Source organism: Protomyctophum bolini (genome assembly GCF_963924005.1).
Source record: "Protomyctophum bolini genome assembly, chromosome: 8".
Classification (NCBI taxonomy): Eukaryota; Metazoa; Chordata; class Actinopteri; order Myctophiformes; family Myctophidae; genus Protomyctophum; species Protomyctophum bolini.
The window spans coordinates 17994374-18116269 of NC_137869.1; the positions used below are offsets into that span (position 1 = coordinate 17994374).

At 41.5% G+C, this 121896-nt stretch overlaps 8 protein-coding genes and 1 long non-coding RNA gene across 14 annotated transcripts in view; 8 read left to right on the forward strand and 1 right to left on the reverse strand.

The window, feature by feature from the left end:
• The window catches only part of amotl2a (angiomotin like 2a), an 8503-nt gene extending 7813 nt beyond the window's left edge, over nt 1-690 (forward strand). The window contains exon 10 of the mRNA XM_080769878.1: nt 1-690. This exon is cut by the window's left edge and continues 1616 nt beyond it. The gene's annotated coding sequence lies outside the window, so the exon portion shown is untranslated.
• Nucleotides 691-15221: 14531 nt separating this feature from the next.
• Nucleotides 15222-34192, forward strand: sap130a (Sin3A-associated protein a). The gene is made up of 21 exons (XM_080770026.1): nt 15222-15312; nt 15932-16066; nt 16187-16455; nt 16581-16748; nt 17102-17228; nt 17456-17571; nt 17659-17783; nt 18278-18428; nt 18664-18754; nt 19603-19707; nt 19907-20048; nt 21243-21349; nt 22132-22425; nt 22518-22695; nt 27184-27282; nt 28018-28385; nt 29003-29251; nt 29617-29742; nt 30649-30752; nt 31129-31242; nt 32123-34192. The coding sequence occupies exons 2-21, from the start codon at nt 15955-15957 to the stop codon at nt 32279-32281; spliced, it is 3204 nt and encodes a 1067-aa protein (XP_080626152.1). The 5' UTR covers nt 15222-15312; nt 15932-15954; the 3' UTR covers nt 32282-34192.
• Nucleotides 34193-38612: 4420 nt separating this feature from the next.
• LOC308319737 lies at nt 38613-40167 on the forward strand. Its single transcript, XR_013964482.1, has 3 exons — nt 38613-38747; nt 39031-39160; nt 40052-40167. It is a non-coding gene; the product is annotated as an uncharacterized lncRNA (long non-coding RNA).
• A 1814-nt stretch (nt 40168-41981) lies between these two features.
• Nucleotides 41982-47490, forward strand: LOC308319736 (uncharacterized protein). 4 transcript variants are annotated; one of them, XM_080769912.1, is made up of 9 exons: nt 41982-42133; nt 42293-42384; nt 42797-42860; nt 43587-43637; nt 43815-44069; nt 44487-44632; nt 44815-44911; nt 45349-45435; nt 46582-47490. In XM_080769912.1, exons 6-9 carry the CDS (start codon nt 44551-44553, stop codon nt 46646-46648), a joined length of 333 nt encoding a protein of 110 aa, XP_080626038.1. In that variant the 5' UTR covers nt 41982-42133; nt 42293-42384; nt 42797-42860; nt 43587-43637; nt 43815-44069; nt 44487-44550; the 3' UTR covers nt 46649-47490. The 4 variants fall into 4 exon arrangements, with proteins under 4 accessions (XP_080626038.1, XP_080626039.1, XP_080626041.1 ...); XM_080769913.1 differs by having other exon boundaries at nt 42797-42845; XM_080769915.1 differs by lacking the exon at nt 43587-43637.
• A 2634-nt stretch (nt 47491-50124) lies between these two features.
• Nucleotides 50125-77103, forward strand: myo7ba (myosin VIIBa). Its single transcript, XM_080771054.1, has 44 exons — nt 50125-50250; nt 51290-51474; nt 51878-51999; nt 52251-52393; nt 52509-52622; nt 52732-52885; nt 53383-53459; nt 53549-53668; nt 54283-54425; nt 55363-55573; nt 57105-57240; nt 57375-57544; nt 57708-57848; nt 57976-58134; nt 58536-58628; nt 58742-58836; nt 59488-59572; nt 59667-59885; nt 60355-60564; nt 60680-60892; nt 61712-61789; nt 62448-62566; nt 62889-63015; nt 63108-63227; nt 64127-64300; nt 64730-64957; nt 65413-65580; nt 66860-66977; nt 68116-68254; nt 68411-68574; nt 68779-68960; nt 69317-69432; nt 70167-70332; nt 70950-71092; nt 72140-72295; nt 72797-72902; nt 73393-73503; nt 73620-73707; nt 73859-73968; nt 75242-75427; nt 76032-76148; nt 76395-76478; nt 76696-76815; nt 76929-77103. Exons 1-44 carry the CDS (start codon nt 50140-50142, stop codon nt 77013-77015), a joined length of 6108 nt encoding a protein of 2035 aa, XP_080627180.1. The 5' UTR covers nt 50125-50139; the 3' UTR covers nt 77016-77103.
• Nucleotides 77104-78629: 1526 nt separating this feature from the next.
• On the forward strand, nt 78630-86709 carry gpr17 (G protein-coupled receptor 17). Of its 2 annotated transcripts, none has more exons than XM_080769456.1 (2): nt 78630-78838; nt 84171-86709. In XM_080769456.1, exon 2 carries the CDS (start codon nt 84183-84185, stop codon nt 85200-85202), a length of 1020 nt encoding a protein of 339 aa, XP_080625582.1. In that variant the 5' UTR covers nt 78630-78838; nt 84171-84182; the 3' UTR covers nt 85203-86709. The 2 variants fall into 2 exon arrangements, with proteins under 2 accessions (XP_080625582.1, XP_080625581.1); XM_080769455.1 differs by having other exon boundaries at nt 78630-78834.
• Nucleotides 86710-87674: 965 nt separating this feature from the next.
• inpp5d (inositol polyphosphate-5-phosphatase D) lies at nt 87675-103527 on the forward strand. The gene is made up of 27 exons (XM_080769311.1): nt 87675-87964; nt 88726-88789; nt 90484-90619; nt 91281-91404; nt 91922-92062; nt 92490-92580; nt 92995-93072; nt 93174-93251; nt 93349-93472; nt 93567-93673; nt 94064-94166; nt 94401-94597; nt 95512-95629; nt 96190-96286; nt 96660-96798; nt 97720-97828; nt 98082-98170; nt 99073-99154; nt 99624-99713; nt 99820-99930; nt 100022-100101; nt 100189-100276; nt 101023-101169; nt 101525-101588; nt 101686-101916; nt 102050-102513; nt 102671-103527. Exons 1-27 carry the CDS (start codon nt 87825-87827, stop codon nt 102715-102717), a joined length of 3339 nt encoding a protein of 1112 aa, XP_080625437.1. The 5' UTR covers nt 87675-87824; the 3' UTR covers nt 102718-103527.
• Nucleotides 103528-104509: 982 nt separating this feature from the next.
• smx5 lies at nt 104510-108968 on the forward strand. The gene is made up of 5 exons (XM_080769986.1): nt 104510-104550; nt 104821-104888; nt 105259-105289; nt 105389-105448; nt 108166-108968. The coding sequence occupies exons 1-5, from the start codon at nt 104548-104550 to the stop codon at nt 108289-108291; spliced, it is 288 nt and encodes a 95-aa protein (XP_080626112.1). The 5' UTR covers nt 104510-104547; the 3' UTR covers nt 108292-108968.
• Nucleotides 108969-110526: 1558 nt separating this feature from the next.
• On the reverse strand, nt 110527-118099 carry bcl6aa (BCL6A transcription repressor a). Of its 2 annotated transcripts, none has more exons than XM_080769387.1 (9): nt 118047-118099; nt 115714-115885; nt 115378-115599; nt 114281-115252; nt 113440-113615; nt 113129-113296; nt 112861-112991; nt 111925-112062; nt 110527-111827 (listed from the first exon to the last, which is right to left on the reverse strand). In XM_080769387.1, the coding sequence occupies exons 1-9, from the start codon at nt 118075-118077 to the stop codon at nt 111684-111686; spliced, it is 2154 nt and encodes a 717-aa protein (XP_080625513.1). In that variant the 5' UTR covers nt 118078-118099; the 3' UTR covers nt 110527-111683. The 2 variants fall into 2 exon arrangements, with proteins under 2 accessions (XP_080625513.1, XP_080625514.1); XM_080769388.1 differs by lacking the exon at nt 118047-118099 and adding an exon at nt 117664-117706.
• Between the last annotated feature and the right edge of the window lie 3797 nt (nt 118100-121896).

Sequence of the window (121896 nt, forward strand, 5' to 3'; positions counted from 1 at the left end):
TCAAGTAGGTCTGTATTTAACTGGAATGTACCAGGATCCAGAATAGTACTTTTTCCGATCTTTAAAGGGGAATATCACTAAAGTTCAGTATACAATATTACACAGTCAGGTATTTTATAATGACAGTGGCCACCTGGTTCGACTTTTGGGGTGTTAATTGGTATACTATGTATTTTCAAAACTATGTCTATAGAGTTGGCCTCCTCCAGGATGTAATGAATGAAAAGGCTACACGATCATATTGACAGCACAGACTAGGGTATTGATCTACAACCTAACAATATTGTACGTTTTCACTGGTATTCCCCTTTAAGATTTAGAATTTCAGTTTCTCACAATGCATTTGCTGGTCAGTGCATTGTGTTGGATTCAGTTTCTTTGTAATGTGTTGTGATGTGCCCGTGTGAGTATTTGGACTGAGTTTACATAGTGCTATTTGAAGTGAGAAGTGAGATTAATATATTATACCTTTTTTTCCCCCCCCCCATTTGTACATTTTGTATTTGTTTTTCTCTTGAGATGCCAAAGATTTGCATTCATTATTTGCATTAAGTTATATGAACACAAAAGGTTTTGTTTAGATGCCTTGCTCTAGCTGGTTGACCCATTATGATGTTGCTGTGAACTTTTTGTAATGGAACATTTTGTATTATGCCTTAACATTTCACATTAATAGATTAAAATTCTTAATATATGTCTAAATGTGTCTGGATTTTATTTTCCACAGAATTTTTTGCGACAAGTAGTTCTTGCCATGACCACTCTATTATGCAAACCAAAGTGCGAGTGTGATTGTGTGTGTGTGCATGTCTTTGTGTGGTGGGACCATTCTGACTTGAATACAATTACAACTTTGTACAGCCTGCCGCTTTGAGTCTACTGAAAAGCATTAATGGTGTCTTACTGATCAGTGAAGAGCTTCGCTTAACTCTGCAGAGAAAAAACAACTCCACCTGCTTTACTGTTGGGTGTTGGCAAGCAACCTGCATTTGGGGGGGGGGGGGGGGGGCGAGGGGGGCAGTATTAATCCCCCCCCCCCCAAATAAACCCTAGACCTGGGGCGAATGCTAAGTATGTTCCTTAGTTTAAATGATGAAACAAAGAAGCTCTCTTAACGTGTGTGTGTGTGTGTGTGTGTGTGTGTGTGGGGAGTGTACCTATGTTCCCCAGGTTCTATGTTCCCCACTTACCCCTGCAAAAAAGGTTCTATGTTCCCCATTTAGCTATAACGGTTCTATGTTCCCCGCTCATCCAAAAATGTAGGAAATATTAATTTTGAATTATTAATATCGTCTCTACACACATAATGGAACATAATGGGGAGAAATTATATAATATAATATATTATATAATAATGGGGAGAAACCTGCCCTTTGGGCAGTGCCGGTTCTAGGCCTTTTGAGGCCCCAGGCAACATATTTTTTTGAGGCCCCCCCCTCCTGCTTTGCCACGTTTTTGCCAATGAAAAAAACGATGGGTTATAGCCCATGTTTTTTTAAATTTTGAAAAAAAAAGTTAGCCTCGTTTCTCATCATTTCCGCAATTTCCATTTCCGCAATTTCCGCAATTTCCATTTCCGCAATTTCTGCAATTTCCATTTCTGCAATTTCCATTTCCGCAATTTCCATTTCCGCAATTTCCATTTATTTTTTTAATTTTGTACAGTATACAAATAAACAGGCCAATGGCATAAACAATATTAGTTTGCCTCTTCTACATAAATAAAAGTTACTGTCGCGCGTGCGAAGCTGTCATTCTCTTGTATTATATATCGTACTATTTATTTACTGTATTTTCACAGTCAAAAACCAACGAAGAAGAATGGGGGAAGTCCCGCCTCGTTGTCTGGGCCAGCCAATGGCCAGCTGGGCCCAAACGGATCTACAAAGATGGCGACTTACAGTTCAAGGACTGACTGACAGGCTTCATTTTACGTCCATATAAGACCTGGAGAACGCTTTGTCCATATTTATCTATGGTAGAATCTTAGCGTAGAATAGGCGTACGCCTCCTGCCTACCAGTGACATCATTGTCAGGCTCCCCCCTTTTCCATTTTTTCATAATAACATGTTAACACGTGTGTGTGTGTGTGTGTGTGTGTGTGTGTGTGTGTGTAAAGATCTTGAGATATCAATAGTTTTGACTAAAATGTGGTGCTATAGTTTGGGACCTAATTGATGAATAAAGCATTATTTGAACCGAACTGTATGGTAGAATGTTAATCCAATATATGCAATAGCAATACAGTAAAATGTTAATCCAATATATGCAATACAGTATATCTCCCTGCTCTTCCAATGAGATGTAAGTTGCACATCTCTCTACAAAGTTATTTGAAGCAGACACTGCACAGGATTGGACAATAAGCAATAGTACATTGTATTTCCTATTTATTGTAGTTCAGATGTCGTTGCAATTTCCTCTCTCCATCAGGAGAGGAAGACAATGGACATAAATCTTAAGGATTGTTTCTTTAAGTTCATGCTTCAATTTCATAGACGAAGAAACGACCAGCAAGTAAAAAGTTACCCCACGCATACCAGGCGAATGACTCCAGGCACCACAGGGCTTTTCAAGCTTGATTTAAGCCTATCATTTATACTTTGTGAATTGTGATGCGTTGAGAAAATGTTGACACTTCATGATCATGATCACTTTGTTGACAAAGCATAAAGCATCACCTAGATCTGCATACACATATATGGAGCCGGCCAGCAACTCTACTCTACATCTGACCTCCTTGATCCTTTCCGACCCATCCTTCCTCTTCGATGTCTCCCTTTTGACTGATACATACATACATGTCCATTCAAACTGTAGACGGGCCGCCCCAAAGTTATTAGTGCAGCCAGCAAAAACTATCTGACCTCACGGACACCAGATTAATAGTTAATCTCCTTCTTCTTAACTGTGCCGTATTAAGAAGCTCTGTTGTTTCAGCGGTCGCTTCTCGGCCTCAGGGCGTCTTACTGGTGAATTGGTGATACAGATAAATAGTAACCTAAAAAAAATGCTGTTTTTATTTCAACACTGTCACGGGGCAACCCGTGCCCTATAGACACTAGAAGACTCCACAATATAAAACTGATCATGACAAACCCACACTGCACACCTGCTTCCATTAATTGACGGTCATCAAGCTCCTTGGAGGTGTGGCTATGTGTAGCATCATATACCCTTATCTGTGTTGCCTAATTCTATGGTAATTGTTTTGTGATTTATTTGATGCCTTGAAATACATTCGGAGTCTGTTAAGGAAATGTGTAATTGTATAGGTATAGTCTATCTCATGGGTTGTGTTTTACCTTGTTTGAGTAGATGGTCCAATTACTAATCATTGTGGGTGGGTCTCACCTGGTAGGCTGGAAATGTTGAGGAGTTTTTGCTCAGTTGGCTTGAGACAGCAAAGAGACTATACCAAGGGAGAGCTGCCAGGGTCTTCAGGGAAGGCATAGCCTGTTTTCAGTGTCTTTAGTTCTTGGTTTGTTGTTTTTGTCTATCAAGTGTTTATTTCTTGCTTTTGGTTTTTGAAAGTGTATTGTGGCCAGTATTATTTTTGCAGTATTTGGTTTTGCCTCAGACCCGGGCTGTGACAATCCGTCATATGGGCTGTTCATCAGTTTTGGAGGTAAATAACAAAAGATGTACATTCTTGGACTGCGTCGACTGCGTCGGCAACTCTTACAAACACAATGATCCAAATCGGAACACAATCGATCAATGATCATTAAAATCACACCCGTGTGAACTGAGTGGTGCAATTCCGTGTGGGGGTCCCCGGGGGGTCCCCGGAACTTCCAGACCCACAGGAACACGCCCATGGGGGCCAGCCGGTACAAGTGTGGTTCTCTCTCTCTCTCTCTCATTCTCAGTACCAAAATATCATACTTCACTTCACTTTCATGTCAACGAATCATTGTTTTATGTTTAATGTGTCTTTAGTCTAGTATTATGTCCATTGTCAACGATGCCTGGCCTTGGCGATGCACATAGGCCTAGTGTCCAGCCAGTGTGTGCATGTCCTACCTGTCAAATTTGAAAGTAGGGAGTCCACCTCCAATCACTGCAGATTGTAACCAATTAACATACGTTATTAAAATAATGTTATTTTAGACATTACAATAGGTCCTGGGTTTTAGCTTTAAACTAATGCCATCCATGTTTATATTCACACAATTCATCATTCTTGTTCACAGATTCTTTACATGACATTTTTGAAATAGTGCCATGCAAGTTCTTAGCTTATAAGGTCAATGTTTGACTGTTTTACAGGGATTCATGAAAACCATGGTACTTTTTATTACATTTATCCTCACTTCAAATTTCTATGGCCCTAGCATTTTTTGCCAGCCCCATTAGTTGTAATAAAACGAAACTCTCACAACATAAGAATGTGAACAGTGTTGAATGTAGGTCTACTATGATTCAGTTATGAATCAGACACACTGAGCAGCACATGGAATTTGGCCTACTAAGGATAACACCCCCACCAACATCTCACAACTTGCAGAGCAACTAATTGAATGTGTTGTATAAAGCTTTTTTTTACGGGGGCCAGTTTCGAATTGCAGCCGTCCGTAGGTGCCCTTTGAGAGCGGTTTTGAAGGAGTCAAGGGATTTGCATGTCTTAATGACTGTTGGTAGGGCGTTCCACATTTTGGTGGCATAGGAGCAAAAATAATTTAGTCCCTTGTTTGTGCCAAATCTGGGTTGTACATGGTTTGTTGAACTCCCTCTGGTGTTAACATTAAGGAAGTATGTAGACAGGTACATCCCATATCTTGGTGGTGTATCGAATCTTGTGGACCAGACCCATTGCAAGATGCTGTACTCTGTCTTCGAACCTAAGCCAATTAATGTTTGTTTTTGGCTTTCGCCTTTATTTTTTATATTTTATAGCAGGATAGACAGTAGGCTGATAGGAAATGGGGAAAGAGATGTGACATGCAGTAAAGTTCTTCGGGATCGGGAGTCGAACCCACGCCACACTAATCTAATGTTAACTCCACATACAAAACTCACGGCACTAACTAATGTTTGTCCTCTGTTATGTTACTATGTCAGTAGTTGTGAATTGTAATAAGACTGCACCTGTGTCAGAGCAAATTCCTTGTATTTATACCACTTTTGCAGCAATGGCTATTCAGCTTTGACTTTCAATATGTTTTTGCCTTCTTCACTCTTTTCAGCAAGCTTGCGATGACATTCCCTAAATGCCACACGTCATCTCCCTGCTGCCTTTATTCAAAACAGATGAGGGCCATTTTTCATAGCTCTGAAAACACAATTATATACACCATCAAATGGGACACGTGTAACCTTGTTAAGTTCAGCTATTTGCCGTTTTTGGGGCCCATTTGGCTCAGACTCAGACTGCTTGTATTTTCAATTCCGTCATGCAACCACTAATGCCAAAACAGTTTGGGGGGCCAATGCCCCCCTGCATAACTGAGGGTGATGCTGGGGATTCTATAGGTGAAAGGTTATGATTACGTGACTGAGTGCACTGCCAAGTCTGAACAACTTCACGGAGGGAGGTTCATTCCTGTCAGCAAACCCAAGTTTCCTTAACTCATGTTCCAGCTATGGCAGCCAAGACTCTATGCATTCCATAGACGTCTGGGGGTTTCCAAGAATTACAATGATTGTTGTCATAAGGTACATAACTCAGAGCTATTGAATCTATGACAGGAATCTTATCAGCGTGACTCTCAAGATGTGTGAATGATTTTCAGTTTCTGAAAATTAGTCTTGCAGAATCAGGACGACTATGCATTTCTGGACATACTGTAGCATATGGGTTTGGCATGGTCAATAAAGAATATAGTAGAACAAATAATAATCTGATGTTCCTTACTTCCATTCTTGGCATTTTTTCATTTGTGCGGTTTCAGTCTGTTTACTTACATTCCTGTGCTATTATTGCATCATCCATCTTTTAAGATTGGTATTGTCAAGCAAGTAAATCAACTATTAAAAGGACACTTAAGCCTAATTTGTACTTTGTCGCATGACAGAGTCCCTCACCATGCAACATTACAGATTTCAAGCTGACAACGCAATGTCATGATGAAGTAGATTAGACTTTAAGGAGCAAACTGGTGGCCCCTTTTTGGTGGCTCTTGAGACCTTTTTTACACTAAATCCAGTGAGAAAACTCTTGGAAAAATAACTGTGGAGTGCCATGTTTTGCCTTAATTTCCATGGAGATTCCAAAACTTCCTGCCTAGAGCAGTCATGGAATGTGCCCCCTCCCCACGTCCTTACTTTTCCACATAAATCAGGGCACTGGCCGCTAATTTTAGGCCTGCTATTCAGATGAAGCAAACTTCTCCGACTTCACTATAGCAGCAATTTAATGGGCTGCTTTTGGCAATAGGAGTGTGCTTCTCCTAGTAGAGGAGACAAAAAACAACAAACACACAGTCAAGTGCTACTCTCTACCTCCTGGACCACTCTGCCCCCTCCCTCCCTCCCTCCCTCCCCTCTTCATATCAGTTTCTCTGTTGCAATGTTATCTTGCTCTACTGCATCCATGCAATGTTTTTTATCCAGCTAATAGTAGGCTATTATATTCTAGTCATGTAATTAGCTATTTTAACTTTTATTTGCATTAAACCCCCAAGCCACTCAGTAAGCATACTCTAATCTAATTGACCCCCTTCTTTTCTAAAGTAGAATTCTAAAGTAATGATTATTTATTTAGTACACGCGCACATACTCACAGAGATGTACACACCTCCATTTTATTAACCATATTTCTTTGTCTATTATAAAAAAAACATCTAGGCATCTATCTCAGGCAGCTATCTCAAGATAGATGCCTGAGGAAGGTCCATTACCGGAAACCTTACCTTCCTTAAAGGAGAATTCCATGCTAGAAGGTAGTGATGCACCGAATATTCGGCCGCAGAAAATATTCGGCAGAAAATGGCTAAAAATGCATTTTCGGCCTATTCGGTTTCGGCCCAAATAGGCAGAAAATATATCACCGAATAGTGTATGCAATTAATAATAATGCAATTAATAATAATATAAGCCCTCAATAGAGCGTCGCAGTCCCACCCCCTCGAGAAACCCGGAAAATAAATCGCCGTTCATTTTCCTCATAGACTTTTCAGAAAGTATTTATTTAAAGACGTTTATGCCGCGGACAAAGCCAACTCTTGTCGTGACAAATCATGTCAATAAACACAATGTTTTGGGCCAAACAAATAATTAGAAAGTAGAAAAAACGGCAGGTTACAACACTTTTTTTGTTGTTTTTCTTCTTATAAAACATTGTGTTCATTTTCATGATTTGTCACGATCCGAGTTGGCTTTGTCCGCGGCGTAACCGTCTTTAAATAATTACTTTAGGAAAAGCCTATGGAGAAAATGAATGGAGAATCATTTCCTGGGCCACTCGTTGTTCTGAAAGGGGGAGGGACTGCGACACTCTATGGGGGTTGCGTTTTTGTGCTAATTCGCTTATTTCCATCGAAATAAGTAGTAAAGTGTGCTGCTTGGGATACTATTTACATTATGAAGAGTATATATACAATTACCAGTGGCTGCCTTATAGCTCCAGATTTGTGCTATGAAATGTCAATTATTTATTTTGATCTAATCCAGTGTGCTCGTGACGAAGTGCACATGACATTTTAATTGCCTTGTATTTGTCACAATGCCTTAGCCTACTACAAATGGAACCATATATATAACAATAAACTCTGATGGAAATTCAAATGGACTATTTGTATTTGGTTGTATCTGTGCACTCTCAGGTAGCATATTCTCCAAGCCATTATATGTCGCTCCTCACACACACAGCTGTCGGTTGTAATATTGGAATCAGAAGTACGCGTCAGTATGACGATATGTCAATCTCCATGTCAAAGTTTTCATGGGTACTATTCATATACCAGTGCTTTTCAAGCCACTGGTAAAAATTTATTTTTGAGTGATGGAAATAAGCAAATTAGCACAACACCCCAATGCCCCATTCAATTCAATACAATTCAATTCATTGAGGGCTTATATTAGGGGAAATAGCACAAAATAACACCTGGACCTCTTTGGTGGGGACATAACAATTAACTACAAATAAAAGTAAGAAAGCCTTCTAGCATGGAATTCTCCTTTAATACAAGTTTTCTCTATTGAGCAATTGAAGACAGTGTGCAGGTTCTTCTATTGTATCTAAACGTCTGCTATACCAATGCACCACCTGTCCCTGAGATGAACTAGGTGTGCAAAAGACTGGTTTATAATAATACTGTATAAAAGGAGACTGCCACCACCCTTTTTCACATAGGGACTAGTGAGGATATCAACAATGTTACCCACAATTTACTCCCCACCCCTGTAGATTAAATAGCCTGAAGAACAAAATAGGTGGTTAATGTATGTTTTGTATTAATAATCTAAAGCCACAAAGGATAGCCTAATATCCAGACTAATATCAGATGTAAACAAGTGTAATGCTTAATTGAGTCGTCCACTCACAGTTAACAATCTTTGTATTGTTTGTGCTTGAAATGTACTGTAATTCTGCAAACTGTTAATCAATCAATGTGTCTGGTTTCCAGGCTAATATGTGACTAGTAACTAAAGTTTTCAAATAATAGTAGAGGAGTATGTAGTGGAGTATACTGTAAGTATAAAGTATTGAAAATACTCAAGTAAAGTAACTGTAATCAGGTACAGTAGCTACTTGAGTAAATGCACAGAACACTTTAGTTTCCACCACTGCCACCTTTGCAGCAGAGACATTAGTCTAGGAGGGAAATAATATCCTTGGTGAAACATTTTAATCGCTTCTTGGGGTGAGCCGCAGGAGTTCACTAGTCTGTCTGGATGTCTAGGATTGTCTGTGGTTTAGTTTACAATGAGTCAAATGAGCTGCCTACCTTGTCGAGATTGATTCATCATCTAAACTTCCTAAAAGAATACAGGTGTGAGTCATGTTTTGTGAGAAGATGTCCATTTAGAGGTGTTCTTTTAAATACATTGATTTTGTGCTATTAAAAAACGTTTAGTAAAAATTGTTACTATTATCATCATTAACTTTTAGCAGTGTGCTGAGAATGTTAGCTCATACACTTACATGTATGCACACAGTTCTTGATTGAGGGAGGGTAGGGGTCGAGTGTTACTCATTCACTTCCATGCCAGTCAGGGGGAAAGCACGCTTCTGTAATCTATACAAGGCCACTGCTGCCAATACAAGTGATTTATGGTAAGCTGTTCAAATGAATACAATAACAGGAGTGAGTAGAGAACACTATACTCTGCTTTCTGATGATGGCTACCAGGCACAACAACAACCAATCAGTAGAACAGTGTGTGTAATGACAACTCTTGGCAGTACAAAGAATATGCAAAAAAAATGCTGAATGTTTTCTCTGAAAAATATACGTCAACTGAAAAACAAAAAATGCATTTCACAGCCTGTTCCATTTCAGTAACTGCAAACACAGTTACACACTAGGCAACCTCTTATTGACATTTCCCAATGCCTTCCCCTCTTTCTGTGAATCAAAATTTCTCCAGAACTGAACGATGACCTTGATTGTTTCTCAACCTTCATTAGTTTCCCAATCCTGTATGTCTGCAGCCATATTCAAAGAATGCTTGCTATGAGTGTTTCACAAGTTCCCAGTTAAAACAACATACCATACCAACAGGTGTATGTGGGCGGGTAAGTACAGCTGGAGAACACACCGTTACCACTGTAGAATGCAAGAATCCAAAGAGACCTTTTAACCCATTATGTCCCAGGTGTATGTATCTACTTTGCTATGGTGGACCCATGCCTCCTGTGGAATATTAGGACTGACAAACAAGCTCTAAAAATGGGTGACATTATGACGTAATCATATTGTGCCTCACTGGTGACTTCTATTCATCATGTGTTGTGGTATCAGGGAGGGCAACAGTGTCAAATCTTAGGTTTAAATTCTCATCATGGTAAGGCCCTCCTTGAAAGCCATTTCCTTTTTCTGAAGACAATATGCCAGTTGTGACAACTTGTGAGTTATCCCAATTGGCACTGATTCATCCCCTCAACAGTGTGTGCCTTCCACACTGTTGAGGGATTCCAGAATCAGAACACCTGTTTATGTTGTGTATTTCGCAGCCGGTGATGGAATTGATTAACCATATGAACTCTCTATTCTGGGCATGTCATAACTCTGCGAGAAATATCCTATCTACAAGCTTGATGTGCTGTGAGCTTGTAGATCGGCTAAGATATTTGGTGTTGAAGCGAAAACATGTGGGCCTAGTATAAACTTCTGGGAAACTCCGGTAAATTAAGTAAATACTGTAAATATAGGCTTAAAGGGCCACTTCACCCCTTTTGCAACCAGATCTTATTTTAATTATGTTTGGGAGACAGGAAACACTTTCTTGGGGGTTTTATGTGGGTAATTTGTGTTTTTAGATATTTCAGTATTTCAAAGTGCATGTCCATGGACTCCATGATGTCTCCACTCCTCCTTGTGGATAGGGGGTCTTACTGAGACAACATGTAGTCCAGGAAGTAAGTGAGCCCAGTGTCCATGACATCATAATATGGACACTTCGAAATACTAAAATATCTAAAAACACAAATTACACCCATAAAACCCCCAGGAAAGTGTTTCTTGTCTCCGAAACATAATTAAAATAAGATCTGGTTGCAAAAGGGGTGAAGTGGTTAAGGCAAAAATCCATACTGTAAAACTATGAAGTAGGCTAGACAAGGATATCAAGCAACCTCATCATATGCTGTTGTGATCCAAAGATTTTCCGTAAGGGCAAGTGACAGAAATAACACATACCACCTTGAAAAAAACAGCTTTGGCCTGCAGATCACAAATACCTAAAGCCAGGCCATGCATTCAAGATATACAGTATGAGTGATGTAATGGTCCTCTGAATGTGGGAGTAACATGATACTGATGCCTGGGCCTATTGACTGTAATCTGCAGGCTTTTATAAATGTATGTCCAAATGTCCCCAGATCTCCTTGGTCATTAATTGGCATCAGACACTTTTTATCTTTAACTTGGACTAATCTGCACCAATACTAAACTGTAAACCAGCTTAATTTTGTATTGATAAACACTGCCCTATAGTTCAAAAAGTTCAGTTCAGGGTTCCTTGTATGGATAATAATAAAAGAAAAGTAAGAAAAGAAAAGATTCATACTCAAGAGAATCACATTGCCTTGTTGTGAAGATGCTAACATTTTGATGATAGTCAAGGGTCAATATTTAGAAATCAGCTTTGGCACAAGTTGCAACTAAAGAAAACAGTATCTAATGTAGGTTTTGGCTGGGTCTTCGGCTTATCAGCACTCAACAGTGGCGAAGCCATGTAAACTTCTGTGTAAATGTAGTTCTCAAACACAGGAGGAGACTAAGATAATTGGTTAAGATCTTATCAAACAAACCCTTGACACGCAAGTGACAAGCCTTGGATGTGGCAATGTCTCAGGAGTGACCATCTGGAAACCAAAAGGTTATCAGTTCCATCCCTGGCTTCTCCTGGTGTGTTGAGTTGTTGTTGAGGTATTGCCAAGTCATTTTCACATTTATGGCATTTGTTCTCTGCATGTAAACCATTCGAACTATTAGGAGCAGTGGGCAACTATTGAACAGCACCTGGGGAGCACTTGGGGTTCAGTGTCTTGTCTTGGGACCTTGGGACACATTAGATCAGTGTTTCCCAAACACTGGGTTGGGACCCATTTGTGGGTTGTGGGATACATTGTTATGGGTCACGACTCAGTAAATATTCGGTTACTGCAAGCAGACACAGGCAGCGCTGTTGGCGATCGCACCAGACGATATATTTAATGTATCCTTTATTATAGATATTTAAACATATTAGCGTGCTTTTAGATCACATTTTAACGCACTGATGTTATTATATGCCTTTATCTTCTGGATGATTGAACCTCAATGGAAACTGTGTGTGTGTGTGTGTGTGTGTGTGTGTGTGTCGCAACGCAACTTGGCCTGTTGTAGCGCCACCATGAGGCTGATTTGAAAACTGTCAAGTGGCATTTCTTCCTCAGCCTATAGTGGGAATAGGCATGCACGGGAAGCCGTGGATACGCTGCCATGTCTTCCTTCTCAGAATGTATTTCTTTCATGTGGATTTCAAGTGATTCGATTTCCCAAGTCTAATCAGCCTCATGGTGGCGCTACAACAGGCCAAGTTGCGTCTCTCTCTCTCACACACACACACACACACACACACACACACACACACACACACACACACAAACACAAGTGGCACCGTTTCCATTGAGGTTCAATCATCCAGAAGATAAAGGCATATAATAACATCAGTGCGTTAAAATGTGATCTCGATGTGAAATCGATTTGTTGGGAGCTTGTAGATCGCCTTGTTCTTACGGTGGTCCATGGCTCAAATTATTTTCAAATTAGGTTCCGTGGTCTATTAAATACATCTCAATTTCAAAAATGTTTGAGAACGAAGCTGGCACAGGCCTAGATAGGGTAATGAGTGACAAGAATAATGAATAATAAGAATAATGAGAAAACATGAATAAATTGAAACAATATAAAAATCAACAAGCAGTATATACAGATTACAATATTGTAATTTAAAGATCCAAATAAAAATGGTCAATATAGGCCTATTTGTATAATTAGTGTGGTTTCCTTGTGGGATTTACTGCTTCCACCAATTCTTTCATACTGTTCTTTTATGATTTCTATCTGTATTATTTAGGAACATGTTTTTGTGAATTTGTAGAAGGCTGCCTTCTGTTAAAATATTCAGTTGGCTAGCTATGTGTGTCAGTCTGTCAGACTCAAAACTCTGGAATCCCATTGTTTCATTTGTTTTGAGCAAGTACTTTATTTTTTCCCCCCATTCCCCCACTGATTTAAAACCATAAAAAATGTGTGACTTGCTATTGCCATCTAGTGGATTATGTACAATATTGCTATTTGCCAGAGCTGCTATTTGCTACAGCATTGGTTCCCAACCTTTTTATAGGCTATAAAGTACCCCCATAATAACTACTGATGTTAAAATACAGGAACGTGTGGATCTGCACTTTATGTTCCATTCCTAAGCCAATAATGCTGCTGCTCTGACAAAACTCTGTATAATCAGTAATCCGCACAACTGATGATATTTCTAATGTGATTAATCCGTTCGCAAATCTTCTATTAAGGTGTGCTCAGCTGTCATGCTCATTTCAGCGCGGCTGGAAAGCTTGGTCAGAAGAACTAGCCTACATGTAGTAATATAAATATTTAATTCCACCTTTGTCTTTTTGGCCTTTGGCTCTAGAACCAGTGGTTGGGAAATTTGGGAACCTCTGGCATACAGGATTATAGTTAGTTTGCGGCAGCATTTGAAGCTCACCACCACCGCTTTCTATTTTGGATTCAGTAGTGGACTGGTCAGGCACGGGGAAAGATTTTTGTCCCGAGTCCCGACCCAACACAAACATTAAATGCCATTGACAATGAATGGAGAATTTACTTCATGTGTCTGAGCAAATGATGATGTACGATGATAAGAGCGCCCCTCACTTTTCACACGGGTGTGATTTTTATTTGATAATTGCAGTCGAGCCGAACGACCACAACCCAGCTCCAACCACCACATTCGTCCTGTAGGCAATCTAAGGTTTAACCTCAAACAAATTGCAAGTTGCAACACAAACTCTTTCAACTTTTTTTTCCTCATAAATATGTCACTAGTAATAATATATCAAAAGTCCTAAGAAATCCAACTCCAAGTAGGGAACATATTGAAAAATGCCAAAATAGGTTTCCCCCATTGACGCCCATGTTAAACAGTGGTTTAAACTTGTCAAACTTGTGTTCTTGTCTAATTTCCACACAAAAGGTTCAGAACTTAACCATTCAAGTGCCATTTCTGTAGGGCGTGTAGACTATTATGTTTACAGTATGCACTCTGTTTGTATGTTCATTTCATATGCATTATTATGTGAAGTACAAAATGTTATTTTGTTGATGGAATACACTGCATTGTCTGTATGAAGGAATAATTATGTTTATCATCATCATTATCATTGTAGTCATCATTATCATAATCATCATCAGAACATTTCGTTTTTGTATTACTAAACCCCAAAATAGGAACTTAACTTTAACTGTGTGGTATGTAGGCTACTGTGGACCACATCCAATATGTCCAATAGTGGTATAGGCTACCATCACTCAAGCTAGGCCTACTCAAGAGGATCTGATGTATTGTCAGATGTCCAGCTTAACATCATATAGCCATACCATACCCTCATCAGTCATATTTCTGGGCTTTCCTTGCCAGGGTGACTGGGTGAGGGTAGCAGCCTTGACCTGATGAAGATCAACACAGATCGAAACGTTGTCATTCAGCATTTAAATAAAGAACGTCTTACCTTTACCTGTGGTGTGCGAGCTCCATCCTATCTGAGGGTAGCATTTTCCCATCGATGGCTGGTGTCATACTGTCATCCCATGAGGAGTGGACCAGCAGGTTGAACACATGGGTGGGCTTCAGCCTGAAGCCCACCCATGTGTTCAAGATGACGTCCTTGGCTTCAGGCAACCAGCTATGATGTGAAGGGAGCTGTTGATGGCAACGTTACGTCAACCTTTTTGACATTCGGCACTTGGATGGGGCGCTGCATTTGGCTGCAGAGAAGACCCAGGGCTTTTCTTGGTGGCGACTCACCGCGCAGGCGCGCAGGTCATGCAGCGAGACCTTAGAGTGAGACACTCTGACAGTTTGTGGGGGGGTCAAAACATTTTGAAAACAATAATATTAATATTAATATTAATATTAATTTCTTAGGACTTTTGATATGTTATTAGTTACCAACATATTTATGAAACAAAAAAGTTGAAAGCAATTTGTTTGAGGTTGACCCCCTTTTTTCTTTACATCGTTTGCCGTTCTTCCTGCCCTCCGCGCGCTCTTTGAGTCTCAGATCAGATCTATACAAGCTATCAACGCGTCGCATTTGACACTTGCTTTGGCAATGTAAACGTATGTTCTCATGCCAATAAAGCTCCTTTGAATTGAAATTGAATTGATAGCTTGTAGATCTGCTATTTTTTAGCCAGCGACACCCTCCCGCACTATTCCCCGGCCTCCCGATTGGTCGAAAATCCCGCGAGCCTCTCTTCCGATTGGACGAACGCGGCATGGGCGTTTCGCTGTTTCGCTGCCTCTCGAGCGTTCTTCCGGCTTTACATGTTTGGTGTCGAAAAAAGAGAAAAGAAGAAGACGAATGGAAAAACTGTAGGAAAAAATCAAAACAACGCGAGCCATTCCTGAACTAAATTACGGTAACGCACGAGCGTGTGTTGATATTTATGTATGTTTGTTTTTATGTCGCATCGAAAGTGTCGCCGCTGGAAGTTGTGTGTGGGGGATATTTTTTGTTGTTGCATTGCATGAAACGCAGTCACACAGTGTTAACGACTGTAAACGTTAGCTAGGCTAACATGCTAACGCGCTACTAACCCCACCACAGAGTGGTTCTGCTAGTGTGGTTTATGTGAAAGATTGGACCGGCTTTTTAAACACCCATGTCACCGTTGATCTAAACGACTCGTCCCGTGGTTCTTGACGGCTCACGCTTACCCGTATCTACATAGCGTTGCAGACAGTTACACGACCAGTTGTGTGTCCTAGTATTTACGTTAGCTAAGACATCTGCGCCTAAACGGCGAGTTCTCTTGTCTCCTAAGAGCATTTTACCAATATGAAATCCTCTCAACATCAGCTACTCTGTCTCTGTCTACTGTCTAGTAACCAATCTGAGTGACGTGCTGCTGCTTACGCCTAGATGAGGTTCGAAAATGTCCATGACATGTCTCCCCCACCCCCCTCAACACTGCCGGCTCCATATAGCGCTGGCGATAGCCAGCGTCAATGTTAATGTTAACGCTGTTTGTGTTCTAGGGCCAGGCCATTTATTGCCAGAAATGAGCTCCCAGCAATTCCCAAGACATGGGATGCCTGCCAACAGTGGAGGAACACCCCAGATCACTGGTAGTGGAAACATGGTTACTGTGAATCAACCATCCAACCAAACGGGTATATGAAGAAAAGTAGAACAAACACTGCATTGTTTGTTTTAAATTGGAGAGGAATATAACTTTCTCAGCCATGGAAATGGCTATGAAACATATCTAAAACGTCCTTGTCTTCCGTTAGCTGGGGGTGATATGGAGAGCGGCCGTGAAGCTGATCATGGACCACATGATCATCATCAGAGTGGGGCAGGAGGAACCATGATGTTCAGAGATGACAAGCAGGAGACTGTGGTGGTCAGACCTTACCCGCAGGTCCAGGCACATGGCCAGCAACAACAAGGTCTTCCCCAGGCTGTGCCCATCCAGCCTGGTGCCCCTGTGGCAGTGCCAGCCCCTCCTATCCACCTGCCACAGGGCCAGCCTACAAGCCTCACCGAGGGACAAATGAAGGTTAGACATGTTTGTCTTGTATGCTTGGCAGCTAGAAGGTGTAAATCCAGGCGATTGGTTGATATATTAGACAGAGGAGGGGAATTGTATAGATAATTTTCTTGTCTTACAATGCTTTTTTGAAGGCTGTCTTGAAGTCGCCTATGCCAAGTCGTCTTATTGCCCCAGCACCAGCTTCCAACCAGGGCCATCTTCCTATACCTCCAAAGGTGCCTGGTCACATCACTGTCACCCTGGAGAGCAGCATTGCTCCAACCCCTTCCATTCCTGTGGCAACTATCAGTGGTCAGCAGGTAAGCTCACTGTGTGATATATGTTGTTAGCAATTTTGCCCAAGCACTTCTGTATGTCCTCACAAAATTAGACCAATGCAATCACAGCTCATGCCACTACATGTATGACATAAAAGAGCAAGTTAACAGTGCCCCAGTGTAACTCGCCGTGGTGCAGAACAGACAAGACACACCACCAAATGGCACAGAAGTGAATGATTCAGCAGTCAACTGAAGACTGCATTGTGATTTGTGTGGCGTTGTTCACGAGCCAAACACCTAGTAACTTGTTATCAACAGCTAAACACTGTAATTGCACTCTATTCCTTGTTTTCGTCCAAGTACTGACGTTACTGGTTTTGGGTGTGCTTCAGGGTCACTCCAGTAACCTCCATCACCTGATGCCAGCAAACATCCAGATCATTAGAAGCAGTGCCCCAGCTCTGCAGATCGGGGCCCCCTCTGTTCCTCCTCAGACGTTCACCTCCCACTTACCCAGAGGTATGTGTAGTGTAAAGCCTGTGTTGTGCGGTTGTCGTGCACCAAAAATAGCCGACCAACAAGCTCACAATGCAATGCGTTTTGAGATTGTCGTTCAGCTATTTTTGGTGTGCGACACTGACGGGCAACCAAGTATAAATCATGCCCCAACAGTAACAAGTATGAAAAAAACTTTTTTTTCTAGTAATGACTGCCTGATCACAGTTGTTGTTGTGTTTGTCCTGTAGGGGCTGCTGCTGCAGCTGTGATGTCAGGCAACAAAACTGTCCTGCGGCCAGCATCTGGTGCAGGCGCTGGCCCCGGGCAGCCCACTGTACAACATATCATCCACCATTCTATTCAGGTGCGTTCCTCTTTTCAGAACAAAGTAATGCATTTGTGTTCTTAGAGAAACAGAATAATAATAATATCATCCGTCATCTTTGCACAGTCCCGTCCTGCTGTGACCACCTCGACAGCTGTGCTGCCGACGGTGGTGGCCCCTATATCAGCAACCAGAACACAGTCTCCCGTTATCAATCCAACAGTCTCACACTCTGCAGAGATGGTGCATGGGTAAGTACTGTTAAAAGACATACTAGGGGCCCGGACGATTAGCTCAACTGTCCGGGCAGCTAGGCTGCCAAGCCAGCCAGACGGCGTGCCGCGGGTTCGACTCCCGAGCCCGATGGCCTTTTCCACTTGTCACTCCCCATCTCTCTCCCCCTTTCCGGTCTGTCTACTGTTCCCTATCAATAAAGTCATAAAAAGCCAAAACAAATCTTAAAAAAAAAGAAAATCATACTTGGATCAGGTTGAATTGTATGACCTTCATGTCTGGGGGATATAATGTATCATTTTGAGAGTCAGGATATAAGTAGCCTGTGATGCTTTTTAAATCAGGATTAAGATTAAGATTTTTTGCTAACTTTAATGAACCTCTGTTTCGAGTTGGTGTTTTCTTTTACGCCCACAAAGACCAACCATTCACTTCTGCATTCAATGAGCCATTATATGACTGTTTTACCCACGATGAAGACAGATGTTGAAGTGTTTATAAACTCTTGCAGGCGCCCAGGTCTAACCATCCACACCCCTCCTGCCACCATCAGTATCCAGAGGCCTCAGTCATCTCGTGACGTCCCGGCCACACGTATCACTCTGCCTTCACACCCGGCCATCGGGGCTCCAAAGCCTCAGCCTCCACACACCATGACACAGGTCAGACCTCCCACGATGAAGAGGTTTAATGTCTGCTTTTATGTGTGGTCGTGCGCTGTGTAATGCAACAAAAATAGCCAATCTAGAAGCTCACAATGCATTGTAGGCAGCTCGTTGTGAGCTTGTAGCTTGATTATTTAGCGGCTGTTTTTGGTGTGAGACGCAAGCACACAACCAAGGATAAATCAAGTTTAAGCCTGTCATTAAAATAATCTTTTTCTTTTTTGTCCCATAGAAATCAATCTTCAGTTCTGTGACACCTGTAGCTGCAGCAACGGTGGCGCCCATAGTTGCTACTAACACTGTGCCATCAACTACCACAATAGGTATGGACTAGGTATTCCAATATCCAGGATGAACGTGACAACTGTCTTGTGACATTTGTGTTAAAGGACCATACCGTTGTCAATACATGTTCACAGCAAAAGAGGAACTAACCAGGTGCTCAACGGTGATAGCAAGACGTGATAATGATTTAAAAAAGGTCAAAACGGGATCAAGACATAGATCCCGTTTTGATCATAGATAGGCACTCAAAGTAAAAAAATGAGGAACGCCTTTATTAAATTAAAAAGGCAAACTGCCAGCATGTTTCGACCTACAAGGTTTTCATCAGGGCAAGAATGGTCAGAGCTTCAGTCATAATTTATATCGTACATTTACATAGTAGACCATCTTCTTGTTAATGGCTTTATTATATATATATATATATAGTATTTATGTATACTGTACTATAAATACATTATACACAGGTACACATATGCACTAATATTGGACGAGAGATGCCATGTTTAATACGTCGATGCCTGGATGTTTGAATTTCCCTTACCATGTCTATGGGATCTTTAATGGTTGTTTGTGTATGTTGTTGTTTGTATAGAGCACTTGTGATGTAAAACGTTTGTCAGTCAAGTCTATAGACTTTGAGGATATTTGTTGGATGTTTGTTTAGAGCACCTATGATGTAAATCTTTGAGTCTATGGACTTTAATATTTGTTTAGGCCGTAACGTAGGACGTCATGTGTCCAATATAAATACATAGTTATTTTACTTAGACACCACTCTGTGTAACCTGTATCCTCTCTGAATAGTAATGGATCTAACATGGAACCTAACCCTAAAACTAAGCCGTAACCCGTATAACCCGATTCTGTGTTTTTCCTCTGTCTGCAGGCGGCGTGCCTCACTCCCAAATGACCAGCAACACCATTGTCACCATGACTATGGCCTCACATTCCTCACACGCTACCGCAGTGACCACCTCCACCATCCCAGTCGGTAAGGTCCACCTTCAGGCAGGCTCATCGTTAAAAAGCATTATGAAACATTCTAGATCCCACAAGGGTGAAATTGGGGAGAACTATTGTGTTTATGTTACAGTTGACAAGTACAGCATTGTGATCTGATCTGAATTCAGAAGTGAAACATTTCCCATTCATAACCTGCTAACCTACCGTCTCTTTTCTGTGGCGTGCAGCCAAAGTGGTCCCACAGCCCATCCACCCCACCTCCCCCCGTGTCCAGCCCGACTACCCGGGAGAGAGAGCCAACCTCATCCCCATCTCAGGCCATCGCTCCTCTCCTAACCCGGTCACCATGGAAGCCAGAAGCGACAACCGGTGAGCTTCGGATGTCTCACGCTCACGTCCAAGTGACTTTTAGATGATTAGTTACAGACCTGACGGCTGACGACAGACCAGGCAATCCATTTCCATTGGTTGGCATTGCATTAATTATGGCCGTGCGAGTATTGACTACTCTGTATTCGCATGCTGAATACAATGCTTGCGAAAAGAGCACTCTTATCATTGTACATCATCATGACGTAAAATTGTCTGTTTGCTCAGACACTATGATGTAAAATTGTCCATTCATTGTCAATGGGAATCTAATGTTTGTGTAGGACAAAGTTTGTACACACACACACACACACACACACACACACACACACACACACACACACACACACACACACACCAAAAGCTGGATATAGGAGAGGCTAGCACCCCCCAAAAAGAAGGAAGTCTGCACACCGTTTTGAATGGTCCCCAAAAAGCTGTTATTACCAGAGCGTAAAAAACACAACGTTTCGGTCTCTGTGGCCTTCATCAGGTATACTGAATAGCAGTTCATAAGACGGGTACAGGTCCATCTCTCAATGAATTAGAATTAGGAAAAGTTCGTTTTCTTCCGTAATATAATTCAAAAAGTGAAACTTTCATATACCGGTATTCTCAATTCATTGTACATGAAGTGAAGTATTTAAAACCTTTTTTGTTTTAATCTTGATGATTATGGCATACAGCTCATGAAAATCCTATCTCAATGAATTAGAATATTTTACGAGACAGAAAAAAAGAAGAGAAATGTTGACCATCTGAAAAGTATATTTATGTATGTCAGTCAATACTTGGTCTGGGCTACTTTTGAACAAATCATTTCATCAATGGGGCGTGGTATGGAGGTGATCAGTCAGTGGCACTGTTGAGGTGTTATGGAAGCCCAGGTTTGCCGTAAATTAATTTGTATTGTTCAGTCTTACAGTATGTCTCACACCTTCCTCTTGACAATACAACCTGAACCTAGATTCTCTGTGTGGTTCAGGTCAGGCCAGTTGGCTGGTCAGTTAAGCACAGTAATACCATGGTCGGTACACCAGTTACTAGTATTTTTGGCTCTGTGGGCAGGTGCCAAATCAAGCTGGAAAGGTAAATTAGCATCTCTATGTAACATACTGAATTGAATGCACAGACATGGTTTAGTTGCTGTTTGCTGATGTCTTGTGGTTTTATTCTGTCCGTTTTCTCCTCAAGGCCGTCTGTCCCTGTGCAGTTCCAGTACTTCTTACCCACCTACTCCTCGTCTCCATACACCTACACCCCCATCACTAGCTCTGTATCCACCATCCGCCAGTACCCTGGTAAGCTGCATGTTTGGCCTGGTTTCTATCCCTTCGGAGTTTGAATCAAACTGTTCTAGTTTAAAGGGAGCCGAAGCCAAAAAGCTCACTCAATAACTCTATTGTAGTGTATGTAATTGCATTAGCCATGCAATTTGCGTATCGGGAACTCTGTATGTATTTGGACAGTAGCACATTGTTTGGTGTTCTGGCTCCGTGCTCATTACTTGAGAAAAGACACAAGCATGGAAGTTAAAAATGGAGGATATCTGCTTTGACTTGGGGGTAATTTGAGCCACATCAAATCAGCAGTCAAGCAGTAGTAGTCATTTTCCATGCATTGAATCTTAATTTTCCCACATGAATTGATACAAGTCTCCCATTGTAGACAGCACTAGAATTGCATTGTATATAGTCATAGCACGCCATAGTACATATGTATAGCATAGTAGTATATATGTAAAGTTTATACGTATACATTTCATTATATAGATATTCCACTGTTACTTTCTTAGCTTACGCATGTTTCATGATGAATGTTTTTATGTGATGTATTCCCATGCTTTTGTTCTTGCTTAATGTAAGTCGCTCTGGATTAAGAGCGTCTGCTAAATGTAAATTGTAAATTGTAGAATAGAAACATGGAATGTCTTAATATTCAAGAGATAAACAAATCAATAGCCGATGGGCTGTACATCTTTTGAACAGTTACACAACTGAGGTTAACAGCAGAACACAGATAGATTTTATTGTTCTCTATTATATACTTGCCTGTGTTTTAATCCATGTGTCTTCTCACTCAGTTACTCCACAAGCACCGAGCTCAGCAATGCCCACCCCAGCCGGAGTGGGCGTGGCCACCACCGTCCACCTCAACCCCATGCAGCTGATGGCTGTGGACCGGATTGGTCTACAGTCTGCTCAAATCAGCACCCAAGGGATCCAGCCTGCACCAATTGCCTCGCAGGGCATTCAGCCTGCTCCGATCGGGGTGCAGGGTCTGCACACGTCCGCATCAATCACCACACAGGGAATACAGCAGGCACCCATAGTCACCCAGCAGCAGCAGCAACCACAGACTGAAGCCAAACCTCCTGGTAATTACTGGAAGTAGTAGCGGTCTCGATGTTGACGTGAACCACAGTTCAACGTGAACAGTTATTTACAATGTGCTTTCTGCTCCTTCCAGGGGTTGTTTTGCCTGACGGCTTCGTGGCCAGCCCCATCAGCACTGCGTTCAACTCCACCCAGCCGGTGGCCACCATGGTGCAGGCACATGCCCAGGTAGGAGCAGGAGTAGGAGGAGCTCCCACACTGGTCTCCTCCCCCCGGCCCAGCATCCTCCGCAAGAAGCCCACTAATGAAGGGTGAGTCACTTTACTGTCTATTAATGCTGAGCCATTGATAAAGATGGACTATATATCAAATTAATGCTTATTATAAAATCTAAATATTTTCCAGACTTATAGAGAACGGAGCAGTAGGGCTGTCAACTAATATTCCAAAATTAAATGATTACATAAAACGTTTTTGTTTCGTCCAGCTTTGAGAGTTTGTGTAAACAATGCCATTGACAATGAATACTGAATAGCCAGTTTTGAGTGTTTGTCCTAACACGAACATTGAACACATAACGCATACATCTTCACACGGGTGCCAAAGTTGATCTCTGACTGTCATCTGTTGTCTTTGACATATCTATGATGTATGACTTCAAATATGGGCAAGATTTAAGCCCAGGCTATGGCCTTCCATTGAATCCATTATAAAGTTAAATATTTCAAAAAGTATTAAACACAAAAGTATTTCTGTGGCCTACTGCCATTGTGCACTAGAAACCTAGCTCTGGACACACAGACAGACCGACCTCTTATAGATAGACTTCTGCAGAGCCACGCCGTTAAAAAAGCACTACTACTACAGCAGCTGTCTGTCTCGCGAGTTCTTGTGTGGGCCCGACCCACTGGCCACTACACAGGATGCACTGCATGACAGCAAGGACAGGAGCCACACAATGTCACGTTGCGTGCATTGAACATGAAATGTAGGTCAAGCTGAAACGATGAATAATTCAACAACCACCTTGTGGTAATGATGGCAGAGTTCACAACCCAGCTCGACCACAGAGAGCGTGACTTGCATTCAGATGAATCTAACAAGTCCCCTTTGGAAACACCTTACATTTTGGTCAGTACATTGTTTAATTATATTTTCCTTGACATTATAAATATAACATAACTGTTTAGACAAAAGGTATCCTTCTTTGCAGACTTGAAAATAAAATAATCCAATTTAATAGTTTATTTGATGATGAGCAAGGCAAATAAATAACAGGAGCCTTGCTCATCATCAAATAAACTATTTTTCACCAAAGACGGAGGGCCTTGGATTATTTTCTTTTCAAGTCTGCAATTTACACTTTGACAAGCAGTACAACTTGGAGGAAGGACACCTTTTGTCTATATGGTTTTATACCTGTATCACCAAAGAGCACCCATCTAAGAGCCACTAACGGATACCTGCAGCGCTTCCATTCCTCTATTTCTATAACATAACTGTTGTTCCATGTTTACCTTGTGGAGCTTTAATTTCTCACAACATAACTTAAGAATCCTTTTATTTGATCTTGCTCCAAGGAGACAGCGCCTTAAGGTGCGTTCAGACTTGGATGGTTAGAGCAGCGCGATTACATACAAAGTCAATCCAAAGACGAGAATTGTGCGAACGGGCACGGCGCAACCTGCAGCGGTACAAACGGGACGAACTGAGGCGATATATATATTCAGGTCTGAACGCAGCTTAACATCAACCGTCATTTATGCGTCATTTACTTGTCAGTCACAGCCATTTACTGGAATTAGTTTTTCGGTATAGGACAGAATTTGATTCGTTTGTTATGAAATGTGTAGATACTAGAATTTCGTGCGCGCTACGCGCGCACTCATCCCAGAGCGACTTTGCCACGCACTATGGGAAGAAATAAATGGCGGGAGTTGACTCCACATGTAGTAACGAATGGGTTATTGGAAATGTACCATTGTTTTGTCCTGAATATTTCCACAGCCTAAGTACTAAAGGATTGTGACTGTGGGACAGACATACAGTCTGACATACAATAGGCTACACGTGTGCACAGTGAATAAACAATGACCTATATGCCCAGAGTTCTTAAATTAACATAGTTGGATTTTAACAGAAAGACAATGCCATAAATCAGTCAAAGTAAGTGACAGACTCAACAGTAGCACACAGCATGCAAGGCAGCGATGCATGCATGCAAACATGTTTGTCCAGCTGAGATTTAGTGTCTCCATCTCTCTGTGGAAGAGGTTGCACATGACCTGTACGGCCACACTGAGGCGCTCCAACACAAACACAGACACAAAACAACACCACGCTGTTTGTCCAGTTGACCCAAATCAACACCAATACCTAGCCTGTTTGTCCAAAACACAGTATCTGCTGGCCACGTGTCTACTTCGCCACAACCTAATGTTAGTAACAAATGTAGGGGAGAGCCGCCAAGGTTGTAGCGCTTCACGGTTGTAACATGGACGTTATATCTTGATTGGTCAACGCCACCATGACGCCATCGCGTCAGTATGTGTACAGCAACGTACTCTACGTGGCCAGGAGTTTGAAGTTTGAAGTGTTTACCTTCAAAATGCGTCTAATTTTACACCTGGAGTATATGTGTGGTACAATTTTTGTCTTTGGTGTTGGTGAATAAAAATCCACATGGATGTGTTCATGCTTATGTTCTTCATTAGTTTGCATCGTGTTTAGACGGAATTCACGTTCATTCTGGTCTGTAAGCAACTGCAAAGAAAACTTGCAAAAGCGGGTCATTTGTAACATGTGTTACAAATGGTCCGCTTCCATTCAATGCCATTATATGTAATATTTACATATTTGACATATTGGCCAATATTATATGTTCTGAAATGGTATTGTATCGTGTAGTGTATTCTGAAATTAGTTTAGGGTTGTATAACGTTGTACAACTCAATCAATCAAACGTTTGTTTAATCAATGTATTGCCCCATTGAAAAAAAAGAAATGGCCAAACTGGTACTGGTACACCCGATACTATTTAATATTTCCCTTATGTTTGATACATTTTCTTATCACATCCATGGTATAAAAACAATGCTAAGGAGTTGCTTCAATGAAATGTAATTGCTTTAAGCTGAGAACGATATGTTTAATGGTGTTTTTTAGCGTTGTTACATTTATCATGCATGCCGTTACAATTGATCCGATATGCGCAGCAAATGTAACACTGAAACAGCGTCCACGTTCGGTTGAATAACTCCCGACCTGTTTTATCAAAAAAATAACTTGAAGTGGTTTATGGTAGCTGACATGTGTAGGTCCGTTGCCTGAAAATATTACATGTGTAGCTAAACGGATCTCTGAGTAAAAGAATGAAACGTGCAAAATGTTACATCCTTGGCGGCTCTCCCCTATTAGTTTACTCACAGCACAGCACCGTCACTCCTGTCAGTTATTTCGTCCTAATAACTTGAAGTGGTTTATGGTAGCTGACATGTGTAGGTCCGTTGCCTGGAAATATTACATGTGTAGCTAAAGGGATCTCTGAGTAAAAAAATGGAACGTGCAAAATATGTTCTAAAATTGTATTGTATTGTGTAGTGTATTCTAAAATTAGTTTAGGGTTGTATAACGTTGTACAACTCAATCAATCAAACGTTTGTTTAATCAATGTATTGCCCCATTGAAAAAAAAGAAATGGCCAAACTGGTACACCCGATCCTATTTAATATTTCCCTTATGTTTGATACATTATCTTATCACATCCATGGTATGAAAACAATGCTAAGGAGTTGCTTCAATGAAATGTAATAGCTTTAAGGTGAAAACGATATGTTTAATGGTGTTTTTTAGCGTTGTTACATTTATCATGCATGCCGTTACAATTATTCCGATATGCGCAGCAAATGTAACACTGAAACAGCGTCCACGTTCGGTTTAATAACTCCCGAGCTGTTGTGTGTATTGCGTGGTGAAAAGGCCGTGTGTTTGTGTTGTAAACAACTCATGTTATGTCTGCGCACACTGTATGTTGCTATGGCTGCTGACGTTAGCATGTGTGCTATCAGGCAAAAGCTGAGATAGATATGCAACTACTACTGGGGAAAATGCCATACAAAACACAACACCTAATTTCGGAATGTTATTGTGACCTATTGAGCACAATCAGACCATCATGATTTGCTTGCTGGACCTATAATTAATTTATTAGCATTAAATGTCCACTCGCCCATCCAAAAGAAAAGCAAGATGGCTGCGACAGATTGTGAGCGCGACGGACTACGGAGGCCAGGAGGAGCAGAGCTGGTGACGTAAGAGGCAGGCAGTGTTGCCAGGTTTGCGAATTGTAAGCGAGTTGCAGTGTATGCAAGTAGCGTGGTTAAATTCCTTGTTTCTCGGCGTGTTGTGGCACCCGTTTATCTGCTGGCTCGATCGTGATTTTCATAAAAGTAATATTTGCAGAGTAAATAAGAAACTTGAACGGCTAAAAAATAGGCTATGTCAGTTCGGGGAGGGTGGCGAATTTATTTTGCATATAGAGATGTGTGGTAAAAGTGTGGTTCGGTCGGAGATAGAGCATGAAGAATGAGTATGGGTACACCTTTTCACTTGTATATAAGATGCACATGATCTTTTAAAAGACTTGTTATTGTTAAAAACGTTATTTCTAAGATATACTGTATGTGAATGGTTTGAACCGATTTCTGGTCATTTTGGGTCAACTTTGACAGGATTGCAGAGTAGACCTGCTGAGTGATGACTGAACAAATATCTGTCTTTCTGCTGTTGCATTTTTTCAGTTGTGTTCGCAAGAACCTCATCCCAGCCCAGCCCAATGACGCCAACAGCGGCCGCATGGAGAGCGCTGTGCGAGGGGCAGGATCTCCACGGCCAGCAGGGTGAGTCCACCTGTCACCTTGTCCAGTGTGGCGTCTGGGGACACCCTGGATCCTTAAGGGTGTTCCAGGTGGTCCCCAGCAAACGTAGTTAATATAGCGTCAAAATCAGTTTAACCACTTTAACTCTACATGCAAAGTAACTCACAATGCATCAAGATGCATTATGAGTTTATAGATCTGCTATTTTTTAAATATAATATAATAACATTTTTAACCCATTACTACCGGGAAGAAATGTTCAAATCTATGATTTGTTTTTTTTACACACACATAATTACACAATAGTTTCTTATGTGGGTTGGCGGCCAAATAAATTGACCTGAAAACGTTTGAGAACTACTGGCCATGTCTGTTTCAGTTGTCTGTAATGCCCTCTATCTCTCCCCCCCCTCTCTCTCTGTTTCTACCTCCCTCTATCTCCCCACCTCTCTTTCTCTCTCTCTCGCTCTCTCTCTCTTTCTATGTTTCTATCTCTCCCCCCTCTCTCTCTCTTTCTATGTTTCTACCTCCCTCTATCTCTCTCGCTCTCTCTCTATGTTTCTACCTCCCTCTCTCCCCCTCCCTCTCTCTCTCCCTCTCTCTCTCTCTCTCTCTCTCTCTCTCTCTCTCTCTCTCTCTCTCTCTCTCTCTCTTTCTATGTTTCTACCTCTCTCTCTCTCTCTCTCTCTCTCTCTCTCTCTCTCTCTCTCTCTCTCTCTCTCTCTCTCTCTCTCTCTCTCTCTCTCTCCCTCTCAGGGTGAAACCCAAAGCGGAGATACACATGGCCATGGCGCCCCCTGTCATGGTGGCCGTGGAGGCGTTGCCCTCCCAGGGAGGGGAGCAGCAGCAGGCTGTTTCGTCCCCCGCCCAGCAGCACCTCTCCCAGGCCATCCCCACCATGCTGGCTCCCCCTGGGCCCGTGCCTCCCTCCCAGCCCTCCACAGTGCTCTCCGCCTTGCCGGCAGCCATGGCTGTCACTCCCCCCGTCCCTGCCTCCATGGCCAACACGGTGGCGTCTCCCACACAGCCTGCCGCTAGCAGCACTGCAGCGTGCGCCGCCAGCTCCACCTGTACAGACATGAAGATCAAGCAGGAGGCTGAGCCTATGGACACCTCCCAGCCAGGTACAGATGGTTTTCACCTCCCAGCCAGGTACAGATGGTTTTCACCTCCCAGCCAGGTACAGATGGTTTTCACCTCCCAGCCAGGTACAGATGGTTTTCGGGGTGGATTTTTATGGGTTGCAAGTTGCAACAGTAAATCGCATGGAAATGATTTAATCGATTATAAATACAAAAATATTTTAATGAAATAATCAATTAATAATCCATCCATCTTTTGGGATTTTCTGTATAGGTGAAACGTTTTAAAACAAACAATGGCATGTAGATCTACTATTTCACTATTTTTGTACGACACAATAAAATAACGCTAATGTGGATAATCAGTATTTCAGAAGAAATTTTGATTTATTCTCCCCTTATATTGTTGTAAAAACACAATAAGAAAACTTTCTGAGTTCTTTTTTTAACCCATTCTAGACGGGAACCCCTTTTGGTGTTTTGACTAAGCATTATGTTGTACTTTAGCTATTGAAAAATTGCAGATCTACAAGCTCATTGAAAAATGGTAAAAATGCGGCACAAATCTTTCAATATATATTCTTTCAGAGCGAACGTTTATTTTTATTTTGACGTCGGGCCTAAATGGGTGACATTCGTGACATTTCTCTCACGCACAGGTTCCAACGCAAACCTGCCATTGGCCCCGCTGCTCAGCGCGGCCCAGGCCTCCTCCCTGAGTGGCCCAGCGTCAGGGGACATGATCCCGGGGGCCTCGCCCAGGAAGAAGCCACGCAAGCAGCAGCACATCATCTCCACGGAGGAGAGTGAGATGGTGGAGACCAACAGCACCGACGAGGAGAGAGCCACCAACAGGCCCCTCACCGGCAGGGCCGAGAGGCGAGAGTCACCGCCTAGGGAGTATGTGGGTATGTAGACCAGCTGCGCCACTTGAAGCAATCTCTTATGCACACTCGTTAATTGTGAATGAAGAATCCAAAAACAAAGAGAATAGTGAAGAAATTGGGGGTGATTCTTTTCCCCCATTGTATTCAAGCCATCAATGGGTGAGTCATTAACCCTTCGTGGGCGGGAACCCCTTTTGGTGTTTTAAACATTATGTTATAATTTAGCTATTGAAAACGACAGATAGAAACAGCTTTTTCAGAAAACTGTCAGGATTTAGAAGACATTATTTTTTAATTTCGACGTCGGGTCTAAATGGGTTAATATAACTTACCGTAGTAGAAGCTGTTCGGTTGGTTGACCTTGTTTGTTTTTTTGCGTGTTCCAGATGAGGAAGGCGTGCGTTATGTTCCAGTCAGGCCGCGGCCACCTGTCACCCTGTTGCGTCACTATCGTAACCCCTGGAAGGCAGCCTACCACCACTTCCAGAGATATAACGACATACGGGTCAAAGGTAGGTCAATTGGCCATGTGCTGAGCCTTAACTGGAGCTCGGCCGATGTAGTCTACCTAAAACCGGCCGAAATCCTCGCGTGCGTGCACTCGCTCGCACGCGGTCTTTATGTGCATCGCTGTGTAAAATGCAATGTTTGGGGCTTGATTAGAGCTTAATTTGACTTAGTTATTCAAATAAACGATGATCGCTTAGCATCCCAGACATCCGACTGTGTAGCACAGTGGAGAAAACTAGCAGATGTTGTGATCACGTGGACAGGAAATGACATCGCCAGATTCGCTGGCGATGTCAGGACTCACACCATCAGGACTGGGTATAATACTATAGGATTACCGTGTTAGAATGAGATTTTTTCTATTGCCATTAAAATGACAAATTAAACATATGAATAGTGCAGGTAGAAGGCACAATCCACTGTTAATTAGGGTGGCCATAAGAGAGTTAATATAATATAACTTAACTTTAATCTATTAAAGAAAAGTGGTAATTTAATAAAATAACCTTAATAACCGAACCGAACCGAATGCTTCAAAAGATAAAATCACACCCGTGTGAACTGAGTGTTGCAACTCCCCTCTCTCTCCCCCCCCCCCCCCCCTCTCTCTCTCTCTCTCATTAGCAGGCAACAGTACAGCACTATCTCTCTCTCTGTTTTACAACAGCACCCCTACTGTTACTAATAGTCATACTCGTGCTCATTAACGTCACATACATAGGTGAACGTCACATACATAGGTGAACGAGCACGGACATTTCTGTTCCTTGGAGTGGTTGCACCACTCAAAAATGCTGTGCCAGATCGCAACACACTGTGAGCTTGCAGGAAGAAAATGAACGATCCTACAAGCAGCCCTACTAATAATGTTTGAATGAATGGTGGTGATTTTTGTTGTTTTTCCACAGAGGAGAAGAAAGGCTCATTACAAGACATGGCCAATCAGAGAGGAGTGGCATGCCGAGCACAAGGCTGGAAAATCCACCTGTGTGCTGCACAGCTCCGGCAGCTGGTGAGTATTAGCTGTGTGTGTGTGTGTGTGCGCACACTAGGCCAAGAATATCTGGACAAACAAACAACATAGTTGGCGGGCTGAACGCTCTGATGAGGACAGGAGTATTATGGGATAGCTTGTGTTTATTTGGGTTCTGGTGTAGAGGGAAGCGCTCGCGCTATTCAGAGGAATAGATATCTTATTTTGATTGTTTGCTACGGACAGTTGATACAGAATTAGAACCCTGGCTGATCACATTTGTTCTTTTGAATTTTTTTTGTTTATTAAATCATCAGTTCTGCAACACGGACTCCTTTTTCTTTATAGCATAGAAAGAGAGCATTACTCCGGAGAGGAGAGACGCGGTGGTTATATATGTTTGTCTTGTCCACAGTCCAGTTTAGAGCATGATGTGTACAGCAGACTGTCCACCCTCCAAGAGGGCCTGATTCCAAAGAAGAGAGCAGGCTCAGACGATGACCTCCATCGAATCAATGAGCTCATACAGGTCAGTGGAAATTACCTTATCATGGTCACTTTGCTATGTGCTTTATGCCATTATTATTATTACTACTATCTGACATATTCTGCTGAGCAGCTGTTTAAAACTTCACCGATTGAGGAAACAAAAAAACGGGGAGCTTAGTTGGCCCCTTACTATGTGAAAGCCCCCTGTGTACTACGTAGCAGGCCTCCTCCCAACTGTTGCCATCTGGCATCACCTTTGAGTTTTATCTATATTGCTCATGTATTTACTTACTTAAGATATGTATCAATGCCGGCTTATAACTGGCTTTTGATGGTGACGTAATAAAGATAAGTTTCAGATTACATACATGTATACATAGACATTACCTTTAATTCACTCGACACTGAAACATATCCTAATTACGTCACCATCGAAGGCCAGTTCTAACTCGACATTGAAACATATCTTAATTACATCACCATCAACTTCAGTATATATACCTATACCAAGCATACGCACATAAAGAAGCCAGCCGACCACAGTATAGTACTTTCAACTTACAACATACAGTACATGTATACATACATTACCTGTTACCCAACCAATATTGATAACCCAACTTTAGTATTTCATTTCAATGTTTTACAGAGAGACTGAGATTTGAAAGTTCGTAGCAGTCGACAATACCTGCACACTTGGCCTACTTGTGTGCAACGCGCAAGTAGGCACTCGACAGAGTGCAATTCTAGTTATTTGTATACATTTGGCAGCAATGTAGTTTTATTTATGAGAAGCAGAAGTCTTTAGAGTGTTATGAATGCAGAATGTTATTTAATTACAAAAAGAAAGTTCTTCTAAACACTTCTGAATGAATGACTTCAGAGCAGTCAACTCAAGCCGTGTCATTTCATTTCAACAGGGTAACATGCAGCGCTGTAAGTTGGTGATGGACCAGGTGACCGAGGCCAGGGACACCATGATGAAAGTCCTGGACCATAAAGACAAGGTCCTGAAGCTGCTCAACAAGAATGGCACCACCAAGAAGTCCTCCAAACTGAAACGGAAAGAACGTGCATGAAACGGGGAAACATGCTCCCTCCGTAGTGAAGGAGGAGCTTTTCACAATTTGGTGCTATGATTTGCTGCGCACAATCGCAGGCTCCCTCCCTAAATCTGCCTGGAGAGAAGGCAGAGAACAAGAGACGAGGAGGGTTTCAAGACCTCACAAAGCAGGAAAATCCCATCAGGAGTAGGTTCTCACTAAAAGACACCACGCTCTTTTCCTGAGCGCTGAGTCACGTAGGTTGTACTGGACAGGCCAACTAGCCCTCCCTCTAAACATTATTTCTTATTCTGTTCTCTTTTTTTCCCCAATTTTGAAGACCCTTCCCCCAGAGACAATTTGTAGTAAAAAAATGTATTTGTTTTGTCTCTGCCTCTACTTCGAAGAGAATGTGTTAGAATATTAATGTAGAGTTCTGTGAAATTTCACACTCCTCTATAGGCTATTGTGCTATGGAGTGGTCAATCTCGGATAAAGTTCGCCCTGTTAGCGGTAAATTTATTTCAGTTAAGGGAGTAATGCAATGTCTATCCTCTAGAGAATCTCAGGATGCTTGTGTTCACTTATGGAGCTAGAAGCAGCCAAATCGGCCAAAAATGAACCCTAGCGTCCCTATTATGGGCATGACATAATAGGCGAGTGTTTGACCAAAATGGCCGATGTACAAGCTTACAAGTTACAAGGTGTCATGACACATGGTGAGCTTGTAGATAGGCTATTTTTGGCAAAGGGATTTGGTTTTCCATTTTAGAGGGAAGTACAGACCCCGGTAATGAAGTACGGTATATAGAAACTATTTGGTGAAGTTGGACACAGTGTTACATGGAGTGAGGAATCTTGTCACAGAATTATTCTTTATCAAAACAAGCTACCTCAGGCGTATGGTACACTTGCGTCGAGGAAATTATTTATATCATTCATAATTATAATTTACTGCATAAATGTTCAAGTTATTTTATGTTATTAAAGTAGAAATGTTTTTAGCTGAACAAGTGAAGGCAAGCACCCTCTAGTGGATAGAAGTGTAATTATTGGATGTCTTATGGAACTAAAACAATAATCTTAAAGGAATCCTTTAGTAAAACTGTTATACAGACTAATCTCAATCTTGACAATGTGCTCTTCTCATCAACCTGTGCCTTCATTTTTCTCGGTGTACTTGAGCTGGACAGAGAGTGTGAATGCTGTCCACATGCTTATACCCATCTAGAAAGATTTTATTGTGCAAAAAAAAGGTCAGATTATTTCATTTTTCTGAGAAGCGCCATTTTGATGTGCGGCTCTGATCAGGCAGGGTAAAGTCACTATTACTACTTGACATTCAAAAAGTTCAAATTTAAAATATGATCTGTGTGGATTATTGAAAATAAATCTGGGGCGAACATTAGCTGAAAATAGCAGATCTACAAGCTTGCAGCGAGTCTCCGCTCAACTAAGTATAGGGTTTACGTTTAATAAGGAAAATACAACCCATAAGTGGAGACATCAAATTTGAATATACAAGAAAAGCTCTTAAATGGTAAATGTATGTGGTATTTGATAAAGACAACATATTATATTATGCATTAATGCAGGGTTACTGATGACATTTCTTTTTTTCCTTATCAAACGGATATCATGCGTTGGCCACATTGTACATTTGCGTGCTTTCAGGTGCAAGTGCTTGAAAGCAAGAATGTTCTCTTGTAATTAGGATGGTGGAATGCATTGGTGTCCATGTAAAACACTGTACATGTGCTTTGTTTTTGTTTTGTTTTCCGTTGACTTTGCTCTTTTCAAGTTTTGTATACTTGATGAACCGTTATGTGCTGTGCGATGTGGCACTTCAACAGTGTACCAATAATGAGATGAAGTTAGGCTGGCGCATCCAGCTGTTGTACATTGTTTTCTGTCTGTGTAAGTATAGTAAAGCTACTTCCAACAATTCACGTCTAGTCTTTTGAAGGATTAATATCGAACAGTGGTTATCAAACCTTTTAATTTCAAGGACAGCCATAACTGATCCACTTGGTTCCCTTTATACACTTTCAGAAGAAACCTAAGAAAGAAAAGTGTCCTTGAGCAAGGGTAAACAGACCACACCTCCTGATAGAGGATATAACCTACTGTATGTGAAGAATGATGTCTGTTCCATAACTGTTGGCCTCTGGATGGAGCATCTGCATCAAGATCAGCAGTTACTTACTTACTCAGGTAACATTGAGAGAAGCTTACGTTTTTTGTTGATTCTAAGAACAATAATTGCTTTCCCTTTTTCTCCTGTCCATACAATTTGTTTGGCAATGTGTTACACCAATTTGTATTGCAATGCAAAAGTATGCAGAGCTGCACAAAAATTGTAATTATGTGAATTTCCTTATTACAGTAGGCTACCTGAGAGAATCCACTGTCTGTCACATCTCGGGAGTGAATTTATGACTAGACATGGCATTTCAGTCCTCTTCACTATCTGACCTTTACAACATAATTGTGTTGTAAAGAATTTACGTCATTTTAATCTGCCTATGACGTTAAGAACAAGCTAGCTGGGCGTGTGATGGCGACATTTTAACTTTTATAGACCTGCTTTACTCTTTGGCATACATTTGAGCTAACAAGGCAGACAAATGGCTTTGAAATCACCCAATTTTCCTGTTAAATAAAATAGTATAAAATAAGTATAAAATAGTAAATACACAAGATTCTGATATGGGCATTATGCATAAAGAATATTTTACTACTTGGATTAAAGTGGGCAGTTATAGCGCCACCATGAGGCCGACCAATAACATTTTAAGTTAATTAATTTGAGTAATTATTATGAACCTACCTTCCAAGTTTTGTAACTATAGTGCTTTAGGAAAATGTAATCAATTACAGACAGCCACAGACGCGTGCGTGAACACACAGCTGTGATGATCAACAGTGGATGATCCAATCACTTATCACTGACCAACGGACCAATGACGGACAGACTAGTTGAACAGGTGACCGGATCCAGTGGGCGGGACTTTGTATTTAAATAGGAGCGGCCATGTTTTTCCCAGCATGCTGTTTGGTTTGGGATCCAGGCTGCTGTCTGCAGGGAGCCAAGCTGTTTGTTCCAAGGTAGCGTTTGTTTGAGAAACACGGTTTTATCCTTTAACACTGTTATTGTTTAGACATTAGAGGATTTATAAGACTGTTTATTGTGACACTAAATGGACGACAAGGTCAGGAATGTTTGTCCTTTCTTGCCGTCACAGACAAGACGGGTGTTTTTTAAGTGTGATCGAGGCCTTAGAGAAGTTAACAAACAAACCATGGTTCCCAACAGTGGTGGGAATTAAATCATTACCTGTATAGTGTAGGAAATGTACTCTATTATTTGGAAACTTAACTACTAGTTACTTTGTAGATTTGTATTATTATTAAACATAGGCCTACTAGCCTACATTGTTCATTTAATTACCACTACAGCCATATTTTGGCCATTTGAAAATGGCTGATCTACAAGCTCACAATGCATTGTGGTGATCTGCTATTTTCTAAAGGTATTTTACAAACCCATTGTAACTTCAAAATCAATTTTAACCATGATAGATTAATCAAACGCTCAACGTTTTTCCTGGTGACTGATGGTGTCCTTCAAATACGTAAGTGGGCTGTGCCTTTTCATTTAGCCTACCGTTATTTATTTTTAAATTATTTTGGAAAATGCCCTCCAGAAGGAGGAGGCTGGAACAGACTAAAGCATTAAAAATAAATAACAACCGTAGGCTAAATGAAAAGCCACGGCCCCCTCACGTATTTGAAAGACCATCATCACCAAAAAGGTTGGGTGTTTTCGATCAATCTATCATGGTTAAAATAGAGTACAATGGGTTTGTATAGGAAGGGGTCGGCGCAGCTAAAATTAATATCAAATATCTAAATACTGAATCAAGCAACTTAAAGGTAGAGTAAGTGATTTCACTTAATTCAAATATCACTTATTTTTTTGTTTTGTTGTGATAATCCTCTCTACTATAGAGTGTGCTGACCATATAAGGAGTTCCTCCCTGTCCCCAGTTAACCCCTGGGGGTCAAAAAACCTTAGGTTTCGTTTTTGACTCTCTATCCTGATTGGACGAAGGCTTAGGTCCCACAGCCAAAAACGAAACCTAAGGTTTTTTGAGTGAAATCACTTACTCTACCTTTAAAAGCTGTCTGCTGTGTTCACATAAGCCTGAGTAGAGGATAAAGTGAAATATCCCTTTAATATTATGACTTTTACAATGTATGAAATCTGGATAAAGGGTAATGTTCTATGTATGTGTCTTACAGGTAAATCATGTGACCTTGGTGTCATGTGTGACCTTGGATGGGGTCATCAGGAGATGGCTGGTATTCGTAATAGAGTGTCTACTCGGCTGGGCTGAAACGTATAACGGTGTCAACGAACGCTCCCTGAGATTACGAGGCGTACGGTGCTCGGGACGTATTGTGCCATACAACCTACGCGGCTCTATTAATACCGGCTATCTTCAACCGAGCGACGGAAGGCCCCACATGGTACGTACCTGGATTACATGTGGCTTTCATTGTCATGCATATGATTGCGATACAAAGTTTAAATTTCTTTATGGCTTTTAGGCTTCATAAAAAAAGTTACACCAGGCAGATGTGACTAATTATATGCATTAATTTTATACTTTGCCAAAATACACTTCACCCCTTTTGCAACCAAATCTTGTTTTAATTATGTTTGGGAGAAACACTTTACTGAGTTTATGTGAGTAATGTGTTTTTAGTACATCAAAGTGTCCATGATGTCATGGACACTTCCTACCCAGACTACAATTCCCATAATACTTTGGTGCACTGCTCCTCCTTGTGGACAGGGGGAGGGCTGTCTTACTGAGACAACATGTAGTCCAGGAAGGAAGTGAGCTCAGTGTTCATGACATCATGGAGCCCATGGACAGCTCTGGTTGCAAAAGGGGTGAAGTTGCCCTTTAATGGCTTGAATCGTTAAAGCTGCTGTAAGCAATATGTCAAATGTAATTACTTTATTTTTTGCTATTCAGACAGCCAGCAATGGGTAAAACTAAAAAATATATTTTGTTTCTGACACATCTATGGGGCCACAATCTGCATTCAAAGATTTTCCTAGCTTTGTCATTGGTCCATTTGCCTGTCTACTTCCTGATTGGTTAGTCATTTCGACCGGGTTCTTTTTTCCGACCAATGACAAAGCTTCTAGGAACATCTTTGACTGCAGATTGTGGCCCCTAGATGTGTCACAGACTAAAACATGTTGGGAGTGTTACTCATTGCTGGCTGTCTGAATAAAATACATTAAATTGATTATTGCTTATAGCAGCTTTAATCACAAATAATGTGACTATTAAAGTAAAATATTGGTGATTTAGCCCTGTCAGTGACTGTTATGACTTCCAAAATGTCATCCTGTAGGCCGAAACTAAATGTTTCCTTTTCCCCTTGTCATTTCAGAATGTGAAGCTGACAAGGCGACGTCTGTATTGAAGGTACAAACTCTATGCTGTTGTTGCCACTGCTGGGTGCTGTTAGCAGTGAAGGTTAGTAATGAACCTTTGGGTAGACAGAATTGCGTTGGGGGGGGGGGGGGGACTGTCCGCGGCCGAGCACACACAGATTTCAACAGCTCGCACGCAACGCACAAACAAGAAAGGAAAGAAAAGTACTTTATTATTTGTTTATTGAACCTGCGCTCGTCTGTTTTTTGAGACCTTTATTTAGTTTATGTTTGTTTGTTTGTTTGTCATGTTTATTTCGAATATGCCAATATACAGAAACAATTCCTTGCATTTCACCAGGAAAACTAAAAAAAAATTAGTAACAAAAAACAAAAAATAGCAAGAAAAATTAATAAAAGGAAAATAAATAAATAAATCTAAGCATGTCTGGAGCATGTTCTTGTTTTGTTTGCCCCGTTTATTTTGAAACCATTACACTCACACAACACAAACTCCTACCATAATATCAATGTAACTGCCAGTGACAGTTGGTTCTGCAATAATTTATTTAGTTTGAAGTCTGTTTATTCTTTATTTATTGTTTGTCTTATTTTGTTGTTTGTTTGGATAATTCCTGTAATTTGGCATACTTTTACTTTGACACCTCCTGTTACCTATCCATATATAGCTGAAGCCTGTTAGCTTCACTCACCTCAGACCAATAGACTAATTTCACACAGCCAGAGTGAGCAGAGGGAGAGGGCATGTGTGTGTGTGTGTGTGTTTGCACCAGACCACACGGTATGAAATGTTTGACTGTTTATGTGACTCTTATTATGTTTGTAGCCTACTCTTATTGATTAAGCAGTGTTAAAGTCTGTGACATTTGCAGTTGTAGTGAACTTTTAGTGACTGAAGTTGTCTATTGTCTACAGTGCCTGTCCGTCACACTATGTGTAAATGTGACCATCGGTGACTGTTGATGTGCCCTGAGGTTCAAGTTGGTTATGCAGCCCTTTAGCACCCTCGATACGCGGAGTGAGGTATACATGATTATTTATTTGTCTAGTTTCCATTTGGAGTATATCATTCATGATTGTATTTGTTTGGTTTTCGTTTGGTTGTGGTACTTTTGGTTATTGTGCATTTTCCTTGTCTTATAATTGAAATGACTTGAGTTTTGTATAACTGTATTTATAATTGACCATAAATTAACTCTTTTTATTGTTGATTGTACTGCTGAAGTGACAAGTTTATTGCACAGATTTTAGTAGTGAAACTATGAGATTATTCGATTGTAACTGTATTTATTCTATATCCTTATAGTTTTCACGGTGTTGGAACAATAAACACACCCGTCGAGACCACCCAAACTTGTCATTCTTTCATCAATCGAGGGGCAGCTACAATCAACCTGTTGCAGTCATCATCAATCACCATCGACAAACAACTACAAGTGAGTAAACAACAAGACGCCCAAGTCCCAAAGTGTGAGCACGTTGTTGAACCGTATATCTCTGGTGATAAAAGAAAGGCATATTGGCCCTACATTCAAGTTGAAATCTTCACTCTGAAGCCCGACACACACCGGCTGCGTCCCCCGCGCGGTGCCGTGCGGCGCACACGGCCGCCTCCATTATTTTCAATGAACCTAACGCACACCGGCTCCGTCCGCCGCGCGGAGCCGCGTCGCGCCGCCCGGCGTGCCGATAGAACACAGTTCTATTTTCCAGGCGGCGCCGCGCGGCAACGCGCCGGTGTGTGGTGGGCTTGATACGGATTCAAGTATTGAAATTGGATCGATTGGAAGGATCTAACCAAGTAACCATAATGGATGTGTCACGCTATTGAAGCTAATGAAATGAGCGATACCATACGGATGAATGAACGCGCAGAGCGCAACATTTAATGTGGATTGGAATGAGTTTGGATCTGGAAAATAAGCGCTGCTGTTGTATTCTAAATACGGACGTCATGTCACGTTTTACTGATAATGAAGCGGATGAATTACTCCAGTATGAAAGAGACCTGTTCGTGTGTTTGCTAATACAAAAACAGCTTAATTGATATAAGCATTAAAGCAATATTTTAAGTACTTTTTATTAGCAAGTGCATTCCATAGCGCTGGACCACACATGGACATCATAAACCTGCGACGGGAACAGTTCCTATGTAGTAAAAGATTATATGAAGGAAAATATTTAACTGGTTTATATTTTACAATTTTAGTTATAGATGGCAAGTATAATGTTAAGGAATATTTGTCTTATTAGCCAGAGATCCTTTTAAAATGTTTCTATTACTGTGAGTGATATGGTCAGCTTCTGATGTCTTTCTTTCTTTCTAGATGGAGATGGAGATGACTGTAGATGCTGCTAGAACACTGAACCTGGTCTCCTGTGTGAACCACCCCATCCTGACTGCTAAGATGTCCATGTGGACATTATGAGTGTTTGTATAGAGAGAAGCATGGCTGAAGAGCTTTGCATATCAGTCGTTTCTTGCTGCTGCCAAAGTCAAATTGTGATAACTGTAGTGTTTAGTTCATGGCCGCTTATGAGATGTAGATATAAGTACACCTGACTGGTGGAATAGCCTTGTGATACATACTGGGTGTGCTCTTTGGTCGTTCACAAAACAAACAAACAAAAAAATGCCACAAACTCACTAACAGCTGCACAAAAATCACACAAATCAAGGGATGTCCGACAGTCAGTGTTGGATATTGTCCAACTCCTAATTGCCGATATCAACAGATACCGATATATATATATTATATATTATATGCAGGCTTTTTCCAGTGGTGGAAACATAACTCAAACTTTTTACTTAAATAAAAGTAGGCAATACTGCAATATAGAAATACTCCGTTACAATTCAACATGTACTCGAGTAAAGGTACAAAGGTTTTGGTATAAAATGTACTTAAAATACCAAAAGTAATTATTAATATTATGCAAAATGTCTCATCTAAAATGATCTAATCTCTCACAAGCTCACATGTGTCTTATTGTATTGTGAGCTTGTAGATGTTTTTAATGTAAAATAATAAAGTAAAATTAAGGGTTAGGGTTATTAATTTTTAATGCCTTTATCGGCCGATAATATCGGACATCCCTAACAAAAACATATATCAAACGTGTCAATACATTTCAAAGAATGCCACAAGTGGCACTAAAACTTCACCAATAAATAAAGAAACATCCACATGTTCCATAAATTAAATGCCACAAAGGTTTGCTGAAAAAATGAAGAAATTACAAAAAATAAGTTTCTTAAACATCTTCTGCCGTATGTCCATAGAACTTCAGCTCTGTTGCAGCAAGCCAGTACAATGTGTCATTGTCTAGGTCACCTAAGCCACGATCACCATTCGGTGGCCGGTATTTGGGGCAAATGGTCATTACGTGTTCCACAGTCTGTAGTGGATCCTCGCATTCACAGTGGGCACTGTCCGAGATGTCCCACTTCTGCTTTGAGGGTTGTCCACTCCTTGCAGGGGAGGTGCTGGCAAAGAACATATTTGGGGTCCTCGATGTATTCCACTGGTCCCTCTGTCTTGCCTTCACCCAGGATGCCTTGGAGGTGTCAGCTGGTGTTGTGTGGAGCAGTTCCTGGGCCTGTGTGGCAAAGGGGCACAGTGACTTGAGGCACGTGTGCTGTGGCAAAGGTCGCCGTGACTTGGTGTGTGTCTGTGTGTGTGTGTGTGTGTGTGTGTGTGTGTGTTGTGGCAAAGGGCACCGTGACTTGAGGCACGTGTGCTGTGGTGTCTCTGACGACCTTGTGGAGGAGATGGCTGGGATTCACTCAGTTGTGCCTTCCCGGTGAGGGCCAGCGTGGCTGCTTCTCGTCTGACCTCTGTTGGAGTGATTCCAGCGAGAACAGGCAGGCAGTTTGTTTGGGGTGGCCCAACCGGTGTTGAGGGCAGCATCCAGCTTCTTGACATGAGAGCTACGGCTCCAGACTGGGACACAGTACTCGGGTCGTCTGCATAGCCATACTTCATTGATGTTGTTGCAGGGAGGTCATGGATGTAGCTGTTAGTGTTGAACAGCAGTTACTGGTGTGGAACCGAAAAGCTTCACAAACATGCCAAAAAATTCTAGTTTTGAACCTTTTAATCTAGTTTATTTTCAAATACATTTGTTTTTACTGTTTTGTGAAGCAACTTTGGGTACCTTGAAAAGTGCTATATAAATTGTATGTATTATAAAAAAACAGACACACAGCAATTGTCGCCACACAGACATCACAAATTCCTATTGGCGGCAGCAACAAGTGAGTGATGTGCAAAGCCATTCATAGACTATAACTATCATGTCTTCATTCCAGATGCTGCGAGGCTCAACCGGAGCCCCTACAGGTGGACATCTGCAGTTCTCGCTGTCCATGGATGAATCTGCATGGGGGGCTCTGAAGGCGGCTCAAAGTAAGAAAACACTTAGACTTTTCTATTACTGCGAGTGGTATGGTCAGCTTCTGTTTTAAATGTTCTCTATACATTTTGTGTATGATGTGAAGGGACACAATGTACGTATATCTGGCTCTTGGTCACTTAAATTAATCTTTCGTTCTTTCTTTCTTATAGGGTGGATGGGTCGTGGTAGACGTCGTGGAAGGACAGAGATCCGTTCCAAAGCTTCCCTCCCGGGGGTTTCCTCTGAGGACTTCTGATGAGCTGTGAGTAGGAATATTTCTTGTTGGGATGGATATCTGTTGTACTGTTATGGTACGAAGTATAGCATGGCAGTATGATTCCTCCTAGTGGCACTGGTTGAATGTCTGTCAGCTCTCCAAGCTAATCAAAGTCTTAATGACACTTTTTTTTTTTAACCACTTCAACCCCAGCATCTCTATTCTGGGGGTAGCGTTCAGCCAAATTAGCAGATCTACAAGCTCACACCGCATTGCAACGTGTTGTGAGCTTGTAGATCTGCTATGTTTGGCAAATCAATTTGTGTAGAGTGAAATCGGAGCATATACCAAATGCTCTCTTTAAAGGTCTGTTTTATCAAATCTATAGAGGGTTTAAGTGGTTCTGAATATGCAGCTCAACAAAAGCTAATTTAGTCCTTATTTCTTTCTTTCTTAGGACGGAGATCTTTGTAGATGCCGGAGGACTTCGGACCTGGGCCTGCCCGGTGAGGAACCGCACAGTAAGAACCGCTCTAGCCTTTTCACGATTATGAGGTTTCTTTTTACTGGACGATTATTGTCGCTCAAATAAATTGCAATTAAATATTTAAGTGTGGCCCGGATGGTTAGCTCAACTGTCTGGGCACCTATGCTGCCAAGCCAGCCGGACGGCGTGATGCGGGTTCGACTCCCGACGGCCTTTGCCGCGCGTCACTCCCCATCGCTTCCCCGTCTATATACTGTTCACTATCAGTAAAGGCATAAAAAGCCCCAAAACCAACATGAGGGCTACGGCTCCAGACTGGGGCACAGTACTCAGCGGTGGGGAACACCAGAGCCTCGGTACCGGCTGGACGCCGTATCGGTGCGGCACAGGCGGTGGTCTTTCTCTTGACGCTGTCAGGTGTTGTTTAAAGGACAGTGTTCTGTCCAGCTTCACCGCAAGATATGATGGGGAGGAGTGGGACTGTAAAAATATACAAATGACACCACTGCTATCACCGAAGAGCACACCCTATGACCCTAATTGATCACGTCTAGGAATTTCAACAATTTAGGCAGTTCTCACATCCAGAGTGACTTACAGTAAGTAACAACACATAGTAATGCATCAAATTCATAAACAATTGTCATCAAGAATAAGAAGTATAGACTATCCAGACTATTGGCAGCAACAAGGGAGTGATGTGCGAAGCTCTTTTCTATGAAGCCATTCATAGACGATAACGGCCATGTCTTTCTTCCAGATGTACTGCAGGTCTCTCCAGGAATCTGCATTCCTCTGAAGACGACTCAAAGTAAGACCCTGTTAGGCCTGTCAAAAAGAACCCTAACTGAAACGTTTATTACTGTAAGTGATATGTTTAGCTTCTGTTTAAATGTTCTCTATAAATAAAAGTTTTATGTATATATGTTGTGACAGGATAGAATATATATCTGGCTCTTGGTCACTCTAATCAATCTTTCTTTGTTAGGATGAAGATCGCGGTAGACGTCGCTGGAACGCGGCTGCTGGACAGGGAGTGCACACACACACACGCACACACACACACACGCACACACACACACACACACACACACACACACAGAAAGGCTAATTTGGTGTGTGTGTTTTTTTTTCTTTGTTAGAATGGAGATATCGATATCGATAGACGATCTGATGTTCCCTGGACAGAGATCCATTCCAAAGCTCCCCCCCCGGGGGCTTCCTCAGAGGACTCTGATGAGCTGTGAGTAGGAATAGTTCTTGCTTGTTTCTGAGGATGGATAACTGCTTTTGTACTTATGGTACGAAGAATGGCATCATTTACAGTAATCCAAATGTTTTAAATATTTTAGGATAAATCTAAATGACACAATAGTTTGAGAGTCAATATCTCATATCATGAGCGTACCTCTTGGTCTTTGTAACAACTTGAATACAAATTACAAAAGATGTTGAGGACTGTACATGTGTTGATGCCTCCTAGTGGCACTCTGGTTGACTGTCTGTCAGCTTTCCAAGCTAATCAAAGTCTTTGACACTTTTGTTAACCACTTCAACCCCAGCATCCCTATTCCGTTCAGCAAAAATAGCAGATCTACAAGCTCACACTGCAACGTGTTGTGAGCTTGTAGAGCTAATGGTTTCTTTCTTTCTCTCTCAGGATGGAGATCATAGACACAGCTGGAGGCTGGAGCCTCTAGAGATGGAGATCTGCAGGTCTGTCCATGGATGGGAGGACGGAGGACGGAGATCTGGGTAGACGCTGGAGGACTTCGGACCTGGGCCTTCTCAGTGAGGAACTCAACGGTACGAACCGCTTTAGGGTTAGGGCTTTTTTAGGCTTCGTAAAAAGCCAATAATCGTCCGTTGCCGATAATTGGTCGATCCCTATTCTTAAACGTTACTGTAAGTGCATGTGTATGTTGTGACAGGACACGCACGCACACAGCAAAGCTAATTTGGGGTGTGTGTCTTTCGTTCTTTGTTAGAATGGAGATCTCAGCCGATGCCCGAGATCCGAAGCTTTCCCTGGGTGTTTCCGCTGAGGACTTCTGGGTCGCTGGGAGGCTCGGACGGAGCTAGAAGGTTCGGTAGACGCCACTGGAACCTGTTTAGGCCTGTCAGAATTTAAGGTTTTATAATGGCCGATTTTAATTGTCGCTCAAATAAATTACAAGTAACAATTTAATTGCGTCATACTAACATTCTAAATAAAACTTTGGCTTTTGTAGGCTTTGTAAACAAAAAGCTGCACATGGTATAATTCAATAACTTTATACACTAAAAAAAGAGAAGTAAATTACAAAGTGACACATTTAGAGCTTGTAGGTCGGTTGCTTGCATTATTTCTTTAAAATGTTTGACAATATATGAACATTTTCAACATGGAGACGATTATGACTCTAAAAAAGTATCTCAAATACTTGGCGATTAGGTAATTGTGACAGGCCTAAATCCTTCTAGTTGTGTTTTTTTTATATCATGTTCTGTAATCAGTTAGGGTTGACTATAGACTTTTTTAGGAACAAGATCATCATGCCGGTGAAGAGCACGTTTCTAGCCGATGGAGCAACTATTTCTGATCACCTTTGGAGTTACATCACAGCAAGGTAACTATACAACACACGCACACACACTATGATCATGACATGACATCAGCTTGTGACTGCAACTTGTTCCTGTTCGCAGATGACTCTGCACTGCTAGTCTCGGACAGGAACAAACTGCAGGTTGAAAAGGCCCTCAGCTCTGAACTCGGTAGAATCTGCAAACTATCTTTACACCGGGGAAAAACTGAATCCATTCTCTTTGGATCTAATAGTAATCTCAGCAAGGCAAATGGCTTCTTGGTTAGAGTGGGTGACAATATTATCACACGTAAAGATGAAATTACCTACCTAGGTTCCATCCTGGAGGCTAATCTTTCCGGTGATAAAATGGCCACCAACGTAATCAAAAAAGTCAACCAAAGAACAAGATTCCTTTACAGGATCTCCTCACTGGTCAACAAAAACACCTTGAAGACCTTAACAGGAGCCCTCGTACAAGGTTTCTTTGACTATGCATGCACCTCAAAGGCCCTTAAAACTAGGCTCCATGCAGACCTCCCAAAACAAACTGGTCAGGCTCCTACTTGGCCTCACCCCCCGAACCTACCTCACCCCTGCCCACTTTGACAGGCTGGAATGGCTTAGGGTCGACGACAGAGTACAGCATCTTGCAATGGGTCTGGTCCACAAGATTCGATACACCACCAAGATACCCATGTACCTGTCCAGATACTTCCTTTATGTTAACGAAGTCCACACCCACAACACCAGAGGGAGTGCAACGAACCATGTACAACCCAGATTCGGCACAAACGAGGGACTAAATTATTTTCACTCCTATGCCACCAAAATGTGGAACGCCCTACCAACAGTCATTAAGACATGTGAATCCCTTGACTCCCTTTTTCCCCTCACTGTATAAGTTTATTTTCCCTTTTTACCTCCTTTATGATGAATTCCTGTTCTGTTCTTTGACTATATAGAAGTGTCTTATTTGTACGTCTCTAAATGTTTTGATGAATTGAACATGGTGGACCCTCTTGTAAACAAGTGTAATGCTTAATTGGGTCGTCCACTTACAGTTAACAGTCTTTGTATTGAGTTTGTGCTTGACATGTACTGTAATTCTGCAAACTGTTAATAAATATTTCAATCAATATTGTTTTATGAACAAAGTAGTAATGAGCATTTCTTTCTTTTCTTTAGGACGTTGCTGGTCTCCTGTGTGGCTCCATCTGGAGGTCACCAGGGTTCTGAGTCACTCAGATCCTGACTGGTAGTGGTGATATGTAGATGTGATCAATCAGGGCTCTTTGAAAATAATAAACAATAAAATAATAAACCAATATAAATAACTAGATAATAATATAAATAAATGGATAAAACGAACGATAAAAAATAGATTATAGTAAAATAAAAGTAAATTAAAATAGTAAAATAAAAGTAAATTAAAATTAGTAATACATAAAATAAAATTAGTAATAGCATAGTAATGGATAAAATAAATATAATTAGTAATATAGACAATAATACATAAAATAAATTAAATTATCAATATAGTAATGCATAAAATTAGTAATAACGGTAATACATAAAATAAATAAATGCATAAAAAATAAAATTAGTAATAACAGTAATACATAAAACAAATACAATTTGTAATGCATGAAGTAAAATTAGTAATAACATAGTAATTCATCAAATAAATACAATTAGTAATATAGTTATACATAAAATTAGTAATAACATAGTAATATATAAAATACAATTAATACATAAAATAAATTCAATTACTTTGTGTTATAGAATGACTTAAAAAAACAAACAAAAATATCAATCACATTTACATATCACAACCAGGCTATATTGCCAGCAGGCAGGTGGACTGTAGACTCACTACAGCTGTCACAATGTGGTATACTTTGTTTTGACCCAACTGGCCTCCAAGGAGAGGCGAGCATGGAGCCGGACATCTGATGATACACGAGAGAAGACGCCATAGTCAAAACAAATTGTAATAAAAGTAATATGTTTCATGTTGATTGTAATTTATGCATGATGCCTGTAAAAATATCTGTAAATATTCATTTTCTTGTTAATAAATTATTGCATTTATTCCCGGGTGTCCGTTATGTGTCCATTACCCTTAGATCGCGCCGCCGCGGATTTATTTATTTCCCAAATGGTCTAAAAATGAGTTATTTAGCATACTTTTACCAATGAATTAGCCTATACACAGACAACGACTGATTAGCCTATTTTGGACGATATGGGTCTTTTCTCGAGTCGGTGTGTTTAGTCTCACTATAGTCTGTGTAGATTACCCGGCGGTGTTGCTGCCCCTCCCGGGAGTCGCGGCTCATGGCTCTTCACAGACTGCACAGAGACAGCAGTCACTCCGCTGAACGTGTCAGTGTTGCTGCAGTGGTGTGAACTGTGAACCGTGCGGGCACTGGTGGTGGTGCTGAGTTCTGACAGCAGAGTCACAGCTTCTTCTGAATTACTTTATCTTTGCCTTGGAAAATACATTTTGCGTTTTGCTGTTTCCCAAAACAAACCAGCGCACGCTACTGTTTGAAATGGGATTGGCCTATCATAAAATGTGCATAACTTCCAAGTAGAGTAGTAGACATACAAATTTGCACAGCATTTTCTTTTTTGGAAAGGTTGGTCATGACCCAAAGAACAGCAGATTAACTAACTAGAAAGGTCTCAATTTAAAAAAATTGCAAAGTGTGCAGGTTGCCACAGTCGCTTACATAGGCCCCTCCCACTAACGTTGCTAGCCAATGACAATTTAAAGTCACACCTGTGATCATGTGTAAGTAATTCGGTGGGGATTTATCCCCGCAAAATGTTTTTGCAACAAATGGTTAAATTTTTCACATGCGGTGCCCTCTATGGATGAAAATGGAATTGCTTTTGGAACTTGGTTGATTGAACCACCCGGGACATGTGATTCAAATTTGGGATGGATTGGACATTCCGTTCATGATTTGTGGAATGTTCGGTCAAATAGGCCCCTCCCACTAACTTCGGAAGCTGATTACGACAACGATACGCAACAAAATTCCGCCTGTGGCGTTTTCATCGGAAAGGTCCAAAGATGTGTACCGATTTTTGTAAGATTTGGACAATCTGTAGGAGTAAAAAGTGTTTTGGAGAAAATTCAAAATGGCGGAAAATCTATCATGACTCATATGGCCTATATGGGTAGATGCGTCATGATGACCCAGGGAAACGCAACAGTGTTTTTAACAAGTGTTTTATAACAGTGTTAATCATTTATAAAACATTATTATATTTGCATCCATATTAAAAAGATTATAACTAATAGAATATATTATAATTAAGGTTGTACAAGTATTTTGTAATATACTGAAAGATAAGAAACCTTTATTGATCCCTGGTGGGAAATATAGGTGTCATTTTCAGCAACAGGTAGGTAAGGTAGGTTAAACAAGTCGGTGTCTCTTAAGGAACATTAAACTGAATTGAAATTGGTTGGGTTTAACGTTTTTGCATTTACTCCTGTCCAGGCATCACATTGTGTGGGGCGGTTGGTTATGTGCAGGGTGGATCTACTCTGGACAGTCTGTTGGTTATTATGTGCAGGGTGGATCTACTCTGGACAGGAGCAAAGTCTTTTGGGCCATAAAGAACTGCTGTGCTGGCAAAGCTGTTCTTCCTGGTTGACATTCAGGGGAGAAACACACCTTAAAGAAGAGTGGCTGGCGGTTTCCTTACACCAGCACGAGGAAAAGGGGGGAACAGACCCAATATAGTAATACTGACAGGTAAGAGATGACCCGCTAAAGTCCATGTAGAATTATGTTTAGATCGTCAGTGCAATCATATATAGCAGCGTACACATCGGCAACAGTTATTTCCTCTGCTTCGAGATTTAACTTTGCCTTCCACAGGAATTGTGCCATGATGTGTTTTCAACTTTTCATTTTTTAATTTATATTAGAATGCCAATTCATTGATTCAATTCCTTTCATATCCTTTCAATATATTCTATACCCATTCTGAGCAAATGTGTCAAATAATGTTTTATATTATGTAACCTATATGTAAAACAATATGATTTACAATAGCCTATGCAAATCATATTGTTTAAACTGATCTATATATACTGTACAGGTGCAGTATAACTAAAGAATGCTTAAAACAGTGTATGGAGTGGACCTAGAGAGCATACAGTATGTCGTCATGGGAGGTTACTGGAAGAGGATTTGGCACTAGACAACAGGTGTGGCTGATTTAATAAAATGAGGCAATCTCTTTCCAGGCTGGACACAAATCCATCTCAGCAATGCTGGCCCTGAGGAAGGTACTGTAAGAATAGTCTTTTTTGAAAATAAGAAACACCATGTGCATGGGCAATAATTATATCTGGACAGATGTGACTGACCTTGCTTGCTTGCGTTTCAGGGTGATTTTGTGTGGGTGGACTCTGGCATCGGGGTGCCGATTGGAGCAGAGGTCAAGCTGACAGACACTGGCCAGCTCCACCTGATTGACGATGAAGGGAAGGTGAGTTTCCCTGTGATGTCACTGGAATTAATGGAATAATCCATGATGTCATTAATCTTCGCATTCAAAGCAAAAACTTGATCTATATGATCTACAAGCAGCTCACAACATGGCGCTTTGCAGTGCGTGGTGAGCTTGTATCTGCAATTTCCGCTATTAAAAATGATCATACTGTACATACAGGTGCACAAAGTCAACAAGCAGCTGCAGGTGCAGGTGCGGCCCATGCACCCCACCTCTGTGCACGGTGTGGACGACATGATCCGACTGGGCGACCTCAACGAGGCCGGTCTGCTCAGGAACCTCCTCGTGCGACACAAAGAGGGCATCATCTACGTACGTTCCTCTCTCTCTCGTCTTCATTTCATGTTTTCCTGCCTTGATGAGAGCCAGGGCTGCAACTGTTAATCTGTCCAACTAATCGATGATTATTACAAAAATTATAATCGACAATCAATTTTAATTCAAATAATTGATGGACTTACTATACTTTTATTTCTTTCAAAATTTGAAAGAAATAAAAGTATAGTAAGTCCATCAATTATTTTTATATTTGAAATTCAAATATAAAAATATAAAGATAGCAGAAGTATTACATAATCAGACTAATCGATTTTGCCAATGATAAAAAAGTTGATTATTCGATCAATTGAAAAAGTTATCAATATAATAATCGCTACGAAAATAACCTATCTACTATATTTTCCTCCCCTCCACATAACATCAATTGGGCCACCATGACACAACATTTTTTTGTGTCATCCTTTTAGCCAATGTGTGCAATTATGTTTGTACTATGTTTTGGTGTCAATCAACCAACCAACCAAGCCCTATTCGACGAACCGCCTAGTTGTTTTTATGGTGTCTGTAACTTAACTGTTCGTCTATCTCTTTCGTTTCTCTCAATTGGCTCCCTTGTCTTTGGACTTTACCCTGCAGTTTATCACAGTGCTGTTTGTCTCCATAGAGACGAATGGGCCTCTGTTGAAAGAGAGAGTCCTGCTGTTCCTCCACTGCCACGTCAAAAAGCACGCCAGTGTGTTATGAATCAGGCCATTTTGACAGGAAAACGCTGGGGGGAAAGTCTCATTGGGTGCACATATTCTGTTCATTGTTAGGGCAGATATTCACTGTATTGTTACTTACTAACCCCTTATGGGAATATTGTAATCTGATGTGTGTAGTGTACTAGTGTAGTGCGCTATAGCGAATGCATGATGGACTGGGGGTCATCATGGGGAGGGTGCTTGTTTTGATTCTGTGCTCATAATGTAATTACTTGTTTATTTATGACTTGTCGGCATACAGACAGACACACGCTTGTCAGCAGTGCCGTTTGTTGTGACAGATCAACAACACCCCTCTCTGTGTCCAGACCTACACAGGCTCCATTCTGGTGGCGGTCAACCCTTACCAGCTGCTGCCAATCTACACTGCGGAGCAGGTGCACCTGTACACGGACCGCCGGCTGGGCGAGCTGCCGCCGCATGTGTTCTCCATCGCCGACAGCTGCTTCTTTAACATGCGCCGAACCAAGAGGGACCAGTGCTGTGTCATCAGGTCCTGCTCTTGTCTACTACAGTAGGATGTTTAGATAGTGCTGCAAAACAACTGCAGTGCCATGAATGTTCAATGTCTTTCTTCATGCTAAGAGAAATGAGTTTTGGACGGTTGCATTCAAATCAAGCTCACAGCTGCGAGCTTGCCTTGTACAGCTGCTATTTTGAACCTTTTTTTTAAAGTGAAAAATGTTGAATATATTTGAATTACTCCTGATTTATAAGGCATTTGTAGAATCCGCCTCTGGCCTAAATGGGTTATGGTACCATATTAGACTATAATGTATTTATGGGGTTCACAAAAATGTGCACCGCTATTATGACATGGTTGGCGGTAGAGGGATATTGAGTTATTTAATATACTGTGACCTGATTTCCGTGTAAACAATGCGTTTCCTTCCCAGTGGAGAGTCGGGAGCAGGAAAGACTGAAAGCACCAAGCTGATGCTGCAGTTCCTGGCCGCTGTGAGCGGACAACGCTCCTGGATAGAGCAGCAGATTCTGGAAGCAAACCCCATCTTAGAGGGTACATACACTCAACTCAACACCACTGTGAAGCACATACACTAGTCTAGAGCACTGGTTGTAATCAAATAAGATTATTTTTCTGGGTCACAGCCTGAAAAGGTTGAGAACCACTGCTCTGGAGGAAGATGATGTGCATGATGCAGTTTCGTGGTTGCTAAAGCATAAGTTATACTTCAACGACAATAACTAATTTTCAATTGTTTTATCATAAAATGCCCTTGTTGAAAAATATTTGCCCTTTTCTTGCAGCCTTTGGCAATGCCAAAACTATCCGCAACGATAACTCCAGTCGCTTTGGGAAGTACATTGACATCAACTTCACGAAGGGCGGGGCCATTGACGGCGCCCAAATTGAGCAGTACCTGCTGGAGAAGTCCCGCGTTTGTCGCCAGGTAGAAAAATGGACGTGCAGTGCAATTTATATACCCTGGAATATTATTAATATGCTTCACATTAAGCTTGCGTAGGATGAGTGATATGGAGATATTTAATATTGTGCATGTGCAGGCACCAGAGGAAAGAAACTACCACATATTTTACTGCATGCTGATGGGCATGTCAGCTGAGCAGAAAAAGATTCTTTCTCTGGGGAACGCAGCTCAATACAACTATCTCACCATGGTACTGAAACACTTTAACAAAGGAATTGAACACAAAGCCATATCCTAACTGATAGATTAGAAATTTATGCACGAGCGAAATTGTGAAATAAAGTCAATTGCTTGTGCAGGGTAACTGCACCAGCTGTGAGGGGCGTGATGACATAAAGGAATACGCCCACTTCCGCTCGGCGCTTAAGATCCTGATGTTTACAGAGAATGATTCCTGGGAGATCTCCAGACTGCTCGCTGCTATCCTTCACCTGGGCAACGTGGATTTTGAGGGTCAGGAGAATGCTATTTGTACTTTCGGATACATGAATATGTGCTCCAAACCAAGGGTGGCAGGGCATTTCTCTTCCCACCCTCTGGAATGCACTACCCAACCATATCAGAGATATCCCTCTCTTTCTTCAACTTCCTTTACTTTGAGTACTTAGAAAACTGCATTTCATGGATATTAGTGTAATGTATAATAGTGGGTTTCAAACATTTTCATGCCAAGGACCCCCAAATTGATGTATTTGGACCCCCGTCTGCAAAGATTTTGTGCCAACTAACCCCATAAAGGAAGATTTGGGTTGTTAAATTATTTCTAAATTATTCAACATTTTCCAAATGTTATATACCGTAGCCAAAATATCAAATGGGATTAAAGTGTTTAAACTGTTCCTCATTTTGCTGGGGCCCCCCAAGCACCCCCGGTCTTCAGAGCCACTAGTCTATAATAGTTTCTATTTTTACCATAGTTCTTGACTTATTTTTTTTATGCACAATTCCAGGCACCATTGTAAATAACTTGGAGGGCTGTGGCATTCTCACATCAACCCATTTCAACATGGCCAGCCAACTTTTGGAGGTATTGTTCAACATAAGAGTTCTTGCTATTATTATCCCAGAGTTTAGATGAGAAGGCAAGGCATAATCTAATTGGTCTGCTTTACTCAGGTGGATCCCAAGGAGTTGGAGAAGAATCTGATCCAGCGTTCCTTCTTGACCACCAGAGAGAGTGTGACCAAAGCTCTGACGTCTGCTCAGGCCCTGGGTGGCAGGGATGCCTTTGTCAAAGTAACAGTGATGCTTGATCTTACCAAGTCGTGTAAATGTATAAGAGTCATTTCCATCCTATCAATTGATCTAAACTTAAAAGCGATCACTCAATCTTAAAAAACAATACATTAATACATTAAGCCAAACATTTGCAATTAAATGCAGTGATATTAGGAATCAAGTTCTGAAATAACTTGAAAAACATACAGTATAGCTGTATTGTAGAGTGCCATATTTATTACATATTTCTGTATGGAAAAATATCATCTGTGGGTAAATTAACAGCTACTGTTTCTCCTATATGCAATACACCTTGTCTGACATTTGAGGTATTTTACAAGAAAAGTTAGAAATTAACTTTTTTTATAATCTTATATCGTATCTTAATTTTATAATCTTTTTATTGGGTTTTTTGTGGCTTTCGCCTTTATTTTATATTTTTTATAGAGGGACAGACAGTAGGCTGACAGGAAATGGGGGAGAGAGATGGGATGGGGGAGTGACATACAATAAAGGCCGTGTGGATCGGGAATCGAGCCCACGGCACACTGCCAGACTCGGGCTACCGGCCAAGGTGCCTGGACCGCTGAGCCACGGCCCAGGCCTAATTAATATTTTTTGACGTTCTTCAGGCCATCTATGGAAGGCTTTTCATCTGGGTGGTGGAGAAGATCAATGCTGCGGTCTTCAAACCCCTACCTGAAGACTCCAAAGAGGTCCGACATTCAATAGGCCTGCTGGACATCTTTGGCTTTGAGAACTTTGACAAGAACAGGTCTGAACGGTTCACCAAATGTTATATTTCAGCTGTTACCCACTCTTCAGATCATCAATTCTGAGTAGGGGTGTTAATAGAGCTATCGACCTGTCTGAAGTGAGTGGTGCAACAGCATCCCCTGTTGGTACCCTAAACATAGGGACATACATAGGGAGGGACATTTCTGTTCCTTGTGAGTGGTTGCACCACTCACAAATCTATCATCTATCATCCCTATTATGGACATGTGATGTCATATAGGCAAAAAGCTTCATAAATGTTAAAATATCCAATCTACAAGCTCACAAGGTGTCATGAAGAGCTTGTAGTTCAGCTAATTTCCATTAAAATTAGTATATTAAAAATAAAGCTTAAAGGTTTTATGACATTCATTTTCATTTATTTTTTTTATTTTTTTTTGTTTTAGGTTTTATGACCTCCATTACACCCAAAAAACCTGAACTTTGAACATTCAGTGGATTTTCTGTGGTCTGAAGTTTTCTTTCGGGTTTGGAAGCCTTTTGAGCTACAATAAAAACAGGCAAAACAGTGAAAACAGTGACATCTGCTGGCAAATCCCATTGACAAATATGGGATTTGCAGGATCACAAACAGCAGGAAAATCAGAGCACCTGTTTGAACCAGAAAACCCCAGATCACAGAAAATCTACTGAATGTTAAAAGTTCAGGTTTTTTGAGTGCAATTGAGATTAGAAAACCTAAAAAAAATAAGAACAATTCCAAAACCTTTTTTTTAATGTCACAATCCCTTTAAAGTGGTTAATTGATTCGTTAAAAACGTACTTCTCGTTTAATCAAAAAAGGTAATCAATAGAATAATGATAATAAAATGTATTCATATTCATAGTAATGCCCTTAGTTGTACGTTTACTGCAATCTTTTACCATTCTTTCCTCTTTTGATTTGTCTGTGACTGTGTTGGGCTGTTTTGCAGCTTTGAGCAGCTGTGCATCAACTACGCCAACGAGCAGTTGCAGCAGTTTTTTGTGCGCCATGTTTTCAAGCTGGAGCAAGAGGAGTACGCCCGCGAAAACATCGTGTGGAAACGCATCGACTACAATGACAACCAACACACGCTGGACATGCTGGCCAACAAGCCTCTCAACATGCTGGCCCTGATCGATGAGGAGAGCAACTTCCCAAAGGTTACCAACCTCTCTTGGATGTTTCAAAGCAGAGAATCCACCTTAAAAATCACAACCGTGTGAAGTGAGGGGCGCTAATTGCGAACGCAGTGAGCACTTACTACCAGTAAGACGCGCAAACGTGGGAAGCGAACGCAGCTGAGACCCTGCAGATCATGTCTGTCTGTCTGTGTGTCTGTCCCGCTGTTACTGTATATGTGGACCTGGCCCCTTTTGTGCCCATATATGGAGCTGAGTGGACCTGGCCCCTTTTGTGCCCATATATGGAGCTGAGTGATTGCTGATGCAACACACTCCATATTTGGATAGCGGGACAGACAGACACACAGACACACACTCACACACACAGACAGACATGATCTGCTAGGTCTCATTGCGAACGCAGTGAGCACTTACTACGAGTAAGACGCGCGAACGCGGGAAGCGAACGCACTCGGCTCCATATATGGGCACAAAAGGGGCCAGGTCCACAACAAACAAATCACTGGCCCCTTTTGTGCCCATATATGGAGCTGAGTGGACCTGGCCCCTTTTGTGCCCATATATGGAGCTGAGTGGACCTGGCCCCTTTTGTGCCCATATATGGAGCTGAGTGATTGCTGATGCAACACACTCCATATTTGGATAGCGGGACAGACGGACACACACACAGACAGACAGACAGACAGACATGATCTGCTAGGTCTCATTGCGAACGCAGTGAGCACTTACTATGAGACCTAGCAGATCATGTCTGTGTGTGTGTGTGTGTGTGTGTGTGTGTGTGTGTCTGTGTCTGTGTGTCTGTCTGTCCCGCTATCCAAATATGGAGTGTGTTGCATCAGCAATCACTCAGCTCCTATTATGGGCACAAAAGGGGCCAGGTCCACTCAGCTCCATATATGGGCACAAAAGGGGCCAGGTCCACATATACAGTAACAGCGGGACAGACACACAGACAGACAGACAGACATGATCTGCAGGGTCTCAGCTGCGTTCGCTTCCCGCGTTTGCGCGTCTTACTGGTAGTAAGTGCTCACTGCATTCGCAATGAGACCTAGCAGATCATGTCTGTCTGTGTGTCTGTCTGTCTGTCTGTCTGTGTGTGTGTGTCCCCTTTGTGCCCATATACTGATCTACGTCCAAATATGGAGTGTGTTGCATCAATACGTCACCATGACTCAGCCATAACCATATAAGGAGTCCCCAAAGCAGCTATACGTCCAAAACCCAAATATGTACGAGCTGCGTTCGCTTCCCGCGTTTGCGCGTCTTACTGGTATATTAGAGTCTAACTCATGTTGATTAGGTGATGTAAAACAAACGTTGCCAACACAAACATTAAACGCCATTAACAATAAAGAGACAATATGATGTAATGAGGCACATTTTGACGTAACTTTTCCCTTCATTGTCAATGGCTGGCTTTCCCAAACGCATATGGGGACTGTAAGACTTGTGCTGCACAATTGCACATGCTCAGATGCCCTCTGGGCCACACAGAAGCCTGTGGACATAGACATTTCGTGTGTGTGTGTGTGTGTGTGTGTAGGGTACAGACGTCACCATGGTGCACAAGATGAACCAGGTCCATGGGAAAGGCGACGTTTACATCCCCCCAAAAAACAACTATGAGACCCAGTTTGGAATTAATCACTTTGCTGGAGTGGTCTACTACGAATCAAAAGGTAGTTTGAAAGAAAAGACCCCGAAAGAGACAGAGCACACCACTATTGTTGAGGCTCACATGATGTCCTGGTTTGTCTGACCACCCATCCCCCCCTCCCCTTCTCGCTCTCTCTAAACTCCGCTTGTGGCCCAGGCTTCCTTGAGAAGAACCGTGACGCGCTCAGCTCTGACCTGATCCAGCTGGTGGAGACGTCCGACAACAAGCTGCTCAAACAGATCTTTCGTGACATGGTGTCCTCCAGCGTGGCGAAGAGCAGCTCCAATCCCAAGATGTTCATGACCACCCCAAAGAACTCCATGCGAGTCAGTGGACACTTTTCACTTTTTAGAAGCACTAAAATAATTAACTAATAATCAATCTATCCCTATATTTTATCCCTATTAGAGGCATTGTAAGCAGTAGCTTTTCCAACAGTGTGCCCACTGCCCAGTGATGGATTGTGTTGTGTTTCTGTTTGTAATTTAGCAAATGGTTGATGCTAAGAAGCGAGTGCCAACGCTGGCTGGCCAGTTCCGCCAGTCCCTGGACGCTCTGATGAAGACCCTGACGGCGTGCCAGCCTTACTTTGTCCGCTGCATCAAACCCAATGATTTCAAGAAGCCTATGGTAAGGATGGAGGCAATACCAAACTAAAACCACAGCCTCCCTTGTGTTCGACAAATTGGGTTCATGTGCAGTTGTCTTATATCACAAAATATGTAACACAATTTCTATATTTTGTTTTTGGTGTCAGCTGTTTGACAGGGAGCTGTGCTTGCGTCAGCTGCGTTACTCTGGGATGATGGAGACCATCAGGATACGGAAGGCCGGCTATCCCATCCGCTACACCTTCGATGAGTTCCTGGAACGATACCGGGTCCTGCTGAACACCTCCCTCTGCAATCCCAAAACAGTGAGTCAGGGCCAGGGGGCCCCATGCTTTAACACAGTGGTTCTCAATCTGTTCCGTCCGTGGCCACCCCAAATAATCATATTTCAACTCTGACAACTTGGAATTGTAGGAGCTGAGGAATTACATTTAGTATGCTCCACAGATAAATATTGTGAAAATAACCGATCTACAAGCTCACAAAGCCTTGCAGTAAGCTATTATCTTATATTATTTGACAATTTAGCAAATGTTTGACCAGTTTTTGTAGTATAGTTTGTTGATTACTGATTATTTTTTCTCTCTGTAAAAGGTCCTTGAATTGTCAGTTTAATGGCATCTGGGGACATTTAACATTCTCATCAACGTGCTTCCTTTAATCTCTCACCATGGCTTGCACAGTGACAGTCCTTTAATTCCAACAGGAGACGAATGAGCGATGCTGTGAAAGCATCTGTGAGAGCTTGCTCCTCGGGGAGGGCGACTGGAAAACCGGCAAGACCAAGATCTTTCTAAAGGTGCTGCCTGATGATTATGTGCACATTTGTCTTTTTGATGCTTATCTTTGTCAAAACATCATATGTGGAAAAGCTAATGTAATGCATGTGTTTGTCTTTCTAACTACTCTTAGGACTTCCATGACACCTTGCTGGAACTGGAACGAATGAAAGAACTGAACAAGAAAGCACTTGTGATACAGAGAGTCCTGAGAGGCTACAAGTTCAGGTATGAGACCACTTACTGTAAGCCCCATATACTGTACCTCCTTGACCCGAGTCCTACAGGGCTGAGGGCTCTCTACTTGGCCCCCCTCCTTTTATCCTCTACCACCAGATCACTTTGCCGAAAATAGCCGATCTACAAGCTGTGGATTGGCTGTTTTTGATGAAGGCCTATTATGAGTATGACATTCCCAGAATAGGTACGATAGGGCTCCTATGGTTAAAGCCATGTTGTACTTTGGTAGAAGCTTGGGTTTACAGCTACCTGGGAAAGGCGACGTTAATCGATTGTTAATCGTCTTTAGCTGTTAACCTTTATTTCTCTGTGGTTGAAAAAGATAGACGTAGTGATTCCATTCACTCTCATTTTATGGCGGAACAGGTCTCAACAGCCTCACTCACCTTACACTGATTGGTGATATGTTGGCAGAATACACTTACTTACACACTTACACATAAACGTTTGTGTAAAAGTGAATCGAGCACAGAGGCAATAGATGATCTACAATATTAAATGTAATATACAGGATAAACAATCAATATCATGCCCAAGCCAATGTTCAAGCCAACGTTCAACATGACACTAATATAATTTCCTTAAATCATATGACTTGATCATATGACCACTGAAGTCTACGTTTGATGCCCCTTGTAGGAGAATATTCCTGAAGAAAAAGGCAGCTGCCGTCGTTATTCAGAAATACTGGAGGGGCCACTGTGGCAGAAAGGTCTACAGAGTGGTGGGTCATCAATGTCCATTTAAATGCACACTCGTACGGTACTGCAAGTGTGACTTGTATTAAACATTGGCCCATCTATGAATCCATCATACAGGTCCAGCTGGGCTTTAATCGACTGCAAGCAACGGTCCGATCTCGCCAGCTCAAGTTCCAGTACGTCAAGGAACGGGAAGCCATCATGGTGCTGCAGACTCGCGCCAGAGCGTTTCTGGCTAGGAAGGAATGGATGCGCAAGAGACGTGCTGTCATCCTCCTGCAAGCACACACCAGAGGTGTTCTGGCCAGAAAAGCTGTCAAAAAGTTGAAAAGAGATGTAGGTTTCAGTTGTAATCCAGTATTAATTAACGTTTTCCAAGTTTGTTTTTCTTTTTCCTGGCCTGTTCATTCATAAACCTGATTGTCCAGGGGATTGTGAGGTGACACCCGTCCAGTGGTTAGAGCTTTTGACTGGATGTTAACTGGTTCCTTAGACAATGAGCAAGGCACCATATCCCAGACTTCTCTGCTGCTTTTTCTAACTAGTCCCATGTAGCCGTAATGTCTAAATTCAATGTAGGGGCAAAAACTGTGTGAAAACATTGCAGAACCAGTGGGCTTAGGTTTGTCAGAGGAGATTGTTGCAGATGTGCTAGCTAGCCCATACTTTGAATTCAGACATATTGGTACAGGTAGGAGGAGATTTCTCATAATCTGGCTATGCAAGACTACTTGCCTAATTCATTCAATAAGGCAGAAATCTGTATTATGTCTTTACATGGACTTTTGTATGCTACTATGTTTAGGTGTATCTCTCCGCTAAAGAGAAAAGAGAGGAGGAGTTGAAGATTTTGGAGCGACAGAGACACCTGCAGGAGGTGCTGAGGCAAAAGAAAGAGATGGAGGCCAACAGCCAGGCAGAGAGCATTACTGATCAGGAGATGGTGGACAGCATCTTTGGCTTCCTCCCCAGTATGGTTGGAGGGCAGGAGGGTCAGGCACCAACAGGATTTGAGGTGAGATACAGCAGCTTCAAGACCCACATGCCAGTAATACGGATGCTAGGGTTCATGTGGTTAATGTTTGATATTCCATGCCACCGTACCAGCATAACAACTTTGTCCATTTCAGGATTTGGAGGGCAGAAGGATGATTACTGAAGACGTGGACCTGGATGACCTCCCCATGGTGGATGACCTTCCAGAGGACGACTACGATGATCTGGACGAGTACACTTTCTCCAAATTTGCCTCCATGGAATTCCAGGGCGCTGCCAGCCCCAACCACATCCGTCAGAGGCTCAGACAGCCCCTCCTCTACCACGAGGATGAGGGAGATGTCCAGGTATGACTCCTTCAGTCATTTTTCCCAGCCACTTGGCAGGGTATGAGCTCTGTGTATAACTGTAGTCCTGGGTTTGCGGAAGGTGGCATACCTGCAGTTCAGTGTTCCATAGGCTATAGCTGAATTCCAATACCCCAAATCTCGGCCACTCGCTCACTCACTCACACTCACTCCAGCGTGGCGGTGTTACGGTGAAATTGGTGACCTGCTGAAACATGAGACAATCGTGTGTGTGTGTGTGTGTGTGTGTGTGTGTGTGTGGCACAGTGAAGGGTGATCACTGGCACACTGGCATAAGTGTGAGATTTTAAAATAACATTAAATTAAGCTCTCTCAAATGCATGGAAATCCTGCACATAATTCTACATTCATTTAAACTGAACTGTGACTGAGTCTGGCAGATAGGTGGGTTATTTCTAATGATCGTTACAATGTCCTGATGTGAAAGAAAATAGTCCAGAAATGATATATTTATGGACAATCAATCTGTTGGAATTGTTTTTATTTTTAAGTGGTCATAATTCAACATAAAAATCAAGAAAATAAAAACACGGCACTTCATGTGAAAAAGGTTGCAGACCCCTGGTGTACAGTATGCATTGTGTTTTCACCAGGCATCACTGACCCCCTGGTGTATGCATTGTGTTTTCACCAGGCATCACTGACCCCCTGGTGTATGCATTGTGTTTTCACCAGGCATCACTGACCCCCTGGTGTATGCATTGTGTTTTCACCAGGCATCACTGACCCCCTGGTGTATGCATTGTGTTTTCACCAGGCATCACTGACCCCCTGGTGTATGCATTGTGTTTTCACCAGGCATCACTGACAGTTTGGTGGATCATTCTGAGGTTCATGGGAGACCTTCCTGAGCCCAAGAAGCAGGTCCAGACGAGGGCTTCCTCCATGGCCGACCGCTTGCTCCCACAGGAGCTGGAGTCCAGAAAGGACAGGCGTTTCAGTCACATGGTTGGCCTGGACCAGGTGTGTGCACTTGTGGAAACACTAGTCTTATTCATAACAGTTATTCATCACAGTTATTCATCACAGTAATACTTCATTTTACTCTGAATGTGTTGGAAAAAGAAGGGACTCCCGCATACTGTCTTCAAATGCAGTGAAGTATTGTATCAGGGAACCAGCAACGTTTCGGCCTTCATAAGGCTATCTTTATGAACAGGAATGAGAAAGGCCATCTTTTGTAGGCTGTCTAACCTAAGGTGGACCTATCAAAGTGTGACATCACTCATTTAAGGTGACGGGTATTCTCATATGGATAAACAAGAATAAACAGTTTATTAACTACGAAAGTGATAAATGAACACTTTGGCTGTGTTTAATTGTGTTAAAAACACAACCAAATGGTTAAATCCGTACACTCCCAGAGTTTCACAGAATACAAATTCTGTTAAATCTGTGAAAACTATTTATTTCGTAGAGGGTGCTGAGGAATAAGAAAGACGCAAACGTTCCTGCAGTCTCCGGGAACAGGAAGCTTTCTGCCATGCCAGAGGAGGTGGTTCTGAACCGCAAGGCCAAACAGCCCACCTTGCAGAGCGTGAGTGAAGACAACGACATCATGAACAGAGATGGACCTACCCTGGATCGGCCCATGACGTCTCTCGAAAAACTCCACATCATTGTGAGCTACGCCATCGTCAGGCGAGACCTGAGGTAACAGTAAAACGATTATCAGTCATATAATCTGGAAACAACAATAATTTAAGAGCAGATTCCAAGAAAGAGGGTTGTGCAGTGTGAACTGCACAGCAATCTTACGACTATCTGACTATCGTGCAGTGTGTGTAGGGATATTAATGTCCCCCTGACTGCTCCCGATAAGCAGTTTGGTGCCGTGCAATGCGTGCATGGTTGCCCCTGCCATCCGTGTGTGTGAATGGTGCAATACACATTGGAAAAAGTGCTGTGGATAAAGGTGCTATATTAATTCCTCATTGACCATTTACCATTTCATCAACCTGATCTCTCCCTCTAGAGATGAGATTTACTGTCAGATCTGCAAGCAGCTGCAGGATAACAACTATCGAGGCAGCTACTACCGTGGTTGGATCCTCCTGTCGCTCTGTCTGGGTATCTTCCCTCCCACTGAGCGCTTCATAACGGTAAATAATGCCATGGCAGCCACGCTGAGCCATTGATTTGGGATAATTGACCTGTCAGTCTGATCATCACTGTTTGTCTGCTGACTTTGCAGTATCTCCAAAGCTTCCTGCGTTCGGGTCCTGTGGGCTACGGTCCCTACTGCTCTGAAAGGCTGCGGCGCACGGTGATGAATGGAGTGCGAGGGGAGCCTCCCAGCTGGTTAGAGCTACAGGTAAATGGGATTCACACACACAGGTGCTCCTGAAGTAGGGCTGTAACGATACATCCTACTATAAATGCGCCACGTCTCTGCGTGCGTACGTGTCTGCGTGTGTATACGGTTGTAATGCACGTAACTAGAGAACCGTTTGCCCCACCGACTTCATATTCGACACAAACGTTCCAAACTGAATCTTGTTGAATCTGTGTGAAACGTTTATTATTATGGATATAAATAAGTAAACAGAGTGATTCTCTCGCAAATGGACCTTGTATTTGAACACATGGACAAACCCGCAACAGAGAATACACATTTATCGATAGACAATAGACCAATTGGGTAGCGATTTTGAATGAAAAAGTACTTAGTATCGATACAATTTATTATTTGCATTACAAAACAATGTATACCGATTATTTGCATTGCAAAACGATACGACACGATACAAAGTCAAACGATACGTTGCTATTTACATCGATATACTTAGATTGTTTATATTGACAATGCAGATGCGTGTCGTTACACCCCTATCCTGGGTCACCATTGATATCTCTGAATGACATTCAACCACTTTAGGGCTGCTAAGTTTTATACTGTATATCAACTAATCAAATTGAAAACTACTATTTTTTTTAAATAATTGGAGTTAGACTGATTAACTACCTATTTTATACTTTGTCATATCGTAGTCGAAAATAGCCGATCTACAAGCTCACAATGCATTGCATCGTGACATGTTGTGAGCTTGTAACATGCTATTTTCAGTATTTATTTGTATCCATTATATTATCAAAATTGTTTCTTTTTTATATAATTGATTAAATAAATTTGTTTGATTAACAGCTGTTGCATTCCTTGTAGCAACCTTACCGTGTATATATTTAATGATGTTTCTTACTGATTCATGTTAGGCAACCAAGACCAAGAAACCCATGACTCTGTCTGTGACTCTAATGGATGGCCGCACGATCAGCTTGCCTACTGACTCTGCGTCCACCTCCAGAGAAATCTCCCAGGTTCTCTCTCAGAAGGTCAAACTCAAAGACAACTTTGGCTTTTCCCTTTACGTGGCATTGTATGAAAAGGTAAGCAACCGTAGCCATAGGCATGAATGAATAAAATAAAATCAATCAAATTGGCCTCACACCTCACAACAAAAAGGAATGGACAGGTGTCATACTTGAGCCCATTACATTTTCATGTCAAGGACCCCACATTGTTACTGTATGTACTTTGCCACGGATCCCCAAATGAAAATATTTTGTGTCAGGGATGGCCATAACTAAGAAGATTTGTATCTAAATTATTCAAAATTTGTCAAAAACTTCCAAGATGTTTGAAAAGTTCACAACCATTCATTTTTGAAACAAAATAGGGTTTAACGTGGTTAAACTGTTCCTCCTTTTGCTCGGGACACCCTGGATCAGCGTCAAGGACCCCCGGGGGTCCTCAGACCCCACATTGAGAACCACTGCAGTGGTGTAACCATTTTTCTCCCTGGTCTTCCTATGAAGGTGTGGGCTCTGGGCAGCGGTCGGGAGCATGTGATGGATGCCATCTCCCAGTGTGAGCAGGAGGTGAAGAGGAGAGGTGGGCAGGAGCAACACGCTCCCTGGCGTCTGTATTACCGCAAGGAGATCTTCACCCCCTGGCACGACTGCAAAGAGGACAGCATCAGCACAGACCTCATCTACAAGCAGATCATACGTGGGCTCAAGTTTGGAGAGTACCGGAGTGAAAAGGTGGGAGGGAGCGTGTGGGTTCAGGCCGTCACTATATGGCTAGTTTGTACATCTTGAGACATTTTATTCATTTCCAGTCAATGCAATTCACTGGAGGTGTCTGTCAACCTCTTTGAGGGTAACTGTGGAGGAAGTACTTTTAAAAGTAACAGTCGCAATACCAAAATATAAAAAATACCATTAGTAAAATACCTGTGTACCAATTTTTACATGAGTAAAAAACTACAAAAGTATTTGCATTCAAATATTATTATTATTTATTTATTTTTCTCCAAAAACCTAAGTAACTTGTGACTAGTTGTCAAATAATTGTAGTGTAGTAAAAAGTACAATATTTGAGTAGAAGTATAGTAAGTAAAAGCGCCTCACAAGTTGAGTGTACTTACTGTATGTACAGTACTTGAGTGAATGTACTTGGTCACTTCTCACTTTCCACCACTGCCTCTGTCACACAGGAGGACGATCTTATTGAGCTCGCTGCAAAACACTTGTACGTCCAACACGGTTCAGACGGCGGCCCAGAAAACGTGAAGGCGGTCGTTCAAGAGTGCATCAGCACCTCTCTGCTGGACGCCAAGTCTGAGGCCAAATGGCTGCAGATGGTCAGCACTGCACATGCTCAGGTCAGTTACATGGATGAACACACTTTAACCACCTGAACCCCAGTCCCTATTCTGGGCTAGTCATAATATATGAACTTTTATTGAGAAAAGGATATCCCCCTTGAGGTGTATCATCTCGTTTTCGAGGGGATCGAGCATAATAGGCAAACATCTGGCAAGAATTGGTGAACAGTCAGCCAAAATAGGCGAACATTAGCCCAAAATACCGGGTCTACAAGCTCACAATTGTGAGCATTGTGAGCATTGTGAACATTGTGAACTTATTTTTGGTAAACAGATTTGGCATAGAGGGATAAAATGAGGAGACCAAGTATAGACCCCTGTGGGACCCCAGTCAACCAATTATATGGTTTTAAGTGGGAACCTATCAAACTGTTCATTAATTCCCACAATGCTTTTTATGGGCAAGAACCGTAACTATTACATGAACCTGATTCATATTTTTCTGACGTCAAGGTAAAGGTATTCTGCTGTAAACAGAGAATTAGGACAATATAGTGACCACTGAGAGTAAAGTTAAAAACGTAAATAAAGGTTGTAGTTTTCGCATTCACAGATATGTACAGTGTAGTAACTGCAGTTATTATTTAGTCGCAAGCTCTCGTTAATACTTTTCATCCACAGACACACTTGATCGGAGCCAAAACTTACATGACATGTCAATGCAATGGAAACCCAATCTGGCTCATTGAACAACAACGATTCACAGTTGTATACCTGCCCACAACTACAACTAGGAAACTGACATGTCAGTGTCACATGAGTGTCTGTTGATTGATTAGATCAGATAAAGAGCTGAAGAAACAGTCACTACTTAGAACTAGACTTAGAATAGTATGCGGAAGTCAAATAGATGACATAATAAACAACAATCATGTGAATCCTCACTAAAGAGAAGCAGTCCCAAAGTCCAAAGGTTACTTCCTTTAGGCAGAATCATAGAATGCAGCTAATGGAGAAGAGTTACTTTTATATGGGATATTATTACATGTTTACTTCTCAGAAATCCTCCACACCAGTTACACCCCCACAGGGGGTCTATCCTCTACTTTCTTCCCCTCTACACCAAATCTCTTTGTTGAATATTGCAAATAATGCATTTGTGAGCTTATAGATCGAATATTTTAGCTGAATGTTTGCCAAGACATGCCTAGAATATGGATGCTAGGGTTCCTGTGGTTAATGACTCTGTAGGTCATACCAATACGTGGCCAGCATCTTCTAGAAAAGCAAAACTAAACTAATGTATTATTTCTTTGTGTTTGTTACCTCACACAAGGGTTCATATGTCAGTTCAAAGCAGAAGGCTTCGTCTGTGAAGGCAGAGGTTGTTGACTACACTCGTCAGAAGTGGCCCATGTTCTTCTCTCGGTTCTTTGAGGTTACAAAGCTTTCAGGTTAGTGTCATTAGAAATGATTAGATTATCTGGTAATTTTTCAAGATAACATTACATAACATCTACATCTTAAAAAGCAGTGTGAAAGCAGGTTATTTGAGGTTACAAAGCTTTCAGGTTAGTGTCATTAGAAATGATTAGATTATCTGGTAATTTTTCAAGATAACATTATAAATATTTGTATACTTTGTATAAAAGAATATACAAGACCTCTAACAATGTAGGTGACGGTTATCTACATCTTATAAAGCAGTGTGAACCGAGCTATTTTAATTTAATATAAATAAGTCAGCCGTGCCATAAAATGCAGTCAGAGTATCAATGCAGAGTAAAGTGCTGTTGTAAATTTGTGGCAGGGTTCCCATAAGCACTTCTATTAGGCCCAAGTCAAATTGCCTTAATGACTGTCAAATTATATGATGTATAACTAAGGTCATTAAACTATAGTCCTGTGTAATTCTGATTATTCATTAGTACATGACTTATCTACTAACAAAGGAAGAACAAAGTGTTGAAAGGCTCTTACTGTTATATGGGTGTTCATTCCGGGTTAAATACAATTTAATACTGGAGCCACTGAGATAATAAAATATTTTAATATAGAAAGCAATGCTGAAACTTCTGTAATTTGTGTACACCCTCTGAATACTATAACCAGTATATATACGCTATACAGCCTTTGTATTTGTTCAAATTTGTCCCTGACCCTGATGGCATGCTAACCAACCATCCAATTTCAGCACCACCTTTCCAACAGCAATAATACACACCGTTTGGTCTTTATATTTCATCATTGTCCGAAAAGTAATGACAAGTGATGATACAGCTTGCATGCCTCTTACATACACCCACACTACGGTCCCTTCAGAGACAATAATTCATCAAAGCTTCCCCACCCCTCAGGCCTAATGTTCAGCTGACACATTCAGTCCAGAGTATAAAGATAGAGCGCCTCAGCCGTGGGTGGATGACTGGGCCTTTATGAGGCATTTATGTTGCAATCAGGTTTCCCCTCTGGGCTGCCTTAAAGGATACATACAGGAAGGGAACTCTTATATTAACAGGAATACATCTCCCGTTTCCCCCATGAGTCATGGCTTATTGGGTCTGGTTTACTCCACGGATATTTATTTAACAGGTCCTACTCTCCCCCAAAACAAATTCATTGCGGCCATTAACTGGACTGGCATCACGTTCCTGGACGAGAGAGAGAGGAGACTGCTGGAGCTCTCCTACCCAGAAGTCACTGGGGTCAACACCATGAGGTACGGGAAAACGTTGAAAACGTTGCTACTGCATGTGAGGATATTGTAGCATATTATACCTGATTATATACTGGTAATAGTACATCTATACGTGACACCGTCGTGCGGCACGTTTTGTGATGAAGCACTAATATAACAGGGTTAATAATATCTCTGCTCACCGGCCAGGGAGAAAGCCTTTGCCCAGAGTGTCTCCCTCCTGACTCTGAAAGGTGACTTCATCCTTGGCGGGGCCATGGCCGAGGGCCTGGCCGAGTTGGTGCACATGTTCCTGTGCGGGCTGAGAGAGCGCTCCCAGTACGCTGTGGCCTTAAAGGAAATCAGCAGACAAGGTCAGACCACCGGAGAAGCACCGAAGGGGATTGGGGATTTATAATGTATTTATACCGGGAGGACAGATACTTTAATTAATATGATACATGTTTTTGCTCTCACATGGCTTACACAGCTGAATCCATTATCTTTGTATGTTTTGTTAGAGCCGCGCTGGCTGCTCTCTGAGATTCATTGGTCGTCTTGTTTTTCTGTCTCTGCAGACGACCCCACGTTCCTGCGCTGCAAGAAAGCAGATCTCATCATCCTCATCAAAGATGATGAATATTCCCCCGAACGAGGCTGGATAAAGGGCAAAAACGACCGCACAGGGAAGATAGGTGCCATACCCAGCGAGGCCATTTTAGTCCTGCCCACCCTCAGCAAACCCACCAAGGAAGTCATGGTACGTACAGAGAGGTTTCTACGGCGTAACTTAGCTATTTGTAGAAGAATAACTGAGTGAGTGAATGGGAAAAAGCAGAAGCAAGATAACCACTTGATATCCTGGGCACGTTTTAATACGCAAACCTTCCGCGAAAATATGTGAGAATTTGGCGAACATTACCCAAAAATAGCCGATCTACAAGCTCACAATACGTTGCACGTTGTGAGCTTGTAGATCCTCTCTTATTGGTGAAGAGATTTCATGCGGAGGGAACAAAGGTAGCGGTCAAGGATAGACCGCTGAGAGACCCAAGTCAATGAATGAAGTATATATTATGTAAGTGGTTAAATATGGTATGTGCCTCTCTGTTTCAGTGCCTGATCAACCTGTCTCCTGACCAGAGGAAGAACATCATACATACCTCCCAGACGGGCACCATGGAGAGAGTGGCCCCCGTTACGTTAAAAGAGTTCTCACTCGAGAACTTCAGGTACCTAGATAGATTACCTCTGTTTTGCCAAATGGAAATGCTGGAGTATCATTCATATCAAATTTGTCATTTTGCCAAATTATTACAGCTCCCACATGAAATGTGAGCCCTAGTCATTTCTGTCCGTCTGTCCAGTGTCCATGTGTAGGAGGAGGGACCCCACACTGTCACTTGCTGGTTCAAGTTTTTATTTAGATGAATAACAAACGTTCCTTCCTCAGGCTTGTCTGTCTGTCTGTCCACAAATTAATGTTACATTTTTAAAGCACTGGGGCGACCTGATAGCCGAGTGGTTAGCATACCACATGTGCTCGAATGCCTGACATGGCTGACAAGCGAGACCCGGGTTTGCTGCATGTCATTTTATAACTTTTTTAAATCCCACGATTTTGTAACCCATTTTTCACCCCTGTGTCAATCATCTAATGTGATCCTGGGCTCTACACACCCTCCACCAAACTAGTCCCCATATATGGGGGACAAGGGGAGAGCAACGGACTTGAACTCATGCTTCCTTCATGCCTGAGTGTCCAAGTTGCTCCTTTACACCTGACAGGGGGGAGTTTCCCTGGTTGGACGTAGCGCGTGGAAGGAACACGTTATTCCAACCAGTTCCTTTCCCCTCCATCAGGCGCCCCGGCTGACCAGGGGGAGGCTTTATACAGTTTATAATGAAGTCATCGAGGCTATAGTGTATGGATGTCTCTGTGTCTTGTGGTCTGACCCAACAACAGGCAGCCCACTAAGGATGTGAATAGACGGGTGATTTCCAAGAACGCAGCTCCTGAGAGGCTGTGGCTTCACTCCAGAGAGCCGCTCCGACAGCCACTGCTCAAGAGACTACAGACCAACTCGGATCTAACTCACAAAGCCTGTCTGGCCTTCACTGATATCCTCTGCATATGAACATTTTACTAAAGCATCAACATAGTACTGTAGGGAAACAGAGATGGTGCAGCAACAGACTGGGATGCGCAGGTAAGAAGGCTCAAGCAGGAGTTGGTTGTAGCCAGGTCAGGAGATAGAACATAGGTTTAAGAAACAGTGGCTAAAAGGATAACCCAAACAAGGCCGCAGGGCTGGTTTCCGTTAAGGTCCTGTGTATTCAATTAATCGAGTGAGGAGTCATTTAGAGACGAACGATAATCATATAATATATGAGTAGAAATAAGAAAGAAAGATGTTGAGGGGGGGGGGGGGGGGTCATTTCTGGTGATAAACTTATACAGGCATATGGATTTGGAATTGAACATGGCAATCTGTCAGGTCTGTTATATGTACAGTAGTCCTATTATATTATTTAATATAAAATGGAATAATTTACTTAGTAGACATACAGTACAATTAAAGTGTGTGAATGTATAATACACTTTTTTAATGGTACTGTATGTCTGCTACGTAAATTATTTCATTTATTTATTTCTCATATTTAATAATCATATGTTTTAAATTATTGTGCAATGCTTACAAAGTCAGAATAGTTGTTCTTCCGTGACTGCTGTGTACCAATGCTGAAGTATATGGGAGATTACCCCACCAAGCAGCTGCAGAGCTATCTGGAACTCACAGACCAGATCTTTGGGCCCGCCACTCAGGATAAAATGCTCAGAGACGAGATCTACTGCCAGATCATTAAGCAGATGAGCAACAATAACAACCGGTAAGTCGCTGGCACTGTGATACACTCACTGTCAATAGTAGTTCACTCAATAACAACCGGTACGCTGCTGGCACTATGTGATACACTCACTGTCAATAGTAGTTCACTCAATCGGTACGCTGGCCCTATGTGATACACTCACTGTCAATAACAACCGGTACGCTGGCCCTATGTGATACACTCACTGTCAATAACAACCGGTACGCTGGCCCTATGTGATACACTCACTGTCAATAGTATAGTTCACTCAAAATATTCCTATTATCTTCGGTCATTGTTACATGGAGTAAATGTAACATGATTGTAATATGATTGGACCTCTTGTATGTTGAGGAAGTGGTCTTGGGTTGGAAAATCACTGTGTGGAGGAAAAAGTATTTGGCACTCACTGTTTCCAGGCCATGTCACTCACAACTCAAAGACAAGTTAAACACACTTTGCTCTAATTGAAAAGTGATCTTAACTTTAACTGTCTTTTCTCAATTCAGAGAGTTCAGCTAATGTGTAATATAATTATTCTAGAGGATACTACAATAATTAACTTATGGTAACTGGTATTATTCGTAAACTGGTATTATCCGAACACCAATATAATGTGAAATCATGTATTTTTATGTAATGGAAATTATGTAGTTACATGTACCATGTAAGCTACTGTATTTTGCCGGCCGATTGGCTGGCTTGGACATGGACTTTGTAATTTACTAACACTGGATTTAGTAGCAGACTGTAGTGCACATTGGAAAGACACATGGGCTCACCGGTCCACCCCCCCCCCCCTTCAATTATTTATGTTTACTGTAGTGTAGAGACAGTTGTACAAAAGGTTGAGAGGAACAACAGGGGAGCAAGTTATAACAGAGGCACGGGAGGACACACACACACACACACACACACACACACACACACACACACACACACACACACACACACACACACACACACACACTATTCATTCAGTATGAAGACTCCATCTATATACTACTCCAGCTCATTAACATACACATTAATCACACACATGTTGAATATATGTTCGTCCCTCCACAGATTCAGCATGGAACTGGGCTGGCAGCTGTTGTGGCTGTGTTGTGGACTCTTCCCGCCAAGCCAGTCGCTTCTCAAGCACACTCAGCGCTTCCTGGAGTCACGCCGCAGAGAGCCCCTGGCCTCCGACTGCCTGCAGCGGCTGCAAGGCTCGCTGAGGTATACAAAGCAACAGAGTCCTATTGTGTCACCAAGCTCTGCTGCATACACAGCCATTACTTTCAGAGCGGTGCATCATGTGAGAGGGTGTCTCCACAACATCAGTGGGTGGGTCGACGCCTGCGCCCTGCAGGGATGTCAGTGCACTCTTGCCCTCATGGCGAGTAGCCAGTCTCGCCAAAGCACCACGGCTGTCAAGTTTTGCGCAAAAAGTAATTTTGAGAAATTCAGGTGCATACAGGCGCTATTGGAAAAATACAAAATTGAATGATGCCTGATTAACATGTTAATGTGACAAATGTAGGATTGAAAGACTAGGGATCTAATTATGCACATTATGCATTTGTTTTGCGTTTGTAGTTTACTGTTGTCTTTTGTTTGTTTTTCTTTGTTATTGTTTATGTAATAAGGATAGGCATTAATAATCTATAAGCTTCTGCCGATACCTTTTCGATCACGTTAATTCTATGATGTATCTAAAACTGTGGCGTCTCGGGTTAGGATGGAGCCCAGGAAACTGCCGCCACACCAGGTGGAGGTGGACGCCATCAAACAGAACAGCACCCAGATCTTCCACAAAGTCTACTTCCCCAACGAGACAGATGAGGTACAGTCACGAGGTCATGAAATCACTGTATATATAAAGACAAATGACCCCCTTTCACACTTCTGACAGCGTGCTCCTTCTATCTAAACTCTTACAGGTGGTGTAAGTGATAAAAATACATTAATAAACATTTTTGTTCAATAGTTAAAGCTCTTTATTTGGGTAGTAATCACATAGTATAGTGTTTATTCAGTAACAGGTTTTGTTTTAAATTGGAATACCAATTTAATCCAATCAGGAGATATAACCCCACGATGATAATTTATCAACTTCAATTTTCCAGTTCCAATTTTGTCTGCTCTTTGTTTGTTTTCACTTCCAGTTGTACTCATTTATCCCATATCCTGTATGCGTTCTCTCTCCTGAGTTTACTAAAAAGCTAGGGAGATCCCTGTTACATGAACAAACAAGTCTGTATCCCATTAACGGTTTCGAGTTTTAACAACATTTCTTGTTTTGATGGTTTTTATGGTATCGTGTCCCACCTCAGGTCTTCGAGGTGACCACCAGCACCAGGATCAGAGATCTCATCCAGACCATCAGCAGGAAACTCAATCTGATTTCAGCGGACGGCTACAGCATCTTTGTCAAAACAGACAAGGTCACCCGGCCGTTAACCGTCAGCATCTTGTGATTCAAGACGTTCATAGCCCTGGAGCTAGATCGTAATGTTAATGCCAATGGTTGTAAACAGTTTTCCCATTGTGCCCTTTGTAGGTTCTGAGTCTGAATGATCCAGACTACTTCTTTGATAGTCTGAGGCAGATCACTGACTGGTCCCAGAGAGCCAAGAGGGGTAAAGATGGTGAGATTAGAATTATCTAACTGGGGTGCCATTGTTACTCAGCATGGCTCTTTGCGCTGACCTTTAACAAACGTCTTTGTGCATACTGTATATTTGTGTGCGCGTGTGTGCGTGTGCGTGTGCGTGTGTGTGTGTGTGTGTGTGTCCACAGGGGTGGCAGTAAGCACGACTTCTTACCAAGTACACTTCATGAGGAAGCTATGGTTGAATGTTTTCCCTGGAAGAGATCTGGAGGCTGATCTAATCTTCCATTACCCTCAGGTACACTCAGTCACATTAATCAGGGCGCCCAGTGATTTGCAGCTTCAGGGCCTATTTCAAGTTTTCTCCACACCATTTTTGAAGTAGCTAGAAGTAGCTAGATGTAGCCAAAACACCCCCGAGGGGATCGACAACAACGGGAAGTATGATTACTTCTAACGCGACAAGTGACGGGATTGCGATGTAGACTGCTGCGCTCCGTTATGATATGATTAAAGACGTAACTTTTGATTAATCTCCGTCCTGGGCACGCAGCGGGATTATTTGATAGGACGGATACCTCCAGTTTTCGAAAACTAGTGTTCTCAACAGGCCAGAAAATGAAGACCCGGCAATATCTGGGTCCTCATCAAACCCTGTACACTCGAGACACTGCCCCCGCTGCCACCCTCAGATCTCCATATGGAGATGACCTGTTCTGACATTCCATATGTTGATCTGACCTTATCACATGTACACTCAAGACATGCTCCATATAGGGCCAGACCAGTGCACGTGACCGAGGTCGCTTCTCGCCCTCAGGCGTCTTACTGGTGTATATATAATGCACAGTACACAGCGGCTGCTATATATATATATATATATATATATATATATATATATATATATACACATGTATATAATCTCAGGTACTATGGGTACATGCATTTGTGGAAAAGAGACCCTTTGGTTGTATGGCTGTACAGCCTGTAATTAAGATAAGTAAGACAAGCTTCTAAATGATCTGAAACCCTTTACTTGTACTTTTTGTGGTAATAGCACTCAAACTTTCTTCTTTCCTACCTTGATCGCCTTAACCCCACCCCCTTTCTTCCCTTCCTGTATTTCTTGGGAAAAATGACACGATAGGTACTATGCACAAAATGAATTTCACCCACTTTTGTACTGTCACTGCAGTGATGATTCTGAATGCATGATCCAAACTTAAACAAATAGCCATAACAACAAAAATTATTGATTCACTGAGTTCTAACAGGACTAACGGATGATATTTGAACCTTATGTTGTGTATTTTTGTGCTGTAATGTTTAAATTGGTAATATTTATGAACAGTAAACATATATTTAGATTGATTTTGATGTTGATCATTTCACATTGTATGTTAATGTAACCCTCATTGATAGCCTTTAATTCAGTGGTTCTCAAAGTGGGGTCCAGGGACCTTCAGGGTTCCTCGAGGGGGTACCAAATGGACCCTTATACAGGTCTGTAACTCTGAGAGTTATGAATCCTTGCTCTAAGTTATTTCTTCATCTCACACTGTGTTCACCAGGAACTGCCCAAGTACCTAAACGGCTATCACATGTGCTCCAAGGAGGACATGGTCAAACTGGGAGCCTTGCTCTTTAGGATCAGGTTCAACAATGACAAGAACCAGCTTGTCATGATTCCCAAGATACTGAAGGAGCTGGTCCCCAGCGACCAGCTGAAGGCCATGTCTGAGAACGAGTGGAAGAAGGTAAAGACGTCTATGACCCCATCAGACATGATGGGGTCTATATCTTGCGCCACCCCTCCCTTATCCCTAAACTTATCTGCCATTTTTTACGATTTAAAAAAACCATTTAAAATATTTTGCCAATATTAAATCAAATCAAAGGGCGCTGTAAACTGCTTTGCTTTGTAGACAGTGCGACACATCCTCCGTTTTGCCATCGATCGGAGGCAAACTCTATAAGCCAATTGTATACCCAGTTGCGCGATGCATTGGCAGTTTGTAGGACTGCTATTTTCTACGCGTGGCAGCATTGTGTGACTAAGTATGAATCGGGGTTAAGGCTTGTTTTGTCCGCCTGATGAATTTTAAATTCAGCAGGATCCCTTGATTTGCATATATGAACAACAACAGCAACTTTCCTTTCTTTGTTTTATGGCTCAAATCAATGACTGCACTGTAATAGGCTACTGGTCAAAGTTCACTCAAAGTAATAAAAATTCTCTTTATGAGATGAGAACATTATACATTACCTCAAAAGCGGATGTTGAATACTAATGTTTCCGATTTCTATATTTATTTCCAGAATATCATTTGTGTGACCTCATTTCTATATATTAATTTCCAGAACATCGTTGCCGCTTATAACAAACAGCCTGACATGACGGTTGAGGAAACCATGGTCACATTTTTGAAGGTGGTTTGTCGGTGGCCAACGTTTGGCTGCGCATTCTTCCAAGTGAAGGTAAGGCTTGATTTATATTTAGTTGTGCACCGGTGTCTTGTACCATAAATAGCAGATCTACAAGCTCAATACGCATCACAGCATGACACGTTGCGAACTCGTAGATCTGCTATTCCCAGTGCAAGACACAATGTGTATTATTATTATATTAATAAGGCACAAAGACTAAGATGAGTGCATCAGTCTCTTTATACCTCTCTCTCATATACTGTATAAACCTTTATGGCGAATTATTTTCTTCCTCAGCAAACTTCAGATCCTAAGTTCCCCGACATTGTACGAATCTCTATTGGCAAGCAAGGATTTACAGTCATCCACCCTAAGACCAAGGTAAGAGCTTCCCATATTCTATTTAATATCTTACTGGATATGTTTTCATTATGAGTATACAGAAATGATGCATGGCTCCTAAGCATCAGGGGTGAAGCAGGGGTCAAATTCCTAACTAATGAAGAATGGCATTTGATTCATGACTAATTGGGAGAATTTATTTTATATATCTATTAAAAAGTGAAGGATTTATGCACAGCTTATTTTTCTCCTGCAGGAGGTGTTGGCCACTCACCCCTTCAACCGCATTGCTAACTGGTGCAGTGGCAGCACATACTTCCATATGACGGTGGGCAATTTAGTCCAAGGGAACAAATTCCTCTGCGAAACGTCACTGGTAAGCAATTGTCATTTTATACTGAATCTGTCAAGCAGGGTTTGAATTTAGTTTTGTTCTGTACATTTATGTTAATTTATCTTCTTAATTTCCCCGTCTCTTCATTTTAAAAGGGCTATAAGATGGATGACCTCATAACATCCTATGTCAACATGTTCCTCAAGGAGAGGAAATCTGGGGCCCAGCGCGCCAACATTTGAATCTCAGATTAAACAGTGTAATCACTGTCAGGCACCCTTCTGCTTTTGTAGCCTTGCGAGCGTGCCTCCAACCTCGCATCACCCCCGAATGGAGGTCTGCAGAAACAGCGAGCAACTCACTGCTGCACAGATACGTACATAACCATTTTGCATGGTATTATTTTTAATTTATACTTAAATTTGATAAATTCTCAAAAAGATGTGGCCCGGACTTAAAACAAAAACAGGTTAATATTCTTTGGAAAATGGAGATTTATACATGATTACTGTATTTAATGAGGATTTAATTGTTGAAACATGTTTTTTTTCCTTTGCTGCCAATGCTGAATCTGACAAATAAAGCCTTTTCTGAGTTGATTAATTTTGGAGAACTCTGATTGTTTGGTTAGTTAGACCTTCCCTTGTTGATCAAAATCTTCAGCAGATGGGGATTTTATTTTTATTTTATCAACCTTCATATCAGTTGGATGTGAATAACATTTATCTATGATGACAGGCGGTCACACCACACCATGCTGCGGGGCGATGAGATGCACAAATCAGAAAAGAAGCATAAAGCCTGATCGAAATGAGCCGATCTACAGGCTCACAACGTGTCGCAGCCCATGGCTATGTGGCTGATTGAGGGTGTAGATGTCAGTGCGCAACACCCACGAGCAACTGAGCATAACTCAGGCGTAACAAAAGTGGGGGCCCATCCCAATTAGTAGCTGGCAATAGATTAACAGAGCAGTGTGATCTCCACAGCTCTGCCTGCATAGTGGCTCCATTGAACGGCTACAGATTACTATTTGCATATCGATGTATCACCCTGCGGTGGAGAGACAAGAAAGAAGTGTCCAAAACACACAGCTGGGACCTCCAGTCATCCACGTATGAAAGAAATATTATCCTCTGTCTGACACCCCCCCCCCCCCCTCCACACACACACACACACAGACACACACACACACGCACACACACACACACACGCACACACACACACACACACACACACACACACACACACACACACACACACGCACCCCACATCTGTCTCATGGCTATGTGGCTGATTATTTTGGGAATTCCAATTCAAGATGCCCCCAGGAGGCAAGAGACTAACAAGGGCCTCTCTTTCCATCAAGTCCCCCCCCCCCCCCCCTTCCCCTTGTTTTTCTCTAGTTCTCCTAAGGGGGCACGGGGGCCCTCTTTGGAACTTTGTGAGCAGAACGTCTCTAAAGGATCATCTCTGAGACGCTTAGTCATAAACTGCTCAATTAACTACCAGTCTTGTATCAAGTGATAGGGGGGAGGAGGAGAGTCTGGGGGTCTTCATGTTAAGAGCATTTGTTCGGTACACCGCCAAGCCCCGTTTCCATGGACTCATACCCGACGACTCATTGCGACTGAGGCATGCCATTCTTTTCCCCGCTGCTGAAATGCGCCACTTAGTCTGACTCGGGGCTATTGTTGAGCGCACAAGTGGTTCTCTGAGGAGCAGTGATGGAGAAGAAAAGGGCGGGGTCAAGGTTCAAACGAAAAGACTCCCATCGGGAGTCCCTTTTTCTGTTATCAAATTTGTTGAGACACAAAAAGAGCTTCAGTCTCATTCCCGGGAACATCTTGACGGAGAGTAAAGGGGGTGATAGGACAGCATTCCTCCTGTCAGAGCGCCACACAGTTCACACTACTCCCAGCCTTCACTTTGCATCGCTCAGGGACGGCTGCACAGCCCTCTGGTCTTCCACCAATTGTTGCTCCGTCTGCAGCAGCCACTGAAGCACTCCTCCTCTAGGAAACCTACAGTAACCTTCAAGCACTCACAAGCTCTGCAGAGGTGGGTAAGTCTTTCTTTTTTGTATTCTTTATAAAGCAAAGCTGTTTACTTGTTTTGTGACAACTTTACAGTAATCTTGTCTTTATGTTTATAGATGAACAGTAATTTTGGTAAAGCAAAACAATTCTGAACTGCTAAAAAAGTGCTTATTACGCAAATACCCAATACAATTATTCAGCATCAGAATCTAGCATAGTTTTTGATACATTTTTCATTGTCATCATAAAACTTGCCCCCCAAAAATGCCTGCCTCTAGATTTCAGATAATTTCACAAAGCATACACTGTCATCTTCTAATTCAAGGGTAGATGGATGAATTTTGATGATGGATGGGTGAATTTGTATTGATAGAGAACAGTGCCATTTCAGTGTCATTACTAAATCACACACTGGCTTGGTTGCACCTGCGTGTCAGTGTTTCTGTGAGAATGTTTAAAACTGCTGGGCTGAACAGCAGCAGAGTGCGCTGCATATTTGCTCACAATGAGCTACTTTCAATAATCTCTGAAAAGCCCAACACCAAGACGCGAGCAATCCTCTTTGTCACTCTTTACAAGAGAATGCCTGTACAGATTAGCCTAACCCAGATCACTGTGATGAAGGCATTTGTCTCTTCAGGATTAAGCCCGGTGAGGCGGGGTGGGGTTGCTTGGTATTCGTGTGAGCTTTTGCATTCAAGTGTGCTGCCCCCGGTCTGTTGTCCCTGAGGAGACGGCGAGCTTTTCTTTCCGGGACTTGTGCTCCTTAATGCCAATGGCCAGGAGTCAGGTCTCTGGCTGAGAACTGACCTTCCTTGTGAGTCCCACAGCTCCACTTTGCGTGCCCGTGTCCCACCCCCCCCCCCCCCCCCCACACACACACACACACACACATACACACACACACACAAGATGTGTGTGGTGCTGGTACATCTGGCGGGCTCCTTTAGGGACACTGGCCTCTGGACAGTGTGCTGATGAGACGGTGCTGTGGCTCAGGCAGATAACGGATGTTTTCATCCTCCTGTCAATTGTTTCCACAGATTTTGTATGGAGGGGGACGGGCCTACAATGGGCCTAGCAGCGTTTGTTGAATTAAGTGGGCAATGGGCATCGAATGTTTTGTATGTTCATTGTCTGTGGAAAAACACATTTTGTCCTGTCTCATATCTCCTCTTGATTTAATGATCTTCCTACAGTCTGTTTACGATCTGTGATTAGTTACATTTATTGTGCAGTTGCTGTGGAAGAGACAAATGCAGTACAAAACGTATGCAGTTAGAATGACAATCCACATTTTCACAACACATTTTTGTATATTACTCCTACAGATGTTATCCATACGCAAATCGGTACACAGTATCTCTATAGTCATGTGATCAACACGGATCTGTTCCATTTTCCATATTCCATCCCGATTGGCTAAGATTGGCTTTCAAAGTTTGCAGGATTTGTCAATTTTGAACAAAATGCCTCAATTCATGAATGCAGCGTGCGATGTATGTGAAATAAATCTTGCACGCACATTCCCACTAGGCTGATGTCAAAATAGCACGATACCTGGCTGATTTGCATTTTTACCTATAACTGCACTGATCTGCGTAAAACTTTGCACGCACAACCCTAGACAAGGAATTCCTTTGACTTGCCTTTTATAGCACCACCAGGAGGCAGACTTTTGTAAAACACATTGTTTTATATTACTCCTTCAGATTATGTCAACATTTAGATTGTTGAACATTGAACAAAATGCCTTAAATCCCGATTGCAGCGTCTAAATGCTGTGGAAGGCGTAAGAAATGGCAGTCTTTTCACATTGGCCTATTATAGCGCCATCAGGAGGCTACAAGAACCTACCTGACCTGGTGGAGACCTGTGCTCCGAGGACCACTTTATCTAGTCTGATCCAGGCTGCTTTCCACACACTCAACAGATTTTTACTTTTGTCAAATGAATTAGGGTGCTTTCTGCTTTGGGGTTTAATATGTACAGAACATGTTGAGATTTGAGGTCCAGTAAGGCCATTTGCCTACTGTGATTATCTGAATTTATTATGGAGTTGTTGGTTGCTTAGTTGTTGGGGTAGAGACAGAAATAGAATTGCGAAATTAGAAAGAGACTTGAGTGTTTGAGAAAAGGTGCAGCTGGACGGATGGGGCCTTTCAGGGACACTGCTGAGTGGGAGGGAATTTAGTTTTGGGTGTGTGAGGATTTCTTATGCTTTAAACAAATATTTATGATGGGATTGTTCAAGGAGGGGCGAAGAGTAATCAAATGATTGGTCTGAATAACTGCAAGAAAATGTGTGCAAAAAGGTTAAACTTGAGGATTATTCTTGTGCAGGGACACTTTGGGGACGTGTTGCACAGTCACATGGCTGTCCTAGTTGGATGGATAAACGTAAGCCTATCCAGAATGCTGAAATAGTGGGAGTGAGTGCCTTGTTTCATAACACTATTGGTGTTATTTCCTGCAATTCACTGGAATGGAGTTCATTATTCAGTCAAAATCATGCTAACCTGCATTGTTTTAGAAAAGCTGGAGAAAAATGATACTTCCTTACTTGCTCTTGCTTTTAATATAGGCTACAGTATTTACAGTAGTCACTGCCAGGGTTGGGAAGTAATGTAATACATGCAAGGAGTTACGTAATTAAATAACAAAATAAATATAACTAACTAGTTACAATTATAAAGGATCCACATGGATCCTAGCATCCCGTTGTGATCTCATATATTTCAGCCAGAGTTATTGGAGGAAAATAAGGAGCAAGTATAGAGCCCTGAGGGCCCCCGGCCATTGAAGTATATAGGGTATAAAGGGTTAAAATACAGGTAGGCCTACACCTACTACTAAAATGTCTCTTGACAGTAAAAAAAACAAACACCGTCCATAATTGTGAAATCAAAAACCATTTCCAGGCTGTACTACTGTCTACTGCAGTGATACTCAACCTCAGGCCCGCGGGCCACATCAGGCCCGCGGGACCATTATGACTGGCCCACCAATGAAAATCTAAAAAAAGAAGAAAGAAAATGAAATAAAAATAAATAAATCTGAATTATTATAAGTAATACTATTAGAGTTGTACTATTACTCGAACGAAAATAAAAGCTTGGGGGGGGGGGATGCAATGCAAATGAAAGACATATACTGTGTATCCCTATTCCCTGACATAATTTTATAGCTAAACGGACAGAATTCTATTTTATTTGAATGATGAAACCCAGCTGCCATTAATAGTTGGAAATGGAAATGGAAATTGCGGAATTTGCGGAAATGGAAATTGCGGAAATTGCGGAAATTGTAATTGCGGAAATTGCGGAAATTGCGGAAATGGAAATTGAGGAAATTGCGGAATTGAAATTATAACAGCTACTCATGTTATGTGCAATAATTTGTGCAGTTATGGAAACAGCTCTTTGTGTTTATGCAAGAAAATGTAACACATTTATTTATTTACATATTGTGTGCATGCACATTGTACTTTGATACATTTTGCGAAAATAAAGCAATTGAAAGAGAAGTTATCAAGTATCATTAATGTCGTAATTTTATCTACTGGCCCCTGGCCATTTTTGTTATGTGGCCCACAGGTAAATCTATTTGAGTATCCCTGGTCTACTGTATCACATTTTAGCATCTTGCGGGTAAAGGTCAGGGAAGCATGCATGCAGGCAGGCAGCATTATCTATGCAAGATAACGTTGTGTCCTCAGAATGTCCGCCTCTTTGTTTTCACAACCTTCACTGGTGTTATGCTGAAGAGCTTTAAGTAAAACATTCTTGACAGTAAACAAACAAATTTGAGTACGCTGTGACTACAGTATGTGTTATACTCAAGGGGCCAGTGAGGCGCTCCAACGTTGAAGCACTGGGCCCTAGTGGTAAGAGGAAGGACTGCAGGCGGACCCGTGGAGTCATGACGAGGAAACCCTGTGCAGCTGGGCTTTAACATTGAGAGCTCGGTTGCACTTCCGCATTGGACCACCAAAATGTGGTGGTCCAATGCGGAATTAGACGTTTTGAGACGGTCCCTTCCGGGTGCTTCAAAACGCCACTGAGCAACTTCCACTGACATGAATAGCGGAGGGGGCGGAGCTTCGTGCCAGATCAGTCTCTATCCTTCTTTATACTCTAGGACAGGTTATACTAGGTCTAGGACATAGTTTGTATGGAGTTCATATACAATATCCTGGTTTAAATTCAAATTTTCAAATCAAAAGCATTATATTACTACAACAAATTACATTTCAAAGGTAACCTTCCCAGCCGCTTGGGTGCCTGCCCAGCACCACGGAGGTTATGGGTTCTATTCCACTGTGGTGCACCCGCCATTGTCAAGCATCTAAAAAATAAAAACACAATTGGCCCGTGTTCGGGGGAGGGAAGACAGGCGGGGGCCGGGGAGGGTGATAGTCACTGTACGTAATCCTACACAGACACCTGTCAGCAGGGAGTGTTGGGTGGGAGGAGAAGGATGGACGCTCGGCGTCCTCACGGTGGGGCTCCTCACTGGTGAGTCAGTAGTACAGCAGTGACAACACAGAAATGTGTGTGGGGAGGAATCAATTGGGGAGTAACCTTCCCAACCCTGGCTACTGCATGTCACAGATGGATAGCTACACACAATACACGGGGGCGTTTACACATGGCCTTGAACTAAATGTGACATGGGGAGTCAAACCACTTTCTAACATTGGTTGGACAGGACACTCTTTTGCCTCTGAGGGTATAGGTATAGGACCTGAATGGAAACAAGACCACAAGGATTGGTGCTATCCTTTTAGACTATAGGTGTTTGACTGTACTGTGCTGTTTAGTGTTTACATTTCTGTTTAATTAATAACTTAATAAATCAAGGCTGGTATAAGACCAGATGAGTTAGTGTTTAGCCAGGTACGGTACATGTAGGCTTGTATGGACCAGTTGAGTTAGTGTCTAGAAGTGTCTACAACCAAATTGCCCGCATCTTGTCCTTGTGTGTGTGTGTGTGTGTGTGTGTGTGTGTGTGTGTGTGTGTGTGTGTGTGTAGAATGGTGTGGGCGGATAGAGAAGTATGATTTCCTGATTTCAGCGTGTTTCACCAGTGACCTTAAAAACATGTTTGTTCTGTAACAATATTTAATTCACAATTCATTCATTAAAGCAAATAATGAACTGGCTACTGAATCTGCATAAACTTATGTATAACTTATGCCTGATTTATACTTGGTTGGTGCTCATCGAAAATAGCAAATCTACAAGCTCACAATGTCACAGTGCGACTTGTTGTGGACTTGTATCAGCTGTTTTTTGTGCGCGCAACCCATAAATCAGACCTTATTAATTTATCTAGCTGTCTTTTTGATCTCCTCAGCTTTCCAAGAGAATGGAGTCCACTACGTTAGAAGGCCCCATCCTGCTGTCCAACGGCTCCTCAGAGGCGTGTTTGGCGGGGGATGACGTTGTGGAGAACATGCTGTTTGGAGGCTACTACGTCCTGGTGTTCCTCCTGGCGCTGAACGGGAACAGCCTGGCGCTGTGGATCTTTTCTCGCCAGAGAGGTACCTCCTCACCCGCCAACGTCTTCCTGCTGCATCTAGCTGTCGCCGACCTGTCCTATGTGATCATCCTGCCTCTGAGGGCCACCTACCACCTCACCGGGGGCCACTGGCCCTTTGGCGAGGTGCCATGCAGGTTGGCTGGTTTCCTCTTCTATGTCAACATGTATGCCAGCCTGTACTTCTTGGCCTGTGTGGCAGGGGACCGCTACCTTGCCGTGGTGCATGCGGTCAGGTCTCTTAAGGTCCGCCGTGCCCGATATGCGCACATCGCCAGCTTCTGTCTGTGGGCCCTGGTCACCGTGGCCATGGCGCCCCTGTTGGTCACTCACCAGACCGCAGAAGTGGACGGTGTGACGGTGTGCCTGCAGCTGTACAGGGAGAAGGCCTCGCGGCGCGCGCTCGTCTCACTGGGTGTTGCGTTCACCCCGCCATTCCTGGTCACCCTGTCCTGCTACCTGCTCATCATCCACAGCCTGCGGAAAGGCTCCAGGCTGGAGCCGGCCCTCAAGATGAGGGCCCTGCGAACCATTGGCCTGGTCATGCTCATCTACGTGGTGTGCTTCCTGCCTTATCACGCCATCAGAGCCATCTTCATCCTGGGCTACAACCACCCTGACATCTCCTGCCAGGCTCGCAGGGGTCTCAGCCTGGCCAACCGCCTTGCCTCCTCCCTCACGTGTCTGAACGGGGCCATGGACCCACTGGTCTACCTTTTCGGGGCAGAGAAGTTCCGTGGCACCATGATGCGTCTTTTCTGCAGAAATAACGGTGGGCTCTCGGCAGCCACCAGCGGAGAGTTAAAGGGAACACGCGAGAGCTCGTTAAGCGCCAAGTCCGAGTTTTGAGGTGGGGCCTTTTTTTATTCAAGTCATTTGGAACTTTCTTTAAATACTGCTGCTTTCATGGCTTTGGTAGGCTAAAACAGGGACATGTCTGGTGAACTTATAGAACTGTATCAGTGCAGTGTCCCTGCAAAAGCTGTAAAAGCCTTGATGGTTATTAGGTTAATGCTGAACATAAAAGCTGGTTTCACGTGCTAATTAAATCGGATCGTGTTACTGCCTCGCCGAAACATTCTATAAGTCCCTGTAAGCTTCACTCTGCAAACCAACAGCTTAGAAATGCTTCATAACAATATAGTATATTTCATGCTGACACTGGGTTGTTATTTGTGTCATCACACACAATGCAATCCATAGTGTTGATTTAACTCTCATAGTGAACAAATGTAACCAAATTGTTCTATCAGAGTTGCACATGAAAAAAATTACATTGGGACACTGATTTTACTATGTAACCATGTGTTCATATTTTGTATACTTTCAATGTGTTATGCTATAATTATTTTGTAAGTGTATGCCAAATATCTGTGTATGTTATTGTAACAATGTAACTAATAGTCGCAACTCTTTAATCTGGTTTCCTTTTGTAACTTTCTTTAAAGGACAAAAGTTACATGAATATACATTTTATAACTTGTGGCTTAACATATCAAAGTGTAATTCTTTATAAGTTGACCAAGGACTGCAGCGAGAAGGCAGTATATTAATTTGGTTTCTGCTTGACAAATCTTTTGATGTTTGTCTGTCTCTTTGTAAGAATGTATATATTTTCTTTAAGAAACTATTCTATGCATTTGTTAAATTTTTCATGGTTATGTTATTATGTTATTGCACTACTGTATCAAAAATGTATTAGTCAATAATTCAACTAGTAAGCGAAGTTTGACTACAATTAAATAGAATGAAGGAAACCGCAGCAGCAGCTATATTAGAGTCTGTGACTTAAAGTTGTAAATGAAGAACTTTTGTATCATTACATAATCTGAGTTACCCTTCATTTAATGTCCCCCCCTCTTGTGATAATAAAATGTTTTTTTATGCAGCACAGCATAGTATACAGTCTTTACAAGAAATGCACGTCTACAGTATATGAAATGTTTTGAGTATAGCAGCAGTTTTTTGTAACTGTGGTGAGGTCATTACACTATCTCTGCTTTGAAGCCTGCGTGTGTGTGTGTGTGTGTGTGTGTGTGTGTGTGTGTGTGTGTGTGTGTGTGAGAGAGAGAAAGTGGTAACCCCGTCCCCTGTTTAAGACACAGGATGGAAACCTCCTTGGCTGCATTGCTTTGTCACAGCACCAAATTTCTTTTTCATGTCATGTGACTCAGATTGCGGCTTGTTCTTCTTATTTGAGCAAGATTTCCTGTCCATCACATTAACATGACAAACCATTCTTAACTTTGTATGTCCATTGTCCTATGAGTATACTTCAAACGCAACCTAACCTCTTATAATTCATATACAATCATTTGATTAGAACAAAAAGTATTTCAGTGGTGGCTTTCTTCTACGCCAACAATTGATGAATTGGGCCTGGTCAGACCATTTGCTTTTGAGGACCTTACTGTATTGACTGTAACTGTAGTGGGTTGACTGGAGTAAATATTGGTGCTTCTGCAAAAACTCCATTGGATCCTCAAACTATCTGCCAAACTCCACCCGTTTCTTTATTTTTTATAAAATCAGTGCAATCGAACACCCTTTAGTCTACATTCGTTGTTTGTTAAATATATTGAACCAATGAAAAGTATTAAAAAGAGCTTTGACAAAAACCAGTCCACAAAAATGTACAATTTGGAGTTCGGTGGTTTCTCCCATACAGCATGCTATACTATTGTACGATAAATAGCCAAAATGTCACAAGCTCAGCTTGTAGATCATCTATTTTTGCTATTTCTGAAAATGTAGAATTTATTTTAATGTTAACATCTTTCCTATATGTCCAAAATAGGGATGTCAGATAGAAAGTGTTAAAGTGTTAAATTAAAGTGATTGCACTAGTTATATATTTATTTCTATGGCTTACAGCCCACAGGGTCAAGGGAAGTTCCTATAATTTTGAATAAATTAATTGGAAAAAGTAATTACAGCTCTTAACATACAGTTAAGAGCTGTGCCACCCCCCTTTTCTCACTTCCTCTTTCACATAGTAAGCCTGCCATACTCCCCCCACAAGCAATTCTGCATTAAAAGATATTACCTCTTTTTATTGGTCAGTCCTGAGTGGTCTACGGCAATTGGGAACTTCTAGTTTGGATTTTTGGACATCTTGGTTAATCATTATAATTGTGTGATAAAGGTCTGTGCGTGGCTGTGTGCTACAGTAGTAGCCCTACAGTCACAGTGGCAGGCAGTGGGGCCCTCCTCTCAAACCACTCAAATGAGGAAGTTGAGTGCTGTGTTGGTAACAGCTTCCTTTTACTGCTTTCGCCCTGCTAACAGGAAGAGAGAGAGGATGAACGAGTGAGCGAGGACCTACAGACACACACACACACACACGCGCGTGCACAAAGTGAAAGATGAAAACAGCCAGTAAGAAACACTGAATCAACTTTGGTTTGCTGTCGTGTGTTTTTGGGAGCACATGCAAAACGTTTGAGCTTCGGCACTTCAGTGAGAAACAGGATGCTAAGGAATCGACAGTGGTACCATGGCAATATAACTCGATCCAAAGCTGAGGATCTCCTCTCGTACGCAGCGAGGGATGGAAGCTTCCTGGTCAGGGGCAGCGAGTCCATACAAGGAGCCTATGCCCTCTGTGTTCTGTAAGTACAATTGTGTGTTACTAGGCACCCCCTGTGTTCCAGTACTGTGAATGTTATGCATAATGATACAGTTCAACAAAGCCTAGGGTGCAAGAAACCAAATCTAAATGCAGCTTGTATTCACAAGTGATCTGAACTTATGGCAAATAGCCCAGGAAGTGTGTATGTGATCTAAAGGGTAAGGTTTCCCAAACCTGAATACATTGGAATGATATTCTGTATAAGATTTGTTTTCTTTATACAAAGAGATGTTCACTATTATCATGTCACAGACTCACATGGTTTGCATACCAAAGCCAGTTGAGCCAGTTTCCTCTTAACTGCATACTACACTACGAAGTGACAACCTTAGGAAGTTTTGTTTGTTTGTTTCTTTTGAAAAACTAACAACTAAAGTAATGCAAACTGGAACAACCCAGTTCCAGTTTGCATATGGTTTGCAGTGGTATATCAGTATATATCAGTGGATTTAGAGTGCTTTGGTTTATCTGTTATTTTTTTCCATAAACCCTAGCGCCCATAATCTGAGCATGTCATAATAGGTGACCATTTGGTAAAAATATACAATGTACAAGGTCACAACACAGTGCGTAGATCACCTTATAGATCGGCTATTCTCGGTGAAGAGGTGGAAAAAGAGGGAAAACGAGAAGTAGTACCAGTCAACAAAGTTGATACTGTAGGGTTTAACTGGTTAATACACATATGTAAATGATATATGCTTCAAATCTGATTTTCACATTTTCACGTTTTACTAACAGATTCCAGAACTGTGTATACACATACAGAGTCCTGCCCAATGAGGAGAAGAAACTATCTGTCCAGGTGGGTCAAACAAGGTGGAAAATAGAAGCACATGCTATGTTTCACACACCAATAAGCTGTATTTCATAGCATATGTGGTTGAGACTACAGTTTCACTGAGCACTTCTGCTTTTGACAGTCTTATGAAAGGTAATGGCTGACAGGCAGATGTCCTAAATGTCACAGCGGTGGAAGAAGAACTCAAATATATATGTAAAAGTAAAAGTAGCAATAGCACAATGTAGAAATACTCTGTAATAGAATGTTTACTATTACTATTACTATAAAAGTGCAAAAGTATTGGCATCAAAATGTAGTTCTGGTACCAAAGAAAAAGGAATCTTGGTGAATGCCCATTTCACTGTTTATAAATGTGTCCAAACCCTTTTTTTTTATCACAAAAAAGTACAAGCTCACGCCTCAAATTGTGGCGTGTTGCGAGCTTGTACACCAGCTATTTTGGAATGGACAAAGTATAAAATAGGGCTTAATAATTCATCATTATAAAACATATATGAACCAATTAAGCCTTAATTGGTCTATGTATTATGTTTTGTGATAATGAAATCTAGTAGTAAAGTAAAGCTAAAGTTAAAAAAATAAATGTGGTGTAGTAAAAAGTAAAAAGATTGCCTACAGTATATATTGAAAAATAGAGCCTTTCAAGTAAAGTAAAGGTACGGCAAACATTTTTACTACAGTACATCATGAGTACATGTACCGGTACTTAGATGTCAAAGTTCTGAAGAGGATGTAGACAGAGAAACAACATTGATCAATGTTTTGGAACATTGACTGTAGCAATTTCTTTCTTGAATGAGTCAGAATGACATGTTGTTGGAACAATAGCATTAGCACACCAAACTGAGGATAAATGTACGGTATCTTTTAGATGTAAACATTGAATATTTCCTCACCATTTGAATTACTTCTATTTTGTTCTGGCAACAAACTGGTGCAGCTGGTACCATGCGTACCAGCTGTGCAACACTTCCTCTAGCAAATCAATCAGGGTGTATTCTCTGTATTTGTTATGCAAGAATCCATTCCCAGTTAGCAAGAAATTACATCTCACATTTCAACACCAAAGATGGGTACATTTTGTTTGGTATTGTCTGAAATAATCACGCCAAGTAGTACAAGGTGCAAGAAACATTATTCATACACTTTGCTGAGGTGACAAAATAATCGTTACAGATAAAGAACCAGTGAAGTTGCATGTCAGACATTTTGCTGTTTTATGTTATTTAACCAATTAAATATATCCATAGGTCACATATCACATCAACCAAAAATACCTCAACTGCCCTGTGTTTTGTTTGAAATGTAAGTCTGGAGTCACACTAGCTAGCTAACAATAATAATAGTATTGCAGCTGAACTATAACTTCATTGCTGGAAGAGTCGAAAAATAAATGGCCTAGAGGCCGAGATGGCTATATGCACTTAACAGGCAGAAAACAATGCACCGCTATTCTGGGGTTTATTCATCATAAATACCTGATCTACAAGCTCATGCGACGTCTTGTAAACTTGTAGACTGGGCATTTTTGGCAAAGAGATTTTTGGCAAAGAGAGGAAAATGGAGGGGGCCGTATATAGGGGACGCAACATTTGCGTAGGAGAGACGCAAAAAGTTCAAACTGCGTGGGAGACAGAGAGAAAGGAAGAGGAAGGGAGAGTTAACAGTATGCTACAGTATGTTGTGCTCCACAGGCATCTGAGGGTGTCCCCATCAGGTTCTTCTCTGATGTGTCGGAGCTGGTGGACGCCTACTACAGTCCTAACATGGGTCTGATCACAAACCTCCAGTTCCCCGTCGCCAACGAGGAGGAGGCAGAGGAGGAACAAGGTCAGAACCAAACCTTATCCTAACTAAACATGTCTGTGGTTCTTAAAGTGGGGTTTTAACTACTTTAACACTATTCACATCAAATATTTGAAAATAGATGATCAACAAGCTCACAACTCACAAACCTCTGTTTTGAGGTTGTAGATGTTTTTGTAATATTTTTTGAAACATTTTAACAACACAAATCTTGTATGGGGTCCCTGGCCCAAAATATATTCAGATGGGGTGTCCAAAATCATGCATATTAATGTCGGTTCCTTGGCTTGACATGAAAATGTTTGTGAACCACATCATCTACTATACTGTATGTAATAAGACAGCGCTGTTTGTCAAGCACAGCTGGCTGTTATCCTACAGATTAACCTACACACTGGTCTACACAGTGAACAATACACTCCTGGTAATTAATTAATTAATTACCCAGATCACAGACCTTCACCAGGCCTGTGAGACCAAAACGTTGTTAATTAGAGAGGGTGAAACCCTATGCTGATTTTGTAGTTTGGTTTCCGGTTTTGTTTACTGGGAATACAGTATTTATTCAGTGTGTGGATATTTCACCTTGCTGCAGTTACTTCATTATCCTGCCAGGCTGAACCGTTTTCCCCCCCAATGTCCTACAGATACCTCTAATGTCCTCTAATGACCTAATGTCCTACAGATACCTCTAACCAGCCACCACAACTACCACCACGGAACCTCACAGCCAACGATGTGATTGAACCCAGCGAGCTCTCCCTGTCTGAGACCTATCTGCAGAGACTGCAACACATGGACATGTCAACGTACGATCGCATTCTATTTTATTCTCTGTTGTGCAGAAATATAGGCACCAATAGTGGATCTACGGATCTGCAAAATATCTTAGAATTGTAGATCTGTTATTTTTGCTACTTTTGAAAATGTGAAAATAGTGAAAATAGCAGATCTACAAACTCACAATGTGTGTGTCATTATGGTGCGTTGTGGGCTTGCCTTGTAGATCAGCTATGTTCACTTTTTTTAGATATACAGTGTAACGTTTTCAAAGGACCAAGTTACTGTCTCCACCAGGCCGAAAGCACAACGAGAGAGTATGTTTTGCACCCTGCCTGTCGATTTTCCATATTCCATCCCCATTGGCTAAGATTGGCTTCCAAAGTTTGCAGAATTGGTTATTGGTTGGTTGGTTTGAACAAAATGCCTCAACTCATGAACGCAGCGTGCGATTACCATGACATTTTGCACGCACATTCACAATTTGTACACAGTATACTGTGCGAGTTACGTAAGAATGACTAACTTGATCCTGTGTTATCCCAGATTACCAGAGGAACACCAACAGGCCATTGAAAAATACTTCAGGACATCCATAAATTTAGATGCAGAACAAGTACAGAATGGCATTCCCTACCTTCCCTACCTGAAGGAGCTGACACTGGCGGTCTGTAAGAATCTGAACAGGTGCAGTTTGTGGCATATTGTGGAGAAACTTTGCCTGGGACCCAAACTAGTGAAAATAGCAGATCTACAAGCTCACAACGTGTTACTTCACGTCACATTGTGAGCTTGTAGATTGGCTATTTTCACTACTTCTTAAACATTTGTGCTTACATTTTTCTTTTAATTCATGACATTTTAAACTTTTTTGGGATTTGTTTTCTGAAAATGTTTTGAAATAATAATAATAAAAAACAGGAACCCCGTAAAAATAAAGGGACCCGTAAAAATGTGTCCCTGACACAGTGTTATTCATTTCCACTGTCTATATTATATTGTTATTATCTAGTACATTTCTGATTTATTCTCCACAAACATCCCTCCATACATTCCATGTTTACACTGACATTGAACCTAAAGCCACTCATGTGCTCATGTCTTTGTTTTATAGTGAGATTTCCAACATCCTGCCTACTCTGGAGGCCCTCCAGAGGGTCTTAGACCAGCAACTCTCTCCTGGGCCTGGGCGTCTCAGGACTCAAGTGAGTGGCCCTTTAAATCCTGTTCAGTTAATCACTGTACATGATGTTAAAAGGTGATATTAATATCACTTATTTAGACAAATGATATGCATTCGCAAGGAATCTCGGGAAAGCTTGCCTACTCTCGAGAAGCACACACCCCAGAGCCAAAGGAGGCGTCTACCTATGTCTCTCGAGTTGCAGACTGCATGAGTGCTACCTCATAGACATGACTGAGGGAAATAAATAAAATAATCTAGTGGCTAAATACGTGTAGCACATTTACAGGGATCCTGCACATTTTGACACACAGCTTTTTTTCACGCACACACGCACGCACGCGCACACGCACATGCACACGCACACACAGAGAGAGAGAGAGAGAGAGAGAAAATAATTAACTCATTTATGTATATGTTTTGTTTCCATTTCTAGGTTTCTATTGACTCAAGTCAACTTATATCATTTAGGCTTGAGCAAATAACAACATTGCTGTACTCAATAGAGGAGAAGGTACTGCAATAAACAATTAAACAATAAACACATACCGGATCTCTCACAACTCCCAATATCAGACTTGACTTTTTCTTGTTTTTGTTATTTTGTTATTTCAGGCCAAAAGTGCTGTGTTTGAGTCTGTTGGATATGACGGAGGCCACAGAAGGTCTCTCATCCCCCCTGTGTCCTTTGAGGTACTCTGTGTTCAGTTTAAAACATTAATGTTCATTGCAGGACATATATTTTTGGTTTTTAGTATGATGGACAAGCATTTCTCTTTGATTGTTACAGGTCAAGACAGAATCTCTTGGGATATCCACAAAGATGATCCTCAAAGTGGATGTTGAAAGTGGCAAACTCTTCCTCAAGAAGTCCAAAGATGGCCTTGAAGACAAATACTATGTGCACAATAAAAGTAAGGGCTCTGTTATATGCAATAATGTTTCCAACTATTACTGTATACAGTACACGCAATGCTGTGAATTCTTAGTAAGTGTGTAATTCTCCAGTCCTACAGCTGGTGAAATCCCAGAAAATGCACGCCAAACTCATGATCGTGTTGGACACAGATAAAGAGAAGATTGTACGCAAAGAGTTTGTCTTTGATAACACAAAGGTAATTTTTGAATGGAGTTCACTGATGTGGCAAAGGCATCCATGCCTACAATATGAGTCTGGAACTGATTTGGTTACATTTCTGAGCACGTAGAGCAATGAATTAATAAGAATGAAAGGTTTATCGGTACATTACAACACAGTGTTCCCCATGTGTAATTAAACAAATATATAATATAATTTGTACCTCTATAACGAATGATAACAACAACAAAGAAATACAATAATTATTATGACATTGTTGTTGTTGTAATAGTAGTAATAGCAGTATTGGTATTATTGTAGTATAGTCTGTATATGTCTTACAGTCGTTTGTTGCTTATAAGTTAAATAGTAACAGACAGTCTTATTGTTTGTTGTTCCTGTGTTGTTTGTTGTGGTGTTTTGGTAGAAGAGAGAGGGATTCTGCCAGCTTCTCCAACAGATGAAAAACAAACACTCTGACAAACCCGAGCCTGACCTGATCACCATTTTTGTTGGCACCTGGAACATGGGTACTATTGGTTTAATATTTTTCCCATAAATCAATTAATTGCTTAGGCGTTATTTTATACTTTGTCATACACAATGCTGTCATGAAAATAATATGAAAATAGCAAATCGCAAAATGCTTTAAATAGAGATTGATTATTATGATTATTTTATTCAATTATCGGTTATCAATGTAGTTTTTATGAACGATGAAGTCGATCAGTTGGATTAAATGTTGCACCCCTATGAACCCACAGGAGGATGCAGTCCTCCCAACAACATGGACTCTTGGTTCCAGTGTACGGGCCAGGGAAAGACAAGAGACGACACCGCCAACCACATTCCACATGATATCTACATCATTGGAACTCAAGAGGACCAGCTGGGAGAGACGCTTTGGGTTGACACCTTGAAGAACACACTGCGGAACATCACTAACCTCAGCTTCAAACAGGTGAGTGACACCTCCTTGCCGTTTTCTTTTTTTCCCCCACCACACACAGAGCCAAGAAAACGCGTCTTTACATTGAGTCACAGACTCACAACTCGCTTAAATTTCGCCCATTTAAAAAAAAGATTGTGCGTGTAGGCTGTCTCTACGGAACGGTATGAACACCATTTTCTGTGCTATGGGGTGATGAACTAAATGAGCAAATGGAATCGCGCACGCCGCACAATGCCTGGCACAAATTACTTGGACAATGGACACAAGGAAGTGGCAGGCACTCACTTCTGCTGATTATAGGAAAATTACAAAGAGATGCAATATGAATAAGGAGAGATGAGGCAGCCGGACTAGTCTGTGCCTGGACATCTCCATTGAGGCACGCGCCGCTCTACCAAACTAATTTGGGGCTTACGGGTGCTTTGAAAATCCATTATCACTTATTCACATTCCCAAATGTATGTGACCAAAACAGCAATTTAGGGGCCAACACCCCATGACAACACCTCTAGGTGCATATAATACCGGTGTCGGATAAATAGATAGCGGGTGACGCTGGACCATAATACCATTAAGGGACAGAGTAAGCTCCTATACTTGTAATGTTCGGGCGGCGGGTGCATTGCGGGCCGCGTCGCGGGAAACGGCGGCAACGAAATTGGAGCCCTAGGTGTCCAGACTATGCCAGTTGTCTGCCTATCTGGACCATAAACATTTATTCTCTCTCTCTCCCTCTCCCTCTCCTTCTCTCTCTCTCTTTTGAGCATGAAAATGTAAGAAAGAAAATAAATCCAGAATAGTGAAAATAGCAGATCTACAAGTTCAACACATTGCACCCTGACACTTTCTCGTCAAAGCCAGGCTATTGGCCTCGGCAAGGAAGCGTGTGGGATAGGACATAAACTATATCTTCTAATGTCTAGGTGGCAATCCACACTCTCTGGAACATTCGCATTGTGGTCCTAGCGAAGCCAGAGCATGAGAACAGAATCTCCCACATTTTCTCGGGCAGCGTCAAGACAGGGATTGCCAATACACTGGGTAAGTGATTACCAAACCTCTCCATAGCATTTAAGTAAGCCAGGGGTTTTCAACTGATTGTGAACGAGGGACCACCACCATGACTAAGAATCAACCTGGGGACCACTGTTGTGTTGGGTGGGGACATGGGCTAAGATTAGTGCTTTTGTAACACTTGCTATGCATCCCATGGGTATACATCCCACAGTTTCTCAACCAATGGTACATTGACTACTAATAATTTCCTAATAATAATGACTCAACCAGAGAACCAGCTCTTTCCCCCTCTTGAGATTCTAACTTCCACTTTCTGTTGAATTTCTTGGACGGCCATCATAGGTCACCACCAGGTTATTCAGTTCACAGTTTCTCAACTAGTGGAAAGGAATTTTAAAAATAATTAAAAAATCTTATATTACTAAATGCATGGTCAGGGACCACATGCAATACCTCCATGGACCACCAGTGGTCCACGGACCACCTGTTGAAAACCCCTGAAGTAAGCCAACCCGACATAAAGAAAGAGATGAGATGGATAGTTACGTTCTTTATACTGTACTCACCACATGTGTATTTCGTAGGAAACAAGGGAGCAGTGGGCGTGTCCTTCATGTTTAATGGAACATCCTTTGGTTTTGTCAACAGTCACCTCACCTCTGGAAGTGAGAAAAAACTCAGGTTAGCTACAAGTCTGACTTATTTTTTTCCCCTCATTTCTGTCAAATCTTCCCCTTTTTCTCCCAAAGGGGTAGACACATCCGATAAACATTAAGTCTGAGTTCTGATGTCAGCATACTTTGAAATGACTGTATCTTTGAATAGACTTTGCATTGAAATGTCAACCCATTTTTGTCAAAACATTTGATATTATTATTGATGTACCATATAGGTCTTAAGACTCTGAATTGAAACGTGTTCGCAAAGAAACCACAATAAAAAATATATGTTGTATTGCTGCGTTGCTTTTTCATGGAGAAGTTCAAATATAATGTGGCTGAAAAGTTGCAAAAATGCCTCAAACCAATTTTTTTAATATTTGCTGACTTTACAGACGCAATCAGAATTATCTCAGCATTCTGCGCTTCCTGAATTTGGGAGATAAGAAACTGAATCCCTTTGACATCACACATCGATTCACCCACCTCTTCTGGCTTGGTGATTTGAACTACAGGCTGGAACTTCCATCTGCAGTAAGTTCCAAAGATATTTACTGTAACAACACCGATAGATAATATGAGGTCCAGCAATTTTCTCAAAACACAATTTAATTTATTCATTTATTTCATTTCAGGTATGGTTTTACATAGTTATATTCATTTTACTTTGTACTTTTTATTTTACATATTCCATAACAGAAAAAGAAAAGTAACAGGAAGATTAAAATAAAATCTTATTAATACCTGCCCCTATCTATCATTTAAACACATCGAATTGATGCTGCTATACCAACCATTAACAATGTGTTTGTAACATTTGAGAACATTATTGTCACTATGGAGAGGATTGTACAGTATGTCCAAGTCTAAAACCCTTATATTTGAAGAAATTGTTAACCTCATTGTCCTCATGTAATATATTTGCGCCAAATTACTAACTTTAATTAAAATATCTGGTCCCAATAAATTGACACAATTCAACTGTGACGCAAATCACGAATAATATGATATTTTCACACAGAATATACTCTTCCTACTTCCAGAGTCAGGGCTGCTATTGTGCATGTTGGTTCACTGGAAACACTGCTACACCAGTGGGTCTTAAAGGGTTCCAAATGGCCCTGTATGGGTGTGTAACTCTGAGATGTATGGGGATTGGGGGTCCTTGAAATGTAAAAGTTTATGAACCACATTACACTAAAATTGGAACAGGGCCTTAATTAGTATAATCTGTAACACCTGTGAAGGAAGTAGGAACTTAGGAAGAGTTGTTTAAAAATGGCTGCTGTGCATACATACCCTATTGCATAACACTGCATCAGAATTCATCACAAGAGTAAGGTTGTTTGGCCTGTGTCACTCTTGTCATCCCCTAGCAGTCTAGCAGTCCTATACAGCGGCTGCTGACGTCACAAGGCAGGAAGAGCCACTGATTTGCATTGTTTGCCTTTACAGGAAGCTGAGAACATTGTGACGAAGATCAAACAGCAGTTGTACCAGGAACTCCTCTGCAAAGACCAGCTCAGCATAGAACAGAAAGATGGGAAAGTCTTCTTGCATTTTGGTATGCCATTATAAAATGCAAAGACGATAGTCTATCCATCATGTATACAGCTATACAGCTTGTCCACTCAGGATTTTATTGTGTAAGCATAAAGGTTTACAGTGTTTGGCGTAACTGAATTTATAGGCCTACATGGATTTGATATTTTTATAGTACCGGTAACTGCATTCATCATTTGTCAGCATATACATCAAATTGAATACACCTGTTCAAAGTTGAATACACCTGTCTTGTTTATTTCCCTTGACTTTAGATGAAGAGGATATCACTTTCGCACCCACGTATCGCTTTGAAAGAGACACGCGGGAGAAGTATGCTTACACAAAGGCCAAAGCCACAGGGGTAGGCTTCACAAGTAATTTTCCTCTATGGCTACTATTTGTGTCATTGTCAGTTGTCACTACACTATTAAGCATAGTGTAGTCATGGTCACAAATCAGAATGCAACAATAAAAAGTTACAACTTGTGACAGGTAGCTATGACAACTGTCCCTTGATGCAGAATCAGATTTTGTTTCAAGCCATCAACATCTGAATGGCTACATCTGAATTCCCAAGAGATTCCCAAAGAGATCTATAATAGATTATTATTTAAAGACAGGCAAACTTAACATAATGTATTTGGATGTATGAAATTAAGAAAATACCTGCAACAAGCATGAGAATAAAACTCCAAACTAATCCTTGCGCTGCACAGCAATTATCACACAAAAACTGAAACTGTACATACGTACGGTATAAACTAGGCTGCTTTTGCATAACTGCCAAGAAAATAATCTTGTTATGAATAATTAACTTCCCATTGAATGAGAAATTGATTTTATGCACCAGGAAAGGTTTGAGATTTATTCTACTGTTGTGTTATTCATTTTAAACTAAGAATTGTTCACTTGTTCCCAGCTTCACATACAATATGTGTGTGCAGGCCTTCCATCTCTTCATCTTTTCAATGTTATTCTCTACGTGACTTTCTAAACAATTCATGTTGAATGAAATCATTCCTATTGGATTTGGAAGGAATGCCATAACCAGGGTTATGGAAGATACTAATATAATGCTGTGGACTAACTACATCATCACACCCATAACCATCTGACTGAGACGCTTGTCTCTGTAATGCCTGATTTATACTTTGTTTGTGCCATTGGCGCATAAGTATAACTAAGTATTAAATCACCTAGGGCCAGGTTTGTATAGAACACAGCTTTTGAAAGTTAATAGCTAGCTACTTCCCTACTCCACAGACAAAATACAACCTCCCATCATGGTGTGATCGTGTCCTACGGAAGTCATACCCACTTGTTCATGCTGTCTGTCAATCATATGGTGAGTAACTTCTGAGTAGAAATATAATAATAATATAATATTGGGAAGTGTTTTTTTACTTCTTTTTTTTAGACTAGTGGTTCCCAACCCTTTCTGGATCAGGACCCACTTAAATATCTCGATAGCGTTCACCCACCCATCTGACCAATTAACTCTATCGGTCAGATGGGTGGGCTGCTGCATTTTCAGATAAGGTTTATTTTGATGATCAATCAAATATTGTGTTCTGGCTTGGATCTTCCCATTTATCTGTATCACAATGACAGCTCATTTTTAAAGGTTTTAAAGAGAAAATACTGTCGCTGTCCGGCAGAAACCAATTTTGTATTTTGGAGTTGGCTGGATTTCTGCCTGAGAGCAGAGATATACAAGATAAAATCTTCAGCCCACAGGTTGGCAATTGCTAAAGTATATTAGGCATCATAGGTATATCATGGTCATAATTATGTGTAAACTTCTCCACTTGTAGGGTGCACTAACGATATCATGACAAGTGACCACTCGCCGGTTTTCGCCTCATTTGAAGTCGCTGTGACCTCGCAGTATGTCTCTAAGCATGGTAATTTTAACTGCAGTTAAAACTTCTTCTACAAACACTTCCCTTCAAAAGTTCATGTGACAATTATAGTTTATGGACTAATTAACTTATTTTTTGTCCCTCCCAGATCCAAACAGCATGTCTCAGGGTGGGATCAAGTTTATGAATTGCGTTGCCACCTTAAAGACAAAATCAAAGACGAAGTTCTTCATTGAATACCATTCCAGTTGTTTGGAGAGTATGTTGCATGAATTGAGCACATAATAGCAGCTGACATAGACATTGGTATGTAGGCTAATAATTACAAAGATTACTCTCAATCTCTGCAGAAAGTGTCAAGACCTCAGAAGGAGAGAACACAGAGGAAGCAGATGGCTCGATAAAAGTTCGGTTTGGAACTCAGGTTGAGGTAAACTGAGGGTGGAGTTTTTTCATTGTGTATTTATCTGACGATGGGGAACCACAATTATTTATTGTCTCCATCTTCTCCCTCAAGCTCGTCCCCATCATCTCTGATCCAGAGTATCTTTTGGATCAGCACATTCTCATCTGCATCAAGTCAACAGACTCTGACGAATCCTATGGTAATTGAACATACACACGTTAAATTGATACATTTTGTGATCCTCCCCAAGGATACTTCCTTTCTTTACCCATCAAATGTTTGTTCTTAGAAGTATTCATGCTTGACTGAGGCCTGAGGGTCTAAAGAGGTGTGTGATTGTTTCCTCTGTTATATGCACGCCTGTAAAGCCCTTTGAGACTGTAACAGTGATTGAACCACTTAAGCCCTATATAGTTTATTGTACAATGAATAGCGATCTATTCAATTTAAGTTCTTTTTTTTACATTTTGGCTTGAGATGGACAATCAGGCATATGAATGATCTGCCCAAAGGAAAGAAAAATACTTGGAAAACACTCCCACCCCGGCTGCCTGTCTGGGCTCAGAGGCAGCCTTTGTGTGTGGAACAATGCCAATGACACTGGCACAGGTTGCTTTACAGCATTTTTACTATTTATAACCTAAGAGTAACAACCTTGCACACAGCACCTTCACGCACCTTAAGCACTATAGGTCAAACTGTTATTATTTATTTTTTCTTCTTTTGATTTGGTTCTGAGGAACCAGAACCAAAACATTTTACTCTTAGGTACCTCTACAAAAACAATAAAGAACACTAACCTTGAAAAAACTTTAACCTTGATGAGTTGAGATGATGTCAGAGAAAAATTGCTGCCTTGGGAATAGGGCCTTTGGCAAAGAAAGTATACAGAATTAGATCTAACAAACCTTCATGAACTCCCTTGTTGTCGTGCTGTTCGTACAGGAGAGGGCTGTGTTGCGCTGCGAGCTGCAGAGTACTGTTACACAGAGTTCCATGTCACTCTGACACACCACGCAGAGAAGACTGGCATCTTGACGGGGGGCATTCAGTTGCGTACTGCAGAAGGGAAACAGACAGAAAAATTATATGGTGAGTCTGAAAAACAACACACAACACACAACAGCACAACATCCCCTGCTACACTGGTTCTCAACGTGGGATCCGGGGACAGTCGGTGATCTAATGGGTCTGTAAATGAGAGTTTATAAATGGGGTCCATTACCGTTCCATTTTTTCACTCTCAAAGTTAAATTACCAGGGTTTTACAGTGCTGTCCCAGAGATGAAAATAGAACCAAATGGCAACTGGGGGTTGAATAAAAAATGGTAGAGAATCTCTGAGCTATTACTAAATGTCAGCAAAGTGCAAACTGAATTTGCAAACAATTTCAACGTAATTTATATTCCAGTAAACACATCCATTTCCTATCTTGTTCCCTCTAAAGATTTCATCAAAGTTGAGAGAGACGACACTGCCACCTCGAAAAGCAAAGGAATTGACTATAACAAGTATGGAATTACTTTTGTCTCATGGCTTTTTTGCCAAAATATCCTAAACATGAACTTGGTGGGAGATTTATTTTGTATGTTCCTTTGTGTTGAACAGATTTTCCGATGTGAGTAATTATGCATATGACATCAGTAACCCCAGTTACATGGGAGTGGGCATCAAGACTTGCACTGCTGCAGATCGGGGCTGGAGCTACAGCATGTCACCAAAAGCAACAGCAAGTGCTGGGCAAGCGGGCAAAGACCACAACATGGGCAACATCTCTCCTAAAAGATCTGGTTTTGACGCCAGCATTCACAGCCCCACAATAAAAGCATCAAGTCCTATGTAAGTACTTGTTTTGGTAACATTGAACTCTGGCAATTTATTGTTTATTATGGCAATTTACAGTTTATTAGCTTAAACAGAAAATTCAGTGTGAATCTGAAGCTTGATATCTTATATTCTGTATCTCCTATAGAGACGAGGATAAACCAGCAAAAGAGATGTTTGACAATCCCTTGTATGGTTCGATGGGGAAGGCATCAGCATGGGGCAAGGAACAGGAATCCCAGCGCAAGGACCACCTTACAACCTCAGATCCCTTCTTCACCTTTCCCAAAGTCTCAGACATGGATGCCGAACGTCCCCCTATGCCCATGGCCCGCATCCGATCCTTCACGTGCACTGAGAAACCTAAGAAACCTCAGCCATCGGCATCCGGCGCCCCACTGCGCCCTACCACTTTCAAGAAGCCAGTGATGACCTCACGCTCAGAGGGTGGGATAGGGCCTGGCATCAACCGACCTCCCTTGCCAGCCAAGCCCCGCACAGGCCAGTCAGAACCTCAGACCAATAAACCCAGAGATTACAGAGACAGCTCTGAACTCCCCAGTAATAAACCACGACAACCAGTGAGGCCCAGCCAGCCACCCCCCAAAGAGAGTAAGATATACTTTATTTCTCTCATGGAAGTTACATTTTCACAGGCCAGTCTTGGCCTTATACTAGCTGCGAAGTCATGGCAAAAATTCAAAAATGTTCATATACACTGATATTGTCTTTACCTGATGCAACTCTGAACTCTATGATCTTTCTTTAGTGCATCACGAGACTCAGCCATCAACAACGGGTCGCTCTGTGAAGTGAAGTCACAGCTGTTCAGCCAGAGCAGCTTCCCGCACTGCAACTGGAGAAAACCAAAGACATTGAACAAAACCTGTAATAGTCATTAATTTTCTTAATTGGGAAGGTCAGGCTGGTACTTGACTTATTATTTGCATTAATAGAATAGGCCTCCAAAGGAATGTCAATCTATCTCTACTGAAGAAACCGGGAAAACATTCTGCTAGTAAATAATTCTGTTACATTTAATGTATGCAATAGAAAGCTTATTATTACCACTCAGTATTTACTTGCACAGACATTTTAATACCGGCTTTGAATGTGTAAATTAGAATTATCAATAAATGAATAAAATGCCAATGCTTAAACTGGCTTCATTTATATTTTACATGGTCTACTACTCTCTGTGCCATAAAATAACCTGTACTGTACTGTACTGTGGCATTTGCTCCCCCTGCTGTTGTCTTTAAAGAACTGAATGTTAAAAGTGATGTATCTTACTCTCTTTATCTGCTATCCAAACTGGTGTATATATATATATATATATATATAGCTCCACTTTGGAAACTGGTATAGCTGCTACAGTTACAGTATTAAGATCAACATTTATATCAATAGATATACTCAGTAACATATAAAGCATTGGAAATAGCCAAAATAAATGTATTGTAAAGTAAAATTGTTTTACTTATATAAACTGCAGTGAATGTGTAAGCCCCGGGCCGGCCCCGCAGCTTATCAAATCCATTTTGCATGGTATTGCAGACAGTTGCACCCAAATTGCGGCATGCCTATTAATCAGCACTATTCATCATAAGATTAATTAGCCTAGTCTAATTCATTTCATGATGAATAGTGATACTGGTCACAGTGGTCAACAAAATTAGGTTGAATTTGCCATTTCAGTTTATTTTTGTTCTTATTTATTTTTGGCCTATCATGTTTCGTTTATTGGGGCCGTTTTTGAACATCTTTATAGATAGCCAAAAATTGGCACGCCAGGTTAAAATGTAAATAAAAACATTCTCAAACAAAGTTTGAGTACATTCAATACCTTCGATCGGTCCTTTGAAACGTGTTGAGGGAGGCTTCGACTTCAAGACAGATTGATGGTGACTAAAGAACTGCACTAGACTTCAGAGTTCAGACTTGTTCAACCCTAATGTTTCAACCAGAAAGTGAATCATAACTCGCACCAGTGCCAACCTTAGAGTATATACTCTAAGGTGCCAACCCATAACTCTATGGTGCCACCCAGTGGAAAAATGTATGAATTGTATGCATAGACTGATAGACTGTAAAAAAAATATATATATATATATTGTATATTTGTATGACGTCTGATCCATGATCCCATAAGCCAGAGGGACGGTCACACTGTGATTGGAAGATAAGGATTGGAAGCCATAATTATGTGATTGATTGATTGATTGATTGATTGAAATATTTATTAACAGTTTGCAGAATTACAGTACATTTCAAGCACAAACTCAATACAAAGACTGTTAACTGTGAGTGGACGACCCAATTAAGCATTACACTTGTTTACAACAGGGTCCACATTGTTCAATTTATCCAAACATTTAGAGACATACAAATAGACACTTCTATGTAGCTAAAGAACAGAACAGGAATTCATCATATGATTGATTGACACAATTTGATTGAATACTTTTACTGGCAGCAATTGGAATGTGTTTGTTTACACAAAATAGCCTTTGACACATTATAATGTTAAACTATTATTAACGATTAACTCACAAGCAATGGGATCGTGATCCCGTCGCAGAAATGTGACGCAACAAGATACGTCAACGTCATCAACCACAGACGAACGGCGGATCTTCGTTCACAATGGTGAGAAACTGAGCGTGTTTTAACGTTTTAATGTTTTATTACAAAACATGAGATGAGATATTACGAGATATTTAGTCCTAATAAATTCCAATATCATTCAGCCCACTGTAATTACATGCACGAAATCATTGCAAATGCGTTGGTCGGTTGGTTTACTTTACACAGACTACCATCCTCTCTTCCTTCTGTCCTAGTAGTTCTACCTTTGGTTGTATTTGTTTATTAATTATTATCGTCTCAGTGCTGTCTAATTGAAGACTTTGTTTTCAGCTTTTCTACTCGTTTTTCAAATCTCTGGTGGGGAAAGATGTGGTCGTGGAGCTCAAGAACGACCTGAGGTCAGTGCACATGCCGCCACCACCGTGTGTGTGTGTGTGTGTGTGTGTGTGTGTGTGTGTTCTTTCTGCTTTGGCAATGTAAACGTATGTTTTCTCATGCCAATAAAGCCCTTTGAATTGAAATTGTGTGTGTGTGTGTGTGTGTGTGTGTGTGTGTGTGTGTGTGTGTGTGTGTGTGTGTGTGTGTGTGTGTGTGTGTGTGTGTGTGTGTGTGTGTGTGTGTGTGTGTGTGTGTGTGTGTGTTTCAGTGACCATCTGGTGACAGATCACCTCCTGTACACAGCACATGAAAATAAAGCCTCTATTAACTTCCCTGTTGAAAATATGTAACCTATGATATACTATTCATGTTATTTATTATTCATTCCAGCATCTGTGGAACACTTCACTCCGTGGACCAGGTTTGTATACAATTCACTCACTTTGCTTATTTCCTTTCGTTTTATTTTCTGTAAATCTGTATCTGTTACTAATGTTTGTTTTTCTCTTGTGTGTTTCAGTATCTGAACATCAAGCTGACAGACATCAGTGTCACAGATCCAGAGAAATATCCACACATGGTACGCTCAGCTCTACATTCACACGTCATTATACAATACTCTTCAAATGCTTATTGTTTGCAGCAAACAATTTAGATTCTATAATCTGGTATCTACAGTAAATTGCAATAGCAACCTTTGACCCGCATACCTCCCGTGTAGAATATGCGCATAATGAGGAGGCAGCAAACTAATCACTTGCACAGAATTCACTAAAACTGAACAGATACAAAGAGGAGCTTTAATGAATGCCAGTCACATCAGTCAGTTTCCTCAATGGTTGCGGCGATTTAAAGCAGTCTAGTCCGTAATCTCTGTTTTTAACAAAACGGTTTGTGTTGATGCAGCCAGTCCCGAGGTTGGGGCATTGAAATGCCAGCCGGTAACAAACCCATTGATATATTCATTCACAAAAGAATACGACCGACTGCTCATTAGATGCAATGTAAATGTGGTCACAGCACTCATTAGCCCCTTTCGGGACCCTCTGTTACCTTTTCTGAAGTTTGGGTGTCTGTACCCTAGGGTCCCTGATCGCTTATTCCACTCTCCATAGGACGCAGATTTACCCACTCTCCGTTCACGCTGCTTGAGTGTTGGTGAGATGTTTCAAAGATGCATTATAAAGCCCTGCACACACCGTCTGCGAACGCTGCGCGTCAAAACAGCCGCCTCCGTTATTTTCAATGAACCTATTGCACACAGGCGGCGTCCGACCCGCGCTGACGCCTCGCCTGAAGCGCCGATACACCACTGTTCTATTTTCCAGGCGTTGCCGCGTCTCTGCGCACCCGGTGTGTGCAGGGCTTAACACAGCTATAGAAGACAACGGAAACGTGTGCGAAACAGCATTAACCACCGTATTTACTAACCCTTTTTTTTTTTTTTTGCTTCACTGAACTTCTCTCCTCTCGCTTCCTTGACTTCCTTATTGACTTCCCATTGTACCGCCTCCCGCACCGAGACTCAGCCTGTGCACACTTGAACTTGCGCGGCCAAAGGAAGCTGTCTTTTGCGTCATTTCTGTGTTTTTAGACAGCTGGTGGATGGAAATTAAGCTCCACCCATGCGGCAGAATGCCGCTGGGGAAAGCTTTTCCGGGAATTTGTGGGTGGAGCTTCATTTCCATCCACCAGCTGTCTAAAAACTCGGAAATGACGCAAAACACAGCTTCTGTCTGCGCATGGAATCTAAAGTGTGCTCAGACCCACTGGCTAGCTGCGCGTCCTAGTTGCTGACTCTGATTGGCCGACCGCGTACATACAGAATGTTTATAATTCTGTTGTGTCGTGGGAGGCGGTACATGGGAAGTGAGATTTTCAGAGAAGCCAAAACCTCTAAAAATACTTAAAGGCATCGGCGGTTAATGCCGCTTCACACTCGTTTCCGTTGTCTCCTATAGCTGTGTTATCTTTGAAACATCTCACCAACACGGCGCGGCTCTCTGTAAACAGAGAGAGAGTAAATCTGCGTCCTATGGAAAGTGGAATACGCGATCAGGAACCCTAGGGTACCGAAGTCCAAACTTCCGAAAAGGTAACTGAGGGTTGTGTAGTAAGTTTCAGATGCTTTTTTCCTCCCAGTGTGGAAGAAATAGCTTTAGGATGTCTGTTTACTGTGATCTCTACCTGTTGAAATATATACCTTGGTTCCCAAACCATACCTCCTTGATTGTGCAGCTGTATCCCCTCAAACCTAATTTATACTTTGCCGGAGGTGTTGCGTGCAGAGAACAGCAGTCCTCCAAGCTCACAGCGGCCGTATCCACGTGACACGACGCAATGTGAGCTTGTATGTCAGCTGTTCTCGCTAGGAGCGTCTCACCAGCCAACAAGAGGTTGAATGAACTGAAACCAACGCTCCCCAAAACAACAGGTTTGGGGATCTGTTGTGAATTGATTACATGAAACTGGCACCTGTCAATGTTTGTCTGTATGGTGCAATCTCAGATTCCCCTATGGGAATTCCCAATACTAAAAAGCTGCGACCCAGAGGGATAGCACCCTCTAGCGGCAGTGATCATGTCTGTGCTCTATTAAAATAGATCTGCTTTAAGAACAGGTTATACATTATTATATAATTGGTAGTGGTACAGTTTTTAAAAAATCCTTTTTATGAAAAGAAGAAAGGAAAGACAAAAAGAAAGCCCTCAGTCCCTCCCACCCATACTGCTCATAGATCTTTTTTCGAAGGTTTTTGAGGGGCTCCTATATATGGCTTTAGCATCCGTTGCTTAAACAAACATTATGTTGTAATTGATGTTGTAAGATGATAAGAGCGCCCCTCACTTCACACGGGTGTGATTTTTGTATAATGTTTGCCTATAATTGCATCGTATGCCCCAAATAGGGACGCCGGGGTTAATGTAGTTAATCGCCTTCTTTACTCGATCTTCAGAACTCCACAGACTCCATCTTAGCCCGTAGATATTGCCGTAGCACTAGCATTGACGACTTTACAACCATACAGTATGCAAAAGCTCAACTTTTTTATGTAGACATAGCACTCTATAGTGTATTATTTATGCATTGTTTCATTATATAGATATTCCACTGTTAGGTTCTTAGCTTGCGTATGAGTCTTGATGACTTTTTATGTATTTGATGAATTACCATGTTTTTGTTCTTGCTTACTGTAAGTCGCTCTTGATTATTTAAGACTGTCTGCTAAATGCCCAAATTGTAAAACTGACTGGATAACACATGTTTTTTTTTCACCTTTTCTTTACTTTTCCCCAGTTGTCTGTGAAGAATTGTTTCATCCGTGGGTCTGTGGTCCGATACGTCCAGTTACCTGCAGATGAAGTAGACACACAACTTCTGCAAGATGCCGCTCGCAAAGAAGCAATGCAACAAAAACAGTGACATGCTTGCAGGGTTGGGCTGGCGCCAGGAAGTGACAACGTCTGCAGGGTGGGGTTGGGGACTCGAGGGGTACAACGTTTGAGTTAATGTTTTGCGTTAATGCAAACCAGATATGTGTCAAATATGTCGGCGTTGTCGTGAAGCAATAATGGCCATTACCCAATTATGCATTCCTAGTGTTAACATGACCCAATTATATACAATATGTTGGGGATGGGATCTATGCCCGTCGGTATCCCCACACATCCCCTGCGTGTTGTGTCACATCTTTCAAATTAGTGTAGGATAATGGCCACTACTGCTTCAGCTATATTTTGTTCCCTGCATATTTGATACTTTTGTTTTTGTGTAAATTGTTGTGCCACAAACAAGATGTGACTGCAAATCCATGTATCCTGAGTTAACATCTGTTTTAATGTCTATTTCTTGCAAACCACAGTGTTACTTGTAGTGTAAAGATTTATCCAATTATGACTTGTGGGTTTGTAGACATTTTTGTTTGGTTTTGTTTTTGTAACAACATTGTGGTTTGGCAGATCAGTGCATGGCGGTGCACAAGGGTTCCTTCATTTTTGTGCCCATCCTGAGACATTTTGTTTTTGTGGATAAATTGTTAAGAGTTAGGTTTATAGGTTTTTCACGGTTTGAAATAAAAGTACAATTATTGGTATAAATTGGCTTTGTTTATTCGACTGTATTTCTATTCACATGGAAATAACTTATTTGAAATAATAGAATATAATTAGAATTATGATCTTTTCTTACTGTTTTGGCCATTAGTTAAGAGGATTATTTAACATGTGAATATATGTGAAATTATGCTGTTCATCCATGAATAATAAGCAGGAAAATATTCAGCATATATATAATAGAGCCTTGATCTATGTATACAAGGTTAAAGATTAAACGGTGCATCTGGGCTGATGAAGCATGAGCTTTATTTGCACAGACAACTAGAGCCACTTCCATGAATGAAGTTGAATAAATTAGTCAAAACTAACGGATAGTTGATTGTAGAACTGAGACCATTTTTAAAATGTTCCCATGTGCTTGTGTGAACGTGTGAAACAGTAGACCATTTTGATGATTGCAACCATGAGAAATGTCCAAAGGCCTATGTGGATTCTATTGTCTTCCACATGTTTCCAGTGATTGTTTATGTCAACACCAGAGAAGATGTAGAATGAGATACAGATACGGAAAATTGATTAATTTAGCAGGTATCACGTAAGGATAAAACAAAAAGAGTTTGACAGGGGATTTCATATTCGCAGAGTCTGATGTTACCCTGACATTAAGAACATAATTCTAAATGCCATTCATATAGTAATACTAGGGCTAAAGTCATAGTTGAATGTTACAAATTACCTTACACAGGAAAACTAAACACTACGCACTTTTCCTCCAGGAAAAAAGATGTGAGGAGTGTGAAGAAAAGGAGGGATTCTGAAACGTCATCTCGCATTGTATCCACTTACTGATATAACATGTTTTTTCTCCATTGTACCTCCTTTTTGATTATATAGAAGTGTATATTTGTACGTCTCTAAATGTTCTGATGAATTGAAAATGGTGGACCCTATTGTAAACAAGTGTAATGCTTTATGGTGTCGTCCACAGTTAACAGTTTTTTGTATTGAGATGTACTTGAAATGTACTGTAATTCTGCAAACCGTACAAATACTTAAATCAATCATCACCAACATGAGTGACATGTTTACTTTGTCTATTTAGACATACCGTTATATCAGTATGATAGTTTATTCTGTGCAGTATGCTATAAAGTTAAATATTCTCTATGCAATTGTATGATCTGAATAATCTTCATGCATGCTCAGAAACCACTGAGGAGTGACATAGAAACAGAACTCTCTTTCAACCTCTCCTTTTGACATAGTCAAATACCACTAACAGTGTGCCGAGGCAATCTGGTGTGCCTTGGGATTTTGTGACAGGCACACATTGTAACTACTATTCTTTTTTTTTTTTTTACTATATCAGTATTTTGTCAATTGTGCACACACGCTCTGGGGTGTGGACTGGCAGAGGCCTTCAAAGATGCCATGGCTCAGAGATCTTTTCAAATAATTTGTGTGATTGGGTCAGAAAATCGCTAGCAGCTGTGTACTCAAATTTATGAAGATTTTTATACTGTCCTGATTACACCTGGTTCAATTGTTCTTCAAAGGTCAACGCTTCACTCAGAGGTTAATACATAGAAATTCAATACCTTTATTTTACATTCATACATCAATAACGTTGTACAATAAGTTTAATGTAGTTTAAAAAAGAAAAGCTCAATCAAAAAGAAAATCCTGAAGATAAATTTACAGCTCAAGCAATGATGAATTTGCATGTTTAGAGACGGAGCATAAAAACTATATACAAATGCGCACGCACTCCCACACACGCAGGAATTTAGGACAAGTGGTGTCCTTGAGTTGTACCTTAATAGAATTGGGCTGAATGGAAATGTATTCAGTCACCATAGATAAAGGCACATTGAATACACAGTGTATGTACAGTACAAACAGATTGACACTTACACAACTTTACTGTAGGTTCTAGAACAATGACCAAAACTGTAAACCTTCACTTAAGAAAAAAAGAAATCACATCAATACAAATACAATTGAAGCAAAATATTTTCTTGGTCATAACAAAGCAGTACCTTGAAATGCATATTTCAACACTTAAGTTGCAGATTGGCTCTGCCAGCAGAGAGCAATCACATAGATATAATTACACATTATGTGACAATAGTTATGCAGTTGCCCACTTAATGTATGTTGACAGTTGGCAACAGCAGTAATGCCTCATGCAAATCCTTTTTTTTGTTTGAAGAGCAGCAGTCTGATACGATTTAGAATAAAACCCATTGTAATATCAATTGAAATGATACTTTTGTCCCAGTCTCTTTCACACGAGTATGGCAACTTGACATGTTCTACATGTACATGGATAGAAATGTATAGACAACTATTTTATACTGCCAGAAATTCCATTATCTTAAAATATATGTACCACCCGTCAATCAAAATTTCAATACTTTCAGAAAAGTAAGTTCTTTGATATAAAATACTGTATCCTCAAAAAAATGGATTGTTTACATTCCATCCTTCAACAAAATAAAGCTTCATATACGTACCTTCAAAGCTTAGAAACACTCCCATAGCTATATATTCATATTTATATAGAAACAATAAAGTGACTAAGATGCCATAAATGGCTCTATGTTCACATGTAGTGGAAACCCGTTTAGATGGCATTCATTGCCAGTTAATTCCTCTTTTTTAAATCTAAATCAACACAGTGTGGCACTACAAGTTTGGATGATTGTACAAGTTGGAGAACTTCAAATGCCATGGTCACGATTGCATCCATCCCATTGTTCAGCATGTCTTTGTCAAGTCTGTTGGCATGTCCGTGTTAGACAGACGGTATTGGATCTTTGTGTTTGTAATGGCTCCGTGCTTCTGTCGAAGATGTAGTCGTAGCTGACTTTTGTGGCGGAAGTGCAAGTTGCATTTCTCACACTGGTGGGGGAAAGAAAAAAATCATAAAAAATCATACTGTATCGGCCACTGAATAACTGTTTTGTTTGACTACTACTTGTTTGACTACTCTACTTACATGATAGGGCTTTTCTCCTGTGTGTATACGCAGGTGACTCTTAAGTGTCTGCAGGTGACGGAAGCGTGTTCCACAGATCTCACATGGATATGGCTTCTCACCAGTGTGAATCAACACATGGGCACGGAGATGAGCAACCTAAAACCACATGTGAAAAGCCATTAATCAAAGAGAAGAAGCTCCTGATCTTTTAAACTATGCCAGGTGCACAACTGTGACAACAAAACAAACGGGTCAGCACACTCATGGATCCATCATCTTCAATGTATTGAGAGTATGCAAATGCATGATTTTCCCATCAGGACACGCCCCCCTCATCTACACTGAGTGGCAAAACATTGAGTAGCATGGAGTGTTGGAGTTTGGAAGCGCTCGTTGGAAATCACTCAACCCGCCTGCGTACCACCTGTTTCTAAATGTCACATAATGCAGGAGGCAGCAAAATGTTGTGTGATTGAAAACAAGTACTTCCAAACTCTGACACTAATCAAATGCAGGGCATTTCTTGACAGAAAGTAGCTCATAGTTTCTATGGTAGATGTTTATGAAACAAACTTTGCAGATAGAAAGAGGATAATTCAAGCTTTTCGTACAGCTGCAATGTTGGTGAGTTTAACATTGTTTAATGCAATCAGACAGGACTTTTCTGTTTGGATGAATGGGCTGTCAAGGCCAGAAAGTAGTTTTTTGCCACTCAGTGGGCATTCCCGCATAACTTCCAGGTACGATGATGTCACGCGCATACCCTCTATTGAGGGCAAAAACCGAACACTTCTTACATTTTGCCTTCAATACATTGAAGATGCGACGTGCGTTAGCATTCTGTTTTGTTTTGTTAAAAGCCATTAGTCTCTACCTTTTACAGGGGGAAAAAAAGAAAGAAATCGAAAACCTTAAGTATAGTATTAACATTGAGCTACCTCAAGAGGGGCTCACCTGTACAAAACGAGCTCCGCATGTCTCACATTTGTATGGCTTTTCTCCTGAGTGGATTCGAGTGTGGGTCTTGAGGTTAGCTGGTCGGTTGAACTGAGCACCACAGATATTACAACGATACGGCTTTTCTCCTGAAAACATAGCAACATTTTCAGTAATAGGCCTAGCAAGAGCACATGCCTTCAGAAGAATGTGCCACCATTACCACCAATAGATACAAAATAAAATACCGTAAATCCAAACTTAAGTTTGTTGTTGTTCATGTTACCTGTGTGAACCGTCTTGTGGCTGGCAAGGTTTCCCTTGTAGCGGAAAGCTGCCTGACAACGGTCACACTTGTATGGCTTGTCGCTGTGCATCTGAAGCATGTGTTGTTTAAGGGCTTCATCGTCGGCAAACTTTGAGTCACATTCGTTACAAAAGAATGTACCGTTTTCTGTTGAGGGTGGGGGAAAAAACACCATTGAATTGATTTAAACGTTTAGGAGTAAATTAATAATAGTTTGTCGATTTATATTAGCCAAAGATGGAAATTTGTATCTTGGAATTTTGCTCTATAAATCAGTAAAATATTCTCACCACAGCTGGAGTCAGAGTATTCTGAGTGCAGTTCTCCCATCTCCTCTGTCAAACGAGACCCTGATGTGTTGGGGCAAATTTCAGAGTGCTGGGGAGACTGAGAGCCACAGGAAGAGCAGTTCCTCTTGTAGTGAGAAGGATGGCTGTCACCATTCCTCTGTGATCCTTCCAGTGCTCTGGGGAACATAGAAAAACAAATAGTACACATGTGATAGAACTGTCTTACAAATAAATGGCACCCGTACTGACCACAGACCACTGGAACTCTAAAAGGGCAGTAGCCTACATTTCAAAAGCATATTTGTTTTTTGATCACTTGAACTCTAGCGCCCCTTTTCTGGGGTGAACATCCAGTGAAAATAGCCTATCTACAAGCTCACAACGTGGCAGAGCTTGTAGATATGCTATTTTTTGTTGAAGAGACCCTACCCTATATGTACTTAGTCAACTAAGTACATAGGGTTTAAATGTTGTCTCGTGACCCCTGAGGGGTCACGATCCCCAGGTTGAGAACCCCTGGTCTAAGGTACAGCACCACCTTTAGCTGGAAAGGAGATTAGTGAAAAGTTCATGTGTTTAACATTATACACATTGGGTAAATGTAAACTGATGCAAGTAATCATCCTGTTCGCAGTGTTAATTTACTCAAGAGTGTAATAAAGTTAAATTGACAGGGGATCTTGCTTTGTATTTCAAAGTAACATTCAAAATGAAAGACACAAAATCATGTCATTTCACAGAGGCTGTGCATATTGCGCCAGTGACTAATAATCAATCTTCGCTTGTCAGCTTTTCAACTTTGATGAAAGTGCAGTTCTGCGTCTGTAAGATTAGAGCTCACCTGTTAATGAGGCTGTTGAGGCGACTGGCCTGGGGGGCCGGTAGATCTTCGCCGTGCTCGCTACTCTTGGTTGTCGTTTGCGGGTCAAGGTGCTCTTGGTCATTGGGGTGGAGGTAGGATGTCAGACCGAGGCGCGGGGGCGAGCGCATCCCAGGATCCCGCAGTCCATCGGCCTCGTCCTCCTTGGACGTCTGGTTGAGCACAATGAACTTGTACTTCTTCCAGTTGCGGGCCTTGGGGTCCTGCGTCCCTTGCGGGGCTTGGGTGCGGGCAGCCTGGGAGAGGCCGGCGTTCTTGCTGCTGCTCGACTCTGTGGGGGAGTTGGGCTGGCAGTCCGATTTGAGCGGGCTCTGCGGGCTGTTCATCAGGCTCTTGCGGCCAGCAGAGGATGAGGCAATCCCCAGGGGGTAATGCTGATGAAGCATGTCCTCCTCCGTGGGAGGAGGCAGCTCTTTGCCCATGTCCTTCTGCTGCTGATGCTGCTCCAGGGACAAGCCAGGAAACGAGCGCTTCCTGGGGCCGAGACCAACAGACTGGCCGAATCCCTCGTGAATCTCCTTCCTCATCTCGTCGTCTCTCCCTACCTCCCTAGAGGCGTAGGTGGAATGGATGATGCTGGAAGAGCTGTTGCTGACTGCTCTGGTGTAATCGGCCCTAACGGCACTGTCGTGCGGAGAGCAGTGCTTGTGAATGCCACCCTTCGCCAGGTCTGTAAAAGTGTTTTTGGCGTCTGTCAGCTTGCAGAGAGGGAAAGGGAATCCCGGCATAGGAAACTGACCATAGAGATGATAGTTGCTGGGCGTGCCGACCCCACTGAACATGTTCGAACCATAGGGCCTCCCGTCCCTGAACTGGGCTACGCGGCCGTGCAAACTGTCAACTACGTCATGGGGTCGGTAAGCGTGGACATCCTGAGGTAACACCAAGGGGCTAACCAAAAACTCATCTCTGGCCAGCTTGACGGACGGATCACTGTGGAGAAAAATGCAGAGTGAACGAAACAACGCAGAGGAGCGTGCAACAGGTGTCAGACTCATTTTACCATCGGGCTCCATGTCAATCAGAGAACAGGCACTACAACCACTTTGTTCACCAACCTGGATTTGATGAATCTGTGGCAGGTGTCCACAACATGGTCCATCTGCAGGTATATGGCTGTGTTCATGATAGCCATGATCAGGCTCTCTTTCAGCGTCAGACGGGATGTGTACATGAACTCTAGGAGAATGGCAAAACCCTCCGGGTCCACTTTTGGGTCCAGACTGATGGCGTTAAGGTTGCACTTGTGGGAGTCGGTAAAGATTGTGTAAAAGAGCCCACTGTAATCATCAAACAAAAGGAGAGATAATGGTCAGTCAATTAGCTCTCAAAGCAGTTTCTGAAAACACTGCTCTCATCAGACTTTACACACATGCGTGACAAATTATACACACCTGCAAGCCATGAGAACAGTCTTGTGTGCACGGAACTGCTGTCTGTTAACCAAGATGGTGACATCTGTAAGAATATCCCTGCTACGCAGACGGTTCAAGTTGAGCAATACATCACTTGCATGGCGTGTGAATTGTATGCAGCTATCGGCTGCGCAAGCCATTTTGTCAAGATCTGGAAAGAAAACATGATATACTTATTAATCCACTGTTCCAAGTTTATGTGTTGGTGGTGGAAAGTGGGGTGAGAAGGAGTTATAGGTACCCAAACCATGTGAAGACCCAACGTTTTTATAAAGTAATATTCACCAATTAGCCTATTTACTGTATAACCACTCTTGAACTGTCAGACTGTGCGAAACGTTTGCCAGAAGGCGGCGCCATTCTACTGCCAATAACATTTACAGAATCAACCACCGGTTGACAGTTAGTAGCTGCTGTAAATGTTTCTCATATTTTACACGCATGGAAAGTTACGTATTTGATATACATACAGTGCGTGATAACGAACATAAACCTGCCAGTCTTATCAATGACAAATATAAAGGAATGCATTGGACATGACAGCTGATGGTTTTAAGTGGGTGCATCTCCTATGTAATTTTCTAAATTTATATGAAAATATAATTTTGAGAACAGTGTCGTTTAGAGAGCCAACAATATATGTTCCATTTCTCACTGGATAGATTAAGCTACAACAAAAAGGGTGTTTAGCAATTTTGACTTTTTCTGGAGTTTCCATTCGGTGGATGAGGCGACGATTTGACACAATTTAGGATGAGGCAGACATAATAAATGACAATGTTATGTCTGACCTGACCAAAATTACCATCACATTGTTTTATAACATCTAAAAATGGCACAAGATTTAAGATTAAGTGAAATAGGCACAATTGGGCAACATAGCCCGCGTTCATGCGTAGCCTACTGACTACGACCGATATAGACACTAGGCGACTGTTTATCAACACAAAGTTGTAGACAGGCCTATTTCTTAAAACGATTAACTGTATACTATTGAGAGGCGTCGTTTTACAAACTCAAAATAGGAGTAGATTCCATAACAGACAGATTTACGAGGGGATCTGCTCTGTTCATTGCCAGGAATCTAGCCTGCAACTGGAAGCACTACGAAAATAAAGTTAAAGAGTTGAAGAGCATACATTTAAATAATATAATGCAACCTTAAGTTAAATAATCGAATACAGTGTAATTTACAGTTAAACCATATAATGCAGACATGTAGTCTAAACCGATATTGATTGATCCAATATCTTGATACAACAGCTATTTTAAGCGATCTCATAGCAATTTTATTCTCACAAATTAACGTTATCCCTCATTATCATTGGCCGTTTTTGACAGGTTTAAATCCAATCCACTTCACTACCAGCTACATTAACGGTCACATTTCAATTAAGCGCTGTTTAATTGGAGTGGGTCGCAGCGTGCCAGCCAGGCTGTGCACAGCGGTGTGACTAAAGTTAAGTGCGACAATGTTTCTTCTTGAGCGGAGGAAACATTGTAGCAGATGTGAGCTCCAGTGTTTCCGCTACAATGTAGCCTAACGTCAGCCACGGGGCTTGTTTCATGCAAACAAAACTAAAAACACCATCTAAAGGATGTTCTCCGGGTGCATTTGGTTCTATTTGTACACTCTCTGAGTTAAATATAATAGACATGTTGCCAGGAAAGTTCAGCTTTGACATGGACGGCGGGCGACCGGCGAAGATGCCGTCAGATGCGTTAAAAAACACAGCGCTGTCAAAGCAAATCAGAGCGCAGCTAAAAAGCTCCAGACACAACAACAACACCATGCACCATCACATATGTACTGTTACAAGTTAACATTCTGTAAAAGCCACTAACTCCAAAACGCATCTACGGCTTTTTGTTAAATCTATCCAAGTGATTGCTCTCGATTAAGATTTTGGCTTTTTTTTTTATTATTACGGCGTCATGCCCGATGGAGAGACGGGTTCACTTCCATTCCAATTTCCAGCCCACCAGAGAAGGACTAGTGCAACGCGATCTGATCTGTCAACGCCACTGTCACTGTCACTAGAGAAGGAGCCATTCAACAGTCTGGATCCTCATTCAGCGCAGCTCCTGTCTCCTAACGTGCAAAAACTGAACCTCCAAACACAAAACCCAAGATCACACGCAGCCGCACCGGGCTCTTAGGATAAGAAACATTTTACACAAAAATAAAAAATTATCGGACACATGAAATGCAATTTAAACATAGCAAAACGAAAAAACATCAGCATTGAGGTGACAGTTAAAGTCAACTACTTCGCGCCAAATTAGAGGAAAAAGGGAATTTAAAAAATCACCTGGTAGTGCTTTCCTAGAAACTTCTTGCATCACCACTTCTAAGAACCCCAGTTCTAAGAATCATCCGTGCTCAATTCTCGGAATTTGAGTCTGCGGTCGTACCACTTTGACAAGGCAGGGGAGAGTCCTTTTTCTCACGGGGTCAACACGTGAACTCTCGAAAGTGGACAAATAGGCGCATCTTGTGCGCAGGGACTTTTGTAACGGTTATAATAAATTATAATTATTCAATTACGGATAGAAAATTATTAGTTTTTTCTGCATTTTAGGATAAATTGTCTTTGTATGTTCTGTGTCCCCCCCTTTTCAATTGGTTGCGTCCAGACATAGGACGACAAGCTGACGACGTAGACGGTTCCTTAAGCCCCGCCTCCTAGGTTCTCAGAAGAACCAAAGCCTGGATTTGTGTTTCGTCGCGCGGCGAAAATAGTCGAGCTACAAGCCCACGACGCGCGAGCCGCGCAACGCGTCGTGGGCTTGTAGATCGGCCATATTCGGCGCGCGACACCGTCGTGCGACGAAGTGTAACCTGTCTTAATTCATATTCCATGACATAAGCACATGTCCCTGCGCCGCTTTTGCCCCGATTGAAGCACATTGGATGCCATGTATCATGCTACACTGTACGCTGGATATCTGATGTATTTCTCAACCTCATGTGGACGTTTTTTTCCCTCTCCTTTTCATTTTTAATCTATTTCCAGTCTCCTGTCTTCAAACAAAGCTCCGGACTGCTGCGTATCATCACTGAGGGTTTGTCGTAGAAGGGAATGGGATACGGAATAAGGATCATGAAATGTAGCCCATAACTGCTGCGGCTGTCGATGTATGTAGCCTACTGTATGTGCGTGTTTTACACGTTTAAAGGGTGCGCTGCATCCATACCTACTATGATCCATACTGATACTGATACTAGAAGAGGATATTTGGCGAGTTTTGGAGTAGCCGATCTGTCAGATTCTTGGCGAGAAAGTGGCTGATGTCCTCCTCGGCTCGGACGATAATAAATTTGGTTATTTTTCTTCCTTTTTTAAAATGTATTTATTTTCAAGAGAAGCTAATCGATAGCAACGTCAAAGACACGTATGAACTGAAGCTATATGAATTATGTTAGGCCCGTAGCATTTAAAATATGCTCCTTTTCAATGATATGATATTGTATGCATTTGAACTTGTTCAACGGGTCATTATGTCAAGGTCAAACGGGTGTGGGAAAGTAGGAAAAAACGTACCACATACAGTATGTTTACTCCAACAACACCTGTGGTATTATTATTCAACAAGTTAAGGTGTGTAGGCTTCTATTAACAAATACAACTCAACTACTAAAAGCTCAACAGAGCTACACCACTTTGGCCAAGTAGGCAAGTGTACACTACACACCTATCACCTGCCCAAATTGTATGTGTATGTTATATGACAGTATAAGACTATTATGACTATTGTAAGACTATAGCCTATACCAGGGGTGCCCACATTATTTTGACTTGAGAGTTACTTTCAAAATGACCATATCAACAAGATCTACCCACCCAAAAGAATATTGATTGCTGAAAATATTATAAGACAAACACACTTGGAATGGGAAATAGAAAGGGGGGGGGGGGGGGGGTAGAGTTTTTCTTTGTAATGCTATACTGATGTTTGTGCAACACTCTTGAAAACAAAGTATTGCATTATTGTTTATTGGGTTTGAGCTGACAGGCCTTTTTTAATGTCAATCAAGTAAGTCACCTTTATTCAAGTGGCAGGTACAAATTATATATATATATATATAATATATATATATAGTGTTATTCCTGCATATCCTTTGTGATCTACTGTAGATCACGATCTACCTTTTGGGCACCCCTGGGCCCTGGCCTATACTGTAGGACAGTCTACCTAAAAAAATGTACTTGAGTTTTTATTTAAAAGTATATTTGGATACTTGACTTTAACTCCATTACATTCTACAAGCTTACAACGCATCACAGTGTGAGTCATTATTAACTTGTAGTCGATGGTCGTAGCTCTGATATTTCACTATCACTAATTTATTGGAAAATCTCTGTAGAAGTTTTGCTTCTTTTTCTGTTAAGATTGTATACAGCAAAAAAAGTATTTTCTGAAAATCCAGTAGGCCTACTTTGAGTCAAGTACAAATTTGACTGCGTAACTTTCGTAGTAATATTTGACCAGGTGAATCTAGCCATAATTTGACTCAAGTACTGGTTTAGTACTTTTCCCATGCACACATAGTCTACTACAGGCATATGACCTCAGGCCAGGGTTATAACAATGTGTGAGTGTGACACGCATATGATTCATTTATAGTTAAAGTGGAAAAAGTCCTGGAAAATGAATTGCATGCATTGCTGCAGAATGTGTCCTTATGCTGCTTCAACTGTCAGAGCTGGACATGAATAAAAGCGGGTATTTATTTCCCAGTCTACTTCTTAATAGTGTTTTTCTCTCTCTCTCTCTCTCTCTCTCTCTCTCTCTCTCTCTCTCTCTCTCTCTCTCTTCATTCTAAAGTTAAATAAGGGTATAAAACATCTTGTTGTGGAATTGAGGACTTAAGTGAAATTACATAGTTTGGGTACATATTTTACAAGACAAACTAACTGGATTGATTAAATTGATAGCTGGAACACCTCATAACATTTGCATAATTAAAGTTTCAGTAGTAGATTTGTTTTCTCACCTTGGAAACTGGTTTTGTGGTGGTTCCATGCCACTGATTGGCCCTCCTCTCTTATCCTGTTGACTCCTTGACTCAGAAGGAACATTTGCTGAGCTGAGAAGAGAGCACAAAAATGCAATTAACCCTAGCATCCCATTCCTGGCCATGTCATAATAGGTGAACATTCAGTGAAAAACAACGAAAATAACAGTTCTACAAGCTCACAACATATTTTGATGATGAGATTTGGTGTAGCCCTAAACAGAAGAGTGAAATATAGACCCCTGGGGATAGAAATATCCTTAAAAAAAAAGGATCATATTATAATCGGCTAAATCTGGGACTAGACTATTTGACATTCAATGTTATTTTTTCACAAATGAGTCTTGAAAAATGGGGGTCGTCTTATAATCAGTCGTCTTATATCCGGGAGAATACGGGTAGGCTATATTCTACTTTTGTTCAAATAAAATACAGAAACAATTTAATCTGCAAACAAAGTAGAATGAACATGGAAACAATATGTACATGCAGACCATGCAGTGAGAATGTACTTTAAATGGATTGAAGCTCAAAATAGATTTAATACTGAAATAAATGTTTGTCAGCGCATAAAGAATATCATATACTATACTACAGCTATTGCACTTTAGATGTCTTAAAATGACATTGTGAAAGTTCACATTTTGTATTGGGATTGGTTCAAACCACACAATATACAAACTACTCATTTAAGATAAATATTTTATACTCGAGAAAGGAGACTTCCTTTTATCTCTGAAAGGTAACAAGTGAAAACAGGAAGAGACGTTATAAACATATAGCTTGTATGTGTCCTGCTCAGCCTTCTGTGTGTGTGTGTGTGTGTGTGTGTGTGTGTGTGTGTGTGTACTGTATGTATATTATATTTATTGACTGCAAGTCAAGTCAATTTTATTTGCCAAATCACAACAAAGGTTTTCTCATGACCATGCTGTTCATTTACACTTTCTCATGGTTAAATACTGGAAATTCCCATGATACAGGATTATATAGTCATCGTCTATTGGTCTGTGTGTACTTGTTTGGGTGCACAACATGTTTGCATATGGACTGTACCTGCTTGTGTGCGTGTTTGAAAACAATCCGACTGACCATAACTCTACTTTCCACTGATTGAACTACATATTAGTACTATTGAACTG

Coding starts and splice junctions, on each gene's coding strand:
- sap130a (XM_080770026.1), top strand. CDS start 15,955: ATGAGCTCCCAGCAATTCCCAAGACATGGGATGCCTGCCAACAGTGGA. Junction 17,229..17,455: donor CACCTCCCACTTACCCAGAG/GTATGTGTAGTG, acceptor TTTGTCCTGTAG/GGGCTGCTGCTGCAGCTGTG. Junction 22,696..27,183: donor AAGAAGCCCACTAATGAAGG/GTGAGTCACTTT, acceptor GCATTTTTTCAG/TTGTGTTCGCAAGAACCTCA.
- gpr17 (XM_080769456.1), top strand. CDS start 84,183: ATGGAGTCCACTACGTTAGAAGGCCCCATCCTGCTGTCCAACGGCTCC.
- bcl6aa (XM_080769387.1), bottom strand. CDS start 118,077: ATGCAAGAAGTTTCTAGGAAAGCACTACCAG. Junction 113,616..114,280: donor CTCAACAGCCTCATTAACAG/GTGAGCTCTAAT, acceptor TATGTTCCCCAG/AGCACTGGAAGGATCACAGA. Junction 112,063..112,860: donor GCGGAGCTCGTTTTGTACAG/GTGAGCCCCTCT, acceptor ATGTGGTTTTAG/GTTGCTCATCTCCGTGCCCA.
- smx5 (XM_080769986.1), top strand. Junction 104,889..105,258: donor GAGCTCAAGAACGACCTGAG/GTCAGTGCACAT, acceptor TATTCATTCCAG/CATCTGTGGAACACTTCACT. Junction 105,449..108,165: donor CAGAGAAATATCCACACATG/GTACGCTCAGCT, acceptor ACTTTTCCCCAG/TTGTCTGTGAAGAATTGTTT.
- LOC308319736 (XM_080769912.1), top strand. CDS start 44,551: ATGGATGGGAGGACGGAGGACGGAGATCTGGGTAGACGCTGGAGGACT. Junction 44,633..44,814: donor TCTCAGTGAGGAACTCAACG/GTACGAACCGCT, acceptor GTTCTTTGTTAG/AATGGAGATCTCAGCCGATG. Junction 45,436..46,581: donor TGGAGTTACATCACAGCAAG/GTAACTATACAA, acceptor TCTTTTCTTTAG/GACGTTGCTGGTCTCCTGTG.
- inpp5d (XM_080769311.1), top strand. CDS start 87,825: ATGCTAAGGAATCGACAGTGGTACCATGGCAATATAACTCGATCCAAA. Junction 101,170..101,524: donor ACAGACAGAAAAATTATATG/GTGAGTCTGAAA, acceptor TTCCCTCTAAAG/ATTTCATCAAAGTTGAGAGA. Junction 102,514..102,670: donor CCAGCCACCCCCCAAAGAGA/GTAAGATATACT, acceptor ATCTTTCTTTAG/TGCATCACGAGACTCAGCCA.
- myo7ba (XM_080771054.1), top strand. CDS start 50,140: ATGCACCCCACCTCTGTGCACGGTGTGGACGACATGATCCGACTGGGC. Junction 55,574..57,104: donor AGGAGAGCAACTTCCCAAAG/GTTACCAACCTC, acceptor GTGTGTGTGTAG/GGTACAGACGTCACCATGGT. Junction 57,849..57,975: donor ATGATTTCAAGAAGCCTATG/GTAAGGATGGAG, acceptor TTTTGGTGTCAG/CTGTTTGACAGGGAGCTGTG.